The 142,729-nt window shown below is 44.1% G+C and overlaps 7 protein-coding genes and 1 long non-coding RNA gene across 12 annotated transcripts in view; 5 read left to right on the top strand and 3 right to left on the bottom strand.

Annotated features, from left to right (window-relative positions):
• Positions 1-11,997: 11,997 nt before the first annotated feature.
• OR1F1 (olfactory receptor family 1 subfamily F member 1) lies at positions 11,998-12,948 on the top strand (the record flags this gene model as incomplete). Its single annotated transcript, XM_081257057.1, is given in 8 exon segments — positions 11,998-12,060; positions 12,064-12,393; positions 12,397-12,468; positions 12,472-12,489; positions 12,493-12,559; positions 12,562-12,717; positions 12,720-12,914; positions 12,917-12,948. Coding segments are annotated over 8 exon segments (933 nt in total).
• A 13,022-nt stretch (positions 12,949-25,970) lies between these two features.
• ZNF200 (zinc finger protein 200) lies at positions 25,971-46,114 on the bottom strand. The gene is made up of 5 exons (XM_081257056.1): positions 45,928-46,114; positions 44,884-45,210; positions 44,163-44,254; positions 43,740-43,863; positions 25,971-27,016 (listed from the first exon to the last, which is right to left on the bottom strand). The coding sequence occupies exons 2-5, from the start codon at positions 45,128-45,130 to the stop codon at positions 26,292-26,294; spliced, it is 1,188 nt and encodes a 395-aa protein (XP_081113182.1). The 5' UTR covers positions 45,131-45,210; positions 45,928-46,114; the 3' UTR covers positions 25,971-26,291.
• Positions 46,115-56,064: 9,950 nt separating this feature from the next.
• Positions 56,065-68,915, bottom strand: MEFV (MEFV innate immunity regulator, pyrin). The gene is given in 14 exon segments (XM_081257024.1): positions 56,065-56,411; positions 56,415-56,534; positions 56,538-56,582; positions 56,586-56,630; positions 56,633-56,674; positions 56,676-56,737; positions 57,240-57,284; positions 57,461-57,576; positions 59,196-59,218; positions 59,634-59,864; positions 62,929-63,024; positions 63,459-63,838; positions 65,745-66,623; positions 68,485-68,915. Coding segments are annotated over 14 exon segments (2,610 nt in total). The 5' UTR covers positions 68,762-68,915; the 3' UTR covers positions 56,065-56,162.
• LOC308629343 lies at positions 66,110-71,044 on the top strand. The gene is made up of 2 exons (XR_014017660.1): positions 66,110-66,188; positions 68,960-71,044. It is a non-coding gene; the product is annotated as an uncharacterized lncRNA (long non-coding RNA).
• Positions 71,045-91,456: 20,412 nt separating this feature from the next.
• Positions 91,457-98,430, top strand: ZNF263 (zinc finger protein 263). Of its 3 annotated transcripts, none has more exons than XM_081257026.1 (6): positions 91,457-92,258; positions 93,133-93,313; positions 93,801-93,835; positions 94,100-94,226; positions 95,778-95,894; positions 96,409-98,430. In XM_081257026.1, exons 1-6 carry the CDS (start codon positions 91,872-91,874, stop codon positions 97,575-97,577), a joined length of 2,016 nt encoding a protein of 671 aa, XP_081113152.1. In that variant the 5' UTR covers positions 91,457-91,871; the 3' UTR covers positions 97,578-98,430. The 3 variants fall into 3 exon arrangements, with proteins under 3 accessions (XP_081113152.1, XP_081113151.1, XP_081113153.1); XM_081257025.1 differs by having other exon boundaries at positions 93,762-93,835; XM_081257027.1 differs by lacking the exons at positions 93,133-93,313; positions 93,801-93,835 and having other exon boundaries at positions 91,460-92,258.
• Positions 98,431-104,674: 6,244 nt separating this feature from the next.
• On the bottom strand, positions 104,675-106,321 carry TIGD7 (tigger transposable element derived 7; the record flags this gene model as incomplete). The annotated part of the gene is made up of 1 exon (XM_081255170.1): positions 104,675-106,321. The coding sequence occupies one exon, from the start codon at positions 106,319-106,321 to the stop codon at positions 104,675-104,677; it is 1,647 nt and encodes a 548-aa protein (XP_081111296.1).
• A 4,032-nt stretch (positions 106,322-110,353) lies between these two features.
• Positions 110,354-130,367, top strand: LOC308629331 (zinc finger protein 75D-like). Of its 3 annotated transcripts, none has more exons than XM_081257030.1 (9): positions 110,354-111,419; positions 112,821-113,339; positions 114,852-115,047; positions 115,748-115,839; positions 116,117-116,243; positions 117,722-117,813; positions 118,102-118,228; positions 120,145-120,255; positions 120,438-130,367. In XM_081257030.1, exons 2-9 carry the CDS (start codon positions 112,929-112,931, stop codon positions 121,115-121,117), a joined length of 1,836 nt encoding a protein of 611 aa, XP_081113156.1. In that variant the 5' UTR covers positions 110,354-111,419; positions 112,821-112,928; the 3' UTR covers positions 121,118-130,367. The 3 variants fall into 3 exon arrangements, with proteins under 3 accessions (XP_081113156.1, XP_081113155.1, XP_081113154.1); XM_081257029.1 differs by having other exon boundaries at positions 115,682-115,839; positions 117,662-117,813; XM_081257028.1 differs by having other exon boundaries at positions 115,682-115,839; positions 117,662-117,813; positions 120,435-130,367.
• Positions 130,368-139,207: 8,840 nt separating this feature from the next.
• The window catches only part of ZNF75A (zinc finger protein 75A), a 19,755-nt gene continuing 16,233 nt past the window's right edge, over positions 139,208-142,729 (top strand). The window contains exon 1 of the mRNA XM_081257053.1: positions 139,208-139,247. The gene's annotated coding sequence lies outside the window, so the exon portion shown is untranslated. The remainder of the gene's footprint in view (positions 139,248-142,729) is intronic.

The raw sequence follows: 142,729 nt of genomic DNA, 5'->3' as shown, positions 1-142,729 counted from the left end.
GTTATGCCTTAAAGTTCTTTGTCTTTGACCCAACAGTCTTGTGTCTTCTGCTACCATCCATGAACCTGGAAGACTAGATTAGTTAATAGGGTAAAATCTCAGACCCCTCACAGTTCTCAACAATGCCTATTAAAGAAACTTTTGGGAAAAGCAGAGAGTTATCACAGAGAAAGAAAACTATCTAAAAACCCTGCATTCTGAATATTTTTCTATCTCACTTTTTCATTTAACATTTTAATTATAATGATATTCTAACAATAAGTACAACTAAGTCATGTTGGCTGACCAAAACACATATGCTTAACTACCAGGCTGGATTGCATTTACCATATTATAAAAATATACTTTGAAAACATCACATAGTGTTTTCTTTAAAAAATAATTTTACAAAATATAATTCATGTCATCTACTTCTTTGCTTAATTTCTCTGTCTCATTGGCATTGTTTACCACTAGGTTTGTATTTTAGAATGAATTTTGAAACTCAGTCTTTCTCTTGCCTATAATACCATTATGTATCCATGCCCTTTCCATGGCCTCATGGCAGATGGAGTGCCCTTCCCTGACCCTTGACTTGGGTTTTGGCCAATGGGATGTCAGTGCAGGTGACCTAAGGAGAGGCTTCAAATGGGCTTGGGGTTGGGTTTATCCACCCGCAGTCCGTTGCTCCATCAGGAGACCATGCTCTGGGTCACTGCTGCCCCTCCAGCCTGAGACCCAGGAGGACACAAGAAGAGAGGACATGAGCCTGGCCCACAGCCTGGTGCCAAGCCCAGATGGCCCACAGCCTGAAGCTGAATTTGACCTTGAGACCAGTGAATAGGAGGTTATTGCTTTTCTATTCCATTGAGGTTGGGTAGTTTTGTCACATACTATTACTATGTTAATGCATTACTGATACAGTTTTTTTTTTTTGAAACTTAGCTCTTGGCTTCTGAGACACCACTTCCTTCTTGTTCACTACTTGTTTCCTGATTTCTACCTTTACAGATCACATTTTCTGGCCTCTATTTCTGTCACCTCACTATATGTTATTATCCTCATGGGTTTTATTCTTGGATATTTTTTTCCTTCTCATGTTACTCCCTTCCTGTGGACAATCCCATTCACTCTCATGGCCTCAGATAAACTTATGTGCTGATGACTTCTGAACCATGTGAAGCTGGACCCTTGCCTGAGTCACAGGTCCAAAACATCTGACTCTTGGGCCCCTCCACCCAGATGTCCTATCATACAGTATGTGACCTTTTGTGTCTGTCTTCTTTTATTTAGCATAATGATTTTGAGGTTCATACAGGTTGTAATATGTATCATGACTTCATTCCTTTTTATGGCTGAATAATATCCCATTGTATAAATAAAATTTATTTATTTATTTATACAATTAAAAATTATTTTATTTTATATTTGAGTGTAGTTGATCAACAATGATATGTTAGTTGCAGGTGTACAGAAAAGTGATTCCGTTATACCCATACAAGTATTCATTCTTTTCAAATTCTTTTCCCATTTAGGTTATTACAGAATATTTAGCCGAGTTCCCTGTGCTATACTGTAGGTCCTTGTTGGTTATCTATTTTAAATATAGTAGTGTGTACATGTCAATCCCAAACTCCCAGTCTGTTCCTCCACCCAGCTACAATTTACTTATCCATTCATCATTTGATGGACTCAATAAAAAAGGTTTTTTTAATTTTTTAAATTTTCTGCTCAAATTAGCCATATTGGTTTTTATTATTTGTGACTAAGAACCCTAAGTGAAACATTCTGGAATGTAGCCAGTCATCAGGTAAAGACTCGAACCCAGAATTAGAAAACCATGAGGGTTTTCTCCAACTAATATCTTCTCCTCTCTCTGTGTTTGTTCCTTCAGCACTTCTCTGCTCCTCAGTCCATAGGATAGCAATGGGCAGGCAGAAGAGGGTTGGATTTACACATTCCAGCCAAGCCACATAGTGATATGGACTGGCTCTCCCTCAGCCTAGTTCCAAATACCCTGGTCTAACCAGCTATGATGAAGAGAGGGATGTGGTATAAATATGGTTGCTGGGGCCCCACGGTCACTACTATGTGAATTAGGGGTTCCATTCAGGAAAAAGGTAAACAATGTAAGCTGGACAGACATCCCAAAAGGTATCTGCCTTGGGGCTTGGAGTTTGTAAATCACAGTATGCTGGGTTCTCCTGGAGACAACTTCCCTTGGAATCAGGTTGTCCTTTAACCCAGGTGTGATCATGAATTAAGCTCAGCTCTGTAATGGGTTCTCAATATTCCCATCTGCACAGTGGAGACGATTAGGTATCACTAATCTTCTCTGGATATAACCAGACATAAGAAAGCAAGAATTACACAGGAAACTCAGGAATAGCCCCAGGTCTGAACGAAGGAAGTGAGGAGAACTAGGATTTAATAATTGAATTTCCCCATCTATGGGCACAGGCCCAGATCAGCCAGGTCCCAGGTTTGAGGGAATTTTGTCTGGGATTTATCTCCATAGCGCTGGCTTCATTTGTAATATCTTCAAGTTTTGACCCAAGAGTTATATCTAAACCTTAAACAATATTCTTTATCATCATTGTTTGGTACAAAGGGACCAAGAAGTAGGCAAGACAATTATCCTTTTCTCTAATGAGCCTCTCAGGGAATCTGGTTCCAGTGCTTGTGAAGTTCTTGTAAACACAAGAGATTGGAGTGATGCATGCATTTACAAGCATCACCTGGATTGCTGGCACTAAGCAACCTTAAATGATCCCAGGTGTTGCTGCAGCCACAGAAGGTAGAAAAGGTTCTCCCTCAGAACCTCCAGAAGGAATCAACCCTGCCAACACCTTGATTTTGGACTTCTAGCCTCCCGAACTGTGAGATAAATTTCTGTTATTTATAGCTAGTTTGTGGTACTTTGTAGCATTTTAAATTATTTATTTATTTATTTACTTTTGGCTGTGTTGGGTCTTCGTTGCCGTACTCAGGCTTCCTCTAGTTGCAGAGAGCAGGGACTACTATCCATTGCGGTGAACAGGCTTCTCCTTGCGGTGGCTTCTCTTTGTTGTGGAGCACGGGCTCCAGGCGTGCAGGCTTCAGTAGTTGTGGCTTGCAGGCTCCAGAGTGCAGGCTCAGTAATTGTGGCGCATGGGCTTAGTTGCTCCCCGGCATGTGGGATCTTCCTGGACCCGGCCTCGAACCGATGTCCCCTGCACTGGCAGGCAGATTCTTAACCACAGCGCCACCAGGGGAGCCCCTAGTTTGTGCTACTTCGTTTTGGCAGCCCTTGGAAATTAAATGTCATCCCAGTAGAATTGCTTGCCTTTTCCTTTACAATCTTCTCCTGCAGTTGTTTGCATTCATTCTTGGGTCTTCCATCCTTGTGATAAGAAATGGGTCATTATTCACGTTTGTACACTCAGTGTTGGGCGCTGGGTCTGGTTCACATGAGGTGCATAATGTTTCATGAAGAATGAGTAAATAGCAGAAATCAATACCCTGAAGGAATTATTTTGTTTTTTGTTTCTCTCCTCATGCCCCCTACTCTGACTAGGCTGTATCTCCATGACTGCAGGAACCCAGTTTTTTTCAACAGTACCTGGGATGTAGTGGTTGCTCAAAAATTATTATTTGCCTGAGTAAATGATTATATGACTGAATCAGTATGGGGAGAAGAAGACGAGAAAGTTTCCTGAAGGGGTTGATGAGCTTGTCTCAGCTCTCTGCTACCTTTCAAGCCATATTGAAGCCTATGTGCATGTTTTTTTTTTTAAAATAAATTTATTTATTTATTTATTTTTGGGTGTGTTGGGTCTTCGTTTCTGTGCGAGGGCTTTCTCTAGTTGCGGCGAGCGGGGGCTACTCTTCATCGCAGTGCATGGGCCTCTCACTGTCGCGGCCTCTCCTGTCGCGGAGCACAGGCTCCAGACGTGCAGCCTCAGTAGTTGTGACTCACGGGCCTACTTGCTCCGCGGCATGTGGGATCTTCCCAGACCAGGGCTCGAACCTGTGTCCGCTGCACTGGCAGGCAGATTCTCAACCACTGCGCCACCAGGGAAGCCCTATGTGCATGTTTTAATGTATTTTATTTTATTTTTAATAAATTCATTCATTCATTCACTTCCATTTCTGGCTGCGTTGGGTCTTCGCCGCTGTGCGCAGGCCCTCTGCAGCTGCTGCGAGCGGGGGCCGCTCCTCACCGCGGTGCACGGGCCTCCCACTAGTTTTGCTGTTGCACCCCAAATTGAAGAAGTTACAGCCACGGAACTTCCCTGGTGGCTCCGTGGTTAAGAATCCGCCTGCCAATACAGGGGACTAGAGTTCGAGCCCTGGTCCAGGAAGATCCCACATGCCGTGCAGCCCGTGCACCACAGCTACTGAGCTTGCACTCTAGAGCCCGCAAGCCACAACTACTGAGCCCACGTGCCACAACTACTGAAGCCCGCGTGCCTAGAGCCCTTGCTCTGCAAGAAGAGAAGCCACCACAGTGAGAAGCCCGCACAACCGCAATGAAGAGCAGCCCCCGCTCGTTGCAACTAGAGGAAGCCTGCACCCACCAACAAAGACCCAACGCAGCCAAAAATAAATGAATAAATAAGTTTATATACATACATATTAGAAAAGAATATGCCATTTATAAAAAATATGCCACAGTGTGTAATGAGTGCTTAGTTAAGATGGACGGGCATTACACTTGTACAATAAGTTATTTTGAGAGAGAACCATGTCAGATAACATTTATTACAGTATATTGTTATAATTGTTCTATTTTATTATTATTATTGTTAATCTCTTATTATGCCTAATTAATAAATTAAACTTTATCATAGGTATGTATGTGTATGAAAAAACAGTATACATAGGGCTTAGTAGATCCATAGTTTCAGGCAGCCACTGGGGGTCTTGGACCCTACCCGCACCAAGGATAAATGGGGGAACTACTGTAATTACTGAATAAAATCGGTTTCACCGTATATTTGACACTAGTTTTAGTGGAATCAAACATCAGTAATATATACATATATATATATATATATATATATTTTTAAACAAGTTTCTTCTCTTTTTAAAAAAAATTTGATTAACTTATTTATTTATTTATTTTTGGCTGTGTTGGGTCTTCGTTTCTATGCGAGGGCTTTCTCTAGTTGCGGCGAGCGGGGCCACTCTTCATCGCGGTGCGCGGGCCTCTCACTGTCGTGGCCTCTCGTTGCGGAGCACAAGCTCCAGACGCACAGGCTCAGTAGTGTGGCTCATGGGCCTAGTTGCTCCGCGACATGTGGGACCTTCCCAAACCAGGGCTCGAACCAGTGTCCCCTGCACTGGCAGGCAGATTCTCAACCACTGCGCCACCAGGGAAGCCCAAACATCAGTAATATTTTAAAAATCTACTTCTTTGCCCAACTCGGTCTCAACAGAGAGAACTACCATTTTTGACAATTTCTCTCAATCAATCGAAGCTCTTAAATACTATTAAATTAAGTTCCATCTTACTGATCTTGTCTTTAAAATTTTGATATTTTGTTCGAAGATTTCTTGCACTAATTTTGCTTTTAAAATCACTGCATTGAAATATGATTTATCTTGAATATTAAGCTTTTGGGGACCCCCGGAGCTTTGCACCTCCATTCCCATCCCCTCAGTGTCAGGAGTCTTCCGCACGTAAGAGGACGTCCCTATTCTGGCCCCTCACGCGCAGGCGCAGCGCGGGAGGCGCAGACTCGGCCGGACCTCTTTCCCGAAGCGCCGCACACGCCCTCGACCGGGACCAATCAGAGGCTGCGTTGTATGGCTCTCCTTGCCCCGCTCCTTGCAGACCTTTCTTTAATTATCCAATAATAGCGGACCAGCGCCCCCCAACCCGCACCCCACGTGCTCCTGCCCATTTAGAAAGGAGGGGGCGGTGCCTCAGTTCTGCGCACTCTTTTTGGGAAAGTGCAACTGCGTCTTTCACCGGAAGTACCGCGGGCTGGGAGCTCCAGTAAGGATCGGGTGTTCTGCATTGCAGTAAGTGGCTCTGACTTTTTACCCCGAAATGGTATAAGGAGAAACTCAGGGGTTGGTGCTCGCCAAACCTGGGCAACTGGCGGGTCCCATGAGCCTTCTACACTTCACCTGATCCCGGTCCTTTTGGTCTCTGCCCCTTCTGTCTGCCCTTCCCGGTTAGGATGGGTCACGAGGTGTTCAAGATTCCTGTCTCTTGCTTCCACAGGCTGGGACTGTCGGAAGTCAAGGTCTGACTTCCAATCCGGAAATCTTTTCAAAAAGCGAGGTTGGCTGGGAAGCCAGTATCGCAAAACCCGGCGTACCCTTCTTAGATTAAGGGCTCCTTTTACTCCAGTGCTGAGCCCTTGCTACTACTCAGTGTGATCCGAGGACCAGGCATCATTGCCTGGCTGATTGTTAGAAATGCGTAATCTCAGGCTCCATTCCAGACTTCCTGAGTCAGAATCTTCACTTTAACAACATTCCAGGTGATTTCTGTGCACGTTAATGTTTGAGAATCGTTGTTTTAAGCTTCCCAAGATTTCTAGTCTAGGAGGCAATATTGATGTATGTAATTGGTTCTGCAGACCTAAAGGAGATGTTAAGATTTGAGCCTTGTGAGTCAGACTCGGGATATTTATGACATCCCAGGCATCACTTACTACTTAATCAAGATGATACAGGTAGAAAACCTATGGTGAGCATGGGTATCTGGGAATGTGCAGAAGTATTCAGGAAAGGAAAACCAACCGATGTACCCAAGGAAGTGCTTAATCAACCTGAGGTTGAAAGACTAATAGGATAGACGCAAGAGGGAAGAGATATGGGAACATATGTATATGTATAGCTGATTCACTTTGTTATAAAGCAGAAACTAACACACCATTGTAAAGCAATTATACTGCAATAAAGATGTTAAAAAGACTAATAGGATGTGTGTTAGGGATGAATGGATTTATTCATCAACTTGGCATCCCACCAACATCGTTTCTAACCAAGGAACTCACTTTATAATAAAAGGAATGTGGTAGCCAGTTGTCAAGATGGTCCCCAGCGATCCTAGTCTTGTGTAATCCCTTCACACCCTGAATTGGGCTGACTTTGTGTCTTAATCCATTCGGGCTTCTGTAGCAAAATACCATGGACTGGGGGCTTCCCTGGTGGCACAGTGGTTAAGAATCTGCCTGCCAATGCAAGGGACACAGGTTCGAGCCCTGGCCTGGGAAGATCCCACATGCCGCGGAGCAACTAAGCCCATGTGCCACAACTACTGAGCCTGAGCTCTAGGGCCTGCAAGACACAACTACTGAGCCCACATGCCACAACTACTGAAGCCTGCGCGCCTAGAGCCCATGCTCCGCAACAAGAGAAGCCACGACAATGAGAAGCCCGTGCACCGCAATGAAGAGTAGTCCCCACTCAGCGGAACTAGAGAAAATCCCTGCACAGCACCGAAGACCCAGCACAGCCAAAACCATGGACTAGGTAGCTTATACATAACAGGAATTTATTTTTCACAGTTCTGGAGGCTGGAAAGTCCAAAATCAAGATGCTGGCACATTTGTTGTCTGGTGAGAGCCCACTTCCTGGTTCATAGATAGCGGTTCCGTCTCACATGATGGAAGGGACAAGGGAGCTTTCTCAGGCCTCTTTTATAAGGGTACTAATCCTGTTGGTGAGGGCTCTCCCTTCATGACGTAATCACTTCCCAAAGGCTTCAACTCCTAATACCATCACCCTGGGAGTTGGGATTTCAACATACGAATTTTGTGGGGACACATTCAATCTGTAGCACTGTGTGAACTATAGGATGTTGTGGAAATGTTGCTGTTTAACTTCTGGAGCTCCCTCATAAAAGATACTGTGGCTTGTATCTTGCTGTCTTGAATCACTTGCTCAGGGGGAAACCAGCTACTCTGTTGCAAGGACCTATCAAGTTAGCTTTATGGAGAAGTCCACGAGAGGAACTGAGGCTTCCTGCCAATAGCAATGTGAAGGAGCCATCTTGGACACTCATCCTCCACCCATGGTCAAGCTTTCAGATGACTGAGCCCCTGCAGATAACTTAACTGCAATCTCATGAGAAGCCCTGATCCAGAACCATTCAGCTGAACCACTACCAGATTCCCGACCCATAGGAACAGTGTGAGATAAATGTTTACTGTTTTAAGTTGCAAAGTTTTGGTGTAACTTGTTACTTGACAATAGATAACTAATACAAGTGATAAGGCTAGTGTCCATAGGATTCTTTGGCATTTACCTTCTTTTTTTCTAAAGGACTTTGGGGGGAAATTTAAAAAATATATATATTTATTTTATTTATTTGGCTGCACAGGGTCTTAATTGTGGCAGGCGGGGTCTTCGTTGCAGTGTGCGGAATCTTTAGTTGGGGCATGCTGGATCTTTAGTTGCAGCATGTGGGATCTAGTTCCCTGACCAGGGATCAAACCTGGGGCCCCTGCATTAGGAGCATGGAGTCTTAACTGCTGGACCACCAGGAAAGTACGAGCATTTACTTTTACACCATCACCAGAAGCAGTTGACCTTATGGAACAGAGAAATGGTCTTTTAAAGACTCAATTTTGGTACCTCAATTTTTGAGGTTACCCTGTAAGGTTAGGGTGCTGTTTTACAGGATACAGTATAAGTTTCGTACCAGTGGACAATATATGCTGAACTTTCTCCCAACCAGGAATTTATGGGGCAAGGAAACAAGAGGTAAAAGTGGGCATCTCTTTTTGTAATACCTAATGATCTACTTTCAAAATTTTGCTTTTTATCCCAGCAACACTGGGCTCTGAAGAGACTTCTTGCCGGCCAATTTGGGCTCCTTTTGCTACTTGGATAAACTGACCAAAAGGAGATTCTAATATTGTTATAACTTTGACTATCAGTAGAAAACAGTTTTTCTGCTACACAGTGGTAGCAGAGAGGATAATGGATGGAAAGATCTCCTTGAGAGGACTCTGGAATTGCCATGTCCAGTGATGGCAGTTAATGAAAGACTAGGACAGTCTTATATGGGCAAGATCATAAGGATGCCAGATCTCTCAGACATGAGAATTAAAGTCACTATTCAGATTTTTAAAACCTTGAGTAGCTGAGATGCTGGCTAAAGATAAAGGGAACATGAATTAGATTGTAGTTAAGGAACACTATTAATATCAATTAATTGTTCATGACTACCTGTGGAAACGAAGATTACATCATCAGTCATATTTTCCTCCTTCCTCTGTTACCTATATATTTATGTATTTTAGCTAGCTAGCTTTCTTCTTTTCTCTCCTTTCCTCCCTCTGTTTTACATATACATAGGATATGTAGTTATTGGTTAGCTTTCAGGTTTGATTCCGAAGTTATAGAATGTCAGGATGGGATCATGATTGGATCAGGGAAGATGTTGGTTTGGGACCTGGATATAGTAACTGATGGGATTTTGAGTTGCTCCCCTGTTACGAGAAGGATAGTTGTATTATGTTAGACCAGAGAATTGCTATTCTACTGAAGGGTAAGTTGGTAAGAGGGATGTGTGTTAATGTTATACAACTGGAGGGGTGGATTCTAGTGGGCATTTATCTTGTTTTTTGGCTTCCCAACTTCTGTGACCCCTTCCAAAGCTCAGGTAATACCCTACTTCATCATTCTTGTTGGGAAGAAAAGCCTACTTCTTCCTGTATCACAGGAAACCCTGAATAACTTATCTCACAGCCCCTGTAGCAGCTAAGCTGTGGGCATGTGCCTACCCATTAGATATCCTGACTCAGCCTTTGACACAAAGAAAGGGAGACAAGGAGGAAATTTTTCTAGCAGTGGCAGCCATTGCAGCAAAATGGACCCCCTGGTAACAGTGCTACTGGTGGTACCCTATGTCCAGTGGCTAGCTGTGTCAGAGCCATGAACTGTAAGATTTATGCTTGGAGGCAGCAGGGACATGCTAATCAAACCTGTCCTGTGGTATGATTTGGGCCATTATAGCGCCGAGTGACCTCCTGAGCCTGCTTCTCCAGTTGCTCTGTGGTTTTGAAGTATGAGCTATCATTTTCAAGAAATCCTTTTCTGCTTAATCAGCATGACTTCGGTTTTATTATTTTCGTCTAAGAACTGCCACAATGTAACCAATCATCAGAAAAGGACTTGAACCCTGAACTGGGCCACCACTAGTACTCTTTAAATCTCATCATTATTTCTCTCTCTGTGTGTGCATTTTTCGCCTTTCTGCATAGACTTTTGCTTCTCCATCTATGGGGCAGTCAGGAGAGAGTTACAAGCTTCTGGATTTCCACATCCAGGCCAAGTCATACTGAGAATGACCCGCAGGTCTGCAGCCTCAGTGTCAGGTTCCCAAATCCAATCGTGAATCCTCACTGGGCAGGAGGTGGTGGACTATAAACTGGGCTGCTGGAGCTCACACCTCTGTGACTCTGGATTGGGGACCATCCTCAGAAAAGGGTGATCCATTGTGAGCTGGGAAGACATCTCCAAAGAAGTCTACTCTGGGAGCCTGGAGTTTCTCAATCCTGGTATGTTGTGCTCTCTGATACATCTCTCCGCGAGGCTAATCCTTTACATCAAATGCTTTACAGGATTAAGCACAACTCTGTACTTCCACCCCCACCCAACCCCAGCATCCCTGTCTGCAAATGCATCACTAGCTCTAATCAGTAAATGACTGGATAGATATTAGAGGAAAAGGGGTTGACTCAGATAACACTGCAATAACCCCAGTTTCTGAGCTAAGAAAATGAGAAGAAAAATCTTTTAATAACTGAACTTTCAAATACATAAACATAAGCCTAGATCAGCAAGGTGATGAATTTGGAAATCTCAGGGAGTTTTCTCTGGGACTTCTCTCCACCCAGATTGCTTTATCTCCAAGTTCTGACCCAGGAGTTAGATCATAAGCTTTGTCATTCATCATGGTTGGGCTCATAGGGACCAAGAAATAGGTGGGACAATTACTTTCTGCTTGTCTCTAAAAAGGCTCTCAGGGAATCTGGTCCCAGTGACCATGGAGGCTACTGTAAATACCCATCTCTGATACCTCCAAACATCCTGCACAGAGAGCTAAGGCCATGAATCTCTATTTGCTCAGAACCTACCTATATTTCCAAGACTTTCCAAACCTTATAATAAAGAGGAGCACTGGCCAGTTCCTCAAAGGTGAAGAACACTTGATAGCAACAGCACGAACTTCTCCCAGGTAAGATTGTAACAGTGGGGATGTCAATATTTCTTTACTAATGGGTGAAGTTTTTTTTAAAATTAATTAATTAATTAATTTTAGGCTGCGTTGGGTCTTCTTTTTTGCGCGCGGGCTTTCTCTAGTTGCGGTGAACAGGGGCTACTCTTCATTGTGGTGCGTGGGCTTATCATTGCAGTGGCTTCCCTTGTTGCGGAGCATGGGCTCTAGGCACGCGGGCTTCAGTAGTTGTGGCTCGCGGGCTCTAGAGCGCAGGCTCAGTAGTTGCGGTGCATGGGCTTAGCTGCTCTAAGGCATGTGGGATCTTCCCCGACCAGGGCTCGAACCCGTGTCCCCTGCATTGGCAGGTGGATTCTTAACCACTGTGCCACTAGAGAAGTCCCCGGTGAAGTTCTCTGAAGAACCTCCTTTGTTAAATCTTCCAGATCCAGGGAGTAGTAGTAAAAGTCCTGAATCCCTCGTCTGTTGCTTGTGATAAACCCAGTACCAATGAGCTGTTTATCTTCTCTCTATGATCTACTAAGTGGGCAAAAGCCTGGGAATGTTAATAGAGATGCACATAATGTCAGGGAAGGGCTGTGTATGTGCCTGTGTTTTGTTTTTATGTTATATTTCATATAATTTAAAAAATTAGTCCAGTGGAACCAGCATCATCTAGGACTGGAGGTCGGAAGTTGAGGGTGTAGGGAGTAGGGGCAGATTCTGACTGAGCAACTCTAATGTAGGTTTTATTAACATGACCATGGCTGGAGCTTGGGTTATTGCACCCAAACCCTTTGCGTCTAGGTTTCTGACCTCTGCTTCTCTTTTCTGCATCTGAGTCCAGCCCCATGGGAGAGACAAACCAGTCAAGTAACTCTGAGTTCCTCCTCCTGGGGCTCTCCAGGCAGCCCTAGCAGCAGCAGCTTCTCTTCGTGCTCTTCCTGAGCATGTACCTGGCCACAGTCTTGGGAAACCTGCTTATCCTCTTGGCCATCAGCACAGACTCCTGCTTGCACATCCCCGTGTCCTTCTTCCTCTGCAACCTGTCCTTCGTGGATATCTGCTTCTCCTCCACCACTGTCCCCAAGATGCTGGCCAACCACATACTCAGGAAGCAGACCATCCCCTTCTCTAGGTGTCTCATGCAGATGTATTTTGTTTTCACATTCATGGACATGGACAATTTCCTCTTGGCTGTGATGGACTATGACTGCTTTGTTGCTGTATACCACCCCTTACACTACTAAGCAAAGATGACCCACCAGCTCTGTGCCCTGCTGGTCACTGGATTGTGGGTCATTGCCAACCTGGATATGCTGTAGCATACCCTGCTGATGGCTTGACTCTCATTCTGTGCAGACAGTGCCATCCCCCACTTCTTCTGTGATGTGACCACTCTCCTGAAACTCTCCTCTCTGATACACACCTCAGTGAGGTGATGATTCTAACTGAAGCACGGCCAATAATGAGCACCCCATTTGTTTGTATCCTGGTATCATATATCCTTATCACCTGTGCTGTCCTCAGAATCCAGTCCACAAAGGGAAGATGGAAAGCCTTCTCCACCTGTGCTCCCACCTGGCTATGGTTTTCCTCTTCTATGGCACCATGATATTTCTGTATTTCAACCCTTTATCCTCCCACTCAGCTGAGATAGACATAGCAGCTGCTGCAGTGTTCTCTGTGGTGACTCCCATGCTGAACCCCTTCATCTACAGCCTGAGAAACCAGGACATAAAAGAGGCTCTTGGAAAAGTGGTTGCTATTAATTTTTTCTACCCAGTAATGAAATAGGCTAAGAAAATCATGGAGGGAACTAATTTATAAGAAAATCTTGTTTTTGTTTTTTTGATTATGCAAAAGTTAACATTTGTCTTTTGTAAGAGAATCATCTACTCTCTGTCTTGGGAGAACAAAACTTGATACAGCCTCTTCAGGTTAAAGATTGAAAGAGAGATCCTTGTACCAGATAACTTGACGATTCCAACCGTCAGTGCCCTCCAGGCAAAACCCATTAGGAGCACACCTCTTGTTGAATAAGTTGCATTTATTACTCATGTAACAAGGGAGTTACACACACCATGGGGGGAATAGTGAGGTATCTTAGTAGGAAGGTGCTCAAAAGGACTTATTAAAAGACTTGGGCTTGTATGAGGTGATTTTGGTAAGGATTGGGTCTTTGCTCTGGATTCAAAGATGTCACAAAGTGAGGATAATTTTGGTTCACTATCTTAATATATTTTATCTAGAAGGAGGGCAAACTAGACTGTGGCCAAAGCTGTGATTGGCAAAGAAGTAGCAGTCACTCATATCCACCAGCACAGGGGGAGTTTGGTCATTTTTGTGGCTTGGACAGTGTTCATGTTTTAGTGTTCACATGCTTACAGAGTGGTCTTGTTTTGTCTTACTTTGTAACAGTCACAGAATGGCCTTGTGTGACACTGATATTCTGTGCAACTCTCTGTGTTCATCAAGAAAGCACCAAGCAGGGCTTCCCTGGTGGCGCAGTGGTTGGGAGTCCGCCTGCCGATGCAGGGGACACGGGTTCATGCCCCGGTCCGGGAAGATCCCACATGCCGTGGAGCGGCTAGGCCCGTGAGCCATGGCCACTGAGCCTGCGCGTCCAGAGCCTGTGCTCCACAACGGGAGAGGCCACAACAGTGAGAGGCCCGCGTACCGCAAAAAAAAAAAAAAAAAAGCACCAAGTAAAGTAGCAGGATACAAAATTAATGCACAGAAATCTCTTGCATTCCTATACACCAATGATGAAAAATCTGAAAGAGAAATTAAGGAAACACTCCCATTTACCATTGCAACAAAAAGAATAAAATACCTAGGAATAAACCTACCTAGGGAGACAACAGTCCTGTATGCAGAAAAGTATAAGACACTGATGAAAGAAATTAAAGATGATACCAACAGATGGAGAGATATACCATGTTCTTGGATTGGAAGAATTGACATTGTGAAAATGACTATACTACCCAAAGCAATCTACAGATTCAGTGCAATCCCTATCAAACTACCAATGGCATTTTTCACAGAACTAGAACAAAAAATTTCACAATTTGTATGGAAACACCAAAGACCCTGAATAGCCAAAGCAATCCTGAGAAAGAAAAACGGAGCTGGAAGAATCAGGCTCCCTGACTTCAGGCTATACTACAAAGCTACAGTAATCAAGACAGTATGGTACTGGCACAAAAACAGAAATATAGATCAATGGAACATGATAGAAAGCCCAGAGATAAACCCACGCACCTATGGTCACCTTATTTTTGATAAAGGAGGCAAGAATGTACAATGGAGAAAAGAAAGCCTCTTCAATAAGTGGTGCTGGGAACACTGGACAGCTACAGGTAAAAGAATGAAATTAGAACACTCCCTAACACCATACACAAAAATAAACTCAAAATGGATTAAAGACCTAAATGTAAGACCAGACACTATAAAACTCTTAGAGGAAAACATAGGCAGAACATTCTATGACATAAATCACAGCAAGATCCTTTTTGACCCACCTCCTAGAGAAATGGAAATAAAAACAAAAATTAAAAAATGGGACCTAATGAAACTTAAAAGCTTTTGCACAGCAGAGGAAAACATAAACAAGACAAAAAGACAACCCTCAGAATGGGAGAAAATATTTGCAAATGAAGCAACTGACAAAGGATTAATCTCCAAAATTTATAAACAGCTCATGCAGCTCAATATCAAAAAAACAAACAACCTAATCCAAAAATGGGCAGAAGACCTAAATAGACATTTCTCCAAAGAAGATATACAGCTTGCCAACAAACACATGAAAGGATGCTCAACATCACTAATCATTAGAGAAATGCAAATCAAAACTACAATGAGATATCATCTCACACCAGTCAGAATGGCCCTCATCAAAAAATCTACAAACAGTAAATGCTGGAGAGGGTGTGGAGAAAAGGGAACCCTCTTGCACTGTTGGTGGGAATGTAAATTGATACAGCCACTGTGGAGAACAGTATGGAGGTTCCTTAAAAAACTAAAAATAGAACTGCCATATGACCCAGCAATCCCACTACTGGGCATATACTCAGAGAAAACCATAATTCAAAAAGAGTCATGTACCACAATGTTCATTGCAGCTCTATTTACAATAGCCAGGACATGGAAGCAACCTAAGTGTCCATCAACAGATGAATGGATAAAGAAGATGTGGCACATATGTACAATGGAATATTACTTAGCCATACAAATTGAGTTATTTGTAGTGAGGTGGATGGACCTAGAGTCTGTCATACAGAGTGAAGTAAGTCAGAAAGAGAAAAACAAATACCGTATGCTAACACATATATATGGAATATAAAGAAAAAAAAAGGTTCTGAAGAGCCTAGGGGCAGGACAGGAATAAAGATGCAGACATAGGGAATGGACTTGAGGACACGGGGAGGGGGAAGGGTAAGGTGGGACGAAGTGAAAGAGTGGCATGGACAAATATACACTACCAAATATAAAATAGCTAGTGAGAAGCAGTTGCATAGCACAGGGAGATCAGCTCGGTGCTTTGTGACCACCTAGTCGGGTGGGAGAGGGAGGATGGGAGGGAGACACAAGAGGGAAGGGATATGGGGATGTATGTATACATATAGCTGATTCACTTTGTTATACAACAGAAACTAAAACAACATTGTAAAGTAATTATACTCCAATAAAGATGTTAAAAAAAGAAAAAGAAATCACCAAGGGACTTGCCTGCAGGTCCAGTGGTTAAGACTCTGTGCTTCCAGTGCAGGGGGCATGGGTTCAATCCCTGGTCAGGGAACTAAGATCCCACATGCTGCATGGCACAGCAAAAGAAAAAGAAAGTAACAAGACCTAGCTGTGAGTGCTAGGCTGTTTCCTGGATATCAGGGCTGATTTCTCTTTCTCACAACAGAGACACAGAGATACGGGCACTTGTGATGGGAGGGTCGGACTGGTGTTGGGGCAGGAAGGAGAGGGTTCATTTAAGGGCTCCAGGAGGCCCTAATTCTGCCGTGCATTCAAGCTAGTTATTTATTTATTTATTTTTTTATACAGCAGGTTCTTATTAGTTATCTGTTTTTTTTTGTTGTCTTTTTTTTTTTTTTTTTTGCGGTACGCGGGCCTCTCACTGTTGTGGGCTCTCCCGTTGTGGAGCACAGGCTCCGGACGTGCAGGCTCAGCAGCCATGGTTCACGGGCCCAGCCACTCCGTGGCATGTGGGATCTTCCCAGACCGGGGCACGAATCTGTGTCCCCTGCATCGGCAGGCGGACTCTCAACCACTGCGCCACCAGGGAAGCCCCAGTTATCTGTTTTATACATATTAGTGTATATATGTCAGTCCCAATCTCCCAATTCATCCCACCACCGCCGTCACCACTCCTGTCAAGCTAGTTATTTTTTACCTTTGTATCTGAGCTTTATGTATCATGCAACATTATGACAGGAACATGGGTAAGTTAAACAAGGAAAAAATATCCTCCAAAATTCTCAACGCCCAGTCGTGTGAATCAACTGCATTTTTTCCACCTTCTGTTCCATTTATGTCAATGCACTGTGATATTTTACACAGATATTTATATCCTGATTTTCCACTTACATTTTGTAATAAAGCCTTTCTAAATTGCTGGATAGTCTCCACAATTTTATTTTCCAGCCCTTAGTATTTCCTTCAAGTTGTTCTAGCAAAATGTACTCACTAGTAATCCTGTTCTTGAATTAAAACATAAAGGAAATTTACTACTATTTGAAAGTATGACTTTAAATTTATTTTGAAAATGATTGCAGAGAATAAAATATTGACAAATAGATGAAACTGGTTAAAACATCACTGAGCAGAATGCTCTGGATTTTGAGGAACAAAGAGGAAAACAGGGCAGTTCCCCTTAATTTCAGAGAGATAGGTAAGATGATATCTTGTATGAAAATGGACAAAATTCAGAATCAGAGGCCATTTCTGAGTTTCATATGATTTTCTTTTTTATGTTTGTCTTAATTGTGTATTGATATTTTTGTCTAAAGGAATAAATGGTAGCATTTTCAATTTTTAGTCTATATTTCCAAGAATTCTTTATAATAAGATGGACAGTACCTGTTCCTTGAAAGTTTGAAAGACATCTCCAGCTTTTGTTTTATGTATTAGATACATGTTATTAGATACATGTATGTTTATAAATTTTATATAATCTTGTTTTATCGTTTTATCATTATAAGATATCCATCTTTATCTATAGTAACATTTTTTGTTTTAAAGTCTATTTTGTCTGATATTAGTATAGCTACTCCAGCTCTCCTGTGGTTTCTGTTTGCATGATACATCTCTTTCCATGCTTTTACTTTCAATCTAATGTGTCTTTGAATCTAAAGTGTGTACCCTGTAGATAACATATACTTTGATCATGTTTTTTAATCCAGTGTGATGATCTCTGACTTTTGGTTGGATTGTTTAACCCATTCATTTTTAATATTAATGTCTGCCATTTAACTGTTTTCTATGTGTCTTGTGTCTTTTTTGTGTCTTTAATGCTCTCTTTTGCATTTATTGTATATTTTCTTTCTTTCTTTCTTTCTTTCTTTTTGCGGTACGGGGGCCTCTCACTGTTGTGGCCTCTCCTGTTGCAGAGCACAGGCTCCGGACGCGCAGGCTCAGAGGCCATGGCTCACGGGCCTAGCCGCTCTGCGGCATGTGGGATCTTCCCGGACTGGGGCACAAACCCGTGTCCTCTGCATCGGCAGGCAGACTCCCAACCACTGCGCCACCAGGCAAGCCCTATTGTATATTTTCTAATGTAGCATTTTAACACCAGTAATTATTTTTTCACTATATTTTTTGGATTTTTTTAGTGGTTGCTCTAGGTTTTACCATATACATTTTAACTTATCAACATCAGCTTCAGATTTATACTAACTTAATTCCCGTGATATAAAGAAATGCTTCTCGGGACTTCCCTGGTGGTCCAGCGGTTAAGACTCCATGCTCCCAGTGCAGGGGGCCTGGGTTTGATATCTGGTCAGGGAACTAGATCCCTCATGCTGCCACTAAAATATCCCGCATGCTGCAGCGAAGATCCCATGTGCTGCAGCTAAGACCTGGCACAGCCAAATAAAAAAAATAATAAGTAAATATTTAAAAAATAAATATAGAAAAGCTTCTCCTATATAGCTCTATTCCTTTTCCCCATTTTAAGCATTACTTGTGTATCATCGGTTCACATATTATATCAATGTTATAAACTCAACAATACATTCTTAAATTATTACCTTACCATCTGTGGTCATTTCCTTAGCCCAGTACAGCTCTACTCACACCCAACTCCTTTGTGCTGTTATTGGCAAATATATTACACATATGTTACATTTCTTTGTGCTATAGACCCAACAATACACTACCTACATGTTATTTTATCCAGTTGCTTTCAAAATCACTTAAGAGAGTAAAGGAGAAAAAAACACACTTATCTTTTATAATTACCTACTTTTATCAGCACTCTTTGTGTGGATTTTAATTGCCATCTGGGGTCACTTGCTTTCAGCCTGAAGGAATTCCTTTAGTATTTTTTGTAGAGCAGTTCTACCTTGTTTTTGAAAGCTTTGCTGGATATAGGATCTTTGATTTACATTTTCCTTCCTGGGCATTTTTCACTTAATTTTTTTTTTTTGACTGCATTGGGTCTTTGTTGCTGTGCGCGGGCTTTCTCTAGTTGCAGTGAGTGGGGGCTACTCTTCCTTGTGAGGCACAGACTTCTCATTGCAGTGGCTTCTCATTGCAGAGCAGGGGCTCTAAGCACGCGGGCTTCAGTAGTTGTGGTGCACGGGCTCAGTAGTTGTGGCTCTAGAGCGCAGGCTCAGTAGTTGTGGTGCACGTGCTTAGTTGCTCCACAGCATGTGGGGTCTTCCCGGACCAGGGCTTGAACCCGTGTCGGCTGCATTGGCAGGGGGATCCTTAACCACTGAGCCAGGGAAGCCTTAAATTGTTTTTTTATTATTTGTGAGATTTCTTTAAATGTTGACTTCATAGCAAATTGTTGAACCATATTTTTTGAGCATGTCAGACACCCTTTCACAAATACTACAACTAGCTTTCCCTAGTTTATACTTTTCAGTTTTGCTTATTTTGGGACATATTATATATTTTAATTTCATATAATTATAACCAGAAAGTGTTGCATTTTCTTCCAGTTCTCTTAGGCTTTTCTTCCCCATTCTTTCATTACTTAAATATTTAGCTATATTTTCTTCTAGTTGTTTTTGGTTTTTGCAGTTTAAATCGATAAATTGTGTTTATGGTTCTAATTTCATTTCTTCATATATTTACGAAATTGCTCCAGTTACTTTTTAATAACCTTTCCATACTTCACTGTTTGTAACACCACTTTTATCATTTGTAAAATGCTGATCATTGTATCTAATATGCATTGGGAATTTATTATGTGCTAGCCAGTTGGCCGAGACTTTTCTCTTCATATCTATTTTAATATTGCAGCCATGAGGTAAGTATCATTATCATCCCCACTCAAGGACATCCCTGGGTTTAAGGAGATTAAGTGACTGTCTCAAGGTCCCACAGTTAGGACATGGTGGAGCCAGGTTTCTGACATATCCAGCTCCATGACCAAGTCCATCCTCTGAATGCCTCTGTAAATTCATATAGAGAGGAATAGATGTAGATATATAAATATAGGTATAGAGAGATATAGATATATTTTTAGATTCTCTGTTCTGATACATTGATATGAGCTTTTATTATTGGGCTAATACCATGCTATTTTAGCTTGAGGCTTTTTAAAAATTTTATAATACTTCACAATATCTGGTAATTATTCTTGCAAAATTATGCCAAGATGCAGGTATAGAAATGTTTATTATTGTAAAACTACATAGATGTAACACTTGGAAATACCCCAAGTGTCCATCTAAAGGGGAGCAATTCAGTAAATTATGATCCATCCTTATAATGGAATCCAGTACAGCCACTCAAAGAATGTAGTAGATTTGTAAGTTCTGATGTGCAAAGAATTCCCAAGATATAACTTAAGGAGTGTTTTACAAACTCATCTCTTTTGTGTAGATGAAAATAAAGGATTATATTGGCATAAACATTTTAGGAGAGATACCCCAAAACTCTTCATCAGTTCCACCTTTTCATGTTAATACATATGGACTTAACCTTGTTTTTAAAGGAAATGTATACCAGATATCAAATTTATCAAAATAAGTAATAAAGAACCTCCCCACCAGTCTATTTAGTTGACATATTATTTTATTTAAATAGCTGTGATTGATGAACATTTAGGTTGTCCAGTGTTTTTTAGTTTAGTTTTGTTTTTTAAATTTATTTTTGGCTGCTTTGGGTCTTCGGTGCTGCGCACAGGCTTTCTCTAGTTGCAGTGAGTGGGTGCTACTCTTCGTTGCAGTGCGCGGGCTTCTCATTGCAGTGGCTTCTCTTGTTGTGGCACATGGGCTCTAGGTGCGTGGGCTTCAGTAGTCGTGGCCTGCGGGCTCAGTAGTTGTGGCTCGCGGGCTCTAGAGGGCAGGCTCAGTAGTTGTGGCACATGGGCTTAGTTGCTGTGTGGCATGTGGGATCTTCCAGGACCAGGGCTCGAACCCATGTCCCCTGCATTGGCAGGTGGATTCTTAACCGCTGTGCCACCAGAGAAGCCCCTTGTCCAGTGTTTTATCATTACAAATGTGCTGTGTAAGACATCCTTGTGTCTGTAACTTTGCTTACATTTGCGAGAATATCCTATCTGACCACACTGTCTTCATTTCTGAGTTGTTTATATTTATCCTTTTTACTAGAATGTAATCTCCATGAGGACAAGGATTTTTATCTTTTCGATCACTGTAATAGATTATTGTTTGGCAAATATTCAGTCCCCATTCACTTCCCCTTGGGGTAATGTATACTTTCCTATTCTGTTGACTTTGAACTTGGCTGTGTGACTTTCCTTAGCAAAATGTGAGTAGTCAAAACATGAGACCTTAAATCTGCTTGTGCAGCTTGGTTTGGCTCTTGCACTGCCATGATTACCACAAGAAGGACTTCACCAGGTAGCTGCTGCCCCTTTAGTCCAAGTTCCAGAACGTGACATGAGAATCAGACCTCAATCCAACCTGAAGTCTAGGGTGAAGCAGAGCCACCTCAACCAACCTGTAGACCCAGGAATGAGAAAAACAAATGCTTACTATAATCCACTGAGTTTTGGGATATCTTCCCTAAGTACCACTGCAGCAATAACTGACTAATTCAGTACAGAGATGTGGAGAGTATTGTAACAAAAGCCTAAAATATGTGGCATTGGTCTTAGGATCAAAGAAATTGTTTTTTGTGTTTTTTTGACCACAACGTGCGTCTTGTGGGCACTTATTTCTCTAATCAGGGATTGAACCTGGGTCCTCAGCAGTGAAATCGCAGAGTCCTAACCACTGGACCTCCAGGGAAGTCCTTATTTCCTTGTCCTATTGCATTAGCTAGAACTTCCAGTAGGTGTTGAATAGGAATGGTGAGAGGAAATATCCTTGTTCCTGATCTTTGTTTCTTATTCCTGATCTTAGTGGGAAGGCGTCTAGTTTCTGACCATTAATTATGATGTTGGCTGTAAGTTTTTATACATGTTCTTTTTCAAGTTGAGGAAGTTTCCCTCTATTTTTAGTTTGCTGAGGGTTTTTATCACAAATGGGTGTTGGATTTTGTCAAATGCTTTTTCTACAGCTGATCTGATTATATGATTTTTCTTCTTTTTTTTTTTAACATTCATTGCTTTTGAAATGTTGAACCAGACTTGCATACCTGGAATAAATTTCATTTGATCATCATAGATAATTCTTTTTATACACTATTGGATTCAAGTTGATAATATTTTGTTGAGAATTTTGGTGTGAATATCCGTGAGAGATATTAGCTATAGTTTTCCTTTCTTGTAATGGCTTTGTCTGGTTTTGGTATTTGGGTAATGCTGGACTCACAGAATGAGTTAGGAAGTGTTCCTTTTGCTTGTATTTTCTGGAAGAGATGGTAGAGAATTGGCATAATTTCTTCCTTAAACATTTTATAGCATTCATAATGAAACCATCTGTGCCCAGTGCTGTTTTGGAAGGTTATTAATTATTCATAGTTTCTTTAATATGGGCCTGTTCTGATTATTTTTTCTTGAGTGAGTTTTGGTAGATTGTGTCCTTCAAGGAATTGGTCCATTTCCTCTAGGTTATCAAATTTATAGGCATAGTTATTCATAATATTCCTTTATTATCATTTTCTTGCCCACAGGATTCATAGTGATGGCCCCCTTTTTTCATTTCTGGTAATAGTAATTTGTGCCTTCTCTCTTCTTTTGTTAGTTAGCCTGGCTAGGGGTTTATCAATTGTACTGATCTTTTCAAAGAACCAGCGTTTGATTTTGTTGATTTTTCTCTGTTGATTTTGTTGATTTTCTCTATTGATTTCCTACTTTTAATTTCTTTGATTTCTTTTCTAATTTTTAAATCTTTTCTTCTGTTTGGATTTAATTTCCTCTTTTGTAGATCATAAGGTAGAAACTTAGATGATTGATTTTAGATATTTATTCTTTTCTAATATAGGTATCCAATGCTATAAATTTCCCTCTAAGCATTGCTTTCACTGCATCCCAAATTTTTCATAAGTTTTATTTCCATTTTCATTTAGTTTAAAATATTTAAATTTTTTTCTTGAGACTTCTTCTTTGACCCGTTTGTTACTTAGATGTGTGTTGTTAAATCTCCAAATATTTTGGGATTTTTCAGCCAACTTTGTTATTAACTTCACTTAATCTCATTGTGATCTGAGAACATATTTTGTATGATTTCTATTCTTTTAAATTTGCTGAGGTGTGTTCCATGGCCCAGATGTGGTCTATCTTGGTGATGCTTCATGTGAGTTTGAAAAGAATGTGTATTATGCTGTTGTTGGGTGAAATATTCTATAAATGTTTAGTGAAGTGTTGGAATTGAAGGTGAAGCTGGAGTGGGCTCGAGAGAGTGGAGAGGATGAGACTCACCCTGACGACTAAGGTTAATGAAAAGCATTATTTTTATTAGCTTTATAATATGCCACCCTATTTATCCAACCATTTAGGTCATTTCTAATTTTTTCAGCATTATGGTGTTGTGATACCTCCCCTTGTACATAGAAGATGAATTGCTAGGTCAAGGAGTCATAGTTTTAACATTCTTGTCACAGTAAATGGATGCTGCTGTCATCCCTCTTCTGCCAAGCCAAACATTTACACACACACACACAACCTGCTCATTTAATGCACCTAAAATGGTATCTTGTTCTTTCAATATATAATTCTTAGATTACTATTAAGGCCAAACATTCTTTCATATATTTCTTTTAGCCACTCATGTTTATCTGAAGATATCTGTTCATGTCTTATTACTGGAACATCCCCTCGCTGCTCCCTTCCTCCCCCATCTCATCCTTCTGGTCTCAGTTTAAATGTCACTTCCCCAGAAGTCCTCCCTAAAAAACCCACCGGTATCACTCCTAGCAGCCTTTCCTTCCTAGCACTTGTGTGTAGCTGCATACCTGTTTTTGAGATTTACTGAATTTCTGCCCCCACCGGCACCCCACACCCTGGGAAACTCCATGGGTTTGTTGCTCCCCATTACAACCCAGGGCCTGGTGCCAAGGCTTTAGAGGATGTGTGCTTTAGATTTATAGCTGCTGTAGGTATAGGACCTTTGGTCCTTCATATTTTCTAACTGGACTTTGCTGCTCTACTGGAAAACCATTCGTTGTTGTGTTTACTTTTTCTCATTAGCTGTTGTCAGGCTCCTTATCAAGCACTTACTTGTTGTCGAACAGCTTCTCGGGGTGCCCTCCCAGGGACCTTGACCTTGCATTTACTGGCGGGGCACGGAAGGCACTTGCTGGGTGTAGGGAGGGGGTTTGGGTTACGGGAGCATCACCAACCCAAACATCTTGGGGACCTCGTGGCCCGACTGTTGGGCAGGGAACAGGACCATCTTGCCCCCGTGACCTCACCCTCTCCTGTCACTGCCTGGCAGCCATTTAGCCTTTTAAGTTTTCTGGGTGCACAGGCGGGTCTCTCTGCACAATAACTGAGTGGACCCTGGCCAGACTTGCAAAGGAATAAGAGAATAATGCTGGCAGCCAGTTTTGTCCCTTATTTTAAAGGATACAGTAGGCTTGAAAGACAACATTGATAAAGCCTGTTTTAGTGTGGCTTTAAATGTTGGGGTTTCTTTTTCTATCTTTAATTAGGACTTAGGACTGAATTGTATCATAAAATGTCCTTTTAGCATGCTTTGTACAAGAACAAAGCTTAGAACCACACATTTTAACAACAAAAAAAGAGCAACAGGCATAAAGGAAGAAACAAAACTACTATTTGTAGATGGTATAAACTTTAACCACAAATTTGAACAGAACTGAGAAATTACAAAATTACTGAACATTACATTCAGAGAAGTGGCTAGTTTTGCAAATATATAATTAAAAATAACTTTCCTATGTAAGAGCAATAACCAACTAGAAAAATATAATGAAAAAAAAAGATTTACAGTAACAAAATTGTGTAGAACTTACATGAAGAAAATTAGAAAAACTTAGGAATACTCTAAAATCAATGGAAAGGTATGTTTTTGGATAGGAAACAGAATTTGTAAAGGTAATTTTCCCCCAATAGTACTGATATATAGGATTTAACCTATTCCAATCAAAATACCAATGTAAAACCTTAGGAAATCTAAGAAGAGCAAGACTGATCAAGAATCCTTAAAATGACACACCACAGGATCGGTCCCGTGAAGGCACCGCTGGCCTTGCCTCTGGCAGACAAGTCAGGGAAGTCTGGGTGTCACGAGGCCAGAGAACAAATATCCACTACAATGAGGACACTGGAACCCTGTCTCCTGAGGGGTAATGTGAGCTAGCTATTGGAGACATAATTTCTAAAAGTAAAACACTTTGCTTGTGAGGTAGTGACCACCCATTCCCAAAGGTCTGATGGGAAATAACGCATATGGCAAGTTTATTGACCAGCCATGGATCCAAGCCAACGTCCTCCTCCTCCTCTTGGGGTTTCCTTCCTAGCAGGTTTTCTTCTCAACTCAACAGAGAGGCAAGATTCTAAAGAGCTTTTCCAGGAGCAGGGCTGGGTGGCCAGGCCTGAACGACCCAAACTTCTTTTGGCAAGGGAAAGGCATGAGAGAGCTGTGTGAGCAATTAATTGCAGAACAAAATACAGTGAAAACAGGAGACACTTTTAAATAACACTGTGAAAAGGATTTCTGTAAAACAGTCACTTTTCAACCACAAACTGCAAATGTTATTGAAATTGTTAGTTTAGATCACATAGAAATGATAGAGTAAGTCCTTGACATTCCTTGCTGTATTTTCCTAAACTCCAAAGTAAACAATCCCTTTCAACTCTCAGGCTTTAAGGGTATCCTTGGAGGGTTACATGAGTTGCTAACAGAAGCTGTTGACTTAACAAATCAGTAGTTTGGTTCTTTTAGGACCTTTACATTATTTCTCAAGTGTGAATTCCTATGTGGGGGAAAAGCTGGATATACTTTTTTTTTTTTTTTTTTTTTTTTTTTGCGGTACGCGGGCCTCTCACCGTTGTGGCCTCTCCCGTTGCGGAGCACAGGCTCCTGACGCGCAGGCTCAGCGGCCATGGCTCACGGGCCCAGCTGCTCCGCGGCACGTGGGATCCTCCTGGACTGGGGCACAAACCCACGTCCCCTGCATCGGCAGGCAGACTCTCAACCACTGTGCCACCAGGGAAGCCAAAAGCTGGATATACTTTCAGGACACTCATCACTCTTCACCTTGAAGGTAAGCAGCCCCCAGACTCACATTTCAAAGCATCTTTCAGGGAAGGGATCTGTGACCTATACATTGTTATACAAGTTCACAAAAGAAAGCTCTAGTCCAAAAAGCCTGGTTGCTAACTGAGGTATAGCCCTTGAGGATGTTTTTGGGTTTTTTTCTTCCCCCCTGTGAATTTTCTAAAAACTTAAGGTTTCAGCAAACATGGGTATTTATCCAATTTTGGCTATAATGAGGTTTTCTTATGTGTATCTTTTCAGATAGCCTGGGAATTCAGAATTCCTTAAGGAATATTTCAGGTTGAGGCAGGACCATCAGACCTTTCTCAATCCCACTTCTGTTTTTGGGTCTTACATGCTGAATGGGTTTTTTCATGCCGGGTACAGTTTGAGAGCCGACCAAACCTCCTCCCACACTTTGTACAACCATATGGCCTCTCAGCCTCGTGACTCTGCAGATGAATCACAAATTCTTTGTTTCCTGGGAAGGTTTTCCCACATTCTGGACACTTAAATATCTTCTCCCTTATATGGATTCCTTCATGGCGACTCCGATGAGAATTCTGACGAAAGTTTTTCCCACACTGAGAACATGAATAAGGTTTCTCTCCTGTATGGATTCGCTCATGTTTATTAAGGTTTGTTTTATGATTGAAGCTTTTCCCACAGTGACTACAGTCATAGGGTTTTTCTCCAGTGTGAGTCCTCTGGTGAGAAATAAGGTAAGAACTTTCATTAAACTGTTTCCCACACAGTGGACAAGTATACCATCTTCTTGTTCTCCGATTTCTGGTAAGTGCAATAACACTGATATCCACATATTTTGAGAGTTCCTCTAGTGGAGTATCATTTTCAATGGTAACTAAAAGATTTCTCATTTTCCTTTCCTTTGGAATGGATGTATTTAGTCTTTCCTCTTTCTGGCAATCTGGAGGTTGCTCAGAGACCACGGAGCAATCAATTTCATCACAATCTGAAGACTTTTCTCTCTGATCTTCATTCTCTACAGGTTCTCTCTGAAGATCTTCACCCTCAGGGTTACTGTCACTGACTGTTGAAACAGAGAGAGAATTTAATAACTTTTGAGGGCTATGATACCAGGCAGGAAAAAACAAGTCAGATTTCTCATGAAACAATAACCTTGAAAGTCAGAAATCTGAGGACTGGCCGATAATTGCCATCAACACTTTTCTACCCTTAATGAGGGTGGGATACATGACTGATAAATCTTTCCATACCCCATAATGCAAGCACACAGTCCTCTTTTTACTTTTCTTTAAAAATTGGAATGAGTGGGACTACATTAAAATATTTTATTTGTTTGTTTTCTGAATAAGCACCAACTACTCACTCAACAAGTTCATACTGACCTTACATTCTGTGTAGAGCACTGAGCTAATAAGGACCAGGGGATGAAGGACATAAATACTAAAGGGTACTACTTGTAATCTTTAGGAGGCTAGTAAGTGAATGGTAAGATGAGTTACTTCCAGGTTTTCACTACATTAAATATTAAAATATTATAGTATTAGGTAATATTATAATATCCAATATAGTGAAAAACTGGAAGAATTCAAATGACCACAACTAAAGGAGGTATAGCATATTCACACAATGGATTATTATTTGGACACTAAAGGATTACTACAATTGATAAAATGAAACTATGGTAGAAGTCAATAGTTGTCATTTTTGGGGAGGAAGGAGAGTAGTGACTGAGCAGGGGGCACAGAGGGATTTCTGGGCTGTTAGGAATAGTCAATTTTGGGTGTGGTTAGATAAATATGTACATTTTGTGAAAATCTGAGCTGTACACTTAGGATCTGTAGACTTTTCTGCATTTGTATTTCCCCAAAAAAGTCTGTGTAAAATAACAAATTATAAAGACTAGGCAACAAAGTGAAAAAAAAAAGTATGCTCTGAACAGGTGACATGACAAGGGATTTGTCTGACTCCAGGCAACTTACTGACATTAAAGGATTAAAGCAACCACTTAGATAATGTGACTGAACCTGAAGCTAGACTATGAATCTCTGCTGGATTTAGCAGTTTCACACCAATAGAATTTTTTCTTTTAAATTATTTCTTTTAACGATTCCCTTAGGATAATGAAACTGCTGGGTCAAAGCACATGCCAATTCTTATTACAGCTCTTGGTATGAACTGTTATACTGCTTTCCAAACAAGCTGTACAAATTTCAATACAATCATCAACATGTGGTTATCAATTTTACCTAATCTTGCTGGCAGTAGATATAATTTTCAAATATTTAATAGGTATACAATGGTTTCTCATTGTAGATTTACTTTGCACTTTGATTACTGCAAACTAGTAATTTATCTATTGGGCTGAGACTTTTATAAATTTAAATAAATTTTATATATTACAAATCTTAATCTCTTTATCGATCACTACTGATATATTAATGGAAATCTCCCTCTATAATAACTCCACAACTTAAAACCAGAGAAAAAAATTAGTCTTAAAATCTGATAAATTTCTATTGTTTCCTGGCCATTCTTTTTTTTTTTTAAGGTATTTTTTAAATTAATTAATTTTTTTGGCTGCATTGGGTCTTTGTTGCTGTGCACGGGCTTTCTCTTTTTGTGGTGAGTGGGGGCTACTCTTCGTTGTGGTACACAGGCTTTTCATGGTGGCTTCTCTTTGTTGTGGAGCACGGGCTCTAGGTGCACAGGCTTAGTTGCTCTGTGGCATGTGAGATATCTTCCTGGACCAGGGATTGAACCTGTGTCCCCTGCATTGCCAGGTGGATTCTTAACCACTGTGCACCCAGGGAAGTCCCCTAGCCATTCTTTTATGACTTATTTTTACAGTTAACTCTAATACATTTGGAGTTTAGTATCACACTGTTTGTTGTTTGTAACATGTCTAATATTGGTAAAACCAGTCAGAACATCCACTTCTACCTTTTCACAAATTTGAACGAGTGTATTTACAGTATAAATAAATTTGGAGGGCACTGCTATCTTTACATGATTTTAGTTTTCCAGTTTAGACCTGTTTCTCTCCAATATTTAAGAATCTTCTTTTCTATTTACCAATAAAACATTTCTCTAGGAGCTGTCTCTCAGATAGCTACAGCTCTGCGTCTCAAGATGTGAGCCCTGTTGGTTTTCAAAGTTAGGGCTTTTGGGGGCTCGTCTCTCAGGTGCAGGTCCTCAAAGGGAGAGAGGAAGATGGCGAAAGAGTAAGATGCGGAGATCACCTTCCTCCCCCAGATACATCAGAAATTCATCTACACGTGGAACAACTCCCACAGAACACCTACTGAACTCTGACAGAAGACCTCAGACCCCCCAAAAGGCAAGAAACTCCCCACATACCTGCGTAGGGCAAAAGAAAAAAGAATAAACAGAGACAAAAGGATAGGGACGGGACCTGCAGCAGTGGGAGGGAGCCGTGAAGGAGGAAAGGTTTCCACACACTAGAAGCCCCTTCGTGGGCGGAGACTGCGGGTGGCGGAGGGGGAAGCTTCGGAGTACGGAGGAGAGCACAGCAACAGGGGTGCGGAGGGCAAGGCGGAGAGATTCCCACACAGAGGATTGGTGCCCTCAGGCACACACCAGCCCAAGAGGCTTGTCTGCTCGGCTGCCAGGGCGGGCGGGGCTGGGAGCTGAGGCTCGGGCTTCGGTCGGAGCGCAGGGAGAGGACTGGGGTTGGTGGCGTGAACACAGCCTGAAGGGTCTAGTGCGCCACGGCTGGCCCGGAGGGAGTCCAGGGAAAAAGTCTGGAGCTGCCAAAGAGGCAAGAGACTTTTACTTCCCTTTTGTTTCCTGGTGCGTGAGGAGAGGGCATTAAGAGCGCTGCTTAAAGGAGCTCCAGAGACGGGCGTGAGCTGCGGCTAAAGGCGCGGACCCCGGAGACGGGCGTGGGACGCAGGGGCTGCTGCTGCTGCTGCCACAAGGCCTGTGTGTGAGCGCAGGTCACTGTCCACCCCCGCTTCCGGGGAGCCTGTGCAGCCCGCCACTGCCGGGGTCCCGGGACCCAGGGACGGCTTCCCCGGGAAAGTGCACGGAGCGCCTCGGGCTGGAGCAACGTCAGGCCCGCCCCGCACTGCATGCCCCTCCCTCCCCTCGGCCTGAGTGAGCCAGAGCCCCCGAATCAGCAGCTCCTTTAAACCCGTCCTGTCTGAGCGAAGAACGGACGCCCTCCGGCGACCTACGTGCAGAGGCAGGGCCAGGTCCAAGGCTGAGACCCGGGAGCTGTGAGAACAGAGAAGAGACAGGGAAATCTCTCTGTGCAGCCTTGGAGGCAGCGGATTAAAGCTCCACGGTCCGCTTGATGTGCCCTGCGTCTGTGGAGTGCATGAATGGACAGCGAATCATCCCAAATTGAGGAGGTGGACTTTGAGGACAAGATTTCAGACTTTTTCCCCTTTTCCTCTTTTTACAACGAATTATCCCAAATTGAGGAGGTGGACTTTGAGAGCAAGATTTTCGATTTTTCCCCCCCCGTTCTCTTTTTGTGAATGTGTATGTGTATGCTTCTGTATGAGATTTTCTCTGTATAGCTTTGCTTCTACCATAGGTCCCAGGGTTCTATCCGTCCGTTTTTTTTTCAATAATTACTTTTTTATTTTTAATAACGCTACTATATTTTATACTTTATTTTATTTTACTTTATCTTCTCTTTCTTTTTTTCCTACCTTCCCTTCCTCCCTCCCTCCCTCCGCCCCTTTCTTTATTTCTTTCATTCCTCCCTCCTTCCCTCCTGTCTTTCTTTCCTTCCTCCCTCCCTTCTTCCTTTCACTTTCTTTTTCTTTCCTTCCTCCCTCCCTCCCTCCTTTCTTTCTTTCTGTCCTCCCTCCCTCCCTCCCTCCTTTCTTTCTCTTTCTTCCTTCCTTCCTTTCCTTCTTCCTTTCTTTCTCTCTCTCTTTCTTTCTTCTACTAATTCTTTCTTTCTACTTTTTCTCCCTTTTATTCTGAGCCGGGTAGATAAAACGCTCTTGGTGCTGCAGCCAGGAGTCAGTGCTGTGCCTCTGAGGTGGGAGAGCCAACTTCAGGACACTGGTCCACAAGAGACCTCCCAGCTCCACATAATATCAAGTGGTGAAAATCTCCCAGAGATCTCCATCTCAACACCAGCACCCAGCTTCAGTCAACGACCAGCAAGCTACAGTGCTGGTCACCCTATGCCAAGCAACTAGCAAGACAGGAACACAACCCCACCCATTAGCAGAGAGGCTGCCTTAAAACATTATAAGGACACAGGCACCCCAAAACACACCACCAGACGTGGACCTGTCCACCAGAAAGACAAGATCGAGCCTCAACCACCAGAACACAGGCAGTACTCCCCCACACCAGGAAGCCTACACAACCTACTGAAACAACCTTAGCCACTGGGGACAGACACTAAAAACAATGGGAACTACGAATCTGCAGCCTGCAAAAAGGAGACCTCAAACACAGTAAGGTAAGCAAAATGAGAAGACAGAAAAACACACAGCAGGAGAAGGAGCAAGATAAAAACCCACCAGACCTAAGAGGAAATAGGCAGTCTACCTGAAAAAGAATTCAGAATAATGATAGTAAAGATGATCCAAGATTCTATTTCCAAGATCCAAAATCTTGGAAATAGAATAGACAAAATGCAAGAAACAGTTAACAAGGACCTAGAAGAACTAAAGATGAATCAAGCATCGATTAAAAACACAATAAATGAAATGAAAAATACTCTAGATGGGATCAATAGGATAACTGAGGCAGAAGAATGGATAAGTGATGTGGAAGATAAAATAGTGGAAATAACTGATGCAGAGCAAACTAAAGAAAAAAGAATGAAAAGAACAGAGGACAGTTTCAGAGACCTCTGGGGCAACATTAAATGCACCAACATTCGAATTATAGGGGTTCCAGAAGAAGAAGAGAAAAAGAAAGGGACTGAGAAAATATTTGAAGAGATTATAGTTGAAAACTTCCCTAATATGGGAAAGGAAATAGTTAATCAAGTCCAGGAGGCACAGGGAGTCCCATACAGAATGAATCCAAGGAGAAGTACGCCAAGACACATATTAATCAAACTGTCAAAAATTAAACACAAATCATATTAAAAGCAGCAAGGGAAAAACAACAAATAACACACAAGGGAATCCCCATCATGTTAACAGCTGATCTCTCAGCAGAAACTCTACAAGCCAGAAGGGAGTGGCAGGACATAATTAAAGTGATGAAGGAGAAAAACCTGCAACCAAGATTACTCTACCCAGCAAGGATCTCATTCAGATTTGATGGAGAAATTAAAACCTTTACAGACAAGCAAAAGCTGAGAGAGTTCAGCACCACCAAACGAGCTTTACAACAAATGCTAAAGGAACTTCTCTAGGCAAGAAACACAACAGAAGGAAAAGACCTACAATAACGAACCCAAAACAATTAAGAAAATGGGAATAGGAACATACATATCGATAATTACCTTAAATGTAAATGGACTAAATGCTCCCACCAAAAGACACAGAGTGGCTGAATGGATACAAAAACAAGACCCATATATATGCTGTCTACAAGAGACCCACTTCAGACCTAGAGACACATACAGACTGAAAGTAAGGGGATGGAAAAAGATATTCCATGCAAATGGAAACCAAAAGAAAGCTGGAGTAGCAATTCTCATATCAGACAAAATAGACTTTAAAATAAAGACTATTACAAGACACAAAGAAGGACACTACATAATGATCAAGGGATCGATCCAAGAAGAAGATATAACAATTGTAAATATTTATGCACCCAACATAGGAGTACCTCAATACATAAGGCAAATACTAACAGCCATAAAAGGGGAAATTGACAGTAACACAATCACAGTAGGGGACTTTAACACCCCACTTTCACCAATGGACAGATCATCCAAAATGAAAATAAATAAGGAAACACAAGCTTTAAATGATACATTAAACAAGATGGACTTAGTTGATATTTATAGGACATTCCATCCAAAACCAACAGAATACACATTTTTCTCAACTGCTCATGGAACATTCTCCAGGATAGATCATATCTTGGGTCACAAATCAAGCCTTGGTAAATTTAAGAAAATTGAAATTGTATCAAGTATCTTTTCCGACCACAATGCTATGAGACTAGACATCAATTACAGGAAAGGATCTGTAAAAAATACAAACACATGGAGGCTAAACAATACACTACTCAATAACGAAGTGATCACTGAAGAAATCAAAGAGGAAATTAAAAAATACCTAGAAACAAATGACAATGGAGACACGACGACCCAAAACCTATGGGACGCAGCAAAAGCAGTTCTAAGGGGGAACTTTATAGCAATACAATCCCACCTTAAGAAACAGGAAACATCTCGAGTAAACAACCTGACCCTGCACCTAAAGCAATTAGAGAAAGAAGAACAAAAAAACCCCAAAGTTAGCAGAAGGAAAGAAATCATAAAGATCAGATCAGAAATAAATGAAAAAGAAACGAAGGAAACGATAGCAAAGATCAATAAAACTAAAAGCTGGTTCTTTGAGAAGATAAACAAAATTGATAGACCATTAGCCAGACTCATCAAGAAAAAAAGGGAGAAGACTCAAATCAATAGAATTAGAAATGAAAAAGGAGAAGTAACGACTGACACTGCAGAAATACAAAAGATCATGAGAGATTACTACAAGAAACTCTATGCCAATAAAATGGACAACCTGGAAGAAATGGACAAATTCTTAGAAATGCACAACCTGCCAAGACTGAATCAGGAAGAAATAGAAAATATGAATAGACCAATCACAAGCACTGAAATTGAAACTGTGATTAAAAATCTTCCAACAAACAAAAGCCCAGGACCAGATGGCTTCACAGGCGAATTCTATCAAATATTTAGAGAAGAGCTAACACCTATCCTTCTCAAACTCTTCCAAAATACAGCAGAGGGAGGAGCACTCCCAAACTCATTCTACGAGGGCACCATCACCTTGATACTAAAACCAGGCAAGGATGTCACAAAGAAAGAAAACTGCAGGCCAATATCAGTGATGAACATAGATGCAAAAATCCTCAACAAAATACTAGCAAACAGAATCCAACAGCACATTAAAAGGATCATACACCATGATCAAGTGGGGTTTATTCCAGGAATGCAAGGATTCTTCAATATACGCAAATCAATCAATGTGATACACCATATTAACAAATTGAAGAAGAAAAACCATATGATCATCTCAATAGATGCAGAGAAAGCTTCCGACAAAATTCAACACCCATTTATGATAAAAACCCTGCAGAAAGTAGGCATAGAGGGAACTTTCCTCAACATAATAAAGGCCATATATGACAAACCCACAGCCAACATTGTCCTCAATGGTGAAAAACTGAAACCATTTCCACTAAGATCAGGAACAAGACAAGGCTGCCCACTCTCACCACTCTTATTCAACTTAGTTTTGGAAGTTTTAGCCACAGCAATCAGAGAAGAAAAGGAAATAAAAGGAATCCAAATTGGAAAAGAAGTAAAGCTGTCACTGTTTGCAGATGACATGATACTATACATAGAGAATCCTAAAGATGCTACCAGAAAACTACTAGAGCTAATCAATGAATTTGGTAAAGTAGCAGGATACAAAAGTAATGCACAGGGCTTCCCTGGTGGCACAGTGGTTGAGAATCCGCCTGCTAATACAGGGGACACGGGTTCGAGCCCTGGTCTGGGAGGATCCCACATGCCGCGGAGCAACTGGGCCCGTGAGCCACAACTACTGAGCCTGAGCGTCTGGAGCCTGTGCTCCGCAACGAGAGGCCACGACAGTGAGAGGCCCGCGCACGGCGATGAAGAGTGGCCCCCGCTCGCTGCAACTGGAGAAAGCCCTCGCACAGAAACGAAGACCCAACACAGCCAAAAATAAATAAATAAATTAAAAAAAAAAAAGTAATGCACAGAAATCTCTGGCATTCCTATACACTGATGATGAAAAATCTGAAAGTGAAATCAAGAAAACACTCCCATTTACCATTGCAACAAAAAGAATAAAATACCTAGGAATATGGGGCTTCCCTGGTGGCGCAGTGGTTGAGAGTCCGCCTGCCGATGCAGGGGACACGGGTTCGTGCCCCGGTCTGGGAGGATCCCACATGCCGCGGAGCGGCTGGGCCCGTGAGCCATGGCTGTTGAGCCTGCGTGTCCGGAGCCTGTGCTCCGCAACGGGAGAGGCCACAACAGTGAGAGGCCCGCATACCGCAAAAAAAAATAAAAATAAAAATAAAAATAAAATACCTAGGAATAAACCTACCTAAGGAGACAAAAGACCTGTATGCAGAAAATTATAAGACACTGATGAAAGAAATTAAAGATGATACAAATAGATGGAGAGATATACCATGCTCCTGGATTGGAAGAATCAATATTGTGAAAATGACTCTACTACCCAAAGCAATCTACAGGTTCAATGCAATCCCTATCAAACTACCACTGGCATTTTTCACAGAACTAGAACAAAAAATTTCAAAATTTGTTTGGAAAAACAAAAGACCCCGAATAGCCAAAGCAGTCTGGAGAACGAAAAACGGACCTGGAGGAATCAGGCTCCCTGACTTCAGACTATACTACAAAGCTACAGTAATCAAGACTGTGGTACTGGCACAAAAACAGAAAGATAGATCAATGGAACAGGATAGAAAGCCCAGAGATAAACCCACGCACATATGGTCAACTTATCTTTGATAAAGGAGGCAGGAAGGTACAGTGGAGAAAGGACAGCCTCTTCAATAAGTGGTGCTGGGAAAACTGGACAGGGACATGTAAAAGTATGAGATTAGATCATTCCCTAACACCATACACAAAAATAAGCTCAAAATGGATTAAAGACCTAAATGTAAGGCCAGAAACTATCAAACTCTTAGAGGAAAACATAGGCAGAACACTCTATGACATAAATCACAGCAAGATCCTTTTGGACCCATCTCCTAGAGAAATGGAAATAAAAACAAAGATAAACAAATGGGACCTAATGAAACTTCAAAGCTTTTGCACAGCAAAGGAAACCATAAACAAGACCAAAAGACAACCCTCAGAATGGGAGAAAATATTTGCAAATGAAGCAACTGACAAAGGATTAATCTGCAAAATTTATAAGCAGCTCATGCAGCTCAATAGCAAAAAAACAAACAACCCAATCCAAAAATGGGCAGAAGACTTAAATAGGCATTTCTCCAAAGAAGATATACAGACGGCCAACAAACACATGAAAGAATGCTCAACATCATTAATCATTAGAGAAATGCAAATCAAAACTACAATGAGATATCATCTCACACCAGTCAGAATGGCCATCATCAAGAAATCTAGAAACAATAAATGCTGGAGAGGGTGTGGAGAAAAGGGAACACTCTTGCACTGCTGGTGGGAATGTGAATTGGTACAGCCACTATGGAGAACAGTATGGAGGTTCCTTAATAAACTAAAAATAGAACTACCATATGACCCAGCAATCCCACTACTAGGCATATACCCTGAGAAAACCATAATTCAAAAAGAGACATGTACCAAAATGTTCATTGCAGCTCTATTCACAATAGCCCGGAGATGGAAACAACCTAAGTGTCCATCATCAGATGAATGGATAAAGAAGATGTGGCACATATATACAATGGAATATTACTCAGCCATAAAAGGAAACGAAACTGAGCTATTTGTAATGAGGTGGATAGACCTAGAGTCTGTCATACAGAGTGAACTAAGTCAGAAAGAGAAAGACAAATACCGTATGCTAACACATATATATGGAATTTAAGAAAAAAAATGTCATGAAGAACTTAGGGGTAAAACAGGAATAGAGACACAGACCTGCTGGGGGTGGGCTTGGGGATATGGGGGGGTGCTGTGACGGGGTGGGGGAGAGGCATGGACGTGTATACACTGCCGGGCGTGGGGTGGATGGATGGTGGGGGGTGGCCGCGTGGCACAGGGGGATTGGCTCCGTGCTTTGTGGCCGCCTGGAGGGGTGGGATGGGGAGGGTGGGAGGGAGGGAGACGCAGGAGGGAGGGGATGGGGGAACAGATGTATATGTATGACTGATTCACTTTGTTGTAAAGCAGAGACTAATAAAAAAAAGCCAAAAAAATATATAAAAGAAAAAAAATAATAAAAATCTTTTCTATAAAAAAAACATTTCTCTAGTTTACTCTTATCTTACAGTCATTCTGAATGAGAGCTCTCATTATTTTGTGTTTATTTAAGAATGCTATTTATTGGGCTTCCCTGGTGGAGCAGTGGTTAAGAATCCGCCTGCCAGTGCAGGGGACATGGGTTCAAGCCCTGGTCCGGGAAGATCCCACATGCCACGGAGCAACTAAGCCCATGTGCCACAACTACTAAGGCTGCGCTCTAGAGCCCACAAGCCACAACTACTGAGCCCACGTGCCACAAGCCTAGAGCCCGTGCTCCGCAACGAGAAGCCACTGCAATGAGAAGCCTGTGCACCGCAAGGAAGAGTAGTAGCCCCCTCTTGCCACAGCTAGAGAAAGCCCACGCACAGCAATGAAGACCCAACGCAGCCAAAAATAAATTTAAAAAAAGAATGCTATTTATTGATTTTTAAATATTTATTCTTATCAACCTACTTTAAAACTATTAAATATAATAATGTTTTAGTTGATCCTTTTAGATTTTCTAAGTACAAATCATATTTTAGTTCCCTCTCCAATATTCATTCTTCTCAACCTCTTTTTCTTATCTTCTTGCTTTAGAAAATTAGTTAATGATATTAATAGTGATAGTAGGTTTCTTTATTCTCAGTTTTCAGGAATTACCATCAGCGTTTTATGAATGATTATAAATATTAGGTTATATTAAAGAGCTAAATCTGTTTTCAGAACAATTAGTTGCAACTCATATGATTTTTCTTATTTTTCTGAAAGGGTCAATGAAAATACAGTCGACTTCAACAACACAGGTTTGAACTGTGAAAGTCCACTTATACGCAGAATGTTTTCAACAGTAAGTACTACAGTACCGTGCAATCCAAGGTTGGTTGAATCTGCAGATGTGGAATCATGGATATAGAGGAACAGCGGGTATGGGGGGCTGACTATCAATTATGCATTGATTTTTGACTGCTGGGAGGGTCAGCACCCCTTATCCCTGTGTTGTTCATGGGAAACTGTATTTTACCTTCCTTTACTGTAGTAACTTTAAAAATAAAATAATTTTAGTAGCTAATATATTTATATGGCTCAAAAAATCAAAACATGAAGAAGTATACATAGAGAGCGTTACTCTCATCCCTCTCCCCATCCATTCTATTCATTCCCCAGACAGGTAGCAGTTTTATTAAATTCTTTTTGTTTTCCCATTGTTTCTTTAGGCAATACGTTTTCTTTTTCTCCCCGTTTCTTACATAAAAGGTAGTACACTATGTACATTTCTGCTACTTGCCTTACTTCAGTCACTATATTCCAGTGCACAGAGATTATCATGGTATGATGTGTGGAAACATACTGTATTCAACCAGCCCCCTGCAGAAACACTTGGATTGTTTTCAACTTTGTGTTTTTACAAACAATACCACAACGAATAAACCTTGTTTGTACATTATTTTGAATGTGTGCTATTGCTATTATCTGTAATTCAGATTCCCTGAAGTGGGTCTGCTAGATCAAAAGGTAAATGCATCTGTAATATGGGTGATTACAAATTCTCATAAACAGGAACTGTACCATTCTGCATGCCCACCAGCAATATACCCATCTCCCAACAACCTCACCACCAATGTGTTGTTAAGTTTCTGATTTCTATATATCTGATAGATTTTTTTAAAAAAAGGTAACTCAGTAAAGGTTTTATTTGCATTTCTAATTATGAGTAGGGCTGGACATCTTTCATGTATTTTATTTTTTTAATTTCTTTTATTAATTAATTAATTTATTTTTGGCTGCGTTGGGTCTTCATTGCTGAGTGTGGGCTTTTTCTAGTTGCGATGAGCAGGGGCTACTCTTTGTTGCCGTGTGCAGGTTTCTCGTTGCAGTGGCTTCTCTTGTTGCAGAGCACGGGCTCTAGGCGCATGGGTTTCAGTAGTTGTAGCTCACAGGCTCTAGAGCACAGGCTCAGTAGTTGTGGCGCATGGGCTTCGTTGCTCCGCAGCATGTGGGATCTTCCTGCACCAGGGCTCGAACCCATGTTCCCTGCACTGGCAGGCGGTTTCTTAACCACTGTGCTGCCAGGGAAGCCCTCTTTCATGTATTTTAGAGTAATTTGTATTTCTGAGAAAATCTGTTGATCTTTCTCTTCCCAATTTCTAGAAATTCTTAATAAATTAGGAAGATTAGGCTTTTGTCTGATATAAGGTGCAAATGTTTACCTCCAATTTACTGCATTTTATTTGCTCAGATATTTTTTATTTTGTCATACAGAAGTTTAAAAATTTTTAGGTATTTACTTTATTGATCTTTTCTTTCAAGACTTCTGGATTTTTGAGTCTTAATTAGAAAAGCCTTCCTAGGCCACAGTTATAAAGGAATTCACCCTTTGATCCACTGGGAGTTTTTCTTGGTGTGCAAAGTAAGGTATGATTCACCAAATGGCTACTAAGTTGTCACAACACCTTTTATCAAAAAGTCCCTCTTTACCTTGCTGACTGGAGATTCCAACTTTACCACAAACTAAATCCTCATGTGTATTTGAAGCTATTTCTGCACTTTTTTTTAACTTCATTAATTTTGTTATTAATTAGTTTATTTTTGGCTACGTTGGGTCTTCGTTGCTGCACGCGGGGCTTTCTCTAGTTGCGGAGAGCGGGGGTTACTCTTCTTTGCAGTCCACGGGCTCCTCATTGCAGTGGCTTCTATTGTTGCAGAGCATGGGCTCTAGGTGCGCAGGCTTCAGTAGTTGTGGCACACGGGCTTCAGTAGTTGTGGCGCATGGGCTTAGTTGCTCTGCAGCATGTGGGATCTTCTCCGACCAGGGATTGAACCCATGTTCCCTGCACTGGCAGGTGGATTCTTAACCACTGTGCCACCAGGGAGGTCCCTGGACTTCTTATTCCATCCCACTGGTCTATCTAGTCACATGCCAATACTATATACTGTTTTCATGACAGGCTTTAGAGGCTGCTTTAATACCTGATACGGCTAGAACCCTCCTGCGCCACTGCTCTTCTTTTCAATTTTCCCTGTTACTTGTAGTTATTTTTCCATTTGAATTTGAGATCGGACTGCCTAGTTCCAGGGGAAAAAAATCCTATTGGCTTTGTTAAAGGGATTACATTGAATTCATAAATCAATTTGGGGAGAACTGACCTTTTTTTATATTAAAATCTTCCCCACCAAGAACATGATACTTCTTTCCATTCATTCAAATCTATTTCTGTGTCTTTTAGAAGTGTTTTAAAGTTTTCCTCATAATTTTTGCACACTTCTTAAGTTTATTCCTAGGTGTTTAATCTTTTTTGTTCCTACTGTGTATCTTCTAAATGATTGTGTTTGCATGAATGATTTCGGTATAATAATTTTACATCTCATTGCCTTACTAAATGCTTATTATTTGGAATAAGCTTTCAGACATTCTCTGGGATTTTCCAGCTACACAATTATATTATATGTAAATAGGTGTAGTTTTATCTTTCTCTTAAGTTCTTATAATACAGCTAATTTCCTTCTCATTTAACTGCACTGGCTAATACCTGAAACAAAATATTAAATAGTAGTAGTGGTAGTGGGCTTCACTGTTGTATTCCTAATTCTAGTGGGAATGCCCCCAGTGTTTCCCATTAAAGATGATGCTGGCTGAAAGAATATGTAGCCCATTAAGGAAGTACCCATTAGTCACTAGTTTGTTAAGTGTTCTTAGAAAGAAGAGGTTTGTATTTTGTCAAATATCTTTTCAATAACTATGAAAATGATCATAGGCTATTTCTTTTTATTTTCAGATGGATAGACTTATAACAAATAGACTTTCTATGACTAAATTATTTTTGTATTCCTGGAATAAATCTTATTTGGTCATTGCAATTTTCATCAGGTTGTGATATCTTTGTTACACTAGTGTCATAAAAAGAACCTGGAAGTTTTCCTTCTTTTTCTATACTCTGAAAGTTCTCACAGAATTTGAACTGTCAAATTTTTAAAGATTTACAAGAATTTTCTGTGAAACTAAGGCTAGTCCTTTTTCTTGTGTGTGGGACTAGTTTTTTGACAATTTCAGTTTCCTCTATGGAAACTGGTTTATCTATTTGTGTGTAAATCTTTCTACTTATTAGTTCCTCTATTTTTTCTATTTTTAACTTGTTGATTTCTAAGTTTGTATTTATTAATATTTTGTTCCTGTTTTCCCTTATCTTGTTTTCCTAACTTTGAGTCAGAGGCTTAATTAATTTCTGTAAACCAGTATACATGTTTTTACATCCCTGCATATACTTATGAGTACCACTTTAGATTATACCATAGATTCTGATACATAGTGTTTTGCAGAAAAATTATGTGATTTTAATTTGTATTACTCCTTTGACCCAAAGTTACTTAATAGTTTTTTTTTTTTTTTTTTTAATAAATGGTCTTTAGGCAAAGCAGCTGTCTCCATTTTATTTCACATAGTTTGTATGCGGTCCAGCTTTTTTTCTTTTACTCCCAAAGGATTTTTTTTTTTTTTTTTTTTTTTTTTTTGCGGTATGGACCCAGCTGTCCTGCGGCATGTGGGACCTTCCCGGACCGGGGCACGAACCCATGTCCCCTGCACTGGCAGGTGGACTCTCAACCACTGCGCCACCAGGGAAGCCCTACTTAATAGTTTTAAACTTTACTGGTAGAAAGAAATTGTTTTCTCTGATTTCATTATTAATTTCTAGTTGTATTGCATTGTGATAGATCCTAATGTATAATTTCTACTCTTTGTGTTTTTGCTGCATAGTATGTAGTCAATTTGTGTCAATCTTGGAAAGGTATATTCTCTTACCACAGTAGAGGGCAGATACAACCATAAGAACTATCTCACTGAGAATTTAAGTGCTCTACCTTTTTGGTTGCTTTCATGTGGTTTACTTGGACTGAGACACAAATTCTGTCTTCCTCTGTCAAGGGCCTTCCTTTTGATTCCTGTCCCCACGAGGTTCATTTCCTTACACTTTTCCCTTTGCAAACCGACCAAATGTTACTATTTCAACTATCAGCTATATGCTGATGACTCCCAAATCTCTACATCCTTACATCTGACCTCCAATCCCCAATGTCCAAGTGCCCAGAGGATAACCTCATTTTATTTCCTCCCATGGACTGAATCTCATCTAAAATCAAATCCGTGTTCTTCCAAACTCTGCTCCTGGGTCCAAATCCTGCCTTGACTTATCATAGCTCTTTACAGCTGTAACTTAGAAGCTCTTAGAGGGTAGAAATGGAGCATTATATATATTTTTAACCTCCTGAATATCAACTCCAAAACCCAACCCTGCCTGAGGGGAAAACAGCATTTATTAAATGTGGTGAATGACTCGAAGCTTAAATCATCAGCTTCAGAGTATGGACAAGGGAGAAGAAAGGAGAGGGTGAGGATTGGGTCTCAGGGCCTCAATGTTCAGGGCCAAAGTGTTCCTGGAGTTGGCAACATGCCCAATAGTCAGTCACCCAAAATAAATGCTAGCTTTGCCTAAGACTCAGGGAAAACTCAGTGTAATAAATCTGATCTGTTTATACGGTTTCCTAAAATAAAATATTACATACAGTAATCTATGGGAAATTAACCAGGCCTATTATGTACCACCACCCCAACCATACAGGATAAGACAACTACAGAGCTGAGTAATCATTTTGTATTTCTGTCACCCTAGGCAACTCACAAAACCTCAGCCTCAGAACCAGTCTTGAAGGCAAGGTAAAAAGTATTAGGCATTCAGCAAGATGATTTTTGAGGGACCCTGGCTCTAGGGTAGCAGTATATTTCTAGGGAAAAACTGAAGCATCTCTAAGCAGCTTACAGAGAAGCTGCTGCCAGATGAGTTCCTATGTAGCACTTGTTAGCCACTACTGGGAAATGAGTACAAATGAAGAAGGCTTCATTCACCAACCATATAGGAAATTCACTGATGAAACTATGAGAAATGCAGCAAGGAGGCAGTACTGTACTGGGCCAAGACTGTAAGCTCTGGTGTTAGATTCCCTGAGTCTAAATCCCTGCTCTACTACCTACTGCTGTGTGACCTTTAGCAAATTTCTTAACTTTTCTCTGCTTCAGTTCCATCATCTATGAAATAGTAATGATTCCTATACCCCACAGTACTATCATAAGAATTACATAAGATAATAAATGCATGCAAAGTAGTTAGAAATGTCTAGCACATATTGGCACACAAGTGCTTAATAAGTGCCAGATGTTATTTCCATCAAAAGTGGGATATATTTTCTCTTACACTAGTAGGCTTCACAGCTATTGAACATCAAGGAAAAAAAAAAAGACTTAAAAGAATTAGTCATGTGTCCAATAAATACACTGATGTAAAATATACCTGTGGGGAGAATACCACTGGGTGCAGAGATTCAGAAACAGTATACTCGCATTTTCTATCTGTTTAAATATTTGATGTGAGTATATCAACCTCAAGTCTTGCTTACCAAGAGAAGTTCCCTCCTTACTGCCCCCAAGATACAGGGAAAATGGCCACTCACAGCTGGAGAAGCCTCTGCCACATGGAATAAATCAAAAATTAAATGTGCATGAACATGTACTTAGCTGGTGTGAACAATGTCTCAAAAAAGTCTGAGATGAAATAGAACATGCTTTTCCCATAGTCTTCAATCTGAACACACGAGGGACTTGATTTCTTACCCAGTAACATCATCTCCCCAATACTGTTGTCTTGAATCTCTGAGGTGGGCTGCTGAACAGGATCCAAGCTTACACATTCTTCTTGGGAGTGAAATACATTCAAATCCTCAAAGACCACCAGCTCCTGAAAGAGCAACAGGCCCCCTTCCTCTTAGTAACAGAGGTTCCTTGACAGCCCTGCTGTTAAGAAAGACCAAGATCAGGGAAGGGATGGCAAAAGGGATCTAGAAGTCCCACGCAGACAGGAAAGCCAGGATCAGAGAGGAGCCAGAGGAAGAAAAAAAAAGATGACTGTCCAAGGAGGCAGTGAAGAAAGAGCCCCATCTCCCTGCTGACTCCCAAGAGTGGGTTTATATATATGGGAGGGCTGCAAGAGTAGAGAAGGTGATGCACTCAAACAGTGAACAGGAAAACTGAACCCACCTCAGACTCAGCTTTCAAACACAGAGACACTGTCTCCTGTTTCTGCTGGATTCCTTCTCTGGGTAGAAGCTTCACTAAGGGATGAGGTTGCACTGGGGAAAGAGGAAGCTGTAGTTAATAGAAAAGTCAGGGATTCTGATATGGAGACTCTACCCACACCTTGAAGCCAGGCTGTCCTCATTCCTTTGGTAGGTAACTCAAGGCTTTTTCTGTTCCTATGAGCCCAGTCAGAGATCAATCCACAAACCACAGGGTCTTGAACCTATATGGGGTCTCTTCACTATGAAAAGGATATTCCCCTAAGCACCTTTTAAAATTCCCATTACTACTAAGGGGAAGGATGGGGAAAGGTAAAGTCTGAAGATGCCCACAGCAAGCACAAAAGTTAACAAAATTCCACATAAGCTGAAGTCAATTCAATAATTCATCCACATTCCTTTATCCTAAAAAGATACTCCCCCTCCCCCAATGTCTGGGTAAAACTGACACTACAGAAAAGATACACACTGTTCATTCTGTGGCTTTACACACACTTAGCAAACCATTCAAGCTCCAGCTTGAGAAAAACATACTCCCTCTCCCTGGCATGTTGACTTATTGGAATCAACTCTTTTTTTCCGACACCCACCAACCTAACTTGAATTCATTACTAACAGGGAAGTCTAGCTCAGCCCCCAGTACCATCCCCTTCTCTTCTAGTAAAACAGTATGTGCTTCTTACCTCTGTTCTGAAGGTTTGAGCTCACATCCTTAACAATAACCAAGGTCTCCTTGACTTTCTGACCGGGCTGCACTAGGCCTGGCTTGGGCAAGAAGGTGAGGAAGTGCTCCAGAACCAGCTGGTGAATGGTCTTGGGCCCACTAGTAGCATCTCGACGTAGATCTTGGCCCAGCTTGGAGTTAGGAGGAACTCTCAGTATAAAGGAACTCTTTGGCTTTGGGGGTATAGGAACCACTTTTGCAGCCATCGTGCCTTGAAATCACACACACACTTGTTTCTGCAGAGCTTCAAGAGTCACCTCTTACTGGAGGAAACCTGTCAGTCACGCTGTAGATGAGAGAAACCATGAGTCAGGCTGGAGATGCCTGCACTCCAGTATGTGTCTTGCAAAGTGAGGCCACATGAGATCTAAATCAAAAAGGAAAGATAAACTACGGTAGGGAACTCACAACCGTAAGGAAGATCCCTGACCCGATACTCTTAGCAAGGCCTGAAAGGAATATCCTGAGAATGAAAGCAGAAGATGTTCAAACCTCAAGGGCCATCCTCATGAGAAAATGAAGTGCAAACTCCACTTGGAAGAAAGGTTTAACTCATGCTGGTAGAAGAAGCAGTGGGCCAGAAGACAGGAAATCCGGGGTCCAATACCGAGGGCATCTATTTACAAGTCAACTTGGCCACCGAATCTGGCCTCACTGAGTCCCTTGGACCGCAGGTCCCTCGGATGCCCTTCCAGGGGTTGGTGATGGTTCAAGGAGCAAACGCAAGGCCGCATGAGGTGTCTACGTGTGGCCTGCTGACTCCTTTCCGCCCTCAAAGCCCTGTAAGAGCGACAGGGGACATCCCGGTAGGGCCCACCAGGCCAGGCCCGCTCTGCAGCCTCTCCCAGTGGCCAAGGGGCACCTTCACCGCAAAGCCCAGCTGGTGGCATTGCCTGGGGTGCGCTCCCGGCTACCTATCCGGCCAGGCTCCCCTAGCAATAGACTCTGTTCCGCTCCCCAGAGGCCACCTCAGCCTGGTTCCCGCCCTCCTGGAGTCCCTCACCTCTTGGGGTTCTGCCGCCCCTGGGCGCTCACTGGGGACAGCCCAGAGACCCAGACTCGGGGAGAGACCGGGAAACTAGGCTCGAGAGGCCAAGCCCTCCCCTCGCCCTTCGGGATGTCCTCACAGGTAGCCGGCGACTACTGGTGTGCGCCGCCCTCAGATGGGGAGGACGGCAGGGACGCGATGCCTTCTGGGAGGCCGGGCGCCTAGGCAGCAGTGACGTCACGCCCGGTGCCCCGTTTCCGGTGCGGAAGTCTGGTCTCCTCGCTTGGAGCGAGCGGTCTGCGCTTGGGAAGGCGAGGCTCGAGGCCGGCCGGCGGAGCCCTCAGGGACGCAGAGAGGCCAGGTTGGCAGCAGCCACTCTCTCTTCGGCTGCACCGGGGAGACTGAAAGCAGAAGGCTGGCTCAAACCCTCCAAGACAGGTGGGCACCACTCCAAATAGGACGGTCTAGCTACAAGGGCTGCTGGGAAATGTAGTTCGGTGCCAAACAGCCAATGGGAGATCTCCAGGCGCCGCGGTTGGGGCGGAGCAGGGCCGGGGCTCGACCGGAAGCGGGCCGTCTGACGGACCGGAAGGTCTGTGAGAGGCCGACGCAGTTTCCGCCCCAGCCTATGGGGTCTGTCAAAAAGTTGTGGCGGCGAGGTGGTGGTAGGTTGTGGGTTTTGTCCGCTCTAGGGTCCTGTTACAGCCGTCCCTTTCGGCAGGGGCGGCCTTTCGGTCAGAGCCGGGCGAAGCTCCCCTCCCCTGTTGGCCAACTTCTACACAGCGGTCTGGACCGGCCATCTTATTTTCTCAGGAATTCTAGCTGTCCATCTCCGTTACCGTCCTCAATTCGTCTTTCTTTCTGCATTGTTCCCATACTCGGTTCATTTTCCAGTGAGGCAGTGATCAGGAACTGGGGCCACACAAGAGCAGGGATTGCTCTATTCTATGTAAACGCCAGCCTCAGGCAGGATGACTAAAGTGAAAATATGAGTTCTGTTTCTTAACGGTAACTATAGGTGACTCACTCAGCTGTGATCTAAAACATGTTATAAAGAGAGTAGTGTTAAAACCGTGTGGCAGGGGCTTCCCTGGTGGCGCAGTGGTTAAGAGTCCACCTGCTAATGCAGGGGACACGGATTTGAGCCCTGGTCCGGGAAGATCCCACATGCGGCGGAGCACCTAAGCCCATGTGCCACAGCTACTGAGTCTGCGCTCTAGAGCCCCTGAGCCACAACTACTGAAGTCCTCGTGCCTAGAGCCCGTGCTCCTCAACAAGAGAAGACAGCGCAATGAGAAGCCCACACACCGCAATGAAGCATAGCCCCTGCTCAGCACAGCTAGAGAAAGCTCTCGCGCAGCAACGAAGACCCAACACAGCAATAAATGAATAAATAAACAAACAAATAAAATAAAATAGAAAAAACTGGCAACAAAACTTAAAAAAAAGGATACCTGTCTTTCCAGACATCAAAATTACGAAAAAAACCCTTCTTTAATCAAAGCAGTGTAGTTTGAACTACGCGTGAATAAATAGAACAGTATAGCCAAAATTGATCTGAATATATGTCGACCTGTATGTAAGGATAGCATTTAACTTGGTGCTAGCAGAAATTGTCTATTCTTCTGGGAAAAAAGGCTCTTGTCTTTACACACAAAGAGATGGAATTTAATAGCCAATGAAAGAACACTTAAGAGAAGGTTAAGTTTAATATTGAGGCAAAATAGGAAACTGAGGTGCTTTAAAGTAAAATATAAGCTTGAGTGGCTGTATTTAAAAAAAAAACTTTAGAAAACAATATTAATAAAATCAAGCAGTAGACTGGGACATAATTGTAGAAGATAAACCAGATAAAGACTAAGGCATTGGGCTTCCCTGGTGGCTCAGTGGTTGAGAATCTGCCTGCTAATGCAGGGGACATGGGTTCGAGCCCTGGTCTGGGAGGATCCCACATGCCACGGAGCAACTAGGTCCGTGAGCCACAACTACTGAGCCTGCACGTCTGGAGCCTGTGCTCCGCAACAAGAGAGGCCGCGATAGTGAGAGGCCAGCGCACCGCGATGAAGAGTGGCCCCTGCTTGCCACAACTAGAGAAAGTCCTCGCACAGAAACGAAGACCCAACACAGCAAAAATAAATAAATTAATAAACTCCTACCCGCAACATCTTCTAAAAAAAAAAAAAAAGACTAAGGCATTCCCAGCATACAAAGAGCTCCTGCTAACTGACCAAAGACTAAGGCAAAAGCTATGAAGTCATTCCAAAGAGGAGAAAAACTAAATGATCATTAACATTTGAAAAGATGCTTAGTGGGAATTCCCTGGTGTTTCAGTTGTTAGGAGTCTGTGCTTCCACTGCAGTGGGCATGGGTTCCATCCCTGGTTGGGGAACTAAGATCCTGCATGCCCCTTCATGCAGTGCGGCAGAAAGAAAGAGAAAGGAAGGAAGGGAAGGAAGGAAAGAAAAGAAAGAATGAAAAGATGCTTAGCTGCTTTGGAAACGGTTTGGCAGTCTTTCAAAATGTTAATATAGAATTACTTCTATAGGATCCAGCAATTCCATTCCTAGGTATAAGCCCAAGAGAAGTGAAAACTTGTACCTGAATAGCAGCATTATTCATAATGGCTGAAAAGTAGAAACAACCTGTCTATTGAACAGATTAACAAGATATAGTATATCCATATAATGGGTTATTAGTTAGCAGTAAAAAAGGAACAAAGCAGTGATACATGCTGCAACATGGATGAACTTTGAAACATTGTGCTAAGCCAGAGAACCCGGTGACACAAGACTTTGTGTGATTCTTATGTGAAATGTCCAGAATAGGCAAATCCATAGAGATAAAAAGGTTAGTGGTAGCCAGGGGCCGGGGGCAGAGGGGAATAGCAAGTGAATGCTAAGCGGCGCAGGGTTTGTTTTGGGGGTGATAAAAATGTTGTGGAATTAGTGGTGATGTTTGTACACATTGTGGATATACTAAAAACCACTTAGTTGTGTATTTAAAAGGGTGAATTTTATGCTATGAGAATTATATCTCAATTAAAAAAGACCACCAGACAGGGAAAATTATGTCCTACAAATACAAATGTTTAGTATGTAAAATATTTATGAAGAAGTACTACAGACAACTAAGTTCAAAATCTAGAGTCCACATGGCAAGTAGTTAAAGGACCTGTACCATTTTTATAGACTTGATGGAAGCAATTTTCACATGTTGAAGTATAGGGAAGTCATTCTGGCTTATACGTGATTTGGCTTGACCTTTATACTAACTAGAACAGGCCTGTCTTATGGCCTGTCAAACATACATCTGCTTTAACCATTTTTTTTTGCAGTACGCAGGCCTCTCACTGTTGTGGCCTCTCCTGTTGTGGAGCACAGGCTCCGGACGCACAGGCTCAACAGCCATGGCTCACGGGCCCAGCTGCTCCGTGGCATGTGGGATCTTCCCAGACCGGGGCACGAACCCGTGTCCCCTGCATCGGCAGGCGGACTCTCAACCACTGCACCACCAGGGAAGCCCTGCTTTAACCATTTGAAAAAAGAAAAAGGAATACAGTTAGCAGATTGTTTAGAATGTCCACTTTGAAGATAGGGATAGGGCTTCCCTGGTGGCGCAGTGGTTGAGAGTCCGCCTGCCGATGCAGGCGACGCGGGTTCGTGCCCCAGTCTGGGAGGATCCCACATGCCGCGGAGCGGCTGGGCCCGTGAGACATGGCCGCTGAGCCTGCGCGTCCGAGAGCCTGTGCTCCGCAACGGGAGAGGCCACAACAGTGAGAGGCCCGCGTACAGAAAAAAAAAAAAAGAGATAGGGATAAATGCCCCCCCTTCCCCGCCCCCATGATGCCAATGCTGGTACTCCTTTGAAGATGAAGTTCTCTTCCCAGACACCAAGGTCATGCTAACTAGCTGTGTGCATGCTAATCTGTCCCTTTTGAAACCTTGAAGGAATGTACCTCTGTCATGTTTGATGTTTCTTCTTTGTTCTGACAAGATATAAAACTGTGGTTCAGGTATCCAAAATAGAGCCAGGTGGGACTTGTCTGGTGGTCCAGTGGGTAAGACTCTATCCTCCCAGTGCAAGGGGCCTGGGTTTGATCCCTGTTTGGGGAACTTAATCCTGCATGCATGCTGCAACTAAGAAGCCTGCATGCTGCAAGTAAAGATCCAGCACAGCCAAAATAAATTAAGAAATAAATATTAAAACAAAAATAGAGCTGGGTGGCGATTGAGGTGTAGTTTCAGACATGTGCCTGCATCATTGAGACCCTGAATTTTCTGAACTGTATCAAACTCAAGGATACCACAAGCCATTTTCAAAACAGTATCTGCTAGTAGCTGCCAGCTGCAACCTAATGGTCCAACGTTTCCCCTTGTAACTTTGCAACTATTTTGGACCCCAACCAGTCCATACTTAAAAAGCACTCTTACTTCTTGCCAGCTTCAATTGTAGTTCTTTTTTTAAAATTTTTTTAATTTTTGGCTGCATTGGGTCTTTGTTGCTGCACGTGGGCTTTCTCTAGTTGCGGCGAGTGGGGCTACTCTTCGTTGCAGTGCACGGGCTTCTCATCGTGATGGCTTCTCATTGTAGAGCATGGGCTCTAGGCACGCGGGCTTCAGTAGTTGTGGTACACGGGCTGTAGAGCACAGGCTCAGTAGTTGTGGTGTATGGGCTTAGTTGCTCCACGGCATGTGGGATCTTCCTGGAGCAGGGCTCAAACCCGTGTCCCCTGCATTGGCAGGCAGATTTTTAACCACTGCGCCACTAGGGAAGTCCTCAATTGTAGTTCTTGACAAACAACATATGTAGCTTTGTGGTTTTTGTCTATATGAGCCTCCCCCATTTTGTAGTCTGATGGGACACAGTTCAGGTGCTTCTTAAATCTGTATCTTCCAGGCTGTAGTCCTCAGTTTAGCTTGAATAAAACTCTTTTCTATTACTATTATAATTGTTTATCAAATATGTGTGTTTGGGCTTCCCTGGTGGTGCAGTGGTTGAGAGTCCACCTGCCAATGCAGGGGACGCGGGTTCGTGCCCCGGTCCGGGAAGATCCCACATGCTGTGGGGTGGCTGGGCCCGTGAGCCATGGCCGCTGAGCCTGCACGTCTGGAGCCTGTGCTCCACAACGGGAGAGGCCACAGCAGTGAGAGGCCCGCGTACCGCAAAAAAAAAAAAAAAAAAAAAAAGTGTGTTGACAGAATGAAGCAAAAAAGTAGAAATACACATGGAAAATTCATAGCCTCATTAGCAGGTAATGAAATAAATTAAAACACAGGTAAAACCTCATTACATCTCTATTATATCAGCAAAAATTTTAAATGACAAACATTGCTTTGGGCGTGAAACATTCTTTCCAAAATATTGTATGGCCAACTACTGCAAGTGTTATCAAATAGCTCACATTCTGGAACAATTTTAGGAATAACAGGAGAAAAAATATGTGTATGGGGAGGAGGTGGCAAAAAATGTACACCAAAAAAACTGAACCATATATATATATATATATATATATATATATATATATATATATATACACCAAGCTGTTTATGGAACGATAGCAAGGGAGAATTGGCAGCAACAAATGGCCAACCATAGGGAACGGCTAAACAAATAGGGAACGTGAGCTGTGCCACCTTGTGGATTATGCATGTAGAACAAAGCTCTATGAAGAAAACGAAGCATGTGTTTTGTGCTCTGGTCACAACCATGGAGAACCTAAGTCCAATCTAGGTTTAGTGTGAAGATGGGAAGAGAAGTTGGGGTAGGAGGAGTTTGGGGTTCAATCTTCATTTCATCCTCCTTTTTTCTTTCTTTTTTTTTTTTTTTGGCCGTGCCATGTGGCATGCTGGATCTTAGTTCCCTAACCAGGGATCAAACTCATGCCCCCTGTAGTGGAAGCATGGAGTCCTAACGACTGTACTGCCAGGGAATTCCCAGTCCTCCTTTTCTCTTACATCCCTCTCTATGTCTCTTTATTGGTTTTTTTTTGTGTGTGTGTGTGGTAATTTTTTTAGATTGAAGTATAGGTGATTTACACTGTTGTGCTAATTTCTGCTGTACAGCAATGTGACTCAGTTATACACATATATATTCTTTTTTAAAATATTCTTTTCCATTATGGTTTATCCCAGGAGATTGGATATAGTTCCCTGTGCTATACAGTAGGATCTTGTTGTTTATCCATTCTAAATGTAATAGTTTGCATCTACTAACCCCAAACTCCTAGTCCATCCTTCTCCCTCACCCCCTCTCTTTATGTCTCCTTAAATGGAGGATGATAGAGGGACATCTGTGAACTAGAACACCTAATATTCCACAGGCCCACAGATTTGCAGATACAGCTCAGTACAGAATAATGTGACACTTGGGATGTGTGTCAAATGTTTTTCCATGACAGCAGCCCCATCTCTTTCTTGGTCTCCTGTAGGGAAGTGGGATCTCACAGTAATCAACTGAGTGACAACAAATGCAGTTACAACTGCATTTTCTAATGGACTTATTTATGGGGCCCAGCCAATAATTCTAAGAACCACAGTTCATTAATACAGGTACAAAAGTGATTTATAATAATCCAGTTTGCTTGTTTTTTCCTAAGGCTTCCTAAGTCCTCAAGACAGGGAGGATATCCCATAAATCAACTTGATTTAAACTTCCTCTCTGTCTCCCTTTGCTTCATCTCTCATTCTTTCTCTAATCTTCCTCTCCCCGCTGTCTTATCTCCTTTGGACTATTCATAGGACAGATATTTAGTCTGGCCATAAAGTTATGTGTTAAGGATATTTTTCCAAGTGATTTGTCTTAGCCATTTAGTATAATATCCCTGAACTTCTAACAAGGCAACTTCTCAAAGACTAGCTCACTAGCTAAGGTAGTAGCTCTATTGATAGAAACTTGATAGGTGAATTGTATAAAATCCTCAAAACTCTAAAGTGTCTTGTTTCTGTTCCTTTGGGAGGTGAGGATAATCAGAGCAGTTTTTGGAGATGCAGGCAGGTTGACTCTGATTATAGCCTGCCAACAGGAAAATGTTGAAAGACCGGAATTGGGTTAACCCAGTGCACTAACCCCCAGTTCCAGAAAAACAGGAGAAACCTGGAGAAAAAGTAGGAGCATATAGGGACTTCCCTGGTGGCGCAGTGGTTAAGAATCCGCCTACCAATGCAGGGGACACGGGTTCCAGCCCTGGTCTGGGAAGACTCCACATGCCGTGAAGCAACTAAGCCCGTGTGCCATAACTGCTGAGCCTGCACTCTAGAGCCCACGAGCCACAACTACGAGCCTGCATGCCACAACTACTGAAGCCCGTGTGCCTACAGCCCATGCTCCACAACAAGAGAAGCCACCACAATGGGAAGCCCGTGCACCACAACGAACAGTAGCTCCCACTTGCCGCAACTAGAGAAAGCCTTTGTGCAGCAACGAAGACCCAATGCAGCCATAAATAAATAAATGTATTTTTTAAAAAAGTTAAAAAGAAAACAAAACTAGGAGCATATAGTGGTGTCATCCTTCTTCCCTCTAAGCAAACAGAATATTACTGGGCAGTATCCATAATGTGAGTGCACAGAAGGTCACTTTTAAATGCACACACCTGACAGTGTAACATCAAACAGATGAACATTCTACGAAAATTCACAATTCTTCCATCCATTTAATATTCCAGGAAGACAGAATGGATAACTTTTATCGCCTGGGCATTTAACAATAATGCAATATATGATCAAAACAAATTCTAGTGCTTTAGAGTTCCAGCCTTTGCTGAAATGATTAGTCCTTTAGATCTATAGAAAAAATATACTACAGAGAATACCATCTTATATACCAGACTCTTTGTAACAAAAGGCTTTGTTAGTACCCGCAGGCTTAATCATCGACTCTGTTAAAAATGATTTCTTTTTTAAAGTTTTTCTTCCTAATTATTTATTTATTTATTTATGACTGTGTCGGGTCTTCGTTGACTGCGTGCGGGCTTTTCTCTAGTTGTGGTGAGTGGGGGCTACTCTTTGCAGTGCATGGGCTTCTTATTGCAGTGGCTTCTCTTGTTGCGGAGCACGGGCTCTAGGAGCATGGGCTTCAGTAGTTGTGGCTTGCGGGCTCTAGAGGACAGGCTCAGTAGTTGTGGCGCACAGGCTTAGTTGCTCCGCGGCATGTGGGATCTTCCCGGACCAGGGCTTTAATCCGTGTCCCCTGCATTGGCAGGCGGGTTTTCAACCACTGCACCACCAGGCAAGCCCTAAAAATGATTTCTGCTTCTAAGTGATTTTTCATCTTGAGACTTCAAAGGACATTTTTAACAATAAATGAAATAGAAATGCTCAACTAAAGGAAGTCATATCTGTAGCATTTAACTAATGGTCTCATACTGCTTCCTCTTTTCTGAGTATAATTGGTAATTTTCTTACTTAGCCAAACTCCACTGTCTTATAGCTTTCTGATTTCCACTGCAACCTTGGAGAATACAACCAAAACTATGGATCTTATTAATAGTAGGTTAGACACCCACTAGAGAAAACAATACAAGCAAAGTCATCTTAATCTCACCCTATAAAAGCCCTCCTATCCCTGGCAGAGTCTCAAAATGGTTCATCCCGTCTCTTCGGTGGATACTAAAATCTTTCACTGTTGCCCTGTAGGCCGACATTCTCTTCCTGCATCCCTGTACCCTAAACTCTGATGCTCTGTGGTGGCTCCAGCATGATATGGACTGACATCGGCATGGTTTTGGTCTATGCAATGACTTACTGAAGGCATTCATGTGATTTTTTTCAAGGTCTTTTTCTGTCCATAAACGATTTTTTTCCCTTACCACCTACTTTAATCTAGCTGAGAAGTCTTGATAGTTTAATGGGTTTTGTTACAAATTCACAAAATAATCTCTCAGTTTCCTGAAGTGATAAAGGTAAAGCTGTTTTTACTCACTCTTCCAGCTCTCAGGCAAATAGAAACTGCAGACATATACAGGGTTTGGTCAAAGATCAAAGCGTAGTGGCTCAAAAGTATTCTTTACTACTTATAATCAGCAAGTCATTCTAGGAAGAATTCTTCTCTATTCCATAGCTTTATGGTGATAATTAACTAAAATAAAAACATGGAACTAAACACATAGTAAATGTATAATAAATATTATTATCATATATTATACTCTTATTATAGTCTACTTGTTAATAAGAACAAGAACATTGGATTTCAATCATGACTTTAACTCTACTTCCTGTGAATGATAACAAGCCACTTAACCTCTATTTGGCCGCCCTGAAACACTTTACTAGCTCTCCCTGACAGCACAATGAAGTCCAAATTCCTTTGCATAGTGCATAAGGCTCTTGACAATATGAGTCTTGAGTTTCCATTCTCATACCACACTGACATACCATCAAAAACCCATCAAGCACTTTAAACTGTAAATCTCATGCTGCTTCATATTGTGACACTTCATATGCCATTCTTCACTTAAAATGCCTTTTCAAAATACTTCTTAGTCATTAAGACTTACTTAAAATACTCTGTGAAATTCTCTCAGAATCCTCTATTCAGTTACTACTTATAATATGCTCACATATTGTTCCAATATATATTTATATTTTAGTACCTATGTTGCTCTGGGCTTATACATTTACTGTTCAGATTCTTACTGCAGTTAAGGTTTTCACTAAAAGGCAGAAGTTTTGTCTTGCTCTCTCTGTAATCTCAGCAACTGGTGCTGCTTTTAGCCCAAAATCAGTCCCCAAACACTGGTAGAAAAATAAGTAAATGAACAAAATACATTAATTCCAGGCCTCAAAACTCTCATTTGTAAAATTAAAAAGTTATGGTTAATGATCATCTATGTAAGCTCTATGATGTTATTATTCATAAATAATTTTATTTATTAAAAAAGTGAGGATAGAATGAGGGAACACATCCTTGCCATGGAGTCCTGAGGGAAAACAAGGGTGGGCTTTCTGTCTCAGGAGCATCTTAGGGTGCTAATTCATACAAGGATTTATTAAGCAACAGCTGTGTGCTTCCTTCTCTGAAACCCATGGCATGTCATCAATACATGTGTTCTCTTTACCCTTGGTTTACAATATTTGTTTACCCAGCTTACTTCTGCTTATGTTCCATAAGCTCCTTGAGCACAGGACCTATTCTCTTATTGATTATATTCCCCACAGCAGCTGGAACCCAGTAGGTGTTCAATAATGACTGTTGAATGTATGGATTCCAGATACAGGGCAGGAGCCTGAAGAAAGATGCAAAGTGTTGGATATTCAGTGAGGCCCCTGGCCACCCACTGGACGGATATTCAGAGGATCCATGTTCTCTCCATCATGTGTCCTGTGGCTGAAGATAGGTTGAAGGGGCCCAGAGGAAAAGAAGCCAGTGGATGTTGAGATGTGGGATTTGGCTGTCACAGTGTAAAAGGAAATGTCCCCATTCTTGTAGTTCAGGAAGATGCCCACATGCCTGGGGGGCTCCCTCATGTGGGTGGAGGGAAAGCTGGACGCCTGGCAGTCATTTTACTTCATCATCATTTCTACCCAATAACCATTCTCTGGTGAGAGAGCCATGTTCTCCTTGCTGCTCATGGCTGCCTTGCAGACATCCAGGACCCACCCTGTCTTGTCTCCCACCTTCACTTCTCAGTAATGGCAGCTAGAGAGCAAACTCAGAGAGCCCAGGGCAATGATTCAGCTATAGAGTCTTTCTGGACTAGCAGGTAGACGGTCCCACTTTTTTTTCCAAGTCTCACACTCTTCAAGTCATCAGAGAAGATGAAAGATGAGGTTGGGGTGGGCAGCTTCTGCTTCCAGAATCACATTAACTGCAGAGAGAATTAGAATTCCTAGCTTGAGGTCCATGGGCAACATCCCCACAGGGTTCTCCCCATATCCAAGAAATGTGGACAGGGTTGTTCTTCTGGAATGCACCGGGGGACAGCACAGGGACCCAGCAGGCCAAGTCTACTTGCCTCAGGGTGCCTGATCACCCGTCAGTTCTGGAGCTACAGAGAAAAGGAGATGGGGAAAATCCTGAGCATTCCCATTCAAAGGGCTAAATCTACCCTGGTCCCCACAACAAGGAAAGACAGTGACTCCCTCTCCCTGCTCAGGACTCAGCTTCCTCTGCTTGGATATTACCCCATTCCTCTCTGGTACCCAGGCCTGCCTTGGATACTCTGTGCTCTGGTGAGTTGACAGTCAGTGACCCTGGCACAGAACCTGTGAGGACTTGTCATGACTTTGCTCCCGCCTTTGTTACAGGTGTTTTCTCTTTTCTAAATTATTCCCAGAAATCAACAACACAAGGGAAAATTGCAGTAATCCCTGGCCAACACATACTACCACCACCGGACTCACCGTTGAACGTTTCCATTTCTGAACGCAGGGTTTCTAAAAGGAGAAGGAGTTTGAGTTAGGTTCCCGGATAGGGACAGATCTGGGAGGGGCTGAAGGCAGAGTCAGAAAGGCTGTGGGGGATGGAGAAGGGACACCAGGGGGCTCCAGGCTACGTGGCTCTCAGGGAGGAGGTGAGCAGGCGCCCCCCATCTTCCCACAAGCCCACCTACCCAAGAAGTGCCTCATGCGCTTCTCCACAAACTCTGATTTCTGGTAGAGCAGGTGGATCTTTTCTTTCACCTCTGGAGGGGTGGCCCACAGCTCAGGGACAGTCACCTTCTTGGCCCTAGAGACAAAAGATTGTTGGCCAAAGAGGACTGGAGCATGGGGGTATCCCAGGGCCTCATGAGCTGGAAGGAAGGTGCAGCCTCCACAGGGCACACCAGTCCAGCCTTGGCTTCGCAAAGAAAGTTCTCTCTGGGCTTCAAGTTCTAAACACTGGTCCTCAACTCTGGCCATGGATTGGCATCACCTGGGGGAGTTTTAAAGACCACTGGTATCAAAATCACAGTGAGTTTTGATAATGGCCATAAAATGGTACTGATGTTGAAATGCTCAGCCCAGAATTACCTATGTCAAATTAATTACACTTCCCTGAGTCTTTTTCTTTCTATTGAAATAAAAATGATATTAAGTGAGAAAAATAAATACGAGATACCACTTCACAGCCATTAGGATGGCTACTATTTAAAAAAAATAAAAAGTAACAAGTGTTAGCAAGGATATGGAGAAATTGGAACCCTTGAGCATTGCTGGTGGGAACATAAAATGGTGCAGACACCACGGGAGATAGTACTCTATTTCCTCAAAAACCTAAACATAGAATTACTGTATGATACAGCAATTCCACTTCTGGGGATATACCCAAAAGAAGTGAAAGCAGGACTCAAACAAATATAGGTATGCCGATATTCATAGCAGCATCATTCACAGTAGCCAAAAGGTAGAAGCAACCTAGTATCCACTGATGGATGAATAGATAAACAAAATGTATATACACATGATAGAATATTATTCAGCCTTAAAAAGGAATGGAATTCTGGCACATTCTACAACATGAATGAACCTTGAAGACATAATGCTAAGTGAGGTAGGTCAGACACAAAAACACAAATATTGTATGATTCCACTTATATGATGTAGTTAGAGTAGTCAGTTTCATATAGACAAGAGAGTAGAATGGTGGTTGCCAAGGGTTGGGGGAGGGGAGATTGGGGAGTTGTTTAATGGTATGGAGTTTCCATTTGGGAAGATGAGAAAATTCTGGGGATGGATCATGGTGATGGTTGCACAACAATGCAAATGTACTTAAAGCCACTGAACTGTACATTTTTAAACGGTAAATTTTGTTATGTATATTTTACCACCAAAAAAAAAACTTTAAAAAATTGATGCCTGGGTTGTACTCCTGAAGATTCAGGTTTAATTTGTCTGCCGGGACCTGGATGTCAGGATTTTGTAAAGCTCCCCCAGGCGATTGGAAGGTCCAGCCTCTTCCCCTCCCCTCCCCTACTCTTCCCTCCCTTCCCCTGCCTGCTGGGCTTAGCAGATCCACTCCTGTAAAGTGCTTCCCTAGCTGTGGCCACAAGCACTCCTGCAGGAAGAGTTTTCATAAGGCGAATTGCATGGGACACAGTCTGTTAGGTGGGGTTTCTTATGAAGCCACCACCACACAACAGGCCATGTTCATTTGGTCCAGTGTTTGACCCCATGCTCCCCCTCCTGATTGTGCTCCCATTCTTGCTACACAAGTCCAGAAAGGCCTTCACCTTCGGAAGCTGCAGGAGATGGGAAGACCCAGGGAGGAGCCACAGGCCCCGGGTTGGGATCATCTCCCTCCTAGGTCTGCCTCCCCAAATGCTTCCTGCAGGACACCCAAGGGATCATCAGGGGACCTCTTGGTACCTGTGCAGGGTGACTCCGATGTCCTAGGAGAGAAAAGAGGGAAGTTCTCTATTACCAGTCTCATAGGGGCTGTGCTGACTCCTGGCCTCTCCTCCTGGGCTCCCAGCCCCACAGTGTCAGCAAAAATGGGGCACCTCTCCCCAGTTCTAATTCTAATCTGCTGAGGTGGCACCCCAGCTGGGGCCTGCACATAACTGTACCCAAACTCTGCTGATCTCTTCTGGGAGATGTCACGGGATCCCCTAGATACTGGGCCATCCTGGGCTCCTGAGAATTCATTGAAGGGGCCTGGGCATTGTGGGTCACCAAGACCAAGTCCCACCCCCGACCCTAAGGGCCTCACCCACTGGCTTGGGCAGAGCTGATGGCAGTGCTGGGAGCCCATGTCACCCTACTGCGCACAGTGGATGGGGGAAGGCCAGGCCCAGCCACACTTACCTTCATAAGCTCCCATTCTGGCTGGCACTGCTTGGCCTCCAGCTCCCCAATCAGCTTGTCGAGAAGGGCGATGTCCCTTGTCACCCGGGTGCCATATGTCTCCCTGACTTGGCCAATGGTCTGGCCCAGCTCCTCAAGACAGGCCACAAAGAGCTGCTCTTGCTGCTCTAAAAACTGGCATAACTGCTCCAACTGGTACTGGATTCTCTGCTTCTGGGTTTCAGCTTGTTTCTGGGGAACAGAAGTTGGGGAGGTGTAGGGGCCTATGCGGTGAGGTAGACGTGTGTGCCCAGGGAACCCGCAGAAGCCCACCTCCTGGAGGTGGGTAAGAGCAGGCTTCCTCAGCCTCTTGCAGGCCTGAATTCCAGAGTAGGAGGCAAAATGGGCTGGAACCTTCCAGAACAGGTTGGCTTTTGGAAAATGCCCTAAAACCTGGTAAAATGCATTGAATTGTGTCCCCTCCAAAATGTATGTGTTACAAGTCCTAACCCCAGTACCTGAGAATATGATCTTATTTGGAAATAGGGTCATTGAGGATGCAATTAGTTAAGATGAGGTCGTGCTGGAGTGAGGTGGGCCACTGGAGTGGGGAAATTTGGACACAGATACACACACATGGAGAATGCCATGTAAAGAGACACAAGGGGAAGGGGACACCTAAAAGCTAAGGAGAGAGGGCTTGGAGCAGCCTTCCCTCACGGCCCTCAGAAGGAAGCAGCTCTGCCAACACCTTGTGTCCAGAACTGTGGGAGGCATACATTTCTGTGGTTTAAGCCACCCAGTTTATGGTACTTTGTTAGGGCAGCCCCAGAACACTAAGATAACTGGTGTCACATTCTTCCTTCCTTGAAAGGCAGCATGAGGATTGCATATGTCTGGAGTCATAAACAGACAAGGTCAGGACCACAAAGTCTCCAGGAGGGAGAGTTCTCTCCACTCCCCGACAGTCTCAGACTGCCCTGAAAGGGGTCAGTCACTCCATCTATTTGAACGCAAGTGAACTTGACTTCCAGTATTCTTGCACACTGGCCAACCATGACCTCTTCTGCCATCCTCTTTCTCATCATCACTAAAAAGCTTCTGTGGACATATGAAGTGGCTCTATGGCATCTTTCCTTCCTCCAAGGAGGGAGAGGGCCCTTCAGATCTACTAGGACTGGACAGAAGAAATCTCATTTTTGGCTCAGAAGGACAGGATTAAGTCTTTAGTTCTTTTGAACCAAAAAAGTTTCTTCACCTTTTGTTGTTGCTGTTTTTAATATGGGCACATTCATTTATTAGCTAAACTGATACACACAATTAACAAAAAATACTAGTGGACAGAACTCTGGTGAAAATTCCAGAGAGCCCAGGGCCTCACAGGCTGCTTCATGGATGTTTGCCTGGATCCTGTTCCCCCGCCCGCTGTAGTCCCTTAGTCGACACACGAGAGTGGTTCTGATGTTGCTTGGTATTTTCTTGTAATTAAGGAGTAAGACTATAAACTCGATGTGTGTGGAAGCTCACTCCTTCCTCTGTGACATCAGCAACCCTGCTGAATCATGTCCTGGGTTTCGGGTGCGGAAGAGTGTTCTCTCAGTCTTTAGAATGCAGCACTGCAGACATGCACCTCTGCATCTGGTCTGCACAAGTCACACTTTCTGCAACACTTTCTAAGTCTAGACAATCAACAAAACAATCAACCAAGGCTGGGCTGTGGCATTTGCCATTTCTGTGGTGTTGATATTCCCACCGTGGCCAGTTTCAAGTTTCCAATGTGATGTTCCTAAACATGGAGTCTGGAACACTTCTTGTTGTTGATGGCAGTAATGTGGACTTTTTTTAAAGAGGACAGGTCAGTTGTCTCATTCAATGGCCTATATTCTAAAATTCTGTAATTTTTCTCATTATTAAATTCAGGAGAAACATTTGGAGCAAGAATACCATAGACCTAATGCCATGTTCTTTCTAGCATACCCCACTGGGAGGCAAAGACTGTCCAGTTTGCCATCACCATTATAGTCATACTAGGATTGATGCTTGGTTAAGGAAGTGTCTACCAGATATCGCTACTGTAAATATATATTATTTCCTTTATAATTCCTAAGTAATTTGGGGAGTGGTACTTTGAGAGTGTGTAAATATCCTGTTCTCTAACGATTTTCTCTAAAAATTTTAGTATCTGTTGCTGATCCCTGTCGGTGTCAGTTGTATAGTGGAAAATTTCTAATTCAGTTATTCTTCTATACTTGTTTTATCTGGGTTTCTGCTGTAAAGAAGAGCTTTCCCAACCCTTTCCCTATGATTTAAAATTTTTCTTTTAATTATTGAAAAGAGGAGGAGAAGGCAAAGGCCTGAAAACAGCATCTCCTTTCCACAGAGCCCGTGTCACTGTATCTTAAGGGAAGGCTGAACCCTCTTGTCTCCCTGGGTTTCCCTGAGCAGCCCAGGCTGCTGCCTCACCCTCCTTGGGGAGGCACCCCTGACCTCTGCTCCAACCACAAGTTCCAAGCCACCTGGGATTATAGGAAAGGGTTTTCATTTTACTACAACTCAGAGTTTCCCAAAAGTCAGACACCTGGACCAATGCCACCCTCCTCCCATTCTGCCCTTTGTTATCTTTGCCTGTTTCCCACTGCAGTGTGGCGGGTCCCTGAAGAAGTCTGGAACTCAGAGTGGGAGACAGGATCCAACCAACAGAAATGCACCAGATAAATCAAGGCTCTGGGGGTAGGCTCCTTCACATGCAGGGAAAACAGGAGCAACTTAACGCATCCGAGTCTGGACAACAGCTTAACAGGAAGGCCACTAAGTTGTACTTATTGAGATCTGTGGCATTTCTTTAAAACCACAGTTTTAAAGAAAATGTCTACTTTAAGCATTTGAATTTTAAAAATCAACATGGTTTTTGTAAAAAAAAAAGTACAATAGACCACAACAACAATTATAAAAACAATACAGAGGAGTATTTAAAGTTGAAAAGTCTCTCCTCCCCTTTCCTCAATCCCATTCCTCAGCTACAGCCACTGGCATTCGTTTCTCTAAGCCATTTTGTGGTGAGTCTAAGAAAGCATGACAGGGCCCTGGGAGATGCCACTTCTTGCTGGAGGTGGTTTCCCTCCCCAGGGACAAGCTCATCCTTTGACATCTGTTATTCCCTGCCCCCCAAGAGCAGATGATTCTAACTATGTGATCGGCTCTGCTTCCCTGTGAACCAGTACAGGACCTCAGGGACCCCTGCTCACTCTCGGTTCCCTCCCTCCTTCTGCAGGGGTGAATCCAGGCAAAGACTGGCCACAGACCACCCTAGCCTTACCAGGGAGTTTGCTGTCTTCTTATCCCCCTGAGATCTCTGCTCCTCTCCAGATTTTCTCAACTCCTTCAGACGCTCCAGCTGCTTCTGAATTTGTTCCTGGAAAAGAAGAGCACTTGTCAAAGCTTGAACTTGGCTCCTGCCATCTTGGTGCCAACTCTAGATGGGAAAACTTGCTTCAGGGAATAAAGCTGAGGGTGAGGCAGCCAAGAGCACAGGAAGAGGTACCCAGGAAAGAGGAAGAATGAATCCATCACACCAAAGGAAGCAGAGCCAAGAGGAAGTGAGAAAGATTTCTAATGACCTCTTGTGAGCACCTGGATTCAGCCATACCTAAAGCTAGACTCCCATAGACCTCTGAGCTACATGAACCAGTAAATCCCTCTTTGCTGGCTTACTTTGTATTGTGTTTGCCATTTATAGCCCAAAGATGCTGGCCAATGCACCAACTCCCAGGGTTTTGGGGGAAATGAAGCAAGCCCCGATGTGTTCAAGTGCCCAGCAGAGAAGGACCCCATTGCAGGAAGCCCTACTTTGTATTCCAGGGCGGCCTCCTCGATGGGGCGAACCCGGTGGCCTCGGTGCTCCTGACTCAGCCCGCAGATGAGGCAGATAGGTTCCCCGTGGTCCTCGCAGAAGAGCAGCTGGACCTGCTTCATGTGACGCTCACACTGTGGCAGGGATTTGGGGCTCAGGCTGGCCATCTGCAGGCCCTCCTGCCACTCGAGGCTTCCATGGCTCTTCCCCGGGAGCAAGTCCTGGCACCGAGGGCAGCTGGATGAGTGGCCGCGTGAAGCCTCAGGATCCCTAGAAGCAACGGAGCAGCTGCAGGAAACATGCACGCAGCTGCCACCAACCAGGTCTCCTTCCTGGGCACAGCAAAGAGGACACACAGCCTTGTCCTGCAGTCTCCCTGGGGACATAGCAGTGGAAAAATCACATGAGTGACACACCCAAGATGTTACCAAGGAATGCTGCAAATCACAGCTTAGCGAGAGTCCTTGCCTGGGATATGTACATTCTTGGTTAGACTGAGGCCCCTCCCTAGCTTGTCCTCCCCCGACTTCCCTCCAGCGAAGCAGCAAAGGAGCCACTGGGACTAAGGGCTAAGGGCTAGATCTCATACCAGTCCTGAGGATTGGAATTCTTGGGCATTTATCCTAAAGAAAGGCCTTTTGTTACAAATTCTATGCCTTCCTCCTGCACGTACACTGATACAGGTGATATAAAGACAGTAAGACATTCTGACTGGTGTTTGCCACTTAACCACCACCTAGACTGCTCATAACTTGAGTAGAGCTCCCAAGGGATGGTGACTCGCTCATGGCCAGACCCCCAGCCCCTAGCAGAATCCCTGGCATGTGGTGAGCATTTGGGAAGTGCGTGTTGAATGAAGGAATGAATGGACCACTGCTCACATCCAGATTCAGGAAGCATGAAGTGAAAGTAAAGAAGGGGACTTTACAAGGCTGAAGGGTATAGCCCACCGTGATGACCTACAGCTATGACCAGCTCTGCCCCAAGACCATAGCACAGCTTCATAAAGCAGAAATGACAGGAGATACAGGAGGAATAGAAATGCACTCAATTCATGAGTCCCCTCCTGCCTCGTCCTCTCTCAGGGTCCCAGGAATTCATATCACATCTTCAAGTGAGACTGCAAGCTCCCCAGTGACCGTTTTCCCCTCCTTCCGTTGTGATAGCATTGATTGCTGTCCATATGGCTGCTCCCCGCCACCACCCAAAAAAACCCTACATTTCTTAGCCTCCCTTGCAGTTAGATGTGGACATGTGACTCCAGACACACCTCACTTCATTGCACTTCACTTTATTGCCCTTCACAGACTCTTCATTTTTAACAAAATGAAGGTTTGTGGCAACTCTGTGTTGCCAGATGATGGTGAACATTTTTTAGCAATAAAGTTTTTTTTTTGCAATAAAGTATATTTAAATTAAGGTAGGTACATTTTTCTTTTTAGACATAATGCTATTGCACACTTAATTTAGATGATAGTATAGTATAAACATATGCACCGGGAAGCCAGAAAATTCATGTGACTTGCTTTACTGCAATATTTGCTTTATTGCAGTGGTCTGGAACCAAACCCATGACATGCCTGTACATTCTGGCCAAGAGGAAGTAAATGGAGGCATCACTAGCAGCATCTAGAAACTTCCGAAAACCTTCCCTAAGTGATACTATTCTCTTTTGTCCCTCCATCCTGCTGCCTGGAATGAGGATGCCACCATCTGAGACCACGAGCTTGAGAGCAAACTCCGTAGAGCAGAAAAGCAGCAGGAGCTTGGGTTCCTGACCATGGTGTACCACATTTGTCCTGGACCACCTGTGTGTCATTTACGTGAAAGAGGAACAAACGTCTATCTTGTTTCAGTTATGTTATTTTGGCATTTCTGTCATTCACAACCCATCACCATCCTAATTTCTGCCTCTTTAGTAAAAGAGACCTAGGACTTTAGTCAACAGCTCCCTCCCTGCCCAGAGAGAGGCGAATAGCAGAATCGCAGCCCCATGACATACTGCCATGAGGTATTGTGAGAAGGTGATATTTGTACCCAATCTTTCTCAGATGTTCAACCTGGGGTCCATGAAGCCCTTGGGAATTCTAAAGAAGGACTTCAGAGTGTCTAAGAACTAACTAACTGAAATGTATGCAACATTTTATGAAAATGTGCAGATATGCATTTTTCAGGATTCAGAGCCTACATCAGATTCTCAAAGGGTGGAGGACCTCAAGGGGGACCCAGAGATCCAGTGAAATGAATACAGTGGGGATAAAAGCAGATTTGCAGGGGGAAACCTGCAAAGGTCATCATTCCTAAGGATGCCAGGTCTTCTAGATTCTGAGGTCCTTTCTTACCTGAAGATGGAGGGACTTCTGGATTTGAAGAATCATGGAGCACACCACCTACCACCTCCTCCAAGGTCTTAGAGGTCTTTGGAGCCTCAGTTCCACTCTTCTCTGCAGGTACTGTGGACTCTGGATGCTCCCAGATCTTCTTTCCAGCCAATGATACACTGGAAAGTGTATTCCTGAGTGCTCCCCCCTCCAGAGTCATGGCATGTTCTGGATTCCTGGATCCTTTCTCTGCAGCCACAGTAGCCCCTGTGTTCAGAGTGGCTGCTGAGCCTGGATTCTCACTTCTCATTTTCTCTTGAAGCAGAAGAGTTTCTGGGTTGAGAGGTTCTGTCTCTCCTGGAGAAATGGTAAATTCAAGACTTTTGGGTCGCTTCTTTCCTGAAGGTAAATATGCTTCAGATATCTTAAATTCTCTCCTTCCCAGGGACCCAGCAAACGACCCACTGGAGAGTCCTTGGAGCCTTCCTGCAGAGCTGGCGTTCCTGCGCAGCCTGACCCCCACATTGCTCCCCTTCTCCCCCTGTGGCTTGCTGGGAAAGGGGCTTCTCTTGGAAGACAGCGTTGTGTTCCTGGCCCCTGGCTTGCCGTGCACATCCAGGCCCTCAGAGCCTTTCTGATCTCTCAGTTTGCCCAGAGGCTTCTTCTGGGGCCCCCTTCCAGCCTCGGGCTGGATGGATGGTGGGCAGCCAGCCCCATCACCACTTTGTCGCTGCTTGTCACCTTCCAGGCCATCTGGTATCTTCAGACTCTTGGGCTTAATCTCCCCAGAAGAACCAGACATTGCTGAACTGTCTGTGTCACTTTCTTTTACCTGACACCCTGAAAAGACAATGAGATGAAAAGGCATGAAAATGTCCAGTGCTCAGGTTCAAGGTTTGGGGGAAGGGAGAGAAGACAGAATCCCTTTGGAAATTAGAGAAGTTCAGGACATTTTAGACAACAGCAGTCAATTACCATTAAATAACATACTAATTAACTGCTATCTTATTTCTGAAATAGTGCTTTTCAAACTTTTTAGGCAGGAGAACTTGTTTCCAATATAAGGTCTTACATAGAATTCTTAATATATAAGTGAAAACCCTAGTTTATGGGTATACATTTGTGTGCGAATTACAGATCTACAAAACTCTTATCAGTCAATAAAGATCGGCACAAAAAATTGAAATCGGGGTTATGAAGGACAGTTAAAACTTCAGAAATTAATTTATTTGCGGTTTTCTCCCCCCTTTGGTTTCATGAAGTGGAGAAAATCCTAACACAGATAAGTGTAAATGGTAATTTTTTTTAAAAGACAGCTTGCCTGGAAATTTCAGAACAATGTTTAATTAAACAGAAATGACAGGAAGGGCTGAATTCCAAGGTCTCCATAAAAAGAAGTTCAAGCATGAACTGTCACACTGATGGCCTCCAATATTTTAAAATGTGGTTAATGACTCATTTTAATATGAATTTGTTAGTTTTGTAAGTTAAACAATTAATAAAATTTGACTCAAGTATTTGCTAACATTCTAAAGAATCCCTGAAATGTCTTCCTGGGATACAATTTGAAAACCACTACTTTAATAAAGAAATGAAAATAACCTATAATTAGTACCTTAATTTTTGGCTTGAAAGGCCCTTATTAAAATTAAAGTTGCTTAAAACACTTTGCTATTGGCTTTCTAGGAAAAATATGTTATGAAAACTGGCTCAAGAACTGGTAAGAAACCCTGAAGAGATGAATAACCAGATTTTAAAATACAAAAAATTAATTTTAAAATTCTACTCATCAAAAAAAATTCTACTCATCAAGTTACACCAGACTCAGACTACAGTTTAGCTTTATCACTCTTTCAAAGAGCAGAGAATTTTTATGTTATGTAAACTCTTCTACCTCATAGAAGCACATGGAAAGCATTCCTAATGTATTCTTAAAGTCTAGAAATAGAAGAAAAATCCAAACATCGAAAAATAGTTTTTTAAACTGATCACAGATTAGCCCCTCCACCCCAAATCTCAAAAAAAGTCTTTAAAAGCAGAAATCAAATAGGCCACAGTCTTTGATCACAATGTAATAAAATCAGAAAGTTACGGCAAAAAAGTAGCAGAAGAAGGATAAGGAAGGAAAAAAGGAAAGAAAGATAAGATAAAAGGAAGGAAGAAAGGAAAAAGAGAGAGAAGGAAGGAGAGAAAGAGGAAAGGAAGGAAGGAAAAGAAAAGGAGAAAGTCCTTTTAGAATTTTAAAATATCTTTGTAACGTGTTAGAGAAGAACTCAAAACTGAAATGAGGTGGATAACAATGAGATTACCCATCAACCCTCTTGACAGGAGTGGTTAGTTTCTTGCTCACCCAAAGATACTCATCTGTATGTAAGTGTTAATGACAAATGAAGTGAGGAATTCTCTACCAACAGGCATCCAGCTCCTGCCTTTCCTGATCTTGCCCCATAGTCAGAGCCTCATGCTTCTGGGTTTTTTTTTAAAAAAAGCCATTGAGAGCCTTAGCTTTACTCCAGCTTCCAAGACCACAGAAGGGGAAAGGACTTGCTTGGCTGAAGCCACCGGGGTTGTTGCAGACCTCGGACTCCTAACCCCCAAGTCAGGACGCACTGGTCCGAACTGGTCCCTCTTGTACCTTCCACCCCACTCTGCAAACAGCCAGCAGTCGCAGTAGGAGAGGAGGGCGCGTGGGGCTGCTTACCTGGGCTGATTGCCCTGTTGAGCTCCTCTGCCAGAAGGTGCTGGTTGATGGCCCTCAGGACCTGCAGGGTCAGCCGCACGGCGTCCTCCTCCCCATAGTGGGTGACCAGCAGAGTGGCCAGTTTCACTGGCTTGGCTGTCTGGAGTTGGCCCCGGGGAATCCGGGAGTGCTCCTTCTCCAGGCTGGTGTTCTGCAGCTTGAACTTGAACTTCTCAAAGTCATAGGGCACCAGCTCTTCCAGGGAGTACAGCAGATGGTCACTATGGGTCTTGGCCATGGCATTGACCAGGAGAGGCTGGAGGCAACTGTCTGGCTTCTGAGGGGAGAAACAGCTGTCTGTCCTGGAGCCCAGAGGGAGACTAATCAGCAGCTTGTGAAATAACGGAAAAGGCACAGGAAATGCTCTGTGTTTTGGTGGGAACTGAGACTAAGGCTGTGAGTATGTCATTGTTGGTTTGTGTTCTCTTTCTTACAGATTCAGAGGCCTTTCCAGCTGGGAGGACTCAATGCCTTGTCAGACACGTGGTCGTCAGCACCCCAGCTCTCACTGACTTGGGCTGGACTGCATAGTGGTGGATGAGTCTTTGAGGAAGGGTCTGGGATTGGATTCCAGATTCTGGATCTTTGGGCAGGCAGTCTGATGCTTCCCTCTCCCCTCCCAGGATACGGGGGTGGGAGTGGCGGGAACAGAGCCCCTGGTCCCATGCTGGATAGAACCATGATGAGGGTCAGCCCCTCTGGCCAACTGCTCTCCTCCAGACTCTTGGGGTTTTATTGACCCTCTGGAGCCAATGACGGGGTGGGGAGCAGCAAATACAGCCCTGCAAGCTCTGCCCCTCCCTGCCCAAGAAGGCAGGTGAGGCCAGAAGGGCACCACCAGGAGACAAGTCCTGGGGTCGCCCCTGTTGACGTAGTTCCAGTTGTCTGGTTCTTCCAGCAACACGAAGGCCTCGAAATGCCACGCCTGGGACCACCATCCTGATTTATTTGTCCCAGCGCTAACTCTGCCGTTCCTTCCTGGGAGCAGACTCCGGAGGGAGGGTGTCATGCATGCATGTGTACTGACCACATGTTCTGGACCAGGATGCTGGAGAAACAAGGGTGAAAAAGGCATAGGCGTTCTTAGGGCTTGCAGCCCAGTGTGGGGCCCCAGCGGTGGCTCCAAAGCTAATGGAGTTTGTATGGGGGGAGCTGACTGCTTCTTCCATTAACGGCTGTGTCTTTCTGCTACATTGATTTTTATCCTCAACTTTTTGGTTCAAAAAATTTCAGGGCTTCCCTGGTGGTGCAGTGGTTGGGAGTCCGCCTGCCGATGCAGGGGACGCGGGTTCATGCCCCGGTCTGGGAGGATCCCACATGCCGCGGAGCGGCTGGGCCTGTGAGCCATGGCCGCTGAGCCTGCGCGCCCGGAGCCTGTGCTCCGCAGTGGGAGGGGCCGCAACGGTGAGAGGCCCGCATACCGCAAAAAAAAAAAAAAAATCAAATCCACAGAAAATTTGAGAGCATAGTACAATGAACACTTATATACCCTTTACCTAGGTTCAGCAACCGTTTACATTTCATGTTTGGTGATTCTCTTTCACACATGCACACACTTTTTTGTTTTTTTGAAGCATTTCGTAATAAATTGAAAACATATCAGATATCACTTCAAATACCCTAGCTATCCTAAATACTAAGAATGAGGATACAAGGATGTTATTTTATTATTTATTTAAATTTTATTTATTTATTTATTTTTGGCTGCCCCCACACAGCTTGTCAGATCTTAACTTCCCGACCAGGAATTGAACCCGGGCCCTCTGCAGTGAAAGCACCGAGTCCTAACCACTGGACCGCCAGGGAATTCCCAAGGATATTATTTTAAATAATCACAGTAGTATTATCACACTCAGGAAATTTAATGTTGCTACAATACTACAAGCTTTCCATAATCAAATTCCCCAATTGTTCTGATAATGTCTTTGATAGCTTTTATTTGGTCCCAATCCAGGATCCAATCAGAGATCCTGCATTGCCTTTAGTTGCCATATCTCTGTAGTCTCCTTTTATCTAGAACACTTTTACATTCCCCTCACCTTTTAAAATTCTTTCAAGACTTTAATGTTTTTGAGGGCTTCCCTGGTGGCGTAGTGGTTAAGAATCCTCCTGCCAATGCAGGGGACACGGGTTTGAGCCCTGGCCCGGGAAAATTCCACATGCCGCGGAGCAACTAAGCCCGTGAGCCCCAACTACTGAGCCTGCGCTCTAGAGCCTGAGAGCCACAACTACTGAAGCCCGGGCGCCTAGAGCCCCGTACTCCACAGCAAGGGAAGCCCGCGCACCTCGACGAACAGTAGCCCCCTGCTCGCTGCAACTAGAGAAAGCGCGCGTGCGGCAACGAAGACCCAACGCAGCCAAAAATAAATTAATTAAATAAATAAATAAATATAAAAAATAAAAAATAAAGTGGGGACAGTGGGTGAGGTCTCAGACCTGGAGGCTTGCTTCGTCAAGCCCTCTTATTTAAAAAAAAAAAAAGACATTAATGTTTTTGAAAAGTCCGTTCCAAGCACAGTGTCCCTCAATGTAGATTTGTGTGATTCTTTCCTCATTAGACTGAGGGTCCATCCACGCCTCCTTGAGATCTCTCCACTGTAAAAGGCCGTTTTTTTCTTTGTAATTAATATGGAACCTCGGTGTGTGGAAAGGTCTCGCTCCCTCACAATCTTTCACCCCATGGTGTTAGCCTTCATTGATGATCCTTTCCTAAATCAGTTGCTAGAGTGGTGGTTGCAAAATGGTGGTATTTCTATCACTTAGTTGGCATCATTTGCATATCCTGGTTTAAACTTTGTGTCTTCCTCATGAAATGTTTGGCCTACAGATGTTTTGTTGGTAATACAATTACCCTTCAACGATGCTTACTCTGTGCTTTTTTTTAAAAAACTCTGTGCTTTATATCCATTATTCCCTAAAATCTCTTCAGTATCCCTTCAGTGCAGGATTCATCATCTCCATTTACAACCGGGATTAGTGGCTTAGAGACTTGCCCAGAGCCAGGGTTCAAACTCACTCTATTAACCACTTTGCAGTATTGTCTCCCTGCATGATGGTACTTTGTTATTTTACTATTTATCACTAACCGTAGATGTCACCTTTTCAGTGACCAATGCGGCTCAAAATGGGCCATGCTGACCATTCCCACAGGTCAGTGACAGCATTCTGATGCCTGGCTGAACAAACAGCCCCTCTGTATGACTGACCTGGGATCAAGGCTTCCATGAGTTCTGGTTGGTTGAATTTATTTTATTGTCTGATTGGTCCATGGGCTTTATATCTTACAGAGTATTCAGCGTTTGGGGTTTAACAGCTGACAGCATCCAGTTTTCTGGATCCCGGTGAGAAAATAATACCCAAACCCAACAACTTCCCTAAAAAGTGAATGAACCCAAATGCACCTTTATGGTGCAAATGTCAGATGTGTGAAATTCTCAGGTTGGGCCAGAAGGGTTTTAACTGGGGTTTCTCTGGGACCAGGACCTGTACAAGATTCCGGAAGGCAATCTCCCACTGCTGAGACAGAAATGATGAAATTGTGCAATGCCACAAAGCATCCTTCACGTTCCTGGGATCTCTGACGCCGTCTTGTCTGGCCAGGAAACTCCTCTAAGCTAAGACTAAGGCAGCTACGACAGAATCGGGCAGGAAGTGGGGCTTTCCAGTCTACAGCAGGATATTTTGCAATTTCAGTGACACTTTTTGCAACAGGGGTAATTCTGAAGCAGGGATTTCTTGTCTTTTTTTTTGTCTTTTTTTTTTTTTTGCGGTACACGGGCCTCTCACTGTTGTGGCCTCTCCCGTTGTGCAGCACAGGCTCCAGACGCGCAGGCTCAGCGGCCATGGCTCACAGGCCCAGCCGCTCCACGGCATGTGGGATCTTCCCGGACCGGGGCACGAACCCGTGACCCCCTGCATTGGCAGGCGGACTCTTAACCACTGTGCCACCAGGGAAGCCCAAGCAGGGTCTTCTTGAAAGGCAGTGTTTTGTTGCCACTGAGGCCATTCTAGGTCAAGAGAGGTTCACAAAGCTTCCATTTTTTGAGGTTCCAGTGATTTAAAATGAAGAAATGTGAAAATAGGATTATAGTCCTTGGGATGCATTTTAAATGTTTGATTTAACAAGTAAAATGGATTGTTGATGAACTCTTCTTTCTTGTACCTCTGTGGCTATACCTTTGTAACCTTCAAAGCAGATTTCAGCCCTGTACCTCTGTGCCTTTATTTGGGGACATGACAAATCTAAAACCAATGCAACTGCTGCAAAGGGTCCAACTTTTGCTCTCCTCCTAAGTGATGCACAGCTCAGACACCCGGATCTTTTCTCCATTCCTGGTCATCAGGGGTATCACTTTCTACCACATTCATTTTTGTATCATTTTGGGATTTTAAAATCAATATGTATTACTTTTATAATAAAATAGTTTTTAAAAAGTATTTTATAATTAGCTTAGCTTCAAAGCTGATTTCAGTCCTGTCCCTGCAACCATCATGATAAAGGAGGTTTACTGTATTTGAATATAATACATATCTCTTATTAAGAGAATGGAAAGACCTGTTGAGAAGATCGTGGAAGAGTTCCTGTGTTAACCTGGAACTGAAAATAATGGATCCCATTGTGACCCAAACTCTCCCTCACCCACCAGTATATTGAATTTTAAGGGAGAAATCTGAGACTTTGAGAGGCTAACCATTTAAGTTCAAAGTGAATTTCCAGGCAATGAACTTCCCTCTGAGAAACATACTGTAACTGTGGTGTCTGAGGGTGAACCAAATTCTGGGACAACCTCCGACCTCCTGAGCAGAATGGGAAATCAGGGAGAGGAAGCCAACTTCCCAAAGTAGGTTGCTGTGGGTGGTTTGACCTGTCCCAGGTGATGCAGTAGTGGTGTCAGAATAGGTCTCCAATCGGCTGACCAAATGAGAGCTTTGTTTGCACTATGGTAACCTTAAACAAGAGTGTTTATAAGTTATAAAGTGCAGTACACATTATTCTGATTGTTAAATCTAGATGGAGAGTAAGTGGGTGTTCATTTTACTCTTTAAATTTTCCTATGTATTTGAACATTTTTTTTTTTTTTTGTCCTGTCCGCATGGCATGCGGGATCTGGGATCTTAGTTTCCCCGGCCAGGGATGGAACCTGTACCCCCTGCAGTGGAAGCGGGGTCTTAACCATGGACCGCCAGATAAGTTCCAACATTTTACAATTTAAAAAATTGAAACAAAAATTTTTTTGTTCTACCAGTGTTTATATTGACCCTATTAGGAGGCTGGCCTTGAGCATACAGTCCCTGACAGCCAAAGGCAACTGCTTTCCCTTCCCCGCACCATTTGAGGTTCGGTTTACATAATCCTGCCCCCGCTCCCAACTCCCACCTCCCACCCCTGGCAGAGCTGACCCCTCTTGCCTCGTGCTCCGGTCATTCCTGTTCACCACCTTGCACTGAAACTGTTTATGAGTTTGGAAGCTGCCCGGAGTGGTGAGGAGATATGGGAATCCAAGATCTAGGACCAGTGTGACCTGGGCAAATTACTCGACCTCTCTGAACTTGTTTTCCTGTCTGTCAAACGGGTCGTTTCTGGAATTCAATGAGATGATTGCAAGCGCGCCTGGCACCGTGGGAGAAATGCCAGCTTCATTCTTTGTTGTCCAGCGCCTGGCACGTCGTGGGCGGTGTCTACGGAGGTGGGCAGGAGCGGATTGTCTGCGGGAAGAACGGCCCCAGGATAAAGGGGAAGTGTCTGCGCAGGGCAATGACAGGCGGGCAGGCGCTGGGGTGGAGACCCGCCCAGCACACCATCCCTGCCGGGACCCCGCGGGGCCTGCCGGAGGGAGGGAAAAGTCCGAGATGCGCGACTCACCCCGGGGTCTGTACCCGCGGCGTCGGCGTTTGTGCCATGACTCTCTGAACTGCATCTCCCAGGAGGCTCCGGGAGTATGAAGAGCCAATCGGAGGGTGGGTCGGCGGGCCCTCCGGCACCTACAGACAATGGCCTATAGCTGCTTCCCGCCCGAGCGGCCGCACTCCTGGCGCTGAGGAGGAGCGGCCGAAGCTGCTGGTGTCCCGGACACAGCGCTGGGAAGTGGAGTCAGCGCGGCACGTGAAGACCCCGGCTCGCGGGATCCGGCGCCACGGGCTGCACTGGGGCCGTAGGTCCCCAGTCTTCCGCCCCTGACAAGCCTATAGATCATGTTTTACGGCGAGTATTTACCGAGTGCCTACTGTGGACCTCTTACTGTGTCAGCAGCGGCGAGGGTGGTCACGGCAGGTAGTATCCCTGCCACAAGGCGCTTATCTCCTGGGGAGGAGAGCGGTGGGTAAACGGTAATTTCCAGTCCCGGTAAGAGCTGTGAAATGGATCATTGAACCCCAACACCAGCACTGCCGTCTTCTCGGTTTTCAAACGCTGACCCTAGGAACCCTAGAGTGCAGGTTCTTAAACTACTCTGTATCATGATTCTTTTTGAAAAATCTAGTGATATGTTTATGGACCATAAGGGTAGTGTTTTTTGTTTTTTGGGGTTTTGTTTGTTTTTCGGCAGCGCCACGCGTCTTGCGGTATCTTAGTTCGCCTGCTGGGGACTGAGCCCAGCCCGGCAGTGAAAGCCCAGAGTCCCGACCACTGGACCGCCAGGGAATTCCCTTTTGTTTGTTTTTCTTGTGTGTGTGTGTGTGTGTGTGTGTGTGTGTGTGTGTGTGTGTGTGTCCAGAAAAAAGCACATGCATCTACAGTTCTACAGTTTCGTATATCATTTCAGGGGGTTCATGGACTTTCTGAAGTCCACCTGGAGAAATCTAGCAGGGGTCTTTCGACAGACACTCCTCCCCCCAACCCCCCGCCCACGTCAGCTAGAGCAGCTCCTGCTTTTTATTTCATTTTATTTTATTTATTTATTTATTTATTTTTGCGGTACGCGGGCCTCTCACTGTTGTGGCCTCTCCCGTTGCGGAGCACAGGCTCCGAACGCTCAGGCTCAGCGGCCATGGCTCACGCGCCCAGCCGCTCCGTGGCATGTGGGATCTTCCCGGACCGGGGCACGAACCCGCGTCCCCTGCATCGGCAGGCGGACTCTCAACCACTGCGCCACCAGGGAAACCCTTTTATTTTATTTTTAAATTTATGTATTTATTTATTTTTGACTGCCTTTGGTCTTCGTTGCTGCACACGGGCTTTCTCTAGTTGCATAGAGCGGGGTCTACTCTTCCTTGCGGTGCGTGCACTTCTCATTGCGGTGGCTTCTCTTCGTTGCGGAGCATGGGCTCTAGGCGCACGAGCTGCAGTAGTTGTGGCACGCAGGCTCAGTAGTTGTTGCACACGGGCTTAGTTGCTCTGTGGCATGTGGGATCTTCCCAGACCAGGGGTGGAACACGTGTGCCCTGGCATTGGCAGGCAGGTTCTTAACCACTGTGCCACCAGGGAAGTCCAGCCCTGCTTTTTAACTGTTTTACATATTTCACCTTCAAGAAAGATTTCCTTCGATCTAAATCTACTGCAGGAGAAAAAGAAAAAGAAGGAACACCCAAATAGATGGTCTAGCTGTAATTCTAGTTCCAGCATTCTGTTTGTTTTAAGTCCTTCCCATCAAGACTACCTTCTAGTCTCAGGTAAACATAACCAGTCTGAATTCACCAGCATGGTGGTGTGAAGGGCACCTTCTCATTCAGATCCTTGTCATTCTTCTGGAACATTCCCCTGCCTACCACACTTGCCAATTAGTTTGAAACTGTAAACAATTTTTTTTCTGTTTTGGCTGCCTGGCTTGCGGGATCTTAGTTCCCCCACCAGGGACTGAACCTGGGCTGGGCAGTGAAAGCGATGCGCCCTAACCACTGGACTGACAGGGAATTACCAGAAACTGTAAATAATTTAAATGGCTATCACCCGGGGACCGGCTTAGTAAGTTTTGGTGAATCCATCCCATGTGCTGCGCTGCATCCCTTGAAAACAGTGTGGTGGATTTCCATGTGTTAATGTGCAAAGATGGTCAATATATATTATTAAATGAGAAGAGCACGTTTACCATACACTGTGATAGTATAATCCCATGTTTGTAAATAATGGGAAAATATTTTTAAAATTTAAATATCTGAAGATAGACTCAAGGAATAATGTGGCAACCTCTAGAGAGTAGAATTGGAGGCGGGGGTTGTGCTTTTTACTCTATGTCCTCTATACTTTTGTGTGGTTTTCAATGAGTAAACATTTTATGACACATGAAACATAGTCTGTGAATTTATTTTCAGTGTAAAATAACAAGGCAAAACAGAAAGTATACCAAGCTCCGTCTTAGAGGAAGACTTTCATGCTTTGCTTATTATTTTTATAATAAAAACTTTCCCAAAATCTCGTTAACAGGAATATTTTTCACTGGATTGAAGAGGATTAGGAATGGTTTTTAAAAAGCAGTCTGGGGCCTCCCTGGTGGCGCAGTGGTTGAGAGTCCGCCTGCCGATGCAGGGGATATGGGTTCGTGCCCCGGTCTGGGAGGATCCCATATGCCGCGGAGCGGCTGGGCCCGTGAGCCATGGCCACTGAGCCTGCGCATCCGGAGCCTGTGCTCCTCAACGGGAGAGGACACAACAGTGAGAGGCCCGCGTACCGCAAAAAGAAAAAAAAAAAAAAAAAGCAGTCTGTGTTGGGGCTTCCCTGGTGGCGCAGTGGTTGAGAGTCCGCCTGCCTATGCAGGGGACACGGGTTCGTGCCCCGGTCCGGGAAGATCCCACATGCCGTGGAGCGGCTGGGCCCGTGAGCCATGGCTGCTGAGCCTGCGCGTCCGGAGCCTGTGCTCCGCAACAGGAGAGACCACAACAGTGAGAGGACCGCGTACCGCAAAAAAACAAACAAACAAAAACAGCAGTCTGTGTCCATAGAGAAACAAATATGTGAACTTTTCAAGTAATATGTGAGGTTTGCCAATACTGAAGGAAACGCAGAACAGACCTAACTCTAAAGTAAACAGACACACATATAACACTGCAGGCATCAAATTAATGCAGACACAGAGTCTTTAACAAGAGCATAAGGGCTCATGCCTTAACTCCCCTGAAGATATAGAGCAGAAGCTTACATTTTAAAAATATGGTTGAAATAAGCTAAAATGACTGAAATGATATTTGCTCAGCAAAGCCTTAGTATCTGGACAAGTTCCTTCACGCACAGATTAGTATCAAAACTCAGGTGGCATTTCACCTGCTGTCCTATGGAGGGTGCCCTCACACGTGGTCTCTGGGGCTGCAGCTGGAAGCACAGTAGACACCACCCCACTCCCATCCCCACTCACAGTACAAGCCTCCACCAAAGCCAGCAGCTGGAAACAATTCTTAATGCTGCAGGAAGTAGGAGAAAATGACTATGTGAGTCAAAGCTAAAATTGGACATCAAAGACCACAGAAAAATATTTTCCAAGGCTGATGTGATGGTGGACATGGGTGGGGGTATCAAAATTCCAAAAGTCATGGCTTTGGAACTGCAATGAATGATAACATATACTGAGCACTTTATATATACCAAGTATCATGTGAGTGCTTTATATGCCTTCATAGCGCAGACTCTGGGGTCAGACTGCCTGAGTGAGAATAATGTCCCTACAGTTAAGCAGCTGTGTGACACTGGACGAGTGATGTATCTACTTACTTAATTCAGCCTTGACAAAGAAGGAAATTGTGTTACATGCTACAGCATGGATAAATCTTGAAAACATTGTGCTAAATGAAATAAGCCAAAAACAAAGAGACAAATATTTCATGATTTCACCTATGTGAGGTACCTAGAATAGTCAAACTCATAGAGACAGAAAATAGAATAGTGATTACCAGGGGCTGGGAGCAGAGGGTAATGGGGTAGAGTTTCAGTTTGGGATGATGAAAAAGTTCTGGAGATGGATGGTGGTTATGGTTGTTGTTATACAACAATGTGAATGCATGTAATGCCACTGAATTGTACCCTTAACAATAGTTAAAATGGTAAAATTTATGTTATGTATATTTTACCACCTCCCCCCCAAAAAACTTGAAAAATGCACACACGCTTTGCTTCAGTTATTCCATTTCGAGGATTCTATTCTAAAGAAATTATTGAATGCACACAAAAGTTGCATTATAAGATGTTCATTACAAAATTGTTCATTAAAGCAAGAATTGGAAACAACCTGAATGTCCATCAACAGAAGAAATAGTAATTATGTTACACCCATACTGTGCCATACTGTGCAGCTGTTAAGAGTAAGAAAGGCCTATTCATCTAGATTCAGAGGTTTCAGAGGCACACTGCAAAGTTAAAAAAGTCTGGGAAAATATTATATATGTAGCATGATAAATACATATAATGAATATATATACATATATACATATGTAAACACATCAGAAGGAGACTGGTAGGATGTACAACCGTTACCTATAAAAAAGGGAGCAGGGCTTCCCTGGTGGCGCAGTGGTTGGGAGTCTGCCTGCCGGTGCAGGGGACACGGGTTCGAGTCCCGGTCTGGGAGGATCCCACATGCCGCGGAGCAACTGGGCCTGTGAGCCACAACTACTGAGCCTGTGCGTCTGGAGCCTGTGCTCCGCAACAAGAGAGGCCACGATAGTGAGAGGCGCACACACCGTGATGAAGAGTGGCCCCCGCTCGCCACAACTGGAGAAAGCCCTCACACAGAAATGAAGACCCAACACAACCATAAATGAATAAATTAATTAAAAAAAAAAAGGGAGCAGAAGTGAAGCGAGGGGGTGATGGAAAAGTTTCCTCGTTTTCTTTGTATCTGTCTCTATTCTTTGATTCTTGTACCATGACCATTCGTGTATTACTGTTGTTCTGGTTATCTTTTGCTGCATAACACCAAAACTTAGTGTAAAAACAATCTTTTTATTATAATAGCTCATGATTTTGTGGTTGGGATTTTGATCAGAGCACAGCAGGGACAACTTATGTCTTCCACATGACCGGAGCTTCATCTAGGGTGACTCAGATGTCTGGGGATCACTGGAATGGCTGTAATCGACTGGGGTTGTGTGTCTGAGGCATCAGTGCTGGCTGTCTGCAGGTGATTCTTGGGTTCTTCTCCCTTCTCCCTGTCTGCTGGGACTGGAATGTCGAAAATGGCTTCTTCACTCCTGTGTCTGGTGCCTGGGCTAGGATAGCTGGAACAGCTGGAGATGACTAGGCATCTCTCTCCATGTCTCCATAGCTTGGGCTTCCTTGAAGCATGACAGTCTTAAGGTAACCAGACTTTCTAGATGGAGGCGGGTATTCCCAGAGCTAGCATTCCAAGAGGCCCCAGATGGCAGCTTCAAGACTTCTTATGAAGTCCCAGAAAGTTACTTCCATTTCATTCTATTGCCTAAGCAAGTCACTACAGCCAGCCTAGATTCGGGGGAAGAGGATTTGACACCCCCTGTCAATAGGAGGAGTAATCATGAAGTTGCAGCCATTTTTTAACTTACTACACTTAGACTCTTAACAGGAAATTCAACCTGACACATGATTTATAGTAACCTTCATTGAAACAGAGCACACCTACCTCTCACATGTCTTTCATCAGTCATTACAAACGTACAGCCTCTTTGGAAATCTTCTGCCAGGCCTATTGCTTCCTTCCAAGTTTCCTATTAATTCTTCAAATTAATGTCGAGATCAGTGGTTCTCAATTTGGGCTGCACATTAAATCATCTGGGGAGCTGTAAAGAATCCTGATGTCCAGATGCCAAATACATCAGAATCTCTAGGGGGTGGTACCCAGATGCTATAGTCTGAATGTTTATGTCTCTTCGAAATTCATATGCTGAAATCCTAATGCTTGATGTGATGGTATTAAGAGGTGGGGCCTTTGGGAGTTGCTGAGGTCATGGGGGTGGAGCCCTCATTAATGGGATTAATCCTCTTATAAAAGAGACCCCACAGAGCTCCCTACCCCTTTGACCATTTGAGGACACAGAGGTTGGCAGTCTGCAACGTGGAAGAGGACACTCCCTTGACCATACTGGCATCCTGATCTTGGACTGCCAGCTTCCAGAATGGTTGGAAATTTCTGTTGTTTCTAAGCTACCAAGGATGTGGAATTTTGTTTTGGAAGCTCTAATAAACTTAAGACATACCAGGCATCAGAGGGTTTTTTTAAAGCTCCTCAGGTGATTCCAATGTGCACATGGCTGGGAAGCACTGGTCTAGATTATAACTATTCCAGTACCAGTAGTTTCCAGAAGCAGCGCCTTAGCACGTTAGCCAGTGATCATTGTTGGCAAAGCAGTGGATTGGCTGTGTGGACCTGGTCATGGAATTGCAGGAAGCCTTGAGAAGCCTTGACTGATGATAAAAGGCTGGGTCCTCCCTTTCCAGGGATGACTCCTGTTCCCCATGGAACCCCGCTTTGACTTTACAATTAAGGAGGTGGCATCTTTCACCCCCTTGCTACAGCCAGCTGCAAGGATGAAACAACTTGTGAGCAGGTTCTGCCTGTGCTCGTCTGATTTTTAACCTGTAAGTCCTTTGCTCATGGGCCTTGTTGAACAAAATGGCTCAGGACAGAAAACAGCACTTTGGGGAATAACATAAATCCTACAAGCTGCCTGTTTACTTCCCAGGGGAAGCTCTACCCCATTGGAGTTGCCTGATAGACCCCCAGGGATTTTGGCAAACCCTGAGTTTCTGGGAGAAGAACACAGAGTGGAGCCTTTGGGAGGAAGACTCAGGTTAGTGGCTCATTTTTCTGCCAGCAAGTTCTTGAAAAAAAAATGCAAAGGTTCAAAGCATACTCCCAGCATCTTAGAGCATACAGAACTGACAGGAAGACCTGTCAGGGCCAAGGCCCCAGGTCCCTCCCTGCCCCTTGTGTTCCCCTGTGCCTTCGCCTTAGCAGAACCTACAACTTTCTTCCTCTCCTTTCTGGAAGAGAGTTTTTCTTGAGGCTGGAGTGCAAGCCCTGCTTCAAAGCAACAGTGAGATTGACTGGGATAACCTTGCTAATCATGCCATTATGCCTCTTTCCTTGGAGATAGATATATTTTTAATGAACTAGTTCAAATACACAGAACATAAATACCTATGTAACCACACTCATAATTAATGTTATGGTGTCTATTTGCTTGACTTTGTTATTTCTATTTTATAAGAAACATCTCTGGACCATCTACTTGTATTGCTGGCAGGGTAGTCAGATGTCTTTCATGGCCTTCTAGAGCTAGTTCTCCCAGCCAACAAGATGGAAGGTGCAAGGCCTTTTACCACCTTGCCTTGGTCATTGTTGGGGGCTCTCTAGCATTTGGAGGACCCTGAGAAGAACATCTTAGAGGAGGAGTGCCACCCTGTCCAGGGTGAACTGTATTTCTGGGGAGTTAGGGCAATGGAAGTATGCCCCACTCCAGACCAAGGTGAGGGCCGCTAGTTCTCTGCTGCTGCCCTTCACTCTCCCTCCCCCTTAGGAGGAGCCCCAGTTAATATAAAATGCAAAATAGGGATGGATAGGCCTCTCCTGGGGCCACTTGGTATGGTCTCACCTATATGAAAGGCCTCAAGTTTTAATTTATTTTTTCTTGGCCTCGCAGCATGTGGGATTTTAGTTCCCCTACCAGGGATCAAACCTCTGCCCTTTGCATTGGAAACGTGGAGTCTTAACCACTGGACCTCCAGGGAAGTCCCAGGGCCTCAAGTTTTAGATTTTTGAAGTTATCTCCAGTCGAACACCCGAGTCATATTCTTGTGTTCAGTGTTAAAGATGCTAAATGCAAATACGTAAAATATATCACAATTTTAATAATATTTTAATTTTTTAGGAGCCTTAAAAATGTGTGGATAGGGCTTCCCTGGTGGCTCAGTGGTTGAGAGTCTGCCTGCCAATGCAGGGGACGCGGGTTCGAGCCCTGGTCTGGGAAGATCCCACATGCCGCGGAGCAACTGAGCCCGTGAGCCACAACTACTGAGCCTGCGCGTCTGGAGCCTGTGCTCCGCAACGGGGGGGGGCCGCGATAGTGAGAGGCCTGCGCACCGCGATTGGGAGTGGCCCCCACTTGCCGCAACTAGAGAAGGCCCTTGCGCAGAGACAAAGACCCAACAGCCCAAAATAAATTAAATAAATAAATAAATTTAAAGAGTTAAAAAAAAAAAAAAAATGTGTGGATAGGCTTTGCTAGACCTCTGGGAGGCCTTGGCAACCGGAAAAGACAGGACAGAGGCTACCTATATCATTCTGGGGAGAATTTCCCTCATTCCAGTTGTTAAAATGCCCAGATTTAGGGGCTGAATAAACTGATTATAAGTGCTAAGGAGAGGCCAATAGCTGAGCTTCCCTTCCCACCCCATTCTACATCTTTACAGGAGACTTGAGAGGAAGCTGGGAGCCAAGCCTGGAGGCTTAAGTCTGAGCTTTGGGTGTTTCTGAGATTATTCTGCCCAGATCACTAGGCTAGAAATGTGAGAGGATTTCACAGTGGGTACTCATTTCAGAATTAAAGATCATGGGGGACTTCCCTGATGGTCCAGTGGCTAAGGCTCTGTGCTCCCAGTGCAGGGGGCCCGGGTTGGATCCCTGGTCAGGGAACTAGATCCTGCGTGCTGCAACTAAGACCCAGCACAGCCAAATAAGTAAATAAATATTTAAAAAAAAAGAATTAAAGATCATGAAGTTTCCTGGAGGGCCCTTAGGATGGTTTTTTGGGAATGTGAAAATGACTAGGTAAGCAGGGCAAAGTGTCCTGTATCTCACTCCCTACCATACTGTGAGCCCCTTGGAGGTGGATTCACCAGTCTATTCCTTGACTTCCTTGATTTTAGCCTATACAACATCCTCAATACACTGAAAGAATTACTGCAGATTCTGGAAAGTCACAAGTGAAAAAAAATCTTAAAGTGGCCCCTGCAGGATTTCTCTGCTTTCAAGAGACAAAAAACATGGCATCTTAAGAAGAGGACTGTCTCAGCTAGAGAAAGGGATGAGCCTCTCCTAGGTCCTTTAGTATCCTATTTTTACTGCCAGCTTTAACAGTTAGGCAGTGATTAACAATTGCTATATAAAATCCATACAGGGGTTCCCTAGTGATCCAGTGGTTAGGACTCTGTGCTTTCACTGCTGAGGGCCTGGGTTTGATCCCAGGTCAGGGAACTAAGATCCCACAAGCCACATGGCCCATCCAAAAAAAAAAAAGATCCATACAGTAGGTTTTTTTTGTTTTTTTTTTTTAATGTTTGCCGCGCTACCTAGAGGCGGTACACGGGCCTTTCACTGCTGTGGCCCCTCCCGTTTCGGACGCGCAGGCTCCGGACGTGCAGGCTCAGCAGCCATGGCTCACGGGCCGAGCCGCTCCGCGGCATGTGGGATCTTCCCGGACCGGGGCACGAACCTGTGTCCCCGGCATCGGCAGGCAGACTCCCAACCACTGCGCCACGAGGGAAGACCCTGTTGTTTGTTTTTAAAACCTCTTAGCAAGGGAAGAGGAAGCTAAAAAACAAAACAAAACAAAAAAACAGAAGGCAGAATTGGGAAGCAACTTAAACTCCTCCGTCTCACTTCCCCTTCACACAGCACCAAAGATGCTTCCAAAGATATAAAAATACTTGAGAGGTCCAAGACTATTCTAGATTTTGTCCTATAGATAGAACCCTTGTTTTCTAGGGCTTTGGGGGATAATTAACACACTTTATTAAATATAAGTCCACAGGAAAACCGAAATGAACTTTTCAAAGAAGAAATAGAATGAATCTCATTTTCTAATCAATGCGGTAAAAAAAAATTTTTTTTCAGAGGAAAACTTTCTTGACCAGCTTGACCAGTTGACCAACTCTTGGCTTAAAGAGGAAATAATAAAAACTGCAATGATGGGAATTCCCTGGCAGTCCAGTGGTTGGGGAACTAAGATCCCACAAGCTGCATGGGGAAAGAAAGAAAGGAAGGAGGGAGGGAGGGAGAGAGGGAAGGAAGGAAGGAAATATGAAAACTATAATGACAAACTATTTTGAACTTATCAATAAGGAGAATATTTTATATAGAAATTATGGGATGTACCTAAAGCTGCACTTAGAGGAAAACTCATAACCTTAAACACTTTTACCATTAAATAACAAAGACTAGAAATAAAATACATTGATATTTATTGAAACTTTATTTTGTATAGAGCCTGCATTTAAATACATTTCATTAACCTTTATAGTACTTATGAGGTGGGCACTGTTTTTTCCCCTTATCTTTTCAAAATGCTCAAAAGTTATAAGGCATATCCATGCAATGTTCCATGTTCTTAGTTTCCAAGAGCTATTTTACATCTCTTAATTCAAAGCTACAAACATTTATTAATGTTTAGTATGTACAGGGTACTTTAAGGGATAAAGAAATGAATTACCGCTGTTCTCGATCTTGTAAAACTCTAGTCATGTGTGTGATGTTGATGTATGTATGTTGGAAGGGCCAGGGAGGACACAGGTCATAGTATGATTGCAGTTAATCCTCCCAGTTAAGAAGAACTGTGTTAAGGGCTAAAAATGATCTCTAAACAAGGCACTGAAGGAGCCCAAAAGAAATGTAATTCTGACTTGGGGAGGGGGCAGGAGTCAACTGCAGTACTTGTTGCCACAATTCAGGGCCTGCACCATGAAGGTTTTTGCAGCCTTGTTGAGGAATCTGTGCTTTATTATCAGGGCAGTGAGGCACCATTGGAGGTTCTGTCTCTGTCAGTGGATGTTTGTGTAAAGACTTTTATTTATTATTTATTTATTGGGCTGCGTTGGGTCTTCGTTGCTGCGCGTGAGCTTTCTCTAGTTGCGGTGAGTGGGGGCTACTCTTCGTTGCGGTGCACGGGCTTCTCATTGCAGTGGCTTCTCTTGTTGTGGAGCACAGGATCTAGGCTCTCGGGCTTCAGTAGTTGTGGCTCGCAGGCTCTAGAGCGCAGGCTTGGTAGTTGTGGCGCACGGGCTTAGTTGCTCCGTGGCATGTGGGATCTTCCCGGACCAGGGATCGAACCTGTGTCCCCTGCATTGGCAGGCAGATTCATATCCACTGTGCCATCAGGGAGGCCCATGGACTTTATTTTTATTGCTGCAATTCTGTTTTATTTTGTTTTTTCCCTTCAGAATTGTTTCTCAGATGTGGAACTGATTGATAAAAGAGGAGAAATATTTTAAGATTCTTAAAACACACTGTCAAATTGCTTTTCATAAAGTATAGTGCATTCATGGGGTCTCTCTCCTATGTGGAGATGTCGGTATCTATAAAGGTCTGAACGAAGAAAGCTTCTCTCACAGCCAGGGCATTTGTGAGGCTCGTCTCCTGAATGAGTCCTCTGGTGCTCAGTAGGTCTAATGTCGAGAGGTTCTTCCACGTTGGAGGTCTTAGGGATCTCTCTCTATAGAGCGGTTATGATGATCTATAAGCTTTGCTAAGTCTGAGGATTTAGCACTGACTTTCCTTTGGATTAATGTTAACCAAACTAACTTGCTAATATTTTTCGGTAATGTTAATATTTAAACATTTTCCTCTGACTTTCTAAATGTTTTTAGTCTTTTTTTTTTTTTTTTTTGTAAAATAGAACCATGGGAAGCATCTCCCTCTAAAGTAACAATGAAGGGATGCAGAGTTCACAGGTTATTTTTTCTGCTTTGGAGAAGGTTCTTCATTTTCTCTTCTGATCTCAGAATCTGAGAGAAGAAACAGAAGTTGAACATTTCACACTATTCCACGGAGAAAGAGAGTGGGGGAAAGAGTTGTGCTAAACCAGTCATGGGATGATAGAAACTCTTTTTTTTTTTTTTTTTTTTTGCGGTATGTGGGCCTCTCACTGTTGTGGCCTCTCCCGTTGTGGAGCACAGGCTCCGGACGCGCAGGCTCAACAGCCATGGCTCACGGGCCCAGCCGCTCCGCAGCATGTGGGATCCTCCTGGACCGGGGCACGAACCCGTGTACCCTGCATCGGCAAGCGGACTCTCAACAACTGCGCCACCAGGGAAGCCCAGGATGATAGAAACTCTTAAGTAGATCCCAAAGCTTTTTGCTCCAATTAAGAAATTTTCTTTCCTTGAAAACCCAACTATCCTGAAGTCAAATCATTGTTTCATTTCTTTGGAGGGATTTCTTTGAAATCCTGCAATTCCTTCACCCGTGACTCTTCTCTGTGCTCCACAGGGAAGCTCAGGCCAGCTTTGGTACTGGATATCTTGGCCATGACAGGAGGCATGTTAGTTTGGGTCACCACTGGTTTTTCTGAATTCAGACTGATTTCTGGGGCAGACAGCCTCTCTATATCTAGTTCTGTTTTCAGTTAGGATTATTTCACCTGGAACTTCTGTCAGGCAGTTTTTCCACATTAGGACAAAACTAAAATGAGGAGAAAGCTCCTTTTGTGGTTAATTAAGGCCATTGTCCTCCAGTCTACGGAAGAGCAGTGAATTCTGTGTTAAAGTCAATAAACTAAATTAGCTTTATATTATCTTTTGAATATTTTGATAATAGAATTATCTAAGTTAGGACTAAAATGTAAAGTAATTTTCCTAAAATTCTGACTCTTTTAAGGCTGAGAAACATTCTCTTATTGAGTCCCAAGAAAAGAGAGAGAGGTAAAAGTGGGAGTTTTGGAACTATGTCCTGGATTATTTTCAGTTAAGAGATTTTCAAATAAAAATTGGTATCTGAACTGGGTTGGTTGGTGACCAGCAAAAAATGTCTTTATATGTTTCAGCTGAAGTCTAGAAGTGGATTATCTTGAAATTAACCAAAACAACTATCTAACAGTGTTTCTGGCAATCCAAGAACAACTAGTAAAATTTTCTCCAGCTCAATTTCCTTCCATGTCCTACCATTCCTTTTCTCACTGAGAGCAGTTATGGTTTGTACCCTTTTTCTGTGTCCCTTCCTCTCCTTCCTCACATCTAACAAACTTTACTGGTCTGCAGTAAAATGTGAGTTGATAAATAGTGATTTAAGATCCAAATAGAGGAAAATGTTTAAATATTAACGTTACCAAACAACATTAGCAAGTTAGTTTAACGTTAATCTGAAGGATAATTTAAATTCCAGAACATTTTATCAAAATGCCTTATATTTTCATGGAGAAAGGGCAATATATTTCAGATCAATTAAAAAAAAATGTCTTTCGGGACTTCCCTGGTAGTCCAGTGGGTAAGAATCCAAGCTCCCAGTGCAGGGGGCCAGGGTTCAATCCCTGGTTGGGGAACTAGATCCTGCATGCATGCCACAGCTAAAGATTCCACATGCCATAACTAAGGCCCAGTGCAGCCAAGATAAATAAATAAATAATAAATTTAAAAAAGAACAGTTCATTCCTTTAAAAAATTGTTTAAAAAAGAAAATGTGTTTCAAATGAAATACCACTTAAAGTCACTATTTTGTTTATGTTTGGATTTCAAAGCTAACTGTGGGATCAAAGAGTGATGTGTTACAGGTAAAAGCAAACCTGAAGCCATAGATCACAGGAAAACTGTAGTCAAGTAAAGTGGGAAGAAACCAAAACTGGGGAGAGTGGCAAATAGCAAAGGCTTAGGGTGGCAGAAACCTGGAGGCCAGGATATCCTAAGATGAGAGTCAGGAAAAGCATTTCAGAATGACGAGAGCTGCTTATTTGCTCCTACCCCAAAGAGCACAAATGTGAAATTCTTAACGCTGCAGATTTCATCAAATGTCATTTTGAAAACCAGGCACAGACAGCTACACCCTGCCCCTTGAGTGCAAGGGAATCTATAAGGCTCAGGTAAGGACTGAAAGTAGCTCTAGAGACAGAATTTAGTACCCATGAGAACTAAGACCAGGAGTAGTAGGGTTTTTTAAATCTGAAATTCAAAATTGTTTTTTCTTCTACATAATAGGGAGCCACCGATAGCTAAGGACAAGAAAATACAGTTGACTTGTACAACATGGGTTTGAACTGCATGAGTCCACTTACACATGGAAATTTTTCAATAAATACATATTACAGTACTACACAACCCAATGGTGGTTGAATCCGTGGATGCAGAACCACAGATATGGAAGGCCAACTGTAAAGTTACAGATGAATTTTCCAATGTGCAGAGGGTTAGCGCCCCAAACCCCCACTGCATTGTTCAAGGGTCAACTGTATAAGAAAGTGAAATCAACAGTGGTTACTAGAGGGCATACTTACTTCCCTTAACTTACATTTCACCCAGTCTTAAAGTAGTGGGTTTAATCTTTTTCATCATTTAGAGAACTTAATGAGAGCCATGGATCCACTTCCTAGAAAATACATGTACACATGCAGTTTTGTGTACAATATCAAAAGGTTCACAAAATCTCCAGATCCACCCATGTGACCCTCTAGAACTGTGTTGATGGTAGCCACTACCTAGTGGGTCTTAGCAACACTAGCTGCATTTTAAGTGCTCAGCCATCACAGTAAGTTCTATTGTACTTAGAACTGCTGCTCTAGAATTTCTAGACCCTAGGTTAAGAACTCCTGCCCCAAATGAACCCCTATAGTTCTGCTGGCCTGTAACACCACTCCCAGTCAAATTGGTATTTGACTATAAAATACCATCTGTAAAAGTTATTTTCTCTGCCTGAATATAGATAGGCCTCAAAGTAATGGAGGAATACTATCAGTAATTCTGAATAACTCTGAAAGTCTATCTAGCTTTAAGTACCTGTTAATAACCTAAAATCAAAAGGAACTTAGATAGCAAATTGGTTTATCCTTCATTCTTACCATCTCAAGGTATGTGTAGTTTTGCAAACATTCCCATGCTCCACATCCTGCAATAATAATCCGAGTGGCTTTTCTGTGAGATAGGGTAAGCCTTCAGGAATTTGCTGTGCATTAGTAACAGCTAATATTGAGTTCATACTAAATGCCAGGTATGATTCTAAGTATCCTACATATGTTAGACTGGTTAATCCTCACCCAGTATTATAAGGTGGGTATAGTATTATCCCCTCAAAACAGGTGAAGGAACTGAGGTTTGAGGCTTAGTGAGATTGAATAACTTATCTGAGATGACATAGTAAATGCCAGAGAGGTGGTTATTAGGTTAGAATCTATTTTCTCCTGAAATATGAAGATCTAAAACATGAAAAAAATGGTCTTACAGGACTCTGAAGTCACATGTCTCAACAAGGCTTTCTGAAATGGACCTGCACCAGCCTGTGTGCTGTGAGGCCTCTGGGTCTGAATTTGCCACAACAGCTGGTGGACCTTTTCTCTGGAGGGTGTCAACTACAAATTGGCATTTTCCATTGGCACTTGCCATCTACCTCTACAAAGATTAAATCGTGCTGCTGCAGCTGCTGACTTTCAACACCCCTTGAAAGGAGTTCAGGGTGGAGAGCTGAAATGAGGCACTCTGTGCTCTGGGAAAAACTGGCAGAACAGGTCTTCAGATAGTTAGATATTTTCAGGAGCCAATTTTATGAGCCCAATTCTTGTACCTCCTCATATCTAGAAAAGCACTAAAATCCTTCACGGTGACGTCTGCTCCTTGTGACTAGCAGTAACCTACACGAGACTAGCAGAAACCTTCTGTAAAAACTATGTGCTTGATTGCATGTACTCCCCCTTCACCAAAATCATTTATATACTGACCTTCCCCCCTGCCTCTTTGGAGCAGTTTCTCAGAGCTATCTGGTACGCTCTCTCCTGGGCTGCAGTCCTCATTTTGTCCCAAATAAAACTTAACTCACAACTCTCACGTTGTGCATTTCTTTTTTTAAGTAGACAAGTGTAACAAGAAAAAAAATACAGTACTCAGGACTCTCTCCACCCCGTCATTGAAAGTTGATCCTCTTCGTCCCCACATCACCCTTTACCATCATGGCTTTGGCGACAGACTAAAGTTGATCCTGGGCAAGTGACTTAACTGACACTCTGTAACATGGGGATGATAATAATAGCGTCTCGTTCCTACAATTTTGTGTGCTGTGAGGATCCAGTTGCATGTAAGCAGGCCCTCAATAAACGATTACTGTTTGTCATGATTCAACCCCACGACCCTTTTATCTCCTGAGACCATGGGCCTGACCGTCGCTGGCGGGAATGGAGGAGGTGGGCCGACCTGGGCCGTGTCTCACAGCTGGGCAGCCCTCCCCTCACCAGCACAAAGCCTCGACTGCGCCGTCCAGGGAATCGACCCTCCGGGTTTCCTTCCACTTGGCCCCTCACGATGAAATTTCATGGCGGACCAAGGAGGGAGATGAACAAGGATCTCGCCCCCTCAGGGCTGCACAATAAAAGGCACGCCCCCGGCAATTTTAAAATCGGAAGCCGGTGGTGCGGGCTGGGTCCGCAGCGGCCCTGGGGGACGTCCAGCCGCCTGCAGCCGGACCCTGGGCGGACATGAGAGCGCCACGGGCCACAAGCCCACTCTCCCCACTGACGGCCTCCGCACCCGGCCCCGCAGCGCCAGCACCACAAGGGCGCAGGCGCGGGCCGCGCTGCCTACAGCATCTCTCCGCAGGCCCTGCGGCGGCACTGACCCGGCCGTGGCCCACTCTTCTCCGCCTCTCCCAGGCGCTGAGCAGGCGGTCGAGTGGACCCTGGCTCAAATGCCTCGGAGGCTGCCCGGGCGAGTGGACCCTCTCCTGCAGCTCCGCCCAACTGCAGCGGGTGGGGACCACCTTGATATCCATTTTGACCCGGACAGCGATTCTCAAATTTGTCTGTGGGGGAAGAATTTTTCCACTTGTCTGTGGAGGAGCTTGTTAACAATTCAGATTTTCGGGCCCCACCCCGACACTCAGAGGCACAGGATCTCGCGTGACTCGGAGATCTGAACTTCAGTAAGCTTTCCGAGGGATTCTGACCCTGGTAGTCCGCCGGTCACACCCGATTTGGGCTTAATTTCCACAAACAGACCTACAGATTGCGGCTCCCAGGGGTTTCTGAGATCCCGGAGCTCGCCCGATGGCCCCGCCTCTCGTCCCCAATTGGCCCTTCGCTCGTCCCGCCCCTGCAGGCAAATCTTTTCTCCTGGTTGGTCAGCGGTGAGTGTGTGGCGAGACCTGACCCAATGGGCGCTAGAGTTCTCGGAACGTGACCGGGAAGTTGGTCCGGAGCAGGCGCCGTTGGTTGTTGACCCCTAACGCGCTCTGAGACTTCCGGCGTGGGAGCCGAGCTTCGAGTCTTGCGTGAGTCCGCGGCAAGGGGGAAAGCGCGGTGCTTAGGTCCTGCCCTGGGGCGGTCCTGGCGGGGGCGGGCCAGGGGGTGGTGCGGCGGCGCCCGCAAACGACTGACGCCGAGGCGCCGGAGCCGGCTGCGCCCGCCCTGGAGCCGGGCTTCTCGGCCGGGATTTGGGGCTTCGGGGCCCCCGGCTCTTGTGGACGCCCGCCATCCTTGCGCGGGGCCGAGGGCGCCTTCCTAACTGGGCGCAGCAGGTTTCGGGGCCAAGGCGGTGTGGGGACCTGAAGATGGCGTCGGGTCCGGGCTTCCAGGACCGGGAAGGGCTCCTGATAGTGAAACTGGAGGAGGACTGCGCCTGGAGCCAGGAGCTGCCCCCGACAGACCCAGGACCCAGCCCGGAGGCCTCCCATCAGCGCTTCAGACGGTTCCGCTTCCAAGAGGCCGCTGGGCCCCGGGAAGCCCTCAGTCGGCTCCAGGAGCTTTGCCATGGGTGGCTGCGGCCTGAGATGCGTACCAAGGAGCAGATCCTGGAGGTGTTGGTGCTGGAGCAGTTTCTGACCATCCTGCCCCAGGAGATCCAGAGCAGGGTGCAGGAGCTGCATCCGGAGAGCGGCGAGGAAGCGGTGACTCTGGTGGAGGATATGCAGAAAGAGCTTGGGAGACTGAGGCAACAGGTGAGAGAAAGAGCTGTTTTGTTTGCGGTTTGTTTGGCCCTGAGGACTGGGACATCGCGTTGGCCCAGTTACCCCTACGAATTTACTTGGTTGCCCTGAGTAGACCTTAGGTGGGCAAGAAGCCTTTTTGTAGTTTAGCGAGGAACTTTCATTCTCCAGATTTTCCCCAAGTGGACAGAGCGAGCAGTGAAGAGTGCCCTGTTTCCACATGGAGGCAGTGTCTCTGCATTAGTGTGAGCCCAGGAGTTAGCTCGCTAGGTTCAAACGCTCACTCTGCTTCGTACTAGCTTTGGGACTTTGGGCAAGTTACTAAATTTCTTTGGGCCTCAGATTTGGTAAAATGAGAATGGTAAAATACCTCTCTCTAGCGTTGCTTTGAGCATTAGAGCAGGATGTAGTTTTGATCACACTACTGGTTTACAGTTCGTGCTTAATAGCTGTTAGCTATTGTTATATTACAGTCAGCAGTCTAATCTCTACAAAGCTGGGTGGCCGTTAATAGTGGACTTAAAAAACTGGCGCTGAATCTCTGAGGCCACTTGCCCTAGGGCCACCCAAGTTTAATTTACCCAGTAGTCAGGAACGGACGCATCTTGAAAAGGTGGGGGCAAGTGAGAGGGAGTGAGGTGTGTCAGAAGAGCTGTGTGGGGAAGGTGTGCATTGGAAGTGAACTTCCCCCACCCCTCACACACATTTTCTCAGGTGTACACGGGGTCAGAAAAGTTTGGTTTTAGTGTAAACCATTCTTCTCTCTTGGTGGGTCCAAAGGGATTGCCAGTGGTTCTCCGTTGAAGGCTTGCCCTCAGAATTCTGTACTAATTTCCCTTCCTTTTGGGCCCTGTTGTGATGGTGAGTGATGTGGGTTGGTTCCCAGGTGACAAACCATGGGCGGGGAACAGAAGTGCTTTTGGAGGAGCCTTTGCCTCTGGAAACAGCACGAGAGTCACCGAGCTTCAAGCTGGAGCCAATGGAGACTGAGCGAAGCCCTGGCCGCAGGCTGCAGGAGCTGCTAGGCCCCAGCCCCAAAAGGGATCCCCAGACTGTAAAGGAGAGGGGTGAGGAACAGTTCTCTGGGCAAGTGGGAGGGAGGAGGGGCTTTGGGGTTGCCCCTGACACCAGCAGAATGCAGCATGGCTGCCAAGGAGGGGGCATTTCTGACCTGAGGGTTTCCAGATGTGGCGTGCAAGACCTAGAAGTGGTTTGGATTCCTCTTGGGGTGGGTGGAGGGAGGGGGATCTCTTAGTAAGCCCTTTTGTATGCAGAACGGAGACATTTAGAGCTCAGTGAATGATCGAGGGCTTTAATGCTTGGGCCAGCAGGGAAGACTGCTGGTACTCTGTTGTTTTGAATATCGCTTTATTATTCCTCGGTTGCCTTCTTTTGTTCAGTGTTCGATCCTCAAAGCAGAGACTGGGTGTTGGGGAATGGATACTGTGTGGTGATAATCCTTGGGTTTCCAAGAATTAGGAATGCCGTTCTCATCATAATTTCTGTCACCTTCAGCATTATCTGCTCCCTGGCTTTCTCTCTTTCCTCCCGAAGGAAACATGGAAGACAAGGAGCTGACTGGGCCCCAGGTGATGTGGAAGTTCCCATTGTCTCCCCGCAGTTGCTCTTGTTGGGGTGGGGTCCTTTTGCCACTTGGAGAGGATCCTTTTTACCTCACCACATGCATCTTCCCCACCTTCTTTATTTGTCCTCCACACCTCACTTGTAGGCCTACCCCTTCTTCCCCATGAAATGTGTCCTCAGCACACCTGGGTTTTGCCCCTTTAACCCATGACTCTGCTTGAATTGTTCTTGGTGCCTCAGGGCCTAAAGGCGATCTTGTGCTGTTTCAGTTGCCTGAGAGCTTAGAGGACGTGGCTATGTACATCTCCCAGGAGGAGTGGGGGCATCAGCATCCTAGTAAGAGGGCCCTCTCCCAGGACACGGTGCAGGAGAGTTATGAGAATGTGGACTCACTGGGTAAGGACTTCTTTTCCAGGGATGAAGGCTGAGCCCTTTCTGACCAGGGTCCTGTCCCTTAGGTGCTCACCTCCCGGGTGTAAGTTCTGAGTTCAGCCAGACGACCTGCCTTTGTCTAAAGTCCCTTGGACTAAGATCACTTAAATATTTGCCAGGTGCCACAGTTGGCACACTTAAGGGCCCCAGCTGCCAGGGCTGAGGGCAGGGAGTCTGAGCCATAATGAACTTCCTAAGGCAGAACAAGTCAAATCCAATGGTGCTCACCCCCTCCCGCCACCCCAGCCCCACTTCCCACCCCTCACACACAGATCACAGGATGCTTTAGGGCTCTAAGTTCTTGATGCCTTGCAAGTTCAAAATGCTTATTCTTCTGACCTCACTTATGTTTTCTATGCTCCATTAGTATTTCTGGGCTCTTCCCCAGAGGCACAAATTTCAGGGGCACTGGCATCAACATTCCAGCTCAGTGGCTGTCCCAGTCCTTAAGAATTCAGGAAGGGGGAAGGCTTTGTGGAAAGTTGGAAATGATATATATCTAAAACAGAGTCTGAGTAAGTTAGATATAAATTAAGATGCATCTATGTGTTGAACTATTATGCAGAGATTAAAAATGAGGTCTGTGAAATATGACCAAAAACTGATAGTTGGATTTAGGTGGAGAGTGTGTGGGTGTTGTATAATTCCTTCATTTTTCTGCATGTATGAAAATTCTCATAATAAAAAGTTGGGGGGAGTCTTAAAAAACAACATAAAACAGGATTGTGTATGTTACCATTATAGCTATATTGATGCACACCTGGTAGAGTCACACTGCACTTTGTTTTCAAACATGAGGTTTTCGTAAAGAGAAGCACAGCTATCATGTCACTTGCACTAATTTTGCAAGGGGATCACTGCTGGGTTCGGTTGCCTTCACGGGGGCCTTCTCCAGGTTTTCTGTCACTGTGCTGTGGCTTGGTGCCCTAAGTTGAGCACAGCTGTTTCAGCGAGTGCTAAATAGGAAGAGTTCGGGTCACAAGTTCTTGAAACTAAACTTTTTAAAGTCCGTGTTTGCTGGAGTTGGAGTGAGCGTAGCACAGGGTGGCACTTTTGGGTTCTAATCTCAGGGTCCTCTCAGAGTCCCAGGTCCTTTTCTGATTGTCCATCATATTACATTTTCTCCTTCTGGAGTTGCCCAGTCAAACTTAGTTCTATTTTATATGTATCCATAAGAGTCAAGGCTCTTTCACAGTATTAAACTGATTCCTCAAGGAACTGACCACCCTGACCATGTTTGTTTGTTTGATTGTTGTTTTAATTACAGAAGTTTTACATTCTCATTGCAAAAAATCCCAAGTACTACAAAAGTGTAAAAAGAAAAAGCCACAGTCTCCTTCCTCCAGTTTCTTTCTCTAGGGGTAACCAGTGGGAAGAGTTTAGTGTATGTCCCAAGTAATTGCTGTCAGATTTCTGTATCCATTCACTGAAGGCAGGGAACAAGACTATCTTTGTTTGCCCTGCCTGGTAGAGGAAAATGGTGACATAGAAATCCTTTTCTTTCATTGTGAACAGAGTCTCAGGTTCCCAGTCAGGAGGCCCTGAGCACCCAGGTGGAACAAGAAGGAAAGCCCTGGGATCCCAGTGTCCAGACTTGCAAGGAGGGCCTGAGCCCCAGAAGCCCAGCTCCAGGTAAGAAACGCAGTTGAGCAGCCTGCGCAGCTAGCCTCCTGCTGTTGGGAATGAGGCATTTGAGGGTCTTGGTGTAAGGCTAGCCCATCACCACTGCCAGGGAGGTACATTCTTCCAGTGTCCCCACTGCCCACTTCCATCCCAGTGATGGCATGCGAGGTACCCAGGGTGCAAAGTGTAAGGAGGCATTCACTCCTGGGCTCATTTGCCCACCCTAGTCCCAGTCCTGCTCCATCTCACCCATTCCCCAAGGGCAGAAGCCAGAGGCTCATTTGGAGAGGGAGGTCGGGGCCCCTACAAGGGAATTCAAGACTGGTTTGAGCTCTGATTCCTGAGTGATGGCCCCACCTCTTATGTGGATGCCTGTCTATGGTGCTTTACCTATATGGGGAAGATGGGAAACTGAGGTAGAGCCAGCCCTTCTGGACTTCTGACCTACAGGCAGTAGCACACATGGGATTTCCTTTTCTCTGGTGTAGAAATAACACGGGTCTGGTTTCTCTCAATCTTCCAGGGGAAGAGAAATTTGACAATCTGGAAGAAAGTGCTCAGTCCGTTTGCCCTGAGAGCATCCACCCTCGGGTGCTGCTGCCTGGCCAGGCCGGAGGGGAGGTACCCTGGAGTCCTGAGCAGGGAAGGCCTCGTGACAGGGCAGAAGAGCATTGGGAGCCTCCCCCAGAGGTTCGGATGGAGCAGTCCTTAGTGGGGGCCACAAGTTGCAGAGAACTGGGGCGGCCAAAGGAACTGCAGCCGAAGAAGCTCCATTTATGTCCCTTGTGTGGCAAAAATTTCTCTAACAATTCGAACCTGATTAGGCACCAGAGAATACATGCAGCAGAAAGACTGTGTATGGGTGTGGAGTGCGCTGAAATCTTTGGTGGGCATCCACACTTTTTGTCACTACACAGAGCACACTTGGGAGAGGAGCCCCATAAGTGCCTCGAGTGTGGAAAAAGCTTCAGTCAGAATACCCACCTGACTCGGCATCAGCGTACCCACACAGGTGAAAAGCCCTATCAATGTAATGAGTGTGGAAAGAGCTTCTCTTGCAACTCCAACCTCCACAGGCACCAGAGAACGCACACAGGTGAAAAGCCCTACAAGTGCCCTGAGTGCGGGGAGATCTTTGCTCACAGTTCCAACCTCCTTAGGCACCAGAGAATTCACACAGGAGAGAGACCTTATAAGTGTTCTGAGTGTGGGAAAAGTTTCTCTCGCAGCTCTCACCTTGCCATTCACGAAAGAACTCACGAGAAAGAGAGGCTGTACCCCTTCTCTGAGTGTGGGGAAGCAGTGAGTGACGGCACCCTCTTTCTTGCCAATCATGGGACCCACAAGGCAGAGAAGAAACTCTTTCAGTGTTTAACTTGTGGGAAGAGCTTCCGGCAGGGCATGCACCTCACCAGACACCAGAGAACACACACAGGAGAGAAACCATATAAATGTACCCTCTGTGGGGAAAACTTCTCTCATAGATCCAACTTAATCAGACACCAGAGAATTCACACGGGAGAGAAACCCTATACCTGTCATGAGTGTGGAGACAGTTTCTCTCACAGCTCCAATCGGATTCGTCATCTGAGAACCCATACAGGAGAGAGACCCTATAAATGTTCTGAATGTGGAGAAAGCTTTTCTCGGAGTTCACGCCTTATGAGTCATCAGAGAACTCACACTGGATAGAAACAATGGGATTTCTTTGGGGCCCAGATAAGGTGGCATATTCAGAGGGGCCTCTTGTTAAGAGCTGGTATTCCTTACCCAGCATGATCTGCATCTTTAAGGTAATTACTCCAAAGAGGAACCAGGGGAGGGTAGTTGTGAGGGAGGTGCAGAGGCAGCAAAGGATTAGCATAAAACAAAAGGAATTCTGTTGGAACTAGTGAGGATGGCAAGTCTTTGAAGTGACCCTCTCAGGGTGGAATCCCCTCTGAAGTTCTTCCAGTCTCAGGGCACACCTACCCCCTCAGCATATTTAGCCAACTTGAGACTTGGGTCCCTTACTGTGTCCAGTGTGTATCCCAACAACTTTGGGAATCCACAGACTTCCTGGTATTGCTTCCTCACTTGGGACATTCATCAGGAGCTTTTGGGCTCCTGAGGCCCTGGAGACCAAAGAAGAGGGGCCAGGTCTCCTGGGAGACCAGCTGGAGGCACCGAAAGACTGGTGGTGAGTTGCAGCTCTTCTGAAGGCCTGGCTGAGAAGCCACAAGCAATCCCGGGCAGCCACCACAGTGCCCTCAGTGGCCTGACGGTAGGGCTCATTGGCAGGTCATGCATGTAATTGTCACCTCAAACAAAAAGGAACCAGAGACCTAAGGGAAATAGTAAGATGGAATTTGCAGGTCAGCCCAGGAATTGGCAGAGGAAACTGGGGTCTTAATTAGCTTACCCTTTGCAGAGATCAAGTCCTCAGAGGGTTCCATGAAAGATGGGTTCCCTGGGAAACTTTGAAAACGTGGATCCTGGGGAAATTAGGAATCATGCCTTTCCCTGTTGAAAATATGTTTGGATGGTAATAAATATCTTCAGGAAACATGAGTGTGTGACTCATCATTGAGGGCCTTTGACTTGGCCTCCAGTGTTGATCGGTCTTCCACCTGCTTTGGGTTGAGGACCTGGCTTTCTCTTTGTGGTCTTACTTGGTTGTTAAGGAGGGTTCTGACAAAGGTGACAACAGACAGGCTGAGGGAGGGAGCGTGGCCCTGGCTGGCTCCAGGCTGGGACTGCTATGTGGTAACAAAGGGTCAAGTCCAGTGGCTGCTTGGGGTGATGTCATAAGGGTGTTCTAGAAGGTTTTTTTTTCCTTCTATGGTGTATAGCTGTGAACATTGTCTTTTTTTTTAATTTAAAAAATTATTATTTTTGGCTGCGTTGGGTTTTCATGGCTGCGCACGGGCTTTCTCTAGTTGAGGCAAGCGGGGGCTACCCTTCATTGCAGTGCACTGGCTTCTCACTGCGGTGGCTTCTCTTGTTGTGGAGCATGGGCTCTAGGCGTGCGGGCTTCAGTAGCTGTGGCACGCAGGCTCAGCAGTTGTGGCTCGCAGGCTCTAGAGCGCAGTCTCTGGTTGTGGCACATGGGCTTAGTTGCTCCGCGGCATGTGGGATCTTCCTGGACCAGGGCTGGAACCCGTGTCCCCTGCGTTGGCAGGCGAATTCTTAACCACTGCGCCACCAGGGAAGCCCTGAACATTGTCTTTTGATTGTTTAGAATGTTTACTTTCTTGCAAAGTAGGTAAAGGAAGATCTGGCTCGTCAAAGACAAGTTATTTTGGTCGAGCAAATGATTCCCAGGAAAAGATGGTTCTGATATAACTGTGTTATTGCCCATTAGTGGAGGGAGATATAGGAGAGGGCAAAATTATTAGGGGACAGCATTACATTTCAGAATGGGAAATCAGGAATAGGAATTCTAGGAGTGTGTTTCTATGGAAAAGAGGTAGAATACCAGGGAGAATTCTAGGAGTGGAAATTCTGATGCTAGGAAAACATCTCAGGATTTGGCCCTGGAGGAAAATATCTAACTAGCTGTTCTTTGGGACAAAAAGATGAAACATTCCATTGGCAACAGGCTATTAAATATAGCACTTTTAAGTAAAGGAAATAACCCTGCGTGCCCCCCACCCTTGCTTATATCTGTTTCTCATTTCTGTACCATTCTCTTACCCTCAAGAGGGCAGTGGTAGTGCGGGGCTTGGGGGTCAGGGAAGGGAGGTGAGGATTTGAAAGAGATTAATGTGGAATGGACAGTGGTAGGAGCAGGACAGGGCCGCTGTGGCTGCCGATGCCATGAAGTGGGTGGGTGGTGTACAGTTGACGTTAGTAAGCACTCTGGTTAAGATGGCAACTTATGTGGATTGTAAACCTCATGAGAATAGAAAGCACCCCTCTCCTTCAGATCCTTATCCCTCATCCCCCATAATACCATCCATACAGATCTTAGGATGTGGTCTAACTGGCATTGCTCCTACTTGGAGTACTACAGTTTGAGCCAGAGCAAGAGGACCCCCAGGTGTTCACTCCTGGCACTAAGAAGGCTTTCCAATAGTAGACTTCACCCAATCCCCAGTCTAACTCCCCTTCTAACAAACTTAACATGCAGAGCTCTTCTTGGCCTTGTTTTCATGAGGTGATGTCACAAAATATTGCATGTAAAACACTTAGCACAGAGCCTGGCACATAGAAAATACCTATTTGTGCCACCTGTGGGTAGATAAAACTGGCAAATTGCCTTTTTTTTTTTTTAGTTTTTTGTTTGTTTGATTGTTTATACTGCAGGTTCTTACTAGTCATCAGTTTTATACACATCAGTGTATACACGTCAGTCCCAATCGCCCAATTCAGCACACCACCATGCCTTCTTAAGTACCTGGTAGTAAGAGCAATGTAAGACCATGCTGGGGAATTCCCTGGTGGTCCAGTGGTTAGGACTCGGCGCTTTCACTGGCAAGTTGGCCTGGGTCCAGTCCTTGGTTGGGGAACTAAGATCCCACAAGCCATGTGACACAACCAAAAAGTAAATAAATAAATAAAACCACGCTGGCAGGAATTCTGGGGAGCAGTCTGCTATTGACAGTCAGGATTGATGACTTCATCGTTATAGTCATATTTCAGAAAGTGGGTCAGAGGCCCTTACTAAAGGGTTCCATGAAGGCACTGCAAGGGAGGGCCAAGTATATATACTTTTACACTACACACATACGTTTTACATTATTATTTTTACCCCACTAGTCCTCTTGAAAAAGAAACCAGAACAGATTCCAACAGGCTTTTTCGTCAAAGGGAGACTAATGCTGGGGGCAATAAAGACCCCTGCCCCTTCAGTCCAAATGGGTACAAAGGAGAACTGGGAGATGTGGACTGACCCTGAGCAATAGCCACATACCCTTGTAGCAAAGGTAGCACATGAGACCAGCAGAAAGGCTCCTGGGTGGAGAATCAGTACCACATGTAAGCAGAAGCCTGGCAGAGGCAGACTAAAAGCAGCAGGCCCGACATCAATGGGGACAAAGCCCCCTAACACCAGAGACCAGAGGAAGTGTTAAAACAGTACCAAGTTGTTTAGTTTTTTTCCAGGGAAAGTTATCAGAAAACACTTTAAGAATTTTTACTGCAGTAATGAAAGAACTTACAGGTCTCAATAATGCAGTTAGGAGGCAGAGGTAATGGTCTAGGTGAATTCAACAATGACAAAATGGTTAATGAAAAATGGCACAGCCCCCGCCCCAATTCTGACAAACGTTCCAGTTAATGTCCTCAATTCATCACTGAGACACCTTGAATGTCCCAGAAGCTTCTGTTAAGAAATCAAAACTGGTGACTCACCAGGATCCAAAGCTGCTTCAGGGAGATAGTGAGATTTCTTCAGGCAGAAAGGATGGGAAAAGAAAATACTAAGAAGTTTCTGAAATCCTAGGGTGTGTTTTGGACATAACGAGGAATTGTGTTTGCCTCTCCATCCCCACTTTCCCTCTAGGCAGGAAAACGTTCTAAATCCTGGGTGTGGTTCCCCACTCAGAGGGTGAAGCTACTCTTGAGGGGATTTCTCGTTCTCTTGGCAGGGGGTCCAGGTTAAGTTTGGGAATCCTGCCCCAGCCACTGGTACAAGAGCGAGGTGCCTGCGTTTCTCCGAGCAGCTCTCATCTTCAGGAATGATTTCCAGAACCCAAAACTTGAGTCCTTTCTCAGGCTTGGGCAAAGCCAACGAGTCTGCGCGTCCCGCAGCTTAGCTTCCGGCGTCATCTAGGACAGGGCGCCGCGCCCCTAGAACCGCCCGCGTGCCCCACCGGCTGGTCCCATGGAGGACGGCTCCCAAGCCGGCCCGGGAGGAGCAACGGCTAGGGGGTGGTGGCGCTCGGCAGCCGCCTCGCCCCGGCCGCACGCACCTGCCGCGTCTCCCTTCAAGGCCGCCCTCCGCCCGCAGTCCCGGGGAACCTCCGCTCGCACCGCACCGGGGGATCCGCGGGCACGCGCTCCCCGGCTGCGCCGGGGCGCGCCCCCTCCTCAGGCCCACCCTCCAAGCAGGCCCCGCCCCTCCCCGGCTAGACCTGGCCTCGCGCCGCCTGCGGGCTACGACTCTGGCGGTTGGGCCGGGCTGCGCGGCGAAGGGTTTCCCTCTCCTTCCGCCCAGGAGGTTACGAGCGGTTACCAGCGGCGCGACAATACTCCCCGAAACTTCCCTGTCCGCAGGTGCGCGCGCTAACCCAGGGCCGACAGCGGGGCCGGGCGTCTAGGCCCGCCCTAGTGTTCGCTCATGCGGCGAGCACAGAGCTGGGCGGGGGTGGGCAAGTGGGAAGGGGCGTCTCACGGTCGGGGAAGGGCGGGCCTAGAAGCCCACGAAAGCTCTTAAGCACGCGAGGCACCTCTTCAATTTTGTGTTAGCTCTGTCTGTCTACAGGGCGGGGAACGGATGGGAGAGGACGAGAAAGCAGAGCGGGAGACTAAGGAGACAGGTGCAGAGAGTGATGCCGCCTGGACCAGGAAACGAGCAGTGAGGAGGGAGAAGTGGACACGAGGTGAGACTTTCAGGACGTAGAGCCGACAGGACTTTACGGGGGTCCAGCCTGAAGTCTAAAATCTTAGGATGACCTCCAAGGGCACTGAAAATCTGGCCCTTATTTGTCTTTGCTCCTCTTCTCTGCTAGCGGCCCGTACAGCAACCATCCAGGGATCTTGCCGCTTCCGAGGGGAGATGCACTCTCACACCGAACAACCTGTGCAGACGCTCCCCTTTGCCCGGACTGCCCTTCTCCCTCTTTCCCCCACACGGTAAAGGCCAGCTCAGAAGTCACACTTGCCCGGCTCAGATATGTCCCCTACCACCCAAGCACTCGCAAAGCCCTCTCTGTACTCATCTTAGCTCTTACACATCCAACGCTGGTTTGTTCCTATTCCTTTTCTTTGTAATTCTAAACGCCCAACACCACACTCTGTGCCTAGCAACATGAAATGTGCAAAATCAATGAATACTTTTTTTTTTTTTTTTTTGCTGTGCCACGAAGCTTGCGGAATATCAGTTCCCCAACCAGGGATTGAACCCCGGACCGGCAGTGAAAACCTGGAATCCTAACCACTGGGCCACCAGGGAACTCCCTCAATGAATACTTTTGAAAAGGGTATGACTGCCAGTCATTTATTCTGGGACTTTATGACGATTGGGGGGAAAACAGGTGTTTAATGCATTGAAGTAGAGTGCTGTCCAGTATGATCATCTGACATTCCCCCTCAACTTCTTCCATAATCCATTCTACGCTAGGCTTGAAAGGTGTCTCCACAAATGCTTTTTTTTTTTTCTTTTCTTTTTTTTAAACATCTTTATTGGAGTGTAATTGCTTCACAATGGTGTGTTAATTTCTGCTTTATAACAAAGTGAATCAGCTGTACATATATATCCCCATATCTCCTCCCTTTTATGTCTCCCTCACACCCTCCCTATCCCACCCCTCTAGGTGGTCACAAAGCACGAGCTGATCTCCCTGTGCTATGCAGCTGCTTCCCACTAGCTATCTATTTTACATTTGGTAGTGTATGTACGTCAGTTACTCTCTCACTTCATCCCAGCTTACCCTTCCCCATCCCCGTGTCCTCAAGTCCATCCTCTACGTCTGTGTCTTTATTCCTGTCCTGCCCCTAGGTTCTTCAGAACCTTTTTTTTTTTTTGATTCCATATATATGTGTTAGCATACGGTATTTGTTTTTCTCTTTCTGACTTACTTCACTCTGTATGACAGACTCTGGGTCCATCCACCTCACTACAAATAACTCAATTTGTATGGCTAAGTAATATTCCATTGTACATATGTGCCACATCTTCTTTATCCATTCATCTGTTGATGGACACTTAGGTTGCTTCCATGTCCTGGCTATTGTAAATAGAGCTGCAATGAACATTGTGGTACATGACTCTTTTTGAATTATGGTTTTCTCAGGGTATATGCCCAGTAGCGGGATTGCTGGGTCGTATGGTAGTTCTATTTTTAGTTTTTTAAGGAAACTCCATACTGTTCTCCATAGTGGCTGTATCAATTTACATTCCCACCAACAGTGCAAGAGGGTTCCCTTTTCTCCACACCCTCTCCAGCATTTATTGTTTGTAGATTTTTTGATATTGGCCATTCTGACCAGTGTGAGGTGATACCTCATTGTAGTTCACAAATGCTAATTTTATAAGTAACAAAAATGTTAAGACAATAAGATATAAAATTGTATTTACAATGTAACTTACCTATTTTTAAAAATACATGAAATATACCAAAGTGTTAAGGGAGCCTATCATCAGTTGACAGAATTCGGGTGCTTTTTATCTTTTTTATGTATCTTTTTTATAATCAGCATATGTCACTTCCACAATAAGAAGAAAACAAACACTAAACAGGTGGTAACTCATTTACAAGAGCAGAGTATGTCATACCTTAAATTGAAAACCAAGTCTGCCCTTATCTTCTTAAATAACTAGTCAGCATATATATAGCTTCTTTGTTATATGCTGTGAATACATTTAGACTTTAATGCTTTCCCCACATCCATTTCACCTTAGATAATCTGGGACAATAGTTCCTCATTATTCAAGTCCTTGTCTAAAATAGAAAAAAATATAGATTAATGAACATATTTATACATCAAAAAGCCCCAAATTTATTACTTTCAAATCGTGTGTTTTATAAATAATATAAACGGGCATTGCTGTGCAAAGTGAGGTCAGTTGATAAAAACAATGACAGTTCACAACAAGTCTAATTCATGTATCATTACGTAACTGCAGAAATCTTTAAACACAATATCTAATTACTACAACCAGAAGTTGAAGGCATATTGAAGGAATCCTTAATATTATGAGGCCTACGTTTCGAAAAGCTACCAATTCTAGAATGGATTCTACTCTGGAACTGCTTCTTGATTATGTCTTGTTGCATCTCTTTCAGTGTAAAATGGAACCTTTGAAACTCAGGTGTTGCATCAACAAAGTCAAGAAGGTAGTCCAAACTCTTTCTTACAGCAGATAACTTAAATTCAGCAGTCTGCTCCTCAGCTCCCGCTTTTTGTACAACTTCCTTTGTAATTCCACCTTTTGTTTGCGGGGGGCTGCCCTTTTCTTCATCCCCATTTAACCACACCCTGTCGTCATCCAGGTTGGTTTCCAACTCCCCACATTTCTCAAGAATTTCTCTATAATCCCCATCTTCTAAGCCTTGAAGATCATATTCAGGTTCCTTTTTGTGAAGAAGATTTTCCCACGCATTTGCTATGGTTATTTGTTTTACTTCATCCCAACTCTTTGCCCAGTTAAAAATTGCACTTTTTATGTTGTAGATTTTAATCTTGGAAACTCCTTTTTCTCCTTTATCTTGCTCATCATCACTTTCTTCAAAAATTACAAGACTCTCCTCAAGTTGCTTCCACCTGTAAAGTCGTTTGCAGCTCAAGATCACACCCTGATTCATTGGCTGAATCAAGGTTGAAGTGTCATGGGGAAAGAACATGCATTTTATTCGACCATCCTCACTGGTTAGTGATTCAGTGGAAGGGTGAACTGGAGAATTGTCCAGAAGTAACAAGGCCCTGACATCCTCCTCATGGAATCTTAGAACATTAACTTGAAAGTGCTTGACTTCAGGAACAAAGTTTTGAAAAAACCATTCTGAAAACGATTCTCTGGTGAACCAAACATCTTTACTAGGTTTGTATATCACAGGTAATGTACATGTGTCCTCTTTTACACTTCTGGGCAGCTTTGATTTTCCAATAATGATTGACTTTAACTTATGAGTACCATCTGCATTTGCACATAAAAGAGCAGACAATTGTTCTTTGTTTATTTTCCTCCCTGGCAGGCAGATATCTTTTCTGCTTGCCTGAGTATTTTCTGGCATTGACTTCCAAAAGAGGTCAGTCTCATCCCCACTGTACAGCTGAGCAAGACACAGTTTCTCCTCTTTGATAAGCATGGACAGTTTTTGTCGAAACAGCTCAACATTTTCTGAAGCTGAACGTAGGACTTGTTCCCCATATACTTTTCGGTTCCCAATTGCATGCCTATTTCGAAATCTAAAAAGCCAACCCGTGCTAGCTTTGAAGTCTGTTCGCCCAAAACACTGTGCAAATCTCTCGGCAGCAGCCTGAAGCTCCACGCCTCTCACAGGGACACCAGCTGAGCGCTTCTGTTGGTACCACATGTAGACTGCATCATCCACGTCACCATATTTGGCTCCTGTTGTTCTCTTTCTCTTCTCGGCCCCTACTAATGGCATGTCCTGCTTCAGTACAAAGTCCAAAATCAATTTCTTGTTCTTTTTAATGTCATAAAATGTTGATTTACTGATTCCAAATTCATCCATTACACTTTTAAGAGATCGTCCCGCTTCAATCCTACTTAGAACCTTCATTTTCTCCTCCAAATTCAGTGTTGTATATTTCCCTCTCTTATTCATACTGAATTTGGTTTCAGGCAATCAACAGGGGTAAAAAGGAAAAAGCATTACTGAATTGGAAAAAAAAATTAAAAATGAAACAACTCCCCATCCCCCCAACTAGCACAACGCCCCCCAGAAGGCATAGGAATTTATACTGAAGAGTAATGGGCTAAAAAGGATTAGGGCTCATGATTGAAGTGCTAGTCTAGAGGTAAAGGTCTGAACTCAGAAAATTGCCACTGCAAGGTCCGGTCTAGTTGTTGCCCCTGCAAGACACAGATGGTCAGTCTTCAGAACCCCCCTTCTGAACGCTTTTTCTTCTCTCCCTTGACAGATGCAGCAGCACCAGTCAGGAATAACAGGAATACCTGCATACTCTCCCTAACTGAATACAGGAAAAGACACAAAAGGAAGAGAGGAGGTGAGATGTGCTCACAAGAGGGACACTCAGGTAAGATAAATCTCAATAAAAAGTGGTGCTTCACAAGGGAGTGTGAAAGCCTTAAAGGCAAGGACAGAATAATATTGTGTAACAGAGATGCAGCGTGGCTTCTCCTCTTCCAAAGCAAGCTGATTTTACCTCAGTGCCAGAAAGGAAAATGGTGCTCATATTGCTCTGCATGTAATGTTCACTGGGCAGCAGTCCATCCACTTGGATAAATACTCCAAGCTACCCTGACAGTGGGATGTCTAGAGAGTTGGAATTTGGGAATAGTTGTATCTTTCGGTGAAGAAGAAAGTAGGTTCTGTTGTCCATACGAATGAAATCCAACTTTTACTGCATTCAATACAGCATTCTCAAAGACTAAGCTTTAACTTGAGTGTTTCTTATGTTTACCAAGGTAATCTGTAAGTATATAAATAATGTATTTGTTACTGGTACTTTTCTACTCTCAGGTCTTCTTCCTTGTGTACATCTGGTGTATTCTCAAGTGTTAGTTTCCACTGAACTGTTCCATATTTGGGATATTATCAAGTTTCAGAATCATGGCAATTCTTAGAGATGAGTCCAAAAGTTTTATAAAAATTTTACAGTAGTTAAAAAAGTATTTAAAAGATCTGTCCTTGTGATTGTTTTCCTAAATTTACACTTAGTGTTAAGTAACATACTTTTTATATTTGAGACTTTATCTGATTTCTCTTCATTATAGATTTTACTTATTTGACCTAAGACTCAATTTTTCCATTGCTTGAAGAAATTTTAAAGGTTTCTCTGTTGGTGATTCTGATCACTTGTTTCCCATAAGTCCTTCTGTTGGCAAACTCTTCTATAGCTCTGCGCCCTCAAATATTCCTTTCAAGTCCTCCTGGTGCCACCCAGTGCCATTCCATGTCTGTAGAAATGTCCTACTCTAGATTAATTTCATGGTTCTTATTCCAGATACACAACCTCATGGGAAGTAATAAAAACTGCCACTTTTATCCATTCCAGGTGCTATGAAGAAAGAAAGTATGTCAGAGAAATGAAAAAAATGGTATTTCTGTTATTTTTCCTCTCCTTTAGGGCAGAGCCCAACTGACTTTCATTCATTTCTCAACTACACAGAATTCTCAAAACCCTCTCACCTAGAAACCCAGAAGGGTCCAGACCATTAGTTTTCCTCTAACATTTGTTGTAAGAAATGTCAGCTGCTTTACAGAGTACTAAGAGGATCATGAAAGTATGATAGTTAATAAGGTATGGAGCCAATGACAGCCTAGGATCAAGCAACCTTCTAAAAGAGGCAGCTCTAACTAAGGCAATTACTATTATAAATGGAAAAAGGAAAAAGAAAGTGTTTGTTAGCCAGTAGCAGCACCATTAAAGCAGCCAGTCACCCAGCAAAACCATTCAGCCCACTATGGCAGTTGTGTGGTATCTCAAAATAAACTGCATGTGTTTACTTTCATTGCTTTCCAGCTGGACATTCATTATTTCTCAAACTGTGCCCAGTCAGGGAAAGGTGAAATCAAAAGGAAAGACTCGGGACTTTTGTGGGCTCCACAGCAAGGGTAAGGAACTATGGCACCAAACTTTAAATGATGACAATCATCAGTGACCCTCATTCACAATTCACCATTTTGTGCCTTGCTTCCTCTTCTTCCTTTCATAGGGTCTCTTTTCCCACTTTCTTCTCCCCTTGTTCACTAACCAGCTCCCTACCTACGTTATGAATCAGGCCTGCCAATTCAGGGGCACCGCTGGCAGAACTCCATTTATTCAGTTCAAGTTCCAATTATATGCTCAGCCTTGGTCCAGATGATGAGGATCTCAATGCTAAGAGCTTTACTGCCCACTGGTTCTGACTGGAAGCAGTAGTTACTTTTTTTTTTTAAATCACATATAATTCTTTATTCCTGCATAGTCTAATTTTATTTTATTTTTATTTATTTTTAACATCTTTATTGGAGTATAATTGCTTTACAATGGTGTTAGTTTCTGCTTTATAACAAAGTGAATCAGCTATACCTATACATATATCCCCATATCTCTTCCCTCTTGTGTCTCCCTCCCACCCTCCCTATCCCACCCCTCTAGGTGATCACAAAGCACCAAGCTGATCTCCCTTCTCCCTGAGCTATGCGCTGCTTCCCAGTAGCTATCTATTTTACATTTTGTAGTTTATATAAGTCCATGCCACTCTCTCACTTCATCCTAGCTTACCCTTCCCCCTCCCTGTGTCCTCAAGTCCATTCTCTATGTCTGTGTCTTTATTCCTGTCCTGCAACTAGGTTCTTCATAACTTTTTTTTTTTTAGATTCCATATATGTGTTAGCATACGGTATTTATTTTTCTCTTTCTGACTTACTTCACTCTGTATGACAGTCTCTAGGTCCATCCACCTCACTACAAATAAATCAATTTTGTTTCTTTTTATGGCTGAGTGATATTCCATTGTATATATGTGCCACATCTTCTTTATCCATTCATCTGTCGATGGACACTTAGGTTGTGGAAGCAGTTACTTTTGAAGAAACTAAGTCCCAACCTGAGATTCTAAGAAAATGAATCTGCTTTGAAATATATTCAAGCGTCTTAGGCAGATGCTTTTTTTTTTTTTTTTTTTTTTTTTGGCTGCGCAGCTTGTGGGATCTTAGTTCCCCAGCCAGGGACAGAACCGGTGCCCCCTGAAGTGGAAGCACAGAGCCCTAATCACTGGACCGCCAGGGAATTCCCGTCAGATGCTTATTATTATCACCTCTGCTTAATCCTTTTCTCCCCCTCAAAAAGGATCAAGATCTATGCCTCAGAGGAGTGTAACACCAGTCTACCTAAAAGCAAAAATAGCATAATGACCTTGTAATGGTCTTCCATTTTTGTTCCCACCTTAAACTCAGCTCCAGATGAACTGCCCTGGAAAGAAGCTCCCTCAAAAACCCTCAAATGATGCTCTTTATTTACTTTATTAAATGCAATCTCTTCACTTCTATTCCAAGAGCTCCATAGTAGATCCACAAGAACTTATTTTCTAACTCTAACTCTTTCTCTAAATGTACCCGAATTACATTTAGTAAAAAAAAAAGTACTACAGATTTTCTCACATGCTCATCTCTGAAGCTTTCAAGGCTTTGCTCTTACCTTACCCTCAGCCTGGAATGTGACCCCACTCCCTGCTGTGGGCAAATCCCTCAAGGATTTTTATAATTTTCCCCAACCCCCAAATCGACTTTCATTTCCTTGTAATTCCCACGGTGTTCAGCTTATGTCTTACCCTTTCCTACCTTGTGTTGCTGGTATTTATGAAATTGCCTCAGTCCTTTTGCCAGATCCCTTGAATCAAAGGCTCTGTCCTATCGACTCTATAGCACTGGCTACACATAGTAGACTTAATAAATTATCCCTTGACTAGTATAGGCTGACACTATGAAAACACTGACAACTAGAAATACTGGAAGCCAACAACCAAAATACTCAGATTCTTATAAATATGATTCAGTAAATATTTATGGAATGCCTACCTTACCCAGGCAACTCTACCAGACACTACAGGACAAGATGAAAAGAAGGTTCCCATGCTCCAGGGAGCACGCTGTGGTGGAAAAAGCAGAAGACAGGACAAAGGGGCCCTAAATTCCACTGGAGGACCTGCCACTGGTGAATTATGTGACCTCGATCAAGTCACTCCTTATCTCTCATTTCTCTGTCAAGGAGATCTATAAAAGGAACCTATTTCACAAGTAAAAACCTACCTCACAAGAAAAAACAGAATCGTGTGTGCACGCACTGCCCAGAAATGAGTACACACCCCTCAGGGGCCGTCGATCCTGACCGGGACAAAATGGCCTCGTACTGTAGGAGGCTGCGACAAGGCCCTGGCCGGCAGCTCGGGCACGGCCGGCTGAGCCGCGGTAAGGCAGGGGGCCCAGCGCACGGAAGGGAACGGTGACCCTCAGGGCGGAGCCCGGGTCACCAGGCTCCGCCGGCAGCCCGAACACGACACAGGAACGACCTGGACGCACGCGCCCCACAGAGCTGGGACGCGAGACGGCGACACAAGGGCGCCAAGCCGCGCGCAGGGCCCTCTAGGCTGGGCGGGCCTGGAGACTCGGTGGCCTTAACTCTTTCTTGCCGCCAGGGTTGAACCCGGGGAGGAGGCCGGTCACCCAGCGCGGCCTGGAGCAGCAGCGCTCACGGACCCAGCCGGGGCTGAGCGGGTCCTCCCCGGAAGTGCGTCACTTCTGCCTCCGGTTGGAGAGCGGGTCGTTGCGCAAGGTTTTCAGGTGGGGTAGGGGGGCCAGGTGGGTCTAAATAGTGCCCGGCCTGCTCTCCCAAACCCCGGGGCCTCGGGGGCTCGCCCTTGAGTGGCGCGTGGCGGGGAGCTGCCCTCCTTAGAGCGGTGGCCGGGCTGGCGGCGACTTGTGGTAGAGCCCCGGGAAGAGGGAGCGACCTTCACGAAGCCAAGTCGTCCGAGGTAACCTAGAAGCGGCTTCCGCTTCGGCGCCGGCCCCGGAGCCCCCGAGAGACGCCGGCCGCTGCTCGGGGCCGCTGCACAGCGGCCGGTGGTGTTTCCGAGCCGGGCGACAGGACTGTCTGGGGCGAGGCCCGCCGTCAGGCTCGTGAGGCCGCTTTCTCCAACGTTTGTGCGGGTGGCGCCCAGGGCCGCGCGGCGGGAGCCGGCTCGGACACTGCCCACAGGTACAGTGCTCGCGGGCGCGCCCGGGCGGTCGTGTTCACTTTCCCGCCTCCGCCGGCGTTTCTTTTACTGGCTGATGTTATTGAGGGAGAAACGGGCGGTCCAGCCTCAGTCAGATCAGCTTCCTCTGATGCAAAAGCCTGGGAAGTGTCCCCAGCACCTCAGAGCCGTCGGGAGCCGGCCGTTTGTGAACACATGGCTTCCTGGGCAGAATTTCGGTGCCCTTTCTGCTGGATCACCTCAGGGAAAGTGAGCCTCATGAGGCTCTCTTCAGCCTCGCTTAGAGGTCTAAATGAGCCCTGGAGAAATGTAGCAGCTGAATGTAATCATGACCAACTAACGTGCTGTCCTTTTTTTCCCAATTGACATTTGGATAAACATTGTAAACAAGGATCAGCTGTAATTTTTCCTAGGTCAAGTAACGAGAAATTAAAAATACAGGTATAGGACTTACCTCGTGGCGCAGTGGTTGGGAATCAGCCTGCCAATGCAGGGGACACAGTTCTAGCCCTCGTCCAGGAGGATCCCACGTGCGGTGGAGCAGTTAAGCCCATGGGCCACAACTGCTGAGCCTGCGCTCTGGGGCCCGCGAGCCACAATTACTGAAGCCGGAGCGCCTAGAGCCTGTGCTCCTCAATGGGGCGTGGCCCCAGTCGTTGCAACTAGAGAAAGCCCATGCGCAGTAGCGAAGACCCAACACAGCCATACATACATACATACATAAGTGAATTTGGAAAGGAAAGGAAAAATACACAGGTATACATCTTCTGCATGGTGCTCTTTATATGTCTTGCAAAGAAATGCCAAGACAAATGTAGAGCAACTAGTTACTTAGTTGGGGGATGCTTTTGAGAAGAATAAGGCTCCATTTTTCTGAATTACTTTTCTTCTACTCTGGTCTCATTGTTTCAGCTCTCTTGCCAGTTTTCATACAGTGGAAAGGAGCACCTCAAATGGTCCAGGAAGTGAATGCTTCCATCTTCCCAAAAGGATAAAGGTCATAGAAGTTGTACTCTTTTACTGAAGACAGACTAGGACGATATGTTGAAATTTAAGAGAAACTCAGAATATTCTCCTGATCTTTCCTTTACACGGAGAGGATGGCATAGGAAGTGCATCAATTAAATCTTTGGATAATCCCCAAACTCCTTGGAGCCAGTGGGTACTAGTTTTTTCACCCACCAACCTTTCCTGATTTTTTTTTTTTAAGGCAAAGTGATTTATTGGCATTTGTCTTTAATAAGTTGTGCTGTATTCAGCTGAATAATAGAAAGAAAAGGAGAGAAACAAGGGCCTGGCAGTTGCTTTTTAAAGTTCACGTTTCTCTCATAATAGATAACAAGTAGTAAAGTTCATCTGACTTTCTTACTGACATGCACTTTTTTCTGCCCTCAATGCCTTAGGAAGAAGATCCTTTTATTGATTTTGTTCCAGACCAGACTGGGCCTCAGTTGTCAGAGGTAGTGCTGGAGGTGTGTCCAATACAGGAGCAGAATTGTTCCTCGAGAAGAATGATGACCATAGATCTGAAGGTGGCTGAGTACTTGAACCCTCAGATCAGGACTCTGTGGGAGACCAAGGGACCTGTGACAGGGAGCTCCAGTCAGCATAAGAAATATGCCCCCCAAATGGGCAGTCTCAGTCCTGAGAGGTCTCACCAGCACTTCCGGAGTTTCCTCTATCATGAAGCAGCTGGACCCCGGGAGGCTGTTGACCAGCTTCTGGAATTATGCCGTCAGTGGCTGAGGCCAGAGATTCATTCAAAAGAGCAGATCTTGGAACTTGTGGTGCTAGAGCAGTTCCTGTCCATTCTGCCCAGGGACACCCAGACCCACATAAAGAAGCACCATCTACAGAGCATTGAGGAGGCTGTGGTCCTGGTAGAACACTTGCAGAGGGAATCTGGTCAAACGAGGAATGGGGTGAGAAGAAAGATTCCTGTTGTGTACAGTGAAATAGGCTGATGGTGGATGTATTGGGACAATTAATTGAGAAATAAAGTGAAATAGGTAACTTCTGTTGTCCCTTTAGGACATGTAAAGCAGGATACGAAAGCACAGATCCACAGCCATAGTCGGTGCATACGATTAAGAAATCCTGAGAGAGGCTTCCCTGGCCTTAGGGAGAGAGTTGTTTTTTGCCCTCTTTGGAGCCAGGGTGTGTTGAGGGTAATGAGCCTAGTCTGGCTTGGCGAAGGAGATGGGCCTCAAGTTCTTCTAAACAAACAAAAGGCAATAAGGAGTTGGAGAGGAAGGAACAGATCCAGAAAAGGAGGAATTCCTAGAGACCAAAGAAGAGTGAAGTTACGAAAGAGAAGGAGAAACCAAACAACTAGAGGAAGACTGCCCAGGAAGAGAAAAAGTAGAAAGGAAACAGGGAAAGAAAGATTTGGAAATCCCAACAGAGTAGCTGAGAGAAGAAAGAGCGTGAGGGATAGTGTCCTCTGTACCGTAGACAAGGGCCTCCACTGCCCTCCCTCAGTAGTTGTTCTTTGGCTCTGCTGTGAGCAGGGAACCAGGGCATGCCCTTGGGCAGGTGGCGGCATACCAGCTGGCTTCATAGGCCTACTGAGAATACTGGGAGGGCACACGTTTTGTGTCAAAATCATTTGGGGATAGGTTGGAGCCCTGACCCTCTTTTTTTTAAAATTTACTTTTGGCAGCATCGGGTCTTCATTGTTGTGTGTGGGCTTTCTCTACTTGTAGCGAGCGGGAGCTACTTTTTGTTGTGGTGCACGGGCTTCTCATTGCGGTGGCTTCTCTTGTTGTGGAACACGGGCTTTAGGTGCGTGGGCTTCAGTAGTTGTGGCTCTTGGGCTCTAGAGCCCAGGCTCAGTAGTTGTGGCGCACGGGCTTCATTGCTCTCTGGCATGTGGGATCATCCTGGACCAGGGCTCAAATCCATGTCCCCTGCACTGGCAGGCACTGCGTCATCGGAAGCTCGAGCCCTGGCTCTTTCCTCCCACATTTTTCTCCATTTCACCCCAATCCTCTGTGAGACTTCCCTGGCCATGTGGAAAATCTGGTTGACAGGACAACTTTTAAATTCAGTTCCTTAATCTTTTGAGAGAGAAGACAGAAAACCACCAAGGCAAGAATCTAAGTTGGGAGAGAAAGTCTATCAAGGAAGCATGAGAACAGGTGGCCTGTGCAACCCTGTTAGTGGTCTGAGCTCGGCTGGATGCAGAGGGTGGGGGCTGCTGTCTTGGAGCGCTGGCAGTAACCACACCTTTTTTCCTCTTCTGCCAATATTCTTATATTTTGTGTATAGTTCTTGTGGAAAATTGGTGGTCCCATATCTCTTTTAAGTCTTTATGACATTTCCTTTAGTGTCTCCTTCTTCCCACAGTTTGCACTCTGCTTTTTCCTCCCTCTCCCACCAACTCCCAAACCAAAAGTAAGTTCCATGGCAACAAGGATGGGCATTATTTCTAGGTTGCAGACCATGAGCTGGGAAAGGAGGCAGTGCTCTTGGGAGAAACAGCAGAGGCCCCAGGCTTCAAGCTGAAGCCAGCAGAGGCCCAGCAAGTGGGCATGTCCCAGGATGAAGAATTTTGGAATACACACCAGAGTCTACAAGAGCTGCTGATCAGGAATACCCACAAAGAAACTGAGCCCATATGTGAGAGGGGTAAGGAGCTTCGTGTTACTTTCCTTCTCTTGGGAGCTGCGATAGTAATTTAAGCCAGAACGCATGAGCACTTTCTGGTTGCCCTGCCCTGTGGATCTACTAATGCAGCCACGTTAGCAATTAGGATGCCCCCCAGGTTATGGTAGAGCAGACCAGGTGTGGCTGAAGGTGGGGGTTGGCCTAAGATACAGAAATCTCCAAACCACAGAACCCTGTTAATGACACTGGGAACTCAGTTTTTTAGAAAAGTGGAGAGGGTCAGGCCCACCTTGTCCTCATAAAATACAGAAGGAATTGGGATCAGAAATGGGTTGTCAGTGGTGGAATGTGAAGAAAATTGTGTACCAGGAAAGAAGTAATAAATGATTAAAATCTCCTACTGTATACTGGAGTCCCTGAGTACGTCATTTTCAAATATGTTTAAGCTTTGTCTAACTCTGAACAACTTGTGTCATGAGAGGAAAATAAAAAGGGTTTTTCCTTGTGTTAATTTTGCTCATGAAAACTGGGGAATCTGTTTAGAGGCTGGTAGATACTTGGTTCTCATTAACAAGGAGAAGGCCATTTCTGGGCACCATACACTTGTAAAGGTGTCTCATCAATACTGAAAAACTCAAGGTCTTCTGTATTTTAGAAATGAGCCTCGGATATTCAGAAACAGAAGCGAGAGAGATTTCCTGTGGCTCTCCTTCACCCACAGCGGTGTCTGCTCACCGGATCCTAGCCTTTCCTGAACAGACAAACACCAGAGACTGGCCAGTGACACCTGAGCTCATCTTCCCTGAGTCCCAGGTGAGCTGTGCTTTCCAGCTTCTTAGGGCTGCCTTTCCCTGCTGCCCTTGACCCACGCTCCCCAGCAGGTGTTCAGAGCTGTTAGTCCAGATGTTCCCCACGATTTTGGGCACTTCTTTGTTGATCCCTTGCCTCCTTCCTTTCTGCCTTCTCACTTTTTAAAAATCAAATGCTGTTCGTTCCTTTTGTGACTGGCTTACCATGCAGTTGATGGCTCAGAAGGTTGGACTGCTTTTGAAGTGGCAAGTACTGAGCTAAAGCCCATTTTCTTCTCTAGAGCTTGTTGACATTTGAAGAAGTGGCCATGTATTTTTCCCAAGAAGAATGGGAGTTACTGGATCCCGCTCAGAAGGCCCTCTACAATGATGTAATGCAAGAAAACTATGAGACTGTCATCTCTCTAGGTAAAGATTGTCCCTTTCTCTTTGCATAGGAGTGGAGTAATCTGTCCTGTTGTTGGTGTACTGAAATGCACCCCTGTGAGAGAGTTTCTGTTCTAGTAGCTGACTGGTTCTCAACTAGATGGTGTGGGCAGGGAAAAGGTATATCCAGATCACCAGGAAGCTTTTTCCCAGTGCACATGATCATTCCTTATCCTAAATCTTGATCCTTCCTGCTTTCTTTCCCTCCAAATTGCTCTTAACTTTCCCATCTCCACAAAGGACACCACAATTCACCCAATATTTTAGCCCAGAAAACTTGGTCATCCTTTACACCGATCTTATCAAACCGCAGTAGTACAACTGCATCACTAGTCCTCTTGGCTCCACCTTCACCGTGTAGCCTGAGTCCAACCAAGTCTCAGCCTCCTGTGCTTTAGCATCGTGGTGTAAGCCAGTGACATCTCTAACAAGGTCCACCTCAGTACTTTCTATCTGGCACCCCCTGCCACCATTCCTCCCCTCCTGCAGGCTGTTTTCCATACAGCACAGCCAGAATCTTTTAAAAACTGGATCATATCAGAACATTTCTCTGCATCAAAACCTTACTGTGACTTTTCACACATTCAGAATGAATCCAAACTCCTTGTAGAGGCACCCAGGACCCCCCAAGTTCTGGCCCCTCCTCACCTTCCTGCCCTCATCTCCCGCCATTCCTGCCCTGCTCAGTCCTCTTTAGCGGCACTGGTCTTCTTGCTGTTTCTTTTTTTTAAATATATAAATTTATTTATTTGTTTGTTTTTGGCTGCGTTGGGTCTTCATTGCTGCATGCGGGCTTTCTCTATTTGCTGCGAGCGTGGGCTACTCTTCGCTGCAGTGCGCGGGCTTCTCATTGCTCTGGCTTCTTGTTGCGGAGCACAGGCTCTAGGCCCGTGGGCTTCAGTAGTTGTGGCACATGGGCTCAGTAGTTGTGGCTCGCAGGCTCTAGAGCACAGGCTCAGTAGTTGTGACGCGTGGGCTTAGTTGCTCCATGGCATGTCGGATCTTCCTGTACCAGGGCTCAAACCCGTCTCCCCTGCATTGGCAGGCGGATTCTTAACCACTGCACTACCAGGGAAACCCTTCTTGCTGTTTCTTGAACTCATCAAGCTCATTTCTACCTTTGCATTTCCTTTACTTGGCACACTGGACTCAGTACTACATTTTCCAACACCTCTAATTTTTGTCCATCTCAGGAGAATTCATGTCATGTAGGGAAAAAAACAAGACTTCCTTTTATTGACTTCACTCATGAAAACTGAAGAGAGTCAACTGGGAAACCCATCTTAGGGGCTAGTAGATGCTTGATTCTTGTTTAAAATGAGATAGCCACTTCTAGGTACCACATAACACTTGTAAAGTGTTCCATTTCTGCTGAAAGATCAGGATCTTCTATATTTCAGAACTGAGCCTAGTATGTTCAAAGACAGAAGGGAGAGAAATTTCCTCTCACTCTTCCACAGCGGTGCCTGCTCACCAGATCCTAGCCTTTCCTGAGCAGACAAATGCCAAAGACTGGACAGTGGCACCTGAGCTCGTGTTGCCTGAATCCCAGGTGAGCTGTGCTTTCCAGCTTCTTAGGGCTACTTCTCCCTGCTGCCCTTGACCCACGCTGCCCAGCAGGTGCACAGAGGTGTTAACCCAGATGATCCCCCTCAGGAACTGGGCACCTCCCAGGCTATTTGCTGATCCCTTGCCTACTTCCTTTCTGCCTTCCCACTTAAAAAAAATTCATGTGCTGTTAGTTCCTTTAGTGACTGGCTTACCATGCAGTTGATGGCTCAGAAGGTTGGGCTACTTCTGTAGTGGCAAGTACTGAGCTAAAGCCCATTCTCTTCTTTAGAGCTTGTTGACATTTGAAGAAGTGGCCATGTATTTTTCCCAGGAAGAATGGGAGTTACTGGATCCCGCTCAGAAGGCCCTCTACAATGATGTAATGCAAGAAAACTATGAGACTGTCATCTCTCTAGGTAAAGATTCTCCCCTTCCGTTAGCATAGGAGTGGACTAATCTATCCTGTTGTTGGTGTACTGAGAATGCACCCCTGTGAGGGAGTCTCTATTGTAGTAGCTGAGTGGTTCTCAACTAGATGGTGTAGGCAGGGAAAAGATGACCAGGGAGCTTTTTCCAAGTATACATTCCTTACACTATTTGGAATTCTTGATCTCTTCTTCCCTCCAAACTTGCCCTTATATCTTGCCCTTATCATCTCCGTAAAAGGAATACCCACTCATCCACTTGCTCAGAGTAAGAAACATCCAGTCATCCTTTACCTTGATCTTGCCATAATACCCCCCTAAGTCTAATACATCACTCTTGGATCTGCCTTCACAGTGTAGCCTGAGTCTGATCATGTCTCAGCTTCTTGTGTTAGCATCCTGGTCTTAGCCAGCAACATCTCTATCAAAGTCCACCTCAGTACTTTCTAACTGGCACCAACTGCCACCACTCCTGCCCTCTCAGTCTGTTTTCTACATGGCAGCCAGAGTCTTTTAAAAACCTGAACAGATCATGACATTTTCTGCTTCAAAACCTTGCAATAGGGCTTCCCTGGTGGCGCAGTGGTTGAGAGTCTGCCTGCCGATGCAGGGGATGCGGGTTCGTGGGAAGATCCCACATGCTGCGGAGCGGCTGGGCCCGTGAGCTGTGGCCGCTGAGCCTGCGCGTCCGGAGCCTGTGCTTCGCAACGGGAAGAGGCCACAACAGTGAGAGGCCCGCATACCGCAAAACAAAACAAAACCAAAAAAAAAACCTTGCAGTAACTTCTCATAAGGTTCAGAATAAATCCAAATTCCTTACCAAGGCTCTCAGGACCCTCCAAAATCTGGCCCCTCTTCAGCAGCCTGCTGTCATCCCCTGCCACTCGTGCCCTTGCTCTGGCCTCTTTGTTCACACTGCTCATCTTGCTGTTTCATGAACTTGATGTGCTCATTTCTTTCCCCTTCCCTCTGCCTGGCCCACGTTTCTGCCGCATGGTAAAATTCTCATTTTAGGGTTCTGCTCAGATATCACTTTCTAAAAGAGGCTTTTCATACAGCCTTATCTAAAATACCTTCACAGAAGCAGAATCTTAAATGTTCTCTTACCCTGCTTTAGTTTTCTTCAAAACATTTATCACTCCCTGACATTTTATTTGCTTGTTTATTAATGTTAGATTGTCTCACTCTGCACTAGAAGATAAGCTCTGTGAGATCAGGGGGCTTGGCTTATTCACCACTGTATCCTTAGCACATAGAGGGTGTCTGGTGCACCATAGCCACTCAGCACATATGTATTGAATGACTGAGTGATGAATACTTTCCATACTTGGCAATATGATTTAGAGAAAGTCCACTAAGTAATTCTCGTCTGTTTCCTCCACCTGGATGTGAACCAGTGAGCTATGGGAATGGTAGAAATCTTTCCTGGTCCAGTGTCTGGTACCTGAGAGCTAAATTGAAAGTTGCTGTAGTATAACAGGAATCACTTGTGTTTATGATACCCAGCCCACTGACCTTCACATTGACTCCCCTAGACCTGGCCTTACCCAGTATGAGTCTTCCTAAAGACTTAATAGGACCAGGTATACTTCCTACAGCCTTTGCAGTTTGGTCCTACCTTAGTAGAATATGGGGTATTCTTGGTAGCAGAAGATGGGGATCATGCACTGGATTCCCATGCCCTATATCCTTTTCATTGGTCCAGCTTAGGTTTATTTCTCAGTCTCTACTTTGCATATCCACCCACAAATAAAGTATGTTATGAACATGATACCAGATATGAGTCTATCCATTTAACCATTTGGCGTTGCAAACTGTTAAAGTATCCTTTGCTCTTCCTGAAATAGTATGGAATTATTGGACTACTGTTGTTACCAATCCTTGACCTCAGTTTTTCCATTTCACAGCATTATTTGTGCTCCCCAAACCTAAAGTGATCTCCTGTCTAGAGCAGGGGGAAGAGCCGTGGGTTCAAAGATCCTTGGAGTTCAAGGACAATTCTGGAGAGCTGCCTACAGGTAAGTACACCATGGGAAGAAAGGAAATGTGCCTTAATAGGAACTTTTATAAGGGCTTAACATTTTACACTTCTGCTTATCTGTTTTTTTAAAAAATTAGTGGTCATCCAGTTTTTCTCTTCATTACTGTGGCTTTCTTGCTCTGTCATATGGTTAGCTGTTTCTTATGTTTATTCCAGCAGGGCTAAAGCTCAAAAATGACACTGAAAATCTTCAGCCTCTATGTCTTTGTGACTTAGAAATACAAGCACCAGTAGATATAGCATCAAAAAAGGCCAGATTGAAAGTCCCCCAGAAAACAATGGGCAAAGAAAATCATGGTGATATGCATAGGGTCGGGAAATGGCACCGAGATTTTCCAGTGAAGAAAAAAAAGAAACTTTCAACCTGGAAACAAGAGCTGCTGAAACTTATGGATCTTCACAAAAAAGAACGTGCAGGAGAGAAGCCTTTTAAATGCCAGGAATGTGGGAAAAGCTTCAGAGTTAGCTCTGACCTTATCAAGCACCAAAGAATTCACACTGAAGAGAAACCGTATAAATGTCAGCAGTGTGATAAGAGGTTTAGGTGGAGTTCAGATCTTAATAAGCATTTAACAACACACCAAGGAATAAAACCATATAAATGCTCATGGTGTGGGAAAAGCTTCAGTCAAAATACAAATCTCCACACACACCAAAGAACTCACACTGGAGAGAAGCCCTTTACATGTCATGAATGTGGAAAAAAATTCAGTCAAAATTCCCACCTTATTAAACACCGGAGAACTCACACAGGTGAGCAGCCTTATACCTGTAGCACATGCAGGAGAAACTTCAGCAGACGCTCAAGCCTTCTTAGACACCAGAAACTCCACCAGTAAAGGGAAGCTTGTTCAGTGTCCTCAGTCTGAAGAAATTCACCAAGTGGAGCTTGACCTTAAAGTTATGAAAAGTACAAAATTATGAAGTATGAAGAATTTTTCATCTGGAATTTTTCATCAGGAAACTTTGGGAAATAAACATGTTTCACAGAAGGAATCAAGGTTGAGTCTGCAGGGAATGTGTTAGTAGTTGTACTACTTGCTGTTTTTACTAAAACTTTCAGGGAATTCCTTAGCAGGAGAGGTGTTCTAAGAACATTCAGAGTAAAGGGAAAAGCTGTTTTGGGACTGTATTTGGCAAAATAGCAAATTCAGCTTCAAATAGTGGATGCAGCCATGAATTCTTCTGTGGTCACAGAGGTGAATATTGTTGGTTTGCATTGATTTCCCCAGCCACTCTTAAACATACATGTTAGAAACATTTGTAGCATGGTCTTCCAAAACAGAAAGCAATAATATGTTTAATTGCATACCATTGTCTTCCAGGTTTACCAATTTCAATAATCTCATGGGCAGAAATGAATTCTAATGTAAAATTTTTGAAGAACCAAATTGGATTTTCTTAACTGTCCCATCATCGGGTACTGTTCACAAATTTGGACATTGTTTGAGTTCGTTTTTTAACTTTTTAGCAAATTCAGCTCTGGAATAAGTACAGTTTTTACTGTGATGAAATCATATTTACTTCACTGATAGGGAGTCTGCCCAGGTGGACTAATCACTATTGTATGCCTCTCTGGTGGTGGATGGAAAAGGGAGAGTACCTCTAAGAAGGAGATAATATGGAAACGGGTTGGAATCTTTAGCCATGTAAAGAAGAATTTTCTTGAGTAAAAGAAACTAGACTGTTTACTTACATCACAATATCAATAGGATAAAACAGCCATGAAAATGAGCACTTTTCCAAGGTCTAAATGGAAATTAATGGCAATTCAGGATCACCTTCTCAGGTTTTTATCTGTTTGCATTTTAACTTGGCTTTTGTATGTCATTAAGAACAAGGAGAGGGTTATATTTGTCTGGGAACTGGAGTGTTTACTGCACCAGGATCCTGTGGGTCACAGGGCATGTTACTCTGGGAATCCAGTGAGCAGGATACCAGTTCCCAAAAGCAAAGATTTGGGAGAGGATGCTGAGTGGTAGGCAAGGACGGAAAATACACATCTATGTTGGTTGACTTACACTGTAACTCTTAAACAGGAAGGGTCATCCTTCTGTTTTCTCCATTGTATCATGTAACAGCCTTAGTGTACACATTTGATAGATTGCTGAAAATCTCTGTAGGCTGTGGATTTTCTTGTAGCTCCACCTTTTATCTACAACAGTGATGCAGGTGTGTTCCTGATAGAGCATCTAGGTGTAATCAGGAAAGGAGTTAAACAAGGAAATAAGAGATCCAGAGGCTTGTTAAGACCCCATAGCGAGTGGGTCTGTTGGCTGTCACTTAGCTGCATCAGTCAGGCCTGAGGGCAAGATTAGCAGGACTCATCTGTATGTTGTCCCTGCCCAGCCATCCTGGATGACATTGTATTGCATCTATTTCTAGCCTGTAAAACATTCCTGTTTCTTGACTGGTTACTGAAACACTCTTAAATCTCCAGTTTCCATATGAAATAGCGATAACACTCAACTCAGGGTTTTTTGGGGGGATTAGAGGGGTTGATGAAGGAAAAGCACCTAACAGCCTGGGAAATAGCAGGGTCTCAGTGTGTGTGTCCTTCCCTTTCCCCTGGTCCCCAGTGGTATGTTGGGTGGACTGACTACATTAAAGGAGCAGATGCATTTGTGGCTGTTGCAGCTCCTTCCAGGAGCTGAGCACTCGTGTTGGTGGTTTGCTCGGTTGATTTGGTCCTTGGCTTCAGTGCTTTATGGTGTAAGTCACCTGAGGTTTTGGTCTGCTGCTGTCAGCAGGATTTCATTTTCTTCTCTAAGATAACTGTACCAGTACACCAGTGTGCTTATTTTTTAAGCTCGGCCAGCTCTGCAGCTCTGGTCTGCATAGATCTTACCCAACAGTCTCAGCCTTACACCCCTGGGACTCTGTTTCTTCTCCCAAGATATACATGTGGATTTCTTGCTGACACTACATTCATTCACTCAATTTAATGAGGGCCTTTTATGTGCCCAGGTAGTCTTCTAAACTAAGGATATAGTAGTGGACAAGGAGACAAAACGCATGTCCTCATGGAGCTTGTATCCTAGTGAACAGTAAGAAGGGAGTGGCTAGACTTTTTTCTCCTTGCAGTTAGACAGGATCCTGAGATAGTTTTGAGCAGTAGGTTGTGCACAGAACTCTCACTTCTCAGCTTAAGCATTTATTTTTTGGTGCAGGACTCCCTAGTGTTGTCTTTTCCTGCCTCAGTCATACAAGCACATACAGAGAGAGGGGTCACAAGTCAGAACAGTCTGGAATGCCGAGCACCCCACATTGGGGAGGGGTATCTGTTCCAGAGAGTCTCCCAGACCTATAATGGACTTTCTAGGAATAAGAAATAAACTTTTGTTGCGTTAAATCACTGGGATGTTGGTGCTGTGTGTTTCTGCAGCATAACGTGGCCTGTCTTGTTGGAAATGCTAGAACAGATCCAGCACTTGCTGGATGACATATGTAACGCAGTAGATGTTGACAGTCTTCTTGAAATAGGAGAGATGTGAACCTTAGGATGAAACTAACACCATAGAAGGCAGAGCAGAGTGTTAAATACTCAGGTTTTAGAGACACCACTGAGCGGTAGAATCGAGAATCACCTGACACCTAGAATTGCCCAGGACTTTTTAGGAACATAAATCTATACGTTTCCTCTTATTGTTTAGACCAGAGTGATTGGGGTTTCTGTTCATTGTAACAAATCATTCTAATACATAGAACAATACCTGATTTAAGATAATATATGTAGGAGAGGAACAATGTTCTTATATATACCTATTTAAAAGCTTTCATCATGGGGCTTCCCTGGTTGCGCAGTGGTTAAGAATCCAGCTGCCAACACAGGGGACACGGGTTCAAGCCCTGGTTGGGGAAGATCCCACATGCCGCAGAGCAGCTAAGCCTGAGCACCACAACTACTGAAGCCAGCTTCCCTACAGCCCATGCTCCACAACAAGAGAAGCTACCGCAATGATAAGCTTGCGCACCAAAACAAAGAGTAGCCCCCGCTCGCCACAGCTAGAGAAAGCCTGTGAGCAGCAATGCAGCCAAAAATTAATGAATTAGTTAATTTAAAAAACTAATTACAGAAATTATCAACATATTTAAAATAGAGAAAGTAATATGACAAGCCCCTATATAGGCTTTAACAATTTTGCCAACTTTTGTCATTTATCCCCTCCAGTTTTTTATTGGTTTTTTTTTTGCATCTATTGAGATGATCATATGGTTTTTATTCATCAGTTTGATAATATGGTGTATCACATTGATTTGCGTATATTGAACAATCCTTGCATCCCTGGGATAAATCCCACTTGATCATGTTGTATGACCCTTTCAATGTGTTGTTGGATTCTGTTTGCTAGTATTTTGTTGATTGTTGCATCTATATGCATCAGTGATATGGGTCTTTAATTTTCTTTTTTTGTAGTATTTTTGTCTGGTTTTGGTATCAGGGTGATGGTGGCCTCATAGAATGAATTTGGGAGTGTTCCTTCCTCTGCAGTTTTTTGGAGGAGTTTGAGAAGGATGGGTGTTAGCTCTTCTCTAAATGTTTGATAGAATTCACCTGAAGCCATCTGGTCCTGGACTTTGGTTTGTTGGAAGATTTTTAATCACAGTTTCAATTTCATTACTTGTGATTGGTCTGTTCATATTTTCTATTTCTTCCAGGTTCAGTCTTGGAAGGTTATACCTTTCTAAGAATTTGTCCATTATTTTCAGGTTGTCCATTTTATTGGCATAGAGTTGCTTGTAGTAGTCTCTTAGGATGCTTTGTGTTTCTGCAGTGTCTGTTGTAACTTCTCCTTTTTCATTTCTAATTTTAATTTGAGTCCTCTCCCTCTTTTTCTTGATGAGTCTGGCTAATGGTTTATCAACTTTTTTTATCTTCTCAAAGAACCAGCTTTTAGTTTTATTGATCTTTGCTATTGTTTTCTTTGTTTCTATTTCATTTATTTCTGCTCTGATCTTTATGATTTCTTTCCTTCTGCTAACCTTGGGTTTTGTTTGTTCTTCTTTCTCTAGTTCCTTTAGGTGTAAGGTTAGATTGTTTATTTGAGATTTTTCTTGTTTCTTGAGGTAGGCTTGTATAGCTATAAACTTCCCTCTTAGAACTGCTTATGCTGCATCCCGTAGATTTTGGATCGTCGTGTTTTCATTGTCATTTGTCTCTAGGTATTTTTTGATTTCCTCTTTGATTTCTTCAGTGATCTCTTGGTTATTTAGTAACGTATTGTTTAACCTCCATGTGTTTGTGTTTTTTATGTTTTTTTCCCTGTAATTGATTTCTAATCTCATAGCATTGTGGTCAGAAAAGATGCTTAATATTATTTCAATTTTCTTAAATTTACTGAGGCTTGATTTGTGACCCAAGATGTGATCTATCCTGGAGAATGTTCCGTGTGCACTTGAGAAGAAAGTGTAATCTGCTGTTTTTGGATAGAATGTCCTATAAATATCAAATCTATCTGGTCTATTGTGTCATTTTTTTTTTTTTTTTTTTTTTTTTTTTTTTTTTTTTTTTGCGGTATGCGGGCCTCTCACTGCTGCGGCCTCTCCCGTTGCGGAGCACAGGCTCCGGACGCGCAGGCCCAGCGGCCATGGCTCACGGGCCCAGCCGCTCCGCGGCATATGGGATCCTCCCAGACCGGGGCACGAACCCGTATCCCCTGCATCGGCAGGCGGACTCTCAACCACTGCGCCACCAGGGAGGCCCTATTGTGTCATTTAAAGCTTCTTTTCCGTATTTATTTTCATTTTGGATGATCTGTCCATTGGTGTAAGTGAGGTGTTAAAAGTCCCCCACTATTATTATGTTACTGTCGATTTTCTCTTTTATAGCTGTTAGTAGTTGCCTTATGTATTGAGGTGCTCCTATGTTGGGTGCATATATATTTATAATTGTTATATCTTCTTCTTGGGTTGATGTCTTGATCATTATGTAGTGTCCTTCCTTGTCTCTTATAACATTCTTTATTTTAAAGTCTATTTTATCTGATATGAGTAATGCTACTCCAGCTTTCTTTTGATTTCCATTTGCATGGAATATCTTTTTCCATCCCCTCACTTTCAGTCTGTATGTGTCCCTAGGTCTGAAGTGGGTCTCTTGTAGACAGCATATATATGGGTCTTGTTTTTGTATCCATTCAGCAAGCCTGTGTCTTTTGGTTGGAGCATTTAATCCATACATTGTTAAGGTAATTATCAATATGTATGTTCCTATGACCATTTTCTTAATTGCTTTGGGTTTGTTTTTGTAGGTCCTTTTTGTCTCTTGTGTTTCCCACTTAGAGAATTTCCTTTAGCATTTGTTATACAGCTGGTTTGGTAGTGCTGAATTCTCTTAGCTTTTGGTTGTCTCTAAAGGTTTTGATTTCTCCATTGAGTCTGAATGAGATCCTTGCCAGGTAGAATAATCTTGGTTGTAGGTTTTTCCCTTTCATCACTTTAAGTATATCATGCCACTGCCTTCTGGCTTGTAGAGTTTCTGCTGAGAAATCAGCTGTTAACCTTATGGGAGTTCCCTTGTATGTTATTTGTCATTTTTCCCTTGCTGCTTTCAATAATTTTTCTGTGTCTTTAATTTTTGCCAATTTGATTACTATGTGTCTCAGCGTTTTTCCCCTTGGATTTATCATTTATGGGACTCGCTGCACTTCCTGGACTTGGGTGGCTATTTCCTTTCCCATGTTAGGGAAGTTTTTGACTATAATCTCTTCAAATATTTTGTCGGGTCCTTTCTCTCTCTCTTCTCCTTCTGGGATTCCTATAATGTGAATGTTTCTGTGTTTCATGTTGTCCCAGAGGTCTCTTAGGCTGTCTTCATTTCTTTTCATTCTTTTTTCTTTATTCTGTTCGCAGCAGTGAATTCCACCATTCTGTCTTCAAGGTCACTTATCCGTTCTTCTGCCTCAGTTATTCTGCTATTGATTCCTTCTAGTGTAGTTTTCATTTCAGTTATTGTATTGTTCATCTCTGTTTGTTTGTTCTTTAATTCTAGGTCTTTGTTAAACATTTCTTGCATCTTCTCGACCTTTGCTTCCATTCTTTTTTGAGGTCCTAGATCATCTTCACTATCATTATTCTGAATTCTTTTTCTGGAAGGTTGCCTATCTCCACTTCATTTAGTTGTTTTTCTGGGGTTTTATTTTGTTCCTTCATCTGGTACATAGCCGTCTGCCTTTTCATCTTGTCTATCTTTCTGTGAATGCGGTTTTTGTTCCACAGGCTGCAGGATTGTAGTTCTTCTTGCTTCTGCTGTCTGCTCTCTGGTGGATGAGACTAACTAAGAGCCTTGCGTAAGTTTCCTGATGGGATGGACTCCAGTTTTTTGGTTTTTATTTTGCTTTGGGAGACTGGGTTGGTTGTTTTGGAATATTTAAAGCCAATCTCAGACATTATGACATTTCATGCATAAATAGTTTCATTTATAAGAGATAAACAGTTCTTGACAGTCTTTGCCCTAAACCATGTTTGAGAACGAATTTTCAAAGAAGAATTCTCCTTCTTGTGGAAGCCTTCTCTCCACAAGAGGCAATCTTAATTGAGAACGTGGGAACTTCCTTTCCCTCCCTCAGAGGGCAACCAGAACTTGACCAACAACTTCTCAAGGTGACTTTGTAAGAGGACGCTCTTGGTCTCCCCGCTGGGGTATTCATTTATGAGAACAACAGGCAACCCAAATACGTCATAATGAGGGTGGTCCAGAAGGAATACTAGATGCCTGTAATGATCAGACCAACTTATTAGTAAGCTGAAACTACATGATCAACTGCTAACTTTTAACAAGCATCAGAGTGATTCATGCATTAAGAGTTCAGTGGCAGTAGTTAATTGTTGGTTTTCTGGAAGCCACTGAAGAACAAAATAATAATAGTAAGTACTCTCTAACATGTTCATATAGGACATTTCCCCAGGAGCTCAAAGTGCCCTCATTTACCTACTTTCATTGGTTTTCATCTTTATTTTTCTTGAAATAATGTGTAAATGAATAGTAAAAAATTAGAATTTATTGTAATTCACTTACCTCTAAGCATTCCTGCTTGGTCATATTTCTTTTTGTTAGTATTACCCATCACATTTAACTAACTGCTAAGATGAAAAATGAAGTGGAAATTTAATACACCTTTTCTGTTTCCTTCCTCATTTGGTGCCATACTTCCTCTTCATGAGGAATTTTCTCTTCTTTTTTTTGGTTGGTGTCCACCCCTTACCTTGATCCTCTTCTGGTGTTATTCTAAGGTAATTATTCTGTGCTTCAACATCCAGTGCTCTAATAGTCTAGAAGTGTGGTATAACCTGCTTTGAAAGATCCCTTTATGGCCAATATAACTTACCATACTTTATCATTTATAAATATCGACTTAATCAACAAAGTGTATTTGCAACCAGTATTCTTGGTGCCATAACTAGTGTTTATCACCTGCAGTTCCCAAATTGACATATTAACCTGCTACCAAATCCTGGTTCCATCTTTATCTCTACCTGTGGATGTTTGCTTCCTAAAACTTTTGGAGAGATATGTGCTGGGAATGTTCATTTATTCATTCAACATTGGGCAGATGTTTATTGGGCACTTTCTACGTGCCAGGCATTGTTTTAGGTGCTGAGATTTTCACTTAGCCTTTTTGCTTCTAAAGAATGCTGGGGTGAGGAGGAGGAACCTTCCCTTGTGGTCCAGTGGTTAGGTCGCCACACTTCCACTGAAGGAGGGCACAGGGTTCCATCCCTGGTTGGGGATTCCCGCCAACTGCACAGCACATCCAAACCTAAATAAATAAAAGCTGGACTGAGGATGAAGTGGGCATTCTCTAGGCCCCTATACATCATTTAAACAATTTGTAGATTTTTGTTATTCATTTGTTTGGCAGTTTGACTTTCCATGGTCAGTTTCCCACTCCATCTTATCTTTTTTTTTTTAATAAATTTATTTTATTTTATATTATTTTTGGCTGCACTGGGTCTTCGTTGCTGCACGCAGGCTTCCTCTGGTGTGGTGAGCGGGGGCTACTCTTCGCTGCTGTGCACGGGCTTCTCATTGGGGTGGCTTCTCTTATTGTGGAGCACAGGCTCTAGGCGCGTGGGCTTCAGTAGTTGTGGCACGTGGGCTCCAGTAGTTGTGGCACGTGGGCTCAGTAGTTGTGGTTTGCAGGCTCTACAGCACAGGCTCAGTAGTTGTGGCGCACGAGCTTAGGTGCTCTGTGGCATATGGGATCTTCCCAGACCAGAGTTTGAACCCGTGTCCTCTGAATTGGCAGGCGGATTCTTAATCACTGCGTCCCCAGGTAAGTTCTAGATACATTCTCAATAATACATTGAGACAAAGCAAACTCCTATGAAAATTTAGGCATTTTAGTATATGAGCAATTATATCCTATTTGCCAAAAGAGTTTTGTTTGTTTTTTTGGCTGTGTCGCGTGACATGTGGGATCTTAGTTCCCTGAACAGGGATCAAACCTGTGCCTCCTGCAGTGTACGCGTGGAGTCAACCACTGGACCACCAGGGACATTCCAAAAGGGTTTTTTTTTTTTTTTTTTGGTTGCCTTGGGTATTCGTTGCTGTGCGTGGGCTTTCTCTAGGTGCAGTGAGCAAGGGGCTACTCTTCATTGCAGTGCACAGGTTTCTCACTGTGATGGCTTCTCCTGTTGCGGAGCATGGGCTCTAGGCGCATGGACTTCAGTAGTTGCAGCACATGGGCTCTAGAGCTCAGGCTCAGTAGTTGTGAAACATGGGCTTAGTTGCTCCACAGCATGTGGGATCTTCCTGGACCAGGGCTCGACCCTGTGTCCTCTGCATTGGCAGGCAGATTCTTAACCACTGTGCCACCAGGGAAGTTCCAGCATTTTTTTTTTTTAAGCCTGTTTCAAATTTTTATAACCATCAACCCCAAAACAATCAGCAGGGGCTTCCCTGGTGGCGCAGTGGTTGAGAGTCCGCCTGCCGATGCAGGGGACATGGGTTCGTGCCCCGGTCCGGGAAGATCCCACATGCCGCGGAGCGGCTGGGCCCGTGAGCCATGGCCGCTGAGCCATGGCTGCTGAGCCTGCGTGTCCGGAGCCTGTGCTCCGCGACGGGAGAGGCCACAACAGTGAGAGGCCCACGTACCGCAAAAAAAAAAAAAAAAAAAAAAAACAATCAGCAACTTCATTTCAGCATTACTTGGGGACTTCCCTGGTGGCGCAGTGATTAAGAATCCACCTGCCAATGCAGGGGACATGGGTTGGATCCGTGGTCCGGGAAGATCCCACATGCCACAGATGAACTAAGCCCATGTGCCACGACTACTGAGCCTGTGCTGTAGAGCCCGCAGGCCACAACTACTGAGCCCACAGGCCACAACTACTGAAGCCTGCGTGCCTATAGCCCGTGCTCCACAACAAGAGAAGCCACCGCAATGAGAAGCCTGTGCGCTGCAATGAAGAGTAGCCCCTGTTCGCTGCAACTAGAGAAAGCCCACGCACAACAAAGACCCAACGCAGCCAAAAATTAAAAATTAAAAAAAAACAAAAAACCTATTTAAAATTTAAAAAAAAGACGTATTACTTAACACTACATGAAAGAAGCTCAATAGTAGAGAATTTAATATTGAAGGATTTGAATAGACATTTCTCACAATAAGATATACAAATGGCCAATCAGCACATAAAAAGGCAATCAACATCATAGGCCATCACAGAAATTCAAATCAAAACCACATTGAGGGAAATGCTCCAGCAAAAGATACAAGCTCTCTTCATGGATACAAAAACAAGACCCATATATATGCTATCTACAAGAGACCCACTTTAGACCTAGGGACACATACAGACTGAAAGTGAGGGGATGGAAAAAGATATTCCATGCAAATGGAAATCAAAAGAAAGCTGGAGTTGCAATACTGATATTAGGTAAAATAAACTTTAAAATAAAGAATGTTACGGGCTTCCCTGGTGGTGCAGTGGTTGAGAGTCCGCCTGCCGATGCAGGGGGCACGGGTTCGTGCCCCAATCCGGGAAGATCCCACATGCCACGGAGCAGCTGGGCCTGTGAGCCATGGCCGCTGAGCCTGCGCGTCCGGAGCCTGTGCTCCGCAACGGGAGAGGCCACAACAGTGAGAGGCCCGCGTGCCGCAAAAAAAAACACAAAAAAAACAATGTTACGAGAGACAAGGAAGGACACTATATAATGATCAAGGGATCAATCCAAGAAGATATAAAAATTATATATGCACCCAACATAGGAGCACCTCAATACATAAGGCAAATGCTTACAGCTATAAAAGAGGAAATCTACAGTAACACAATAATAGTGGAGGACTTTAACACCTCATATACATCAATGGACAGATCATCCAGCTAGAAAATTAATAAGGAAACAAGCTTTAAATGACACAATAGACCAGATAGATTTAATTGATATTTATAGGACATTCCATCCGAAAACAGCAATTACACTTTCTTAAGTACACACAGAACATTTTCCAGGATAGATCACATCTTGGGTCACAAATCAAGCCTTGGTAAATTTAAGAAAATTGAAATCATATTAAGCAACTTTTCCAACCACAATGCTATGAGATTAGAAATCAATTACAGGGAAAATATATATATAAAACACAAACACGTGGCGGCTAAACAATATGTTACTAAATAACCAAGAGATCACTGAAGAAATCAAAGAGAAAATCAAAAGATACTTAAGAGACAAATTACAATGAAAACACGACGATCCAAAACCTATGGGATGCAGCAAAAGCAGTTCTAAGAGGGAAGTTTATAGCAATACAATCCCCTACTTCAAGAAACAAGAATCTCAAACAGTCTAGCCTTACACCTAAAGGAACTAGAGAAAGAAGAGCAAACAAAACCCAAAGTTACGCACCACGATGAAGAGTGGCCCCCGCTTGCCACAACTGGAGAAAGCCTTCGCACAGAAACGAAGACCCAACACAGCAAAAATAAATAAATTAATAAACTCCTACTCCCAACATCTAAAAAAAAAGAACCCCCCCCAAAGTTAGTAGAAGGAAAGAAATCATAAAGATCAGAGCAGAAATAAGTGAAATAGAAACAAAGAAAACAATAGCAAAGATCAATAAAACTAAAAGCTGGTTCCCTGGTGGTCCAGTGGTTAGGATTCTGTGCTGTCACTGCCGAGGGCCTGGGTTTGATCTCTGGTTGGGAAACTAAGACCCTACAAGCCGCCAAGAAAACAAAACAAAACAAAACAAAAAATCAACCAACCAAACAAAGCACATTGAGATACCATTTACCTCCCCTAGCATGGCTATAATCAAAAAGATAATAACATGTTATCAAGGATGTGGAGAAATTAGAACCCTCATACACTGCTGATGGGAATTTAAATTGTTCAGTCACTGTAGAAAACTCTTTGTCAGTAACTGCAAAAGTTAAACATTACCATTTGTCCCAACAATTCCACTGCTAAATATATACCCAAGAGAATAGAAATCTCGTGTCCACAAAAAACCTTACACATGAATGTACATAGCAGCCTTATTCACAATAGCCCCAAAGTAGAAAGAACCCAGATGTCCATCAACTGTTATATGGATGAATAAAAAGTGGTATATCCATACAATGGAATATTATTAGCTATAACAAATGAAATTCTGATATATGCTACAACATGGATGAATGTTGAAACATGCTAAGTGAAAGGAGTTAGACATAAAAGTCACACGTTATATGAAATATCCAGAATAGACAAATCTATAGAGACAGAAAGTGGATTAGTGTTTTCCAGGGACTGGAAGCGTCAGGGGGTGGAGGTTGACTGCTAAAGATACAGGGTTTCTTTTGGGGTGATGAAAATGTTCTGGAATTATATACTGATGATGATATGTAAATATACTAATAAACCACTGAATTAAACACTTTAAAATCATGAGTTTTATTATATGTGTCTTATATTGCAATTTTAAAATTGGCAGGGACTTAAACAGGTATTTTATTGTGGTTTTTTGGGTTTTTTTGTTGTTGTTTTCTATTGTGGTTTTGATTTGCATTTCCCCAATTACAAGTAGGCTTCCAGGGACTTCTGTGGTGGCACAGTCGTTAAGAACCCGCCAATGCAGGGGACACGGGTTCCAACCCTGGTTGGGGAAGATCCCACATGCCATGGAGCAACGAAGCCCGTGCACCGCAACTACTGAGCCTGTGCTCTAGAGCCCGCGAGCCACAACTACTGAGCCGATGTGACACAACTACCAAAGCCTACGTGCCTAGAACCCATGCTCCACAAAAATAGAAGCCACCACAATGAGAAGCTCGTGCATGGGAACGAAGAGTAACCCCTGCTTGCTGCAACTAGAGAAAGCCTGCGGGCGGCAACGAAGACTCAGTGCAACCAAAAATAAATATAAATAAATAATAAAATTAAAAAAAAAAACAAGTAGGCTTCCAGGTAACTAATAGTAGCAGGTGGGACAGGGTAGAAGACTGTGGACAAGAAAAAATGAAAGATTACGTAAAGGCTTTGAAAAGGAGTAAACTAATTTAGGAAGGCTTTTGTGGAGGCAGGGGTTAGGTGGCAGAGTGGAGAACCAGTAATACAGGAAAAGAAAGAAAATGTATAAAGATGGGAAAGGCGAGAGAAAAACTTAGTATTGGGGCTCCGGCTCTGGGTAAGTTGGAATGAGCATGCTTCACCTTTTCTCTCACATAGAAAACAAGTCTAAAACCTGGATAGAATGCATAGAGCAGCTATTTGAGAACTTCAAAGCGTCAATAGCAGCAGGTGATTTGGAGAACAACAGTAGAATTCAAAGTACCACTGAACTGATGCTGAGTTTATATAGGATTTTAAAAAATTAATTAATTATTGTCTGCGTTGGGCCTTTGTTGATGCACGCGGGCTTTTCTCTAGTTGCGGCGAACGGGGGCTACTCTTCGTTGTAGTGTGTGGGCTTCTCATTGCAGTGGCTTCTGTTGCGGAGTACAGGCTCTAGGCGTGCAGGCTTCAGTAGTTGTGGCACATGGGCTTAGTAGTTGTGGCTCGCATAATGGTGAGTTTACAAGTTATATTCTCTGATATTCCTTTACCTCAGCTTAGCACAACTAGAAACCTGGAAGTGAGCACTGTAGCGAAGATGGAGACCAAATACAACATTTATGACAAAAATTCTAAGAAAACTAGGAGTAGAATGGAACTTCTTCAACCTGTAAAAGAGCACCTGTTCTTTTAAGTTTATTTATTTATTTTTATTTTGGTTGCACTGTGTGGCTTGCGGGATCTCAGTTCCCTGACCAGGGATTGAACCCAAGCCACGGCAGTGAAAGCACCAAATCCTAATCACTAGTTCACCAGGGAACTCCGAAAGAGTATCTATATTTTAAAAACCTATAGTTCATATCACATTTAATTGCAAAGACCGAATGCTTTCCCTCTGAGATAAGGAACAAAACAAGAATACCCACTTCTGGGGCCTTCCCTGGTGGCGCAGTGGTTGAGAGTCCGCCTGCCGATGCAGGGGACACGGGTTCGTGCCCCGGTCTGGGAAGAGCCCACATGCCGCGGAGCGGCTAGGCCCGTGAGCCATGGCCGCTGAGCCTGCGCGTCCGGAGCCTGTGCTCCGCAACAGGAGAGGCCACAACAGTGGGAGGCCCGCGTACCGCAAAAAAAAAAAAAAAAAAAAAAAAGAATACCCACTTCTGCCACTCCTGTTTAGCATTGTACTGTAAGGTTTGGCCAGTCCAATAATGAAATAAAAGGAAATACAAAACATCCATATTTGAAAGGAAAAACAAAACTGTCTACTCAGATGACATGATTTTTATTGTGGAAAATCCTAAGATGCTACCAAAATTTCTAGAATAAGTAAATTTAGTAAGATCACAGGACACAAAGTCAACAAACAAAACAAATTCCATTTCTATACATTGGAAACAATATAATTTACAATAGCTTCAAAAATGAAATATTTAGTTATAAATCTAACAAAACATGTACAGGATATATATGCTGAGAACTATAAACCACTGGTGAAATAAGTGAAAGAAGTCCTAAGTAAATGGGAAGACATACCATGTTCATAGTTTGGAAAGACTCAACATAGTAAAGATATCAGTTCCCCAGACTGATCAATAGATTTAATGCAATGTGGAAAGATAAACGAATTAGAATAGCCTAAATAGTTTTGAAAAATAAGAAAAGATTTTGAAGGAATTACAACACTTGATTATAAGACTTTCTCTAAAGCTACATTCATCAAAAGAGTGTGGTCTTGAGGACTTCCCTGGTGTTCCAGTGGCTAAGACTCCACGCTCCCAATGCAGGGGGCCTGGGTTCGATCCCTGGTCAGGAAACTATATCCTGCATGCCTCAGTGAGGATCACATGGCAACGAAAGTCCTGTGTGCCACAACTAAGACCCTGTGCAGCCAAATATATATTTTAAAAAAAGAGTGTGGTCTTGGTAAAGGGATAGACCCACATATCAGTGGCATAGAATAAAGTCCAGAAGTAGACCACATAAATACAGCAAGTTAATTTTTATATGCATTTTTTTTTTTTTTGGCTGCATTGCCCTGCTTGCAGGATCGTAGTTCCCCAAGCATGCATTGAACCTGGGCCCCGGCAGTGAAAGCACAGAGTCCTAACCATTAGATCACCAGGGAATTCCCATCATATGCAATTTATAAATGAGATGACAATTACATAAAATAAAATTAACCATTTTAAAGTGAACAACTGAGTAACACTGAGTACATTCACAATATTGTACACGTCTATCTAGTTCCAAAATATTTTCATCACACCCCTCCCGAAAAATCCCATATACATTAAGCAGTTACTCCCCATTTCCATTTCCCCACAGTGCCTGGAAAATTACAAACCTGCTTTTTGTCCCTCTGGATTTATCTTTTCTGAATATTTAATATAAATGGTATCATACATTTATTATTGGGCCTGAATTTCTTTCACTAGCATAATGCTTTTGAAGTTCATTCACATTATAGCATGTATCAATCAGCAATCATTCCTTTTTTTGGCTGAATAATATTCAATAGTATCGATTTATTACAATTTGTTTATCCATTCATCTGTTGATGGACATCTAAGTTGTTTGTAGTTTTTGGGTATTGTGATAGTTCCTCTGTAAACATGCATGTACAAGTATTTTTTGGGGGTACCTGTTTCCAGCTTTATTGTGTTTATACCCAGAAGTGTAACTGTAGGGTCATGTGGTAATCCTATGTTTAATTTTTGAGGAACAGTCAAACCTTTCTGTAGTTGCTGAACTGTTTTACATTCCCACCAGCCATGTACAGGGTATCCAATAACTCTACATCCTTGACAACACTTGCTATTTTCTGTTTTATTATTATTATTTTTGCCATCTAAATGAGTGTGAAGTGGTATTTTATTGTGGTTTTGATTAGCATTTTCCCAATGACTAATGATGTTGAGCATCTTTTCAGATTCTTCTTGGCCATTTCTCTTCTTTGGAGAAATGCCTATTCAAGCCTTTTGGCCATTTCAAAATTGGGTTGTTTGTCTTTTTGATTTTGAGTTGTAGGAATTCTTTATGTATTCTGGATATTAGACCCTCATCCTATGTATGATTTGTAAGTGTTCCCCACCCTTTTACACATTTTCTTTTCACTTTTCTGATAATGTCCTTTGATACACAAAATATTTACATTTTGGTGATGTCCAATTTATCTATTTTTTCTTTTGTTGTTTTTGCTTTTGGTGTCATATATAAAAAGCCATTATCGGACTTCCCTGGTGGTGCAGTGGTTAAGAATCTGTCTGCCAATGCCGGGGACATGTGTTCAAGCCCCGGTCTGGGAAGATCCCACATGCCACGGAGCAACTAAGCCCATGCGCCACAACTACTGAGCCTGTGCTCTAGAGCCCGCAAACCACAACTACTGAGCCCACGTGCCACAACTACTGAAGCCCGCGTTCCTAGAGCCCGTGCTCTGCAGCAAGAGAAGCCACTACAATGAGAAGCCTGTGCACTGCAACGAAGAGTGACCCCCACTCACTGCAACTAGAGAAAGCCTGCACACAGCAGTGAAGACCCAACACAGCCAAAAATAAAAAATAAAAAAGCCATTATCAAATCCAATTTCATTAAGATTTTCTCATATATTTTCTTCGGAAATTTTATAGTTTTAGCTCTTATATTTAGGTCGTGGATCCATTTTCATGATATATTTTTTGGCCTTGCCACACAGCATGTGGGATCTTAGTTCCCCAAACAGGGATCGAACCCGTGCCCCCTGCAGTGGAAGCACAGAGCCTTACCCACTGAACCTCCAAAGAAGTCCCTCATGAATTTTTGTGTTTGGTGTGAGGTAGAAGTCCAACTTGTTTCTTTTGCATATGGCTACCCACCTGTGCCAGCACCATTTGTTGAGACTATTCTTTCCTGCTTGGAATGTTCTTGTAGCCCATATTGAAAATTGTTTGGCCATAGATATATTGGTTTATTTTTGGAGTTTTAATTCTATTCTGGTTGTCTGTATATCTGTCCTTATGTCAGTGCCACATTATTTTTATTACTATAGCTTTGTATTATTTTTTGAAATTGGGTAGTGTTTCTCCTCAAACTTTGTTCTCTTTTTCAAGACTGTTTTGGTTAATCAAGGGTCCCTTGCAATCCCATATTAATTTATATTGTAAAAGATTATTGAAATTTTGATATGGATTGCATTGAATCTGTAGATCACTTTGGGAGAATTGCAATATTAACAATGTTAAGTCTTCCAGTCCTTGAACACGAGGTGTCTTTCCTTTTATATATGTCTTCTTTAATTTATTTTAACAATGTTTTATAGTTTTCAACGTACAAGTCTTTCATTCCCTTGGTTAAATTTGTACCCAGGTACTTTATTCTTTTGGATGCTATTGTAAATGGAATATTTTTATTTCCCTTTCATATTGTTCATTGCTGGTGTACAGAAACACAACTGATTTTCTATATTGATCTTGTCCTGCAACTTACTGAATTTGTTTATTATCTTTAGTAGTTTTTATATGAATTGTTTTTTGTTTTGTTTTGTTTTTTGCCCCACAGCGCAACATGCAGGATCTTAGTTCCCCCACCAGGGATCAAACCCTGATCCTTGACAGTGAGAGCGTGGAGACCTAACCAGTGCATTGCCAGGGAAGTCCCTGGGGTTTTCTATATGTAGGATCATGTCATCTCTGAATAGAGAAAGATTTATTTCTTCCTTTCCTATTTGAAGGCCTTTTATTCTTATCTACGTACTCTCTATAGAACCTCCAGTATCAGTGATAACACTGAGCAGTTTTCTCTAAGCACTGGCACATACATTATCTATCTTGAGCCTTACAGTGTTCCTGCCAGCTATTATATTTATTTTATAGATGATGTGACGAAGTACTAGAGAGATCCACTGGCTACCACAACTGACTATCTGCAGAGTACACCAGGGTGCTCAAGTCTCTAGGGTCCTAGTGTTATGACCATTCTAAGGTATATGACCGTTCTTGCTGCCTCCCTTTTTAGAAGGCAGGTTAACTGGATGCCTACATTGACAGGAAAGAGAGAGAGGAACATAGCAGAGTCTAATTGTGGGAAGAAGCAAAGGAAGAGCAGTGCTTCTCGGTAGCACTGCTGTCGTTGTCACATCTACAAACAGGGTATGAGCCCAGGAGGTGCTGGTGCAAAAACCCTTCGAAAAAAGAGAAGCGGAAGCGCCTGTCAAGCAGAACAGCAGTAACCAATAGGAGGCATCAACAAACGCCCAGATCTAAGGCCCCCTACGTTCGAGCAACTTCAGTGGTCCAGGTTATAACGCAAGGAGGATCCCATCCTCTCATTGGGGAACACTGCTGTCGATTAGCGGAACCATGGCGGGGAGGGCTGTCCTGTAGCTCACCGCCTCCGTGTCCGGCGGCGCTGTTTTCCGGCTTAGACCTTGCGCATGCGTCAGGCCTTCTGGAAGTCCCGGCTCGCCCCGCGGCAGCTTCCGGCCGCACGCGCTGGAAAAGACAGCCTGGCGGGTGAGTGGTGTGTTTGAGGTAGGGTTTTCCCGGGGGCGGGCCCTAACTCCGCGGTCCCGCCCTCTTGTCTGAGGTTCTTGTTTTGTCCTGGGTCCCGTGACGGGAAGTCCCTCAGTGGCGGTGAGCCGGGACATCCTTCTTTTGTTTGGAGAGGTGTAGGGGCGATGTACCTGGTGTGCGGGGCCTGTCGCCCTTCACCCTGTCGGCTCAGTGTCCCCGTGAAGTGTGCTTTCAAAGGCCCTGAGCCTCTTACCTTTGTGTTTTACGCGAATAAAACACTGGTTCACGGAGGGCTTATCGCGTCCTTGTGCGCCCTTGTGCTGGGCGGTGGGGACACGAAGACAGCTCAGACATGCTCCTTGCGCTCAGAGAGAGCTCCCAAACTGTGGAGTAGATAAATCCGCAGAAACAAGCTCTGGTGTTAGTTGGGGTAATGTAACTGAGCAAGGGCTGTGTGCTTGCGGCGCAGAAAGCCAAACGCCGATAGCAGGTGTTTGCAGTGTAACAGGGGCGGCGAGGCCTTAGAGGCCCCGCTCCACCAATGGTCAGCGCCGCAGTGGTCCCCGCGGTGGCAGTCTCCCTAGGTCGCAGTCCCTGGGATGTGGCCGACGTTTGCGCTTTCGCCCCCTTCTGGAGCATTCGTGGCGCCAGGCCCGGCAGAGTGGTGCCAGAGGATGGGGACTGAAGGGGAAGGCTGCGGCAGAGTCAGGTGCGCGCACACGTTGCAGCTTCTGGCTTTGGGCGAGTCTGGGGTGTTTCTGGCTGGGCAGGCGCACTGACAGGTAGACCTGCAGGCTGGGGAGATGGTGACGCTCTGACCGTGAATTAGGGAGATCCTCCACTGGCATGAAAGGCCACTTGAAGATGCTGTGGCTGGAACCTGTGACCTGACCCACGTGGACATTAAGAACAAAGGATTGACACCAAGACGTTGACAACTAACCACGCCCTCCCCTCACCTTTCTTGTTAAAGGGCTTTGCTGAAAGCCTTTGAGGTGTTGGAGGTTTCTCAAGGCATGAGTCACCCGTCTTCTTGCATGACCCTGCAGTAAACCTTTCTCTGCTCCAAACTCGGACATTTTTTAATTGTTTGGCTTCACTAACACTTAACAAATCCCATAAGCAAAGCTAAATCATTACTCCTCATATTACTTGTTTAAGGTCCCAAGGATCAACTTTTGCTTCCTTAAGTCTAGGCCCTGGCTAAGAGGAGAGGGTCCCTGTGCGGGCCGGTTACCCTGCTGGGGAGCATTCATCCAGCACCCAGCCTGTGTCCTCCCGCCAGTGCCCAGGCCCAGCTGAAGAGGCAGATCTCAGCTGGTGGCGCCCTCCAGGCCAGGTCCCCAGACCCTACCCCGCCATCATCACTGAGGGAGCAAGGCACCCAGGACCTAGCTGGCCCTCAGGCTCCTCAAGCCCTGCAAACAGGGGCCAGGTCCTGTGGACTGCAACCCAGGGAGAGTGCCACCACCGGGACTACCATGATGCTGACCATTAGTATAGCAAGGCCACTTACAGCCTTGCACTAATGGCTGTGCTCCCGCCCTGCCCCACCCCTATTACAAACTGAGGTCAGAGGGTACAAGAAAGGTAATAAAAGTTTTGGGTAGAGTGGTTAATCATAAACTCAATAGGGAAACTCAGTTTTAGGGGGACTCATTTTCAGTAAGAGAAGGCACGCTGAGAGAGAGTTAAAGACGGGACTGAGGACTTCAAAGTGTTAGGAGCTTCCAAGAAGGTGATAGTGGTGGTGTTACCAGTCCTCATTCTCTGGGTTTCTTGCCTTCTCTGATGGTGCACTCCTTGAAATTTTTTCCTTATTTCCACATGTCTAGTTTCTAAACAAAGTTGCCCTTTCTCCCTTGATTGGAAGGAATTCAAACTGGTACTGCTAGTGTTCAGTTTCTATGGAAAGGATGAACCAGGCCTTGGGAAAAGGCACTAAGGCTGGAAGGCACAGAGCCTGTTCCAGGATGTGGGACCAGTTCACCTGTGCTGGTTTGTAGACTGTGTATAGGAGAGTGTGCAATGAGGCTGGAGGGGGTAGGTTGGGCCTTGAATGCTAGGGAGAGCCTTGCGAGTTAGGAGATCTTGGCTTATTTCAGTGGCATTAGGAAGTCTTAAAGGCTTTTGAGCAATTAGATTATTAGAAAGTCAAGAAGTCCAGATCTGCTCTGTACAAAGACCAGGTGAACAGATGGGAGACTCATCTACCAGACTGGCCTAATGATATGTGCCTAGACCAGGTGTTCTCAATCGGGGCCAATTGCCGCCCAAATACATTTGACAAAGTCTGGAGTCAGTCTTGTTGTCGGGACTGGTGGGTGCTCCTGACATCTAGTGGGTGGAGGCTAGGGGTACAGCTAAAATCCTACAGTGTATAGGATACCCACCCGTGCACACAGACAACAAAAGACCTGTCCGGTCCCAAATGTCAATAGTTCTGAAGTTCAGAAATCTCACTCTAGAGCCATAGGAGTGGAAACGAAGGGGAGACAGATCTCAGAGACGTCTCAGCCAGAGACCAGTCTTCGTCTCCTTTCATGCTGTTTATAATGCTTAAGTACTGGACACCCAGGCAATTAATGAGGTCTGAAGACCCCAGTCTTTCTTGTCTTTTTTCACCCATTCATTTGCCAAATATTTATTTTAGGACCAGACACTTCTCGAGGAGCTGTGATTCAACAATAAAACAAATTACCTGCTCTCCAAGAACCTTACATTTTTGTGGGGATGACAGACATTAAACAAATTAATATATGTTAAGTAGTGAGATATGCTTGAAATTCCTGTAAGATGGAGCTTCTCTTACACCACCCCAGACCACTTACTCTGCACCTTCTAAATGCAAAGCACTGGGCCAGATGCTATACAAATAGCATTTCTAATCTTTTTCTCTGTGCTGCATGGTAGGTATTGTTATGCTCAGATGAGAAAAAGAGGCTAAGAGAGGTTGAATATTTTGCCTCACATCAGTTAGTGTGGAGTTCAGCTGGGACTGGAAACTGAATCTACCCGATGGTCGCAGTCTGTGCAATTTTCCATTAGGTAACAGGTAACAACTTCCACTTCCTGTCTCATATGCCAGGTTGATTATCCCACATTGTAGGGATTGAATTTTGGGCCAAAGATCAGCCTCAGTTCGATTTGAATTCCCCTTTATTGCTCACATTCTCTCAGGTGGCTGATGGCAGATTCTGACCTCTCAGAGAGGTTGGCAACTTGGAGATCTCCCACCAGCTCTTCAGACTCTCCCATTATCAGCAACTGCTGGGCCTCACTCACAAGCCTTCAGCCAGCTCTGGGAGCTCTGCTCTTGATCGTTGCAGCCCAAGCTGCATTCAAGTGTAGGATCCTGGAGCTGAAGCAATTCCTGATCATTCTGCACAGGGAGATCCAAGCCTGGGTGAGGGCGCATCATCCAGGAGGCATTGAGAAGGCAGTGACCTTGGTGCAGCATTTAGAGTGAGAACTCAGGAGAC

Source organism: Mesoplodon bidens, assembly GCF_964165515.1.
Source record: "Mesoplodon bidens genome assembly, chromosome: 15".
NCBI classification, from domain to species: Eukaryota; Metazoa; Chordata; class Mammalia; order Artiodactyla; family Ziphiidae; genus Mesoplodon; species Mesoplodon bidens.
This window is presented reverse-complemented; position numbering and strand designations above follow the sequence as displayed.

Excerpts from the sequence above, each read along its gene's own strand:
- ZNF200 (XM_081257056.1), bottom strand. The coding sequence starts at position 45,130 with ATGGCTGCAAAAGTGGTTCCTATACCCCCAAAGCCAAAGAGTTCCTTT. Across the intron at positions 44,255-44,883 it reads CTCAAACCTTCAGAACAGAG|TGCAACCTCATCCCTTAGTG; the intron begins GTAAGAAGCACA and ends CTCTTTCCCCAG. Across the intron at positions 27,017-43,739 it reads TGGGGAGATGATGTTACTGG|TCAGTGACAGTAACCCTGAG; the intron begins GTAAGAAATCAA and ends CTGTTTCAACAG.
- ZNF263 (XM_081257025.1), top strand. The coding sequence starts at position 91,872 with ATGGCGTCGGGTCCGGGCTTCCAGGACCGGGAAGGGCTCCTGATAGTG. Across the intron at positions 93,836-94,099 it reads AGGAGCTGACTGGGCCCCAG|TTGCCTGAGAGCTTAGAGGA; the intron begins GTGATGTGGAAG and ends GTGCTGTTTCAG. Across the intron at positions 94,227-95,777 it reads TGAGAATGTGGACTCACTGG|AGTCTCAGGTTCCCAGTCAG; the intron begins GTAAGGACTTCT and ends CATTGTGAACAG.
- LOC308629331 (XM_081257028.1), top strand. The coding sequence starts at position 112,929 with ATGATGACCATAGATCTGAAGGTGGCTGAGTACTTGAACCCTCAGATC. Across the intron at positions 115,048-115,681 it reads TGAGCCCATATGTGAGAGGG|AAATGAGCCTCGGATATTCA; the intron begins GTAAGGAGCTTC and ends TCTGTATTTTAG. Across the intron at positions 118,229-120,144 it reads TGAGACTGTCATCTCTCTAG|CATTATTTGTGCTCCCCAAA; the intron begins GTAAAGATTCTC and ends TCCATTTCACAG.